Source organism: Macaca fascicularis, chromosome 7 (genome assembly GCF_037993035.2).
Source record: "Macaca fascicularis isolate 582-1 chromosome 7, T2T-MFA8v1.1".
Taxonomy (NCBI): Eukaryota; Metazoa; Chordata; class Mammalia; order Primates; family Cercopithecidae; genus Macaca; species Macaca fascicularis.
In genome coordinates this window covers 125018730-125162908 of record NC_088381.1, presented here as the reverse complement: position 1 = coordinate 125162908, position 144179 = coordinate 125018730, and the positions used below count along the sequence as shown (strand labels likewise).

The window sequence follows — 144179 nt, the reverse complement described above, 5'->3', positions numbered from 1 at the left end:
CAACATCTGTTAAAAAAGAGATCCCTCCTGATTTTTTCCCTCAGTTTATTTCTCTGATCACTGTGCTTACTGCTTGTGGCAGGTACATGTTTAGCAAGTCAGCGTGACTGAGGTTTCCTTTAGTTATAGGCCATAACGCAGTTTAGATATTTGATTTATTTAATTGCTGCATTCAAAACACTGTTGAGCATATCATGTTAGTATTTTTTTCAGTCTAAAGATCACCTATGCTTATATTAATATTTTAAAGAGGGTATTTTTGTAGATATGGCTAGTCTGTCAAATTACTGCCTTTTATCACCTCTCAGAAGTATTCATATTTCTTCTTGTAAGTGATTGTTAAGGATGTGTACTCAGTCAAACAATATCATAGAACAAAGCCATAAACACTGGAGGGTAAACTGATGGCAAAGACTTTCCATTTTACTGAGGCTTCTAGGCTGCTATGTTCCACTTTGAACCATAGTGGCACCTTGTGTGTATATGGTGTGTGTGTGTATGTGTGTATTTGCATGTACTAATATTTGTATATAAATGTGTAAGTATGGCCACCATGCATGCTTGTGGGGTATCAGAACAAAGCACCCTCAGAAATATATTATCTACTAAGAAAAGAAACAATTTTGAGCACTGTGGGGAAATTCCAAGGAAGTCTAATCAAGATCATTGCATGACCAGATACCTTTTTTTTAATGTCAGGTATTTATCACAGAATTTTAGCCTTCTTAAATAAAAAGACATACCAAATATTTACTAATAAAACACTCTGAATCAATTTCTCGCCCACTTACAGTTGAGGGAATCATTAAAGTTCTAGGTGATGAACCTGAAGTTTGTGGTTATACAACAGAAAAGAAATGATTCTAGGATTGCTGATGCACTTGAATTCCACTGTGGCTCCATCTGCCAGCCTCACAGATTCCCTTCCCTCGGCCCATCAGTCCCTGCAGACTCAAGCTTCCGGTAGGGGGTGCTGTTGTCTAATATAAGGCCTATACTTTGCAAGAGAATTTGGTTATTACTTCAGATCATTTCTAATCTTTACCGTTTCCCAAGACTTAATGTGTTTACATTGATATTGGCTATTTGCTGTTAAGTTTACTGTGAATTTAATCTTATGCTACTGTTTAATACATTGAAGTGCCATTTTGGTTGCTGCCACTGCACTGATCAGCGTTAAATTTTCCCAGAATGTGTTCTGAATATCAGTGACCTTGTTCAGGAAAAAAAATAATAATTTTATTGTTTTTAAAACAATGAAATATTTGATTGCTTTGTAAAAAGGCATGAAGTGAACTTTGATGAGAAAGGCTTAGGAATCAAACTAAGACTTTTAGAGGAACTGAACATAAAAGTTTTGCCTTTAAAATTTTATTTTTCTGCTGGTGGAGATGTGTTATATTTGCATTTTTGAGCCTGAATAATTTTAATTCCATTTTTATTGTACAAACCCAAGAGGAACGTTTGCTTTGTTTTCACTGATTAGTTATACAATTATTCTCTTCAGATATTACATGAACCATGAACCATAATATTATATTTCTTGTTAATACATTTTGGCAAAAGTATTTACATGACAACACACTACATAAATGTAATGACTTTCTCAAATGAGTACATTGTTGCCATGAAGCAATCATCTTTATTTTAATACAAGTAAAGTTCATTAAAATTTTTCTCAATTAGCAAAGCGACTTTTCCAAATGAACTAGTGAAGGAAAAACATTTCCTGTTTTATCCTAGCCCAGCTGATTTGCTTTTTATTGCCAGATGTCTATTTGGGAAGGAGAGGAAAAAAGAGGAATGTTTAATTTTAATAAACTCGATACAATGCTGACTCCTAGGGGATTAGGTATGGTTCTGATACACTTAGTTTCTTTGCAGTTCGTTTCAAAGTAAAAGTTAAATTTGAAAGCAAAAGCCTCTGAAGCAAAGATACTACTTTCAAGACCCTCTCATGTTGAAAGGTAAAACTTGGAGAACCAAATGAACAAATCCTTTGAATTGCAAACTTAATTTAAACAAAAGAATATTTTATTTTTCTCCTCTCACTAAAATGTTTAAATCCCATCATAAGTCTAATAACCAGATTATGTCATTTGACACAGACAGTTGAGTTGAGCCCTGTATCTGTAAATGCAAATGTAGCTTTTTGGGAAAAAATATAATTAACTTTGAATTTGCATTTACATAGCATAGATTTCAGATTAATTTAACTTAACTGCTCCTTTACGAAGTAATTGTTTAGGCCTAGTATTGGCCATTCATTTTATGTGTAGAATGAAGATATCTTTTCTTCCTTAAGATAAGTTAAAAAATAAATGACAATACCTGTGTACAAACTGAATGACTCAGAGTATTGAATTTGTAAAGTATGTTAGTTTTTTTTTTTTTTTTTTTTGGAGACAAGGTCTTGCTTTGTCACCCAGGTTGGAGTGCAGTGGTGTGATCTCAGCTGGCTGCAACCTCTGCCTCCTGGGTTCAAGCGACTCCCCTGCCTCTTCCCAAGTAGCTGGGACTAAAGGCACCTGCCACCATGCCTGGCAAATTTTTCTATTTTTAGTAGAGGGTTTTACCATGTTGGCCAGGCTGGTCTGTTGGATATTCTTAATAAAAATGTGAAGACTAAGAATATTAATTATCATATATGTTTATGTGGCCCTTGCTTTTAAGATATGTAGTAACACAGAATCTAATTCTTAGAATACCTGATTAGCATTCTTCGGATGGATTGTAAATTGCTAGTTAAATAATATTTCTAAGGGAATAAGGTTAATAATGAAAATTTCAGCTTCTAGTAATGTTTACCTAGGATAAGTGACAATTAATATTGTCTCTGTCTTGTAGGAAGCTAGATTAAGATGTTAAAATAAATTATACATTAATCATGAGGAAAGAAATCAATATATTTCTCCTTCCCTGATCATCCAAATAGCTCTTAACTTTACAGAAGGAGTCAAGCCTTAAAAAAATAACAGCAACAAAGAAGAGGCACATGATAGACTCTAGTTAAAGGAGCAAGGCTCCTTAGAAAAATGACTGATTAGAGAGCTGATGCAGAGAATATGCAAGATGAATCTAGAGCATCTTGTAAAACTAGAGGGTAAGAAAGTGCTCAAAACACAAAAACAGACAAAAAATAAATCAGGCATGTCAGAGGAACATAGGAGTCAAACTAAAGCTGCCAGTGGACAAATCTGGAATAAATAAATAAGGTAGTATTAAATTATAACCCAAAGTATAAAATAAATATTCATGAATCAAAGCTTGAATAAGCAAACAAATAGGAGAAGCTCAACACCACCCCTCAAGTAGGTAGAGTTTAACTCTCCACCCCTTGCGTTTGAGCTGTGCTTAGTGACTTTCTTGTGAGAAGTAGAATGTGGAAAGAGGAAATAAGTAACTACAGCAGAGAAATATATCATCTGGCTCCAACATATCATCAGTGAAAAGTCATGTTGATAGCATGCTTTCTTGATATGATGAGAATGGCACTTTACCTTCATTGTCTTCCTCCCAAATACTCATAACCCCAGTCTAACTGATAGGGTTTGGCTCTATGTCCCCACCCAAATCTCATGTTGAATTATAATCCCCAGTGTTGGAAGTAGGGTCTGGTGGGAGGTGATTGGATCATTAGGGTGATTTCTAATGTTTTAGCACCATCCCCCTCATGCTGTTTCATGGTAGAGTTCTCATGAGATCTGGTTGTTCAAAAGTGTGTGGCACCTCCCTGCTTCTCTCTTCCTCTTGCTCCGGCCATGTAAGACGTGCCTGCTTCCCCTTCGCCTTCCGCCATGATCATTAAGTTTCCTGTGGCCTTCCCAGCCACTCTTCCTGTACAGCCTGTGGAACCGTGAGCCAATTAAACCTCTTTTCTTATAAATTACCCAGTCTTGGGTATTTCATTATAGCAGTGTGAGAATGGACTAATACACTAAACATGATAAAAAAAAAAAAAAAAAGTCAGACAAACCCAAATTGAAAGACATTCTACAAAACACATGATGACTATACATAATGCGATATCCTGGAAATATGATCCTGGAATAGAAAACAAAAATTAGTGAAACTGAAGAAACTGTGGAAGTTCGTTAATAGTAATGTACTGGTGTTGGCTCCCTAGTTGTGACAAATGAGCCAGGAGAAACTGGGTGAGGGGTATAATAAGGGAACTCTGTACTATTATTGCAACTTTTCTGTGAGTCAAAAACTATTCTAAAATTTTAAAATTTGTTTAAAAAAGAAAGGGTATTTAATATTTCATTTCTGTTACATAGATCTTGATAGGTTTGGGGGGAAATTGGAGCTGGAGGATAGGAAAATGTGGCACAAGAACTAATTCTCTCTCCAAAAAGCATACATGATTTGTGAAAAATACCTCCCCGTCACACTCACTCCCAAAGCTTTCCACCCTTCTGGATATTAGTGATCATATTGTAAGTTGGGTTTGAAGAAGTCCATGTTTTGTATTAAGCTAATGGTTAATGTGATGGATTTGCCTCATCTGGCATAGGCTGGAACTGTGATTCTGATATAACCCGGACTGGCACCTGTAATTACTGTTGTGCTAGGGATTACCTTTGCCTCTCAAATGTGTAGGATCCATCCTCAGTCTATTGGTCTATTGAATTATAAGTTTTTTTTTTTTTTTTAAACTGGCTTTCTCTCTCTCTCTTTTTTTAATGGAGGACCTCTTTTAGAAGTTTCATTGAAAAGAATACATAAGGAAGCAAATTTTGGAGAACTTGAATCTCTAAATGTCTCATTCAAGTGATTTTTGATTGGGCCTAGAATTCTAGAATGTAAATTATTTTCCCTCATAATTTTGTAGCATTATTCAACTTTCTTCTAGTTTTCTGTGCTCTCTTAAGAAGTCTGATCCAATACTGAATCTTGATTGTTTATGTCTAATGTTTTCTCCCTTTAGAAGCTTTGTGGATCTTCTCATTGTTCTCTGAGTTCTGAAATTCAAAATTATGAGCCATGTATAAGTGTATTTTTATTTATTGGACTGGACATATACCAGGCCCTTTGAATGCAGAAAGTCATGTTCTTAATTCAACTTTGGAAAATTCTCATGACTGTTTTTGTTGGTGATTTCTACCTTTCCCCTTTCCATTTTCCCTGTTATCTGATTATCTCCTTTGAATCTCCTGTATTTCTCCTCTAATTTTTGAATAAATGCTCTTATGTTTTCTATTTGTCCTGACCTGAGCATCTCCTGACTTCTGGTGATCCGCCTGCCTCGGCCTCCCAAAGTGCTGGGATTACTGGCATGAGCCACCGCGTGAGGGTGCTTCTTGTTCTTTTAAAGAAAAAAACCCTTTCCTGTTATTTTTGTGTGTTTTGTTAAGGCTGACAGAAGGCATGCATATGTGCAACCTGTCATCTTTAGATGGAAATCCAGTATGTCTTTATAGAGGGCCTACTACGGACTGGACTGTGCTAGGAACAATGGGGAATATAAGATGTTCCCTCGAGTCATGAAACTGAATCACTGTCACGACTCAGTTTTAACCTGAAATTTAGAATTGGCCTTAGGAAAGACTGAGTAATTCAAGATGCTACTTTTCCCATGATCGAGGTCAAATCAAAGATGGAAAAAAACATGGTGTAATAACTGTTAGAATGAGTATGAAAATCTTCCTTAGGTACTTTATGTATTGAGATGTCTATATGTTGTAATAATTTTTTTCTTCTTTTCTTTTACTATTCAACCCAAAAAACTAATGAAGATGAAAAAGAGGAAAACTTTCTTTTTCCCCCCTGAGCATTTCCAAGATAGTCTTGTGAAAATAACTCTTCTTTGAAGGGGTGTTACTGTCCTCCAGGATTCAAATATAATAAACTTAAGGTCACACAGTCAAATGTCCATAGAAGTTACCTGGGTGTAAATAAAGAGAAGCAATAGAGCAAGAGACATAATATATGTCAGAAGACCCTTGACCTTACAGGTGGGGGACCACAAAAAGCAATAGGAATTGTGGAGAACTGAAAAGGGAATGCCCTATTTAAAGAGGGTCCTCACTATTGAACTTCAACCTGTTGCTGCCTTGTGGAAATGAAAAATCCAAGTTGTCAAGGGAAACCAGAAATCTGTGTTTTTAATATGAAATTTTAAAATAAGATATAAAACAAAATATTAAAATGTTAATATGAAATAGCCCAATTAAAACATTTTAAACATTAAAAAGTAGCTAAATATATATATTTTTAAATAGTGTGCAGGACAAAGAAAATGTGTTTGTGAAGCAGGCTGAGTTGTAGGTCTCCAGTTTGCAACCTGTGCCATAGTCTTCTATTTGCCCTGGATTCATTTTTCAAGATTATATAGGGTCATTCGTAATTGTCATGGCAAAAGTAGCGCCAAAGATTAATATTCATCTCTGGGAAATATTAGGCTTAGTAGGATGCAAAAATGGGAGATTCTGACTTACTAAAAATGCGGGCCAAAAATCCTATATACTCTTTGCCATAAGAGTTATACTATTTTTTTCACATAGAGTTGACTCAGTTTCTCAAAACCAGCCTGCTTTTCCACAGTCCTTCTAATCAGAACTGATTTTTGGTGGGAGGGCAGGGAGGGGTAAGGAGTTTCACTCTCTCGCCCAGGCTGGAGTGCAGTGGTGCAATCTCAGCTTACTGTAAGCTCCGCCTCCCAGGTTCACGCCATTCTCCTGCCTCAGCCTCCCGAGTTGCTGGGACTACAGGCGCCCGCCACCACGCCCAGCTAACTTTTTGGTATTTTTAGTAGAGACGGGGTTTCACCGTGTTAGCCACGATGGTCTCGATCTCCTGACTTCGTGATCCGCCTGCCTCGGCCTCCCAAAGTGCTGGGATTACAGGCGTGAGCCACTGCGCCCGGCCTGTGATCAGAACTGATCTTGCAGTGCTGTATAGCTGTATACAGGAGTGAAGAAGCTCTCTATCTATTGATAGGAAAGGACTGCCGATATATATTCTTAGGTGAAAAAAATCAAGGTGAGGAAAAATGTCTACTGTGCTACTTTTTGTGTTAAAATAGAGGAAAATAGAGACATATTTGTCCATTTGCTTATATATGCATTAAGAAAATCTAAAAGGTTACATTTTAAAAATTAGGAATGACCTGTGGGGTACTGGGCAGATGGCCGGGAGGATCACTTGAGGTCAGGAGTTTGAGGCAGGCCTGGCCAACATGGTGAAACCCCATCTCTATTAAAAACACAAAAAATTGGCCGGGCGCGGTGGCTCACGCCTGTAATCCCAGCACTTTGGGAGGCCGAGGCGGGCGGATCACAAGGTCAGGAGATCGAGACCACGGTGAAACCCCGTCTCTACTAAAAATACAAAAAATTAGCCGGGCGCGGTTGTGGGCGCCTGTAGTCCCAGCTACTCGGGAGGCTGAGGCAGGAGAATGGCGTGAACCCGGGAGGCGGAGCTTGCAGTGAGCCGAGATCTGGCCACTGCACTCCAGCCTGGGCGACAGAGCGAGACTCCGTCTCAAAAAAAAACCAAAACAAAACAAAACAAAAAAAAACACACAAAAAATTAGCCAGGCATGGTGATGCATGCTTGTAATCCCAGCTACTCAGGAGGCTGAGGCAGGAGAATGTCTTGAATCGGGAGGCAGAGGTTGCAATGAGGTGAGATCGCATCATTGCACTCCAGCCTGTGCAACAAGAGTGAAACTCTGTCTCAAATAAAACAAAAAACCTATTCTATTTTAATCACAAATCCATATCAAATATAACTTAAGTTTAAAAAGGGTGGTGTATTGCCCTATGTACTTGAAGAGTCCAGGAGCAGGACTAGCTGCATAAGGTATGGCTGGATAAATTAGGACTCTTTTGCTTTTGTTTTCTTTCCTCCCTAACTCTCAACTCTCAGTTTGAGGGTGTTGGCTGCATTCTCTTACAGCAGATGGCTGCCCCCTAAGGTTCTGGAAAAACGGTTGCAAGATGCATGAGTCACATGCCTACAGTGGCTACAATCTATTATTATAGATTGCCAAGGAGGAAGAAAAAATATCTTTCTTCTTTGGTAATAAAGTCCAAAAAAGAACTCTGGATCATCTTAGGCTACATACCCATCCCTGATCCCTGAACCAATCATTATGATCAGAAGGTAGAGCACTTTGATTGGCTAGGCTTAGGTCACATGGGGACATTTAGCTTGTCCTCATCTGTACCACATAGAAAGGGCAGGGATATTCCCCCAAGCTAGGGGTGATGGGCCATGAACACTATATCTATTATAGAACCAAATGGGCTCAAAGTTAAAGCAACCCTCCTAAATCCCGGTGGCTCAGATCTTTATTAAAGACGTGCTGCAGAACTCAGTGAACTGCAAGATGCCAGGTACATGGAAAATGACCATTAATCATCCAAAAATACACTCTCGATTTACATAGGCTGCAAAGTTGAGACTAGAATATGACATCTTTTCCTAGGCCCCTACCTGATTAAAGTTGCCATTTTGCATACCAGGAAACACAGTAAGCCCTTTTTCCTCACAGACTGTTTATTTCACTCAGGTATACATGGTTTGAGAGCCCAAACTAAAATGGTGAGAGAATGGAAGAAGCAATACAGCAAGCTCTGATTTCAGAAATGCTGAATTAATCTTCACTAACTTAACAGATTTTTCAAAAATAAAAGCTACGTTCATTAAAAAGTCATCTAGTCTGACGACTGAAGACAAAAGAATGAATGTTCTGTCAGTAAGTTAGCTAGTTTATGCATCTTGCAGCTTTTTCAGGACCTGGGGAAAACTTACTTGCTTCAAGGACTGATTGCTCTCACAATGCATAAGGTGTGGCTATTTTTGAGTGTACCTAAATTCTCTCTTGAAGGCTGAATCAAGCCACCTGAATCCCTTGAAATATCAATTTCTCTGTCTTTAAAATTGAGATGGTAGTTTTGTTTTGTAAAATTGTTGGGAGCTGCATTAGTGTCTGCTATAGACTGAATGTTTATATCTCTCCACAAAGTTCGTACATTGAAATCCTAACCTCCAGTGTGATGGTGTTGGGAGCTGGGACCTTTGCATGAGTGGAATTAGTGCCCTTATAAAGGGGACTCCCAGAGAGCTCCTGTTCCCTTCTGCCACATGATGTCACATGAAAAGATGTCTGCCTATGGACCAGGAAGCCAGCCCTCACCAGATGCCAAATCTGCTGGCACCTTGATCTTGGACTTCCCAGCCTCCAGAACTGTGAGAAATAAATTTGTGTTGTTTGTAAGCCACTCAGTCTGCAGTAGTTTGTTATAGCCACCCAAGTGGATTAAGACAGTATCCTACTTAGTCAATTGGGTGGCCATGTTTGTGGCCAATAGCTTGTGGCCATTACTACTGCATAGCAATACAAATTACCACAAATGTAGCTTAAAACAACACAACATTATTATCCACAGTTCTGGAGGTCAGATGCCCAAAGTGGGTTGGCAGAGCTGCATTATTTCTGGCGGCTCTAGAGGCAGAAGCCATTTCCTTGCCCTTTCCAGTTGCTAGAGGTTGCCTACATTCCTTGGCTCACGGTCATATCACTGACTTCTCTCATGGTTATATCTTCTTTTCTGACTCTGATCCTTGTGCCTCCCTTTTATAAGGACCCTTGTGATTACACTGGCCCACCCAGGTAATTGAGGATAATCTTTCGTATCAAATCCTTAATAATACCTGCCACGTAAGGTAACATACAGTTTTTGGTGACTAGGATATGAACATCTTTGGGGGACCATTATTCTACCTACCACCAGAGTAGAAAATGAAATAATATCTGTGAATTTTCTTAGCACTGTGCTTGCCGCATAATAGATACTTAATTAATGCTGATTTTAAGCATTAATTTCTAAGTTTTATCAATTCAGATGTTTGACCATGCATCCTGTCTAGCATTCCATATTTGGATGTTTAATATCCTGGTAGAGCAGAATATGTAATATTATATTCTCATGAGTACCAACCTAATTTTTTATACTTATGAGCTCTTTGTACTTATCTTGAAAGAGATTGTCTATCCAAAAATAAAGGGCAGTCCTTGGATGGAACTATTTTAAGCAGCAAAATTGCCAACATGCACATTCTTTTCAGCTGCTCTGCAACGAAGACCAAATGTAACACATGGATTGTGGAGAATTTTCAGAGAATACTCAATGTACTAACGAATGTTCCACCTGATAGATGGCAATGAAAGGGTTAATTCATCAAGGTACACTGCAGGGGGTCAAGATTTGGCAGTAAGGGTGTTTGTACATCTCCCCATTTGTCTTTAGGTTAACAGGTTCCAAGGGCATCCCAGCGTCCTTCTTTTGGGGAGGGTCCTCCTGGCCCAAAATTATACTCAGCATGGCCCACTGGCTCTGATTCAGGGGTTGAATGGTGAATTTTGATGTTTTTCTCCTGGCCTATTATACTCCAAGGACTTTAACGACCAAACAGAACATGCTACCATATTGAAGAATGTGCAGTGGACTTTGAGAGCCTCCCAAAATGATTCATGAAGCCTAGTCATATATCAAAAGAAAGGTAAAGATTAAGCCTTTATGAATTCTAGCGGAAGAAATGAACGCCCATGATTCCCAGAGGGGTCAATGTTTGCAGTAATAAAGTTTATGTCTGGGATGATGGGCCATCCCTCATGTGTTTTATTTTGGTTAATAATAGTCTTTGTTTAGTAGTCACTCTCCTAGGAGGGAATGCTAATGTAATACTCACTGATTTCTGCTGCTGGCTGAGAATTATCAATAGGTCATAAATAAACTACCCTCACACAGAAAAGACAGTAAGATTATATATACTCCTACTACCTCCAATTACTGTAAGAGTAACAATTATAAGGTTGTACTCCTACAGCCACCCTAGGGAGAAAATGAGAGGAAAATGTTCCATTAGCTTAATGAAGAGAGCACGGCAGAGCCACAAATTTCCTCACTATTAGCACCTATGGTGTGCCCCAGCACAGGAGGGAAGCTCAAGTTGCAGGGTAACAATTAAACTTTCTGACAATTAGCCCCTGCAAGGTATGGTCTCTGAACCTGAAGGAGGCATTTCAAGGAATCCCATTTATGTTTTTCTCACCTCTTGCCTCTGAAATTTGAGTGAGTCATTTGCTTGTGGAAATGGAGGGATCAGGGCAAAAGTTTCTTTTACAGATAATTACAAAGCATCATTGGCAGGCTTGCCAGAGAGCACCCATCAACTGAATGCCCCCATTAGTAAAAGGGAGGGTTAAGAAAGGTGAAAGATCTGCAGAGAAATGCTCACACCAACCTAATTAGGGAAAAGATGAACTGGATCAATGTCAGTACTTTAGCTTTCGTGTTATTTGCGTTAGAAAGAAGACGACTGAAGAATAAAAATAGATGTAAGTCTTGGCATTGCAGCTGTCAAAGAGTCAGGTTTGCTCCTGACAGCACTTGTATTAGAGGGAGAAGAAATCAAGCTCCCCAGAGAGGCTGTCCTGTATTCACATTTTGGCTCTACAGCTTACTCTCATCAAGTCCCTATTTTTCTCCTCTGCAAAATGGAGGTACCAATAGAACAAACGTCCACGGGTTTGGGGAGGATTAAAAGAGAAAATCCACAGAGATTAATCAATAGTAAGTGCTTGACAAATGTTAGGTATTATTACCTAGGTTCACAATTAGCCTACACCACCATGCATTTGTATAGCATAAGTAAATATGTGTGATAATTAATACTCTCAACATATCCTTTGCCAAAATTTCCATGTTCAAACTTTACTTGTGTGTAATTAAATAGTTTACTTAAGATCCTCTCAATTTAAGAAGTAGTATAGAATATTTATACAATTTGGAGATGTAATATGTCTGAACTGTTCTACAAATTGCTCATAAATATATGGATAAATATGGGCAAATAATGGACTTTTCCCTCCATTATCCAAAACACAAGGGGTTTTTGTTTGGTCCAACTTCTCTACCCAATTGCATGGAATACTGATGTTGAGCACAGCAGTCCACTACTGCTCTTGCTTCTTATTGCAGCCCAGAGCCCGTTGAAAAGTGGGTGGTCTACTGCCTACCTCTCTGGGCAAGACAAAGCAGTTCTTAGACAAAGCCCAACTTCTCTTCCTTGGAGCTGACTTTGACCACGGTGCAGCTCTAACGTATGCCTCTTTCTCTTTTATACCCCACATCCTCCAGGGTAGCAGTTGGCCTCAGCAACTCTAGATCAGTCACCTCATGAATGCAGTTCCCTCTCCCCACAATTTTGCTCAAGGTACTCACAATGGATTTCCTGAATTGAAAATTTCCAACCTCTGACTTCCAATTATAGTTACTAATAGAAAGCTTAAAAAGTCAAATAGCAGACTGTCTTATTGAGAAACAGTCTTGCTTAGGATACAATATTTCAAGCATTATCTTTCATACCTGTGGATTTTATGCTGATGTTTCAGAAGGCAGTTGGCAATTGCAATTAGGCTTTAGGTGTTTTGTGAAACTATAACAGCTGTTTTTTAAAAGATCTTTTAAAATAGCAAGATACTGAGTTTGAGAAATAGAAGTACTTCTCAATGATACCTTTACTTGTCTTGTGACGCCTAGATGTCCTTGTGATGATTAAGCTTGGGTCACTTCTTTTTCCTGGTGTGTGGATTTTGCCTTTCACAGCATGTGCTTCTCTTTTCCCAATCATTAGAGGGTTCACTTTTGCCCCCTGCTACCTGGCTCTCCCCCATTTTGTGACCGTTATACATTACATTTTAAAAACTGTACCCCACTTCCATTCCTAGGATTCTGTCCTGATTACCTCTTCCCTCTTTTTTTTTTTAACTCCAAAGAATTTATCACCACCTGATATACTATGTATTTTACTTATTTACATCTTTATTTTCTATCTTCTCTTACTGTAGTTAAACTCCTTGAGATCAGGGGATTTTGTTTCATTCATGCTGATCCCCAGTGACTAGAATAATGCCTGGTACATAGTAGATGTTCAACAAATCGTTATCTATAGGTAAAATGTATTAATTTTTAAAATTGTGACCTAATCTCCAAAATTATAGGTGAAGATTTTTATAACTCAACTTCCTTAACTATGAGCCCTATCATCATTGTCACCATTACTTTTTTCTTATTGTCTTATCTCTCAAAACTACATGGCTACTAACAATAAAATTTGATACCTACACTAATTTAAAAGAGACCCAATTTAAAAAACAGAGATTGACTTTTTAAAAGATTTAAAAAGAGATGGGTAAAAAACAGATCATCTAATCATCTTGCCTTGCTTCCACATTTTTCAGATTTAGAAACTGAAAATAGATATAATTGTGATTGCACAGCTACTTGCACTGTGTGGATCTTGGGGACTGGGGGAGTGTTGTTTTAGTTTTAAGATAGAAAAGCCCTGTGACTTTATAAAAAGATTTGATAACCTGTGCTCATGAGGATAGATGCTCCCATAAGCTCATGAGCCCTAATTCCCTGTTTGCAAACACGAGTAATAATTTTGGCTGTCCCTTTATCAAGGTGGATGGACCACATGAGTAGGACGAATAAGGAGCTGCTGATGTAGCATAGTTTGAAAGGTATCTAACAGTATGGAGGCCCTATAGCCCAAAATACAGAACACTCCCAATGTCAGAAATTGCACCATTGGCCTTTTTGCTCAGCTTTATTCACTTTGCAACATTCTATCTGAAAAGCAAATCCTCTAATATTAGAGCGCGTGAAATCCGTAATACTTTACTGAAGACACGGAGACTTGGAAGTGATTCCCAAAATCTAGGCACACAGAAGTACTGAGATTTTAGGTATGGAGAAGGGGCAAAGTGGATACTAGTAATGTACTCAAAGAGAAAGCAAAAACGCTGAGGGTCAACTGCCCACCTAAGGCCAGCTCTGAATGTCCTCCCCAGTAAAAAGGGCCAAACGAGCCTGCATAGTGTTAATGGTGGACTATGATGCAGAACTAATCATGTTGTATAAAGGCCCTGGGAAGCATGTGGTTGACACACAATTATTCGAGAATTGTTAATTTACTAATAGATAGCATCCTTGGATCTCCTTCTCACTAAGTGAATATTGATGAACATACAACGTTCAAGGTTGGTGTAGCACATCTTTGAAGGTTTTCTGCAGTTGGATGCCCCTGGCACAAAACAAAGCACGTTTTTGTCGAGAGAGATGAAATGAGGGTAAGCAGTAATGTGTCGCAGGCAGGGTAGTCCCCTCCTGATACAGGCAAAAGGGGATGCAATGTCTGTAGAGAAGTACATAGTAATACAACTGACCAAAAGTTTGTCTGCTTTTCATTATCACTGTGTGCCACCAATTCTAAACTATGCAAATAAAATAATCCTCCTGTAAACTACCTTGTGTTAAATTCTAAACAATTGCTCCGGTTGTGGTTGAGTTGAAATAAAACATATGAAAGTTTCAAATAACCACATCTTGATAACTTATCCTTTAATAAACATTGTATCCTACATGTAAATTAATTTGGAGAATTTCCAATTATACAGTTAATCCCCCACAAAAGGGCTCTGCTATACCCATTCTTTTTGAGAGTAACAATTGAGAAGCGCTGAAATTCGCTTTGAAGGCAACTTCTATATTTAAGCAGTATAATTGAAATGAACAATTTAGTGCCGTGATTTTAAGATGAAGAACCTGAGTTACTTCAATTAGGTCATTCTGTGTAGTTTTTATTACAATAGTGAAGCAGCATGCCAAGTCTGAGGCGTAATGTTTTTGACAAGTGCAAATTTTATTTCAAGCATTGTCTTTTACTAAATTTGAATACTACTACTTCATTAACTTTTTTTTTTTTTTTTGAGACAGGGTCTTGCTCTGTTGCTTAGGCTGGAGTGCAGTGGTGCAATCACAGTTCACTGCAGTTTCCACTTCCCAGGCTCAGGCAATCCTCCTGCCTCAGCCTCCCAAGTAGCTGGAACCACAGGCTCATACCACCACGCCCAGCTGATTTTTAAAAATTCTTTGTAGAGACGGGGTCTCCCTATGTTGCCCAGGCTGGTCTTGAACTCCTGGTCTCAAGATATCCTCCCACCTCAGCCTCCCAAAGTGCTGGCATTACAGGTGTGAGTCATCGTGTCTGGTCTAACCATTTTTTTTTCAACTAAAGAATAACTCAAGAAAACAGAATGTTACATCAGTAGTGTAATCTAGTTGTCTAAATTGTACCTTTTGCAGATGTTTTGGTTTTACTAAAATTCAGTTATCAATTACTGTAATGTTAGTATGTATTACCGAGACAGACTAACATGTAAGTATAAACTCTCCCCTCTTTTTGAGATATATAATTTTAAAATAATGATATTTTTTATTTTGTAATATTTCCTTTTTAAATTTTTGTACTGGCATGATTATTATGCGCGTGCACACACACACACACAAACACACACATTTTCAATAAAAGACATTTTCAGTATCTGTACTCCTTTTTCAGTCATCGTTCTCGTTCCTTTCATGATTATTACTGAAAACAATTTTGTCCTGTGAAGGTGGGTATTAAAAAAAATCCACTTTGGGTGTCAAATACTCTAGATATGACACTAATACCTACAACACTGGTACTACAATGAGATCTTCTACTCGGATCTCTTAATTACCTGCAGCTTTGCAAATACACTTTGTACCTTCACTGGCTGATATTTCTAGTGATTGCTAAAGCAATGAGCTACTTAAGACCAATGTGAGCTCCGTTTAATTTGGTTAAAAGATAAGAGTACTTATTATTGCAGTTATTTTGTCTTGATCGGTTAAATTAACATTCAGTTATTGGGGTTGCTGTGCAATATATGGTATCATTCTACCTACTGTGTGTTCAGAGTAGTCTTGTCATAGTAACAGCATGCTAGCATAGGAAGCATTATAACAAATAGGTAAATACATGTCTTTTGTGAATTAAAGGAGGTAATTATGTCAGCCTTACTGCAATTGTGGGTGAATAGCTAAAAATAATTAAAGTAAAAAAATGCCAGAAAATATTTAACATTAAATAAAAATAATCACAAGATTGTCGTAAGAATGAGAATGAGCTGTAAAACATAATTTTTAGTTTCTCTTGATAGAGTATTTCAAATCAGAATATGAAAACACATATACAAATACTCTTTTATTTTCCCTTCATTCAAAGCAGTCCCAGTCCTAGACTATACACTACAGGTACGATTGCTGTAATTTTCCTGCCAAAATAGATATTTGCTATAAAAGACTTCTAAATAGTTATTTTTGTTTTTATAATTTATCTTTATGCTTTGTACAAACAGAACCCAAATAAATCTTGATATTTAGAATATTTTGGCTCCCTAGAAACATGTAGGATTATGCTGTATGGGGTGTCCTATTGAGATTCATTTAAAAACAAACATACCAGAACTTGCAACTGAGCCTCAAAGTAGCTTTTGGTTAACTACACTTATTCCAGTAACTCTGCCATTGCGCCAAATCTTTCTGGGAATTTCTTTTTCCTTGTGAATGGCCCTTAAACCATGTGGCATATTCTTCCAAACATTTGATGTATTGAGCCTCATGAATATAAGGTGGTTAATTATGTTAGATAAAATGGTTATTATTTAAACAGAAGAGGGAATTATGAGGTTCATTTTTCTTCTGTAGCTTCTAAATTAGCTACGAAGGCTTTTGTAAGAGAGGTACCCTGAATACTTTTCTAGCTATGACACACTGGAATCATATTCAGAGGAGGCTAATTTGAAAGACATGTATTTGAACTGGTAGAGTTGTTAATGATGTGAGTCCTCCTTTTTCTTTTAATAGTCAAATAGATTTTAATGGCTATTGATGTGAAGCAACAATCAGTGGCATAACACAGCTGTATGTGGGCAAGAATGAAGTGCTTAAATTTAGAAGCCACCAGGGAATTATCTGACATCCGTTTCAGGGTCACATTACATTTTCCCCCATCTTTTTTTCTAAATTTGGCCTAGAACATCACTCAGCAGTGGGTTGACATTATTTTGTATATATAATTATCCTCAGCCTTATTCCAAAAATGATTTGCGAAAACTATAAAGGATATAGTAGTACATCATTAATAAAGATCAGTACAATATGATAGGGTAGTACAATAGGATGCAACATAAAAAAATAGATTCAGGGTGGGAGAGGTGACTCACACCTGTAATCACAGCACTTTGGGAGGCTGAAGTGGAAGGATTGCTAGAGCCCAGGAAATCGAGGCCAGTCTGGGCAACATGGCGAGACCCCATCTCTACAAAAAAATGTTTTAAAGATTAGCTGGACATGGCGGTAGGCATCTTTAGTCCCAGATACTTGGGAGGCTGAGGCGGGAGGAATGCTGAGCCTGGAAGATTGAGACTGCAGTGAGCCGTGATCACACCACTGCACTCCAGCCTAGGTAAAAGAGCAAGACCCTAGCTAAAAAAAAAAAAAAAAAACAAAATTGAGGCAAAGGGAAAATCAGGAAAGAATAGAAAAATGAAGACAATACAAAGCTATTAACAAAGCATGTACATGAAAAGGCTCTGCACAACTCTAATAAAGATCAGAATTTCAGCTCTCAGTTTCCTAGTTATCAAACCAGAGAGGAAAACAATCTGTTACAAAACATATATACACTAATATGTGTGTGTGTGTGTGTAGGGGAAGTGGCACTGGTTAGCTTAACTAGATGAAAATCTAAACCTGACTCTGCCATTGACATAAACTTTTGATTTCTATGTGCTGCAGTAAACATGAGGATTTAACACTTGGCTTTTCCTTATTTTACTAGAATACATTACAAACAATAATTGGATGTAAATAATTATGACCTATTTTCAGTTCATATGTCATGAATAGAAACAGCTGACATTGATATTCGAGGGGAGTCAGAGGGAATGAAAAGGTATCAGCTATGTTGCATTCATTTTGTATGTGCTACGTCTTTAATTCATACACCAATCTGAAGAGGTAAGGTTCCTATTTTATAAATGAGGTCCCTGGGCCCCAGGAGACCTCCTTAAACAGAGATGGCATTTGAAATGTAGCCTGCCTAATGCTACAGCCAGAATACATACTCCACTGACTACACTGCTTACTAAACCCACCAAAGGCTTTATTGAGAAACTATCGATAGGTAGCATAATAAAAAGTTATCTTTCTTTTGGATTCCCTAAGCATCAATCTTTGGTTTTCACAAAGGCCCAAGATTACTGTGCACTCATTTGAGTTTTAACCTTTATGTTAGCTATACTCTACCCAAATGATTTACTAATTTTCTTTATATGAATTCATTTTAAATTTATTTCAAGAGAACTTTAAATCACTATTAAAAATGTAAAACCAATGTGTTTGCCAGCAACAGAAGACACAGAGAAGTAACTATTAAAAGACGGGAATACATGTAGTTCCTAAGCTCTCCAGCACTACCAACTGTGCCTCCCTGGAGGGCAGAGGCCCTCTTATGCAGGACTGGGAAGTCAGGAAGCTCCTCGAGTGTAGTAGGGGAGTGGTCTCCGGGAGTTTCTGAGGGTCAAATCCAGGCTTCGATGTCATTTACTTTTCTCCTTTCAAACATGAGAGAAACTTGGCATTTGGCAGAGATGCAACCCTAGGGAAGATTAAGGAATATACCCACTGCCATCAGAAATATGTAGCTGCAGCCTAGGATACCTTATTCAATGGAGCAAATTTGGGGAAAATGCTGGTAGAACAAAACAAAACAAAATGTGTCTCTTCTGTGAGATGAAAATAAATTTCCACTCCTTTTAGCATTACTGAGATTTAAGTGCCATTGTTTGGAAACTTCAGATTTTCAGGAAGCAAAATTTGATAACTCAAATGTTTCACCACATGAATAAATCAAGCAATCTGATATTAAAAATTTTTATATTGCCAATATTTTTCTGTTTTTTGTGAAAAAAAAGTGAAGAAACCCCAAGAGATAATAGCTGGTACTCAAGCATTTCTACATCTTTTAGATTGTAAATTTTAGGAAAGCAGGTACTTATTCTAATTTTACATTCCTGCCACCCCCGCAACCCCAACCAGGCCCTAGTACGGTATATTACGTAATGTGTGTTAGAATATTCTGAACATATTCATCTCTTTACCAGACATCCAACTCAGGTATGATCATGGTTCATCTTAAAAAGAAATGACTTCCACAAATAGCAATTTGTTATGAATGGTACGGACCATATGTTGGACAATATAAAAGACCTCCAGAAGTTAATTGAGCTCTATTAATAGTTTGTGCATTATTACCACATTTGTCCAATGTTCCTGTGGATAAGTTTTATTTTCACTCAGTCCCACTTTGGGTAGAATATAACTGTTTTCTTATAATTCGTGAATTTTGACTAAATGTCTTTCCATGAATAATGATGAATTGTTAAACTTTAGCAAACTTTAGCAAACACTTACGCCCACTCAATTCTACAGCCATTTTATTAACTCCAAGACCCATTCAAGCAACTGAGTAGGCATTCTGCAATACAGAGTTGAACATTCAAAACCAAGGGCACATGGATAATTCATCTAATTTTGATAATCTGAAGGCACAATCACATAATTATAGGTAGAGACAGTTCCATGAAAAGGCCATTATGAATCTTTAATACAGAAGGGAATGAACACTGATTGAATACCTATGCACTTATAACTTTTTTTTTTTTTGAGACAGAGTCTCGCTCTGTAGCCCAGGCTGGAGTGCAGTGGCCAGATCTCAGCTCACTGCAAGCTCCGCCTCCCGGGTTCACGCCATTCTCCTGCCTCAGGCTCCCGAGTAGCTGGGACTACAGGCGCCCGCCACCTCGCCCAGCTACTTCTTTTGTAGTTTTTAGTAGAGACGGGGTTTCACCGTGTTCGCCAGGATGGTCTCGATCTCCTGACCTTGTGATCCGCCCGTCTCGGCCTCCCAAAGTGCTGGGATTACAGGCTTGGGCCACCGCGCCCGGCCTGCACTTATAACTTAGTATCATTCAAGGCTCACAATAACCCTACAAAGTTGGGAGGAAACTGAAGACCACGGAGGTTAAGTAATTTATCCAGGACCACCCAGATTGTAAATGGCAGAGCTGGCATTTGAAATCAGGCCTGTGTGACTTCAAAGACTGTATTATTTTCTCTATACCACTTTGCCTTTATGGTTAATGGAAATGTTCTAAATAATCACTTGGAACTTTTGGATACTGGCGACTCCATTTCATTAGTACACGGGGACCGCTGAAAGCTGTGGTTTTATAGGAGAGTCATAGCATACCAGGTCGTATTATGCCAAACAAAATCAGGATTGACTCTAGTAAATAGTAGGGAGCCCACAAAGCTGTTGTAGAGTGAGTTTCAGAAGGACATTTCTAACATACGAGTGCCAAATGTTTTAAGGTTCACTGAAGCGTAACTGCAAGCAATGTGTCCTATGATGGGCAGCCTCAGCTGTTGCCAGTCTGACAGTTTAAGCCAAGGCACTACAAAGTGTGTCTGAAGATCAGTGTCATAAATGGCAACAAATTCTCTGAAAAGTGCTATAAAGATGGCAATCACAGGGCAGAATTCACCTGTGCCCAATACAGAATGAACCACTGTTTGCACAATGGCCTTTCTATACACACATGCAAAACCCTAATTACTCAAACATCACTAATTTGTTTTAGGTGACACGACAATCTGCTTTATTATGTATTTAACATTTTGCTACTTCACTAAATCAACACTAAGCTGCTTTTGTGTTTCTGGTGGCACCGGAAATCTGAAGGTATGAAAATGAATGTCATGGTCCACAAGAGGTTTGAAATATTAGGGAGGTAGGGGAAAGACTGGCACACTAATATAAACCAGTGTGAGGCCACTGCTCTAGAGCTTGTATTTTTCTTGTTTTCCACACATGCACATACACACATATTCAAAATGAACAAGGCTAAGAATGTGTTCCAAGGTAGAAGTTCTACTGGATGTGAACTATACTAAAGAAAAATTTAGTTTATCAATGGACTACACATTAGGATAGCTGGTAAATCTAAGACACATTAGCATACAAATGTTAGATTACGTAACATTTCTTCACATATATATTTTCCTTATAATTCTATATAGACATCATATTTTCTTCACTGGTAAGGCAGAGGTAAATCTCATACTAGCAAACTGAGCACACATTCAAAATCAGTGGAGGAGGCAGGAGGGGAATCAATGGGAGAAACGTATACTCAGTATGTAGGAGTTTTTTTGTATTTAATTTAGTATTTCAGTATAATAAATTAAATATCAAATCAAATACAATAGTAATCACTTTCATTAGACATTTATATTTACCCTACGTATCCAAACCCCAAACATCTGGAGGCAAAACCAAATTCTCTCTCATGCATATACTTACTATAATCTTTCTTTCCTTCTGCTCTATCAGGTGCTCAAGTTTCCAGGATTCCGTTTGCTAGAGATAGACCCATGGGGATATGCTGCCCCTGAGGCATACCGTTTAACTGGCAGGTAGACTTCCACCATCACCTTTTTGGGCAGTTTCTGTACTAACAACATATACAAATAGTCTTCTACACTACAATACTAATACATTGCAGGAGGCAAGAATATATCCTTCAAAATATGGAATTGTTTTTTGTCTTTGTGTCTAATCCCAGAGTAGCATATAACATGAGCACAAAGCTTAACATTAATTATGAATTTTTATTGACCAAATTAAGGTCTCCCTCTGAACCATACTGCTCAGCAGTTTTAAATTCCAAGCCATACCTTATGATCAATTGCTTAGGCCTTAAATATTAAATAAAATAATGTGCTATTTTAATATGTATGAGGGAAATAAATACTTATGGCACGAGACCACTGTTATTCATATTAAAAAGTCCTCTTGCTCCAGTTAGTTAACAAGCAACAAATATTACTAACCACTTCTACTGATGATTGCCTTAGCAAAAGCAGAATTAGAGGTGTGACATCTACTTTATTTTAGATTAAAAATTTTTTGATTATTGACAAAGACAACTTTTTATTGATTCTAGACTTAAAATATATGATGCTCTGTAAACATACATATTATAGAAATGGTAAGTAATAAAGTAACAGGCTAAGAGTTTTTTAAGGGCTAATCTTTGATAACCGCGATAGATACCATTTTTAGGTTGAAATGTGGGAAAAGGCCGACAACTTGTCCTGTTGGTAAATCTAAGAAAATAGTTCTTCAAAAATCAGCCAATCCATAAGGGATTACAGAATACTAAACTTGTATTCAATAACACTAAGAGACCAAGTAAAACATTTTAATACCTGTTAAATACTATATTTCAATTTCTAAAGTGTAAGAGTGATTTAAATTGTTCATTTTAAAAAGGTAAAGGCTAAAATTCTTTCTAAATTTTTAATTATTAACTTTCCCACTTATCAATGCATATAATAAAGATTGAACTTTTAAAGGTCAAATTGGTACACCTATTGTTCAATGGCTTTTTCATTCTCAATGTAGTCTTTATGAGGTAGTTCAAAATAACTGCAGCGCTCAAAAGTTATCACAGTAATCAACTGGTATTTCTCCAATGCATATATTACATGCCCATTTCAGTAATTTCACAATTGTTTTCATTTTTTGATTATTTTCAGCTTATTATTTCTTATGTATTGTAGCTTCTGGGAGGAAAGTTACATAAAGCATCTGGAAGTAACTGGAAGGTATACTCAAATAAATAAATAAATGAGAGTTTCTTTTCTTTTTTTTTTTTTTTTGATGGAATATATTTCCTAGAGACAAAAATCTTTAGCAGAGAAGGTAACATTAAATTTGGCACTTAAATATTTTGAATTAACATAGTTGAGAAATATTATGTTAAAAGTTATTTATTTTCTAAAATGTACAAGTGACTGACTCATTTTTATTATCACTCATGCACTGTAAGTCTGGAGAGCAGCAGGTTGCTTGAAGATGCAACAAATATTCTTTCAACACTTCAATAAACACAATGTAAACATTCACTTTAATAATGTTTCCTTTGTTAATGCAAAACTGAGTGCATTTTTTCCTTCCCTCTGGCTGAGCTATGACTAGCTGAGTAGCAACAGCAGAGTGCTGAAAGAATTTTTCAACAGCAATTTGCTTGTTCTAATTTACTTTTCAAGGTTGATGATCAGAATCATTATGTTGCTTGCAAAAAGATCTATTTCTATTAATTTGACCCAGTCATTCCTCTTGTTCTCATCATATTTAGCTTCCCTGGCAGCTTCACCAAGTAAGTTAATTGAATCAGAAGTGCCATTACCACTCCAGTTCTACAGTTTCATATAAAAAATGAACTCCTATGTCCTTCAGAAACAAATCTGCTACACCTGTTGAGAAAGTATAGGTGTACTGAAAGGAGTAACTCATGTACTTCCACAGGATGGTGAGGAAACCTTTGCCTTTTGCTCTTCAAATACTCTTTCTAGTTTAGTAGACCTATGTCTGCAATGGGCAGTACCTACGCATGATCTGTTTAGTACTCACTTTTTAAAAAAATAAGCAATTCTGAGAAGGTCTGCTTTTTGAGCTAGAACACAATCATCATCATCAACAAGATCAAGAAAGAGAAATCTTGTGTAATTTTCAAATTATTTTCTTTCATGTAATTTTACATGACGACTGTTGAAAAAGCAAGGCTTACTCCAAATGTGTAATATTCTAAAAACGTAATGGGAAACAAGCTATTCCCTACATTTGCAATAAATTTCAAAATAGTTATTTTCCCAATCTCCCTTCTGTGAGGGAATGTGTATTACTACAGTTCCAACATTTAAAGAGCTCCAGCTAAGTAGTCTGGAAGTTCAATGGTATCACATTCTTCACACTAAACACACCTATAAAACTAGTGGAGAAAAGAAACTCCAACTTCAACCACTGGCAAATTAATAAGAGTTAACACAAATAAATTAGCTCACACTTTCTTTGAAATTGGGTGTAAGCAGGCTATGTGTATGAAAGAGAAAAATCACAGGGTTTTAAAATATAGTCACTAATTATCTCTTTATAACCTGCAGAGGGCACCCAAGTCCCTTGAAGGAAAAAGTAAAAATTTAAGAGGAATAACTAATTTAAAATTTTTTCATTACAACAAAATTTATAAACATAAAATATTTAAAAGAGGCCATTTAAAGGAAATATGCAGTTTTGACTTTAAATGTCTGACAGATTAGAAATGCAAATTTTCACATCCTACTGGAAAAAAAATTCAGCAGGTGGTTTTTAGTGTGGAGTATTTGTCCATCTGTAAATGCTTGTGCATCACACATTAACAATACACTGATGTCAATTATACAGATTGGCCAGGGCATTAGAAAAATTAACAGCCCTTGCAGTATCCTGCTTATAAGGCAAGAAACTAGTGATACAGGTACAGCTTTGTATTGTTCCAGGCTATACACAAACACTAATGTTATATCCATAAAACAGCTGGTGAGGAAAATTGGAGGCTAGTTGGAAAGACTTCAGGTCATAAGAGTTTTAATCACTTTGTTTCAATCCCCAACTCATGAGTTCCTTGGCAATTTTCAGTTTAATGAATCCTTTCACTACTATTAACTAATACTGTGTTTGGAGGAAAGATATTTGAATATTCGACCTTAAAATATTCTTTATCTTACATGATACCGACATGTTTCACAGGGAAACCCATCAAGTCAGACACACTAGTGTTGTATACATTTACATAAATTCATATACTTGTATATGTATGTTGTGTGTATATATACATATTCTATGATGGTCAATTTCAAAATATATCCTGTTTTATTGAATAAATATAACTGCACGGAGTGTAATGATTAAAAACACTAGTTTCTTAGCAACATAGCCAATGGGAACCTGCCCTCTATCTTTATAGAATACTGCATCTTATATTTTTCCTGATCCGCAATTTTGTTGTGGTTTAGGAACTTGCTATCAAAATATATTTTGAAACTAGTTATTAAATTGAAACTAGAGGAAGCTGGCTTGGCACAAACATAAGTTAGATATGCACTTCTTTGAGTCATTGTTTCAATTTATAAATTAGATCACAAAAAGTCTGAGCCAAAAAAAAGTATGATAATCTAAATACATCACTTGTATTGTAAAATACTACTAGAATAGTAATTACTAAGCATTAAAATGCTTTGCTTATAATTCAATCATTAATCAAAATCTAATCTTTAAAAACATATTTTGTGACAAATCAGTATACTTTTTTTTTTAAAGGTCTTAAAATATACTGGAGGAATAAATCCTCTGATTTGACATCTTGCAAGATAAAGACTGACATTACTATTGAAACAGTTTTAAACAGCAAATTGAGAAACCTAGCATGAAACATGATTTTAAATTTTTTTCTCAAAATACTGTGCAAAATCCCATGTAATATTTCAAAATTTAAAATTATGGAAGAAGAGGTACTCAGATAACTGAGAGAAAGGCAGGCAGAAAAAATTTAATTACTCGAGTATTTTGGTAATGCTGTCACTTTTTTTTTTTTAAAAAAAAGCGTCCTGACAATGAATGCAATTATTCTTATAATGGAAACATAAGAAGCTCCTTTGCCTCAAGAAAAGAAATAGTTAACAAAGCTTCAGAATCATTAGTCTTAAGGTGGATAACCGTGTACTGCAACACATTTTCCTCAACTGGATTTCTTTACCACACAGTATGACATTTTCTAATGGTGGTGGTGGTGGTGGTAGGGGAAAGGTGAGAAGAAACCACGCAGCTTAATAAAACAGAAGCATTTTCTCAGCCTAAGTTATAGCCACTGCTTTGATTTTTGGGTTATCTCAGGGCCAGTAAGTATACTCTAGTGCATGAAACAAAACTAGAAGCAATACTTAGAATGTAGTCTTTGTTTCTTCTTTCTTCAAAGCCTGTGTTTCCTAATATCATTGTTAGGCAAAGCAAAAAGAAATGTTTGTTCTATTACGTAAGACATAAACTTCATTTGGTATTCAATTGACTTTCTAACTTAGCAGACAGGACTTTACATCTTCAAATACTGAAAATAAATTGCATTCTTGGCCCTTGCTTTAAAAGGTTATAGAGAATAAACGCACACCCTGGTAGTGTTCTAGTGATCTCCCTAATCTCAGTTGCACTTTGTCAGAACGAGGTAACTGGTAGTTAAGTGAAATACCCTAGATCAAAGGGGGATTAATCACCAACTGAATCCTTGCTGAATAAACCTGTCATTCAAGAAAATTATTTCCACTGAACTTAGCAGAGGATTGAAGGTATTTGCATAACAGGGACCAACGTACTTCAGCCAGGTTAAAAGGTTCAGAATTCATCCCATGTTTAGCTTTTTGCCTCCTTTTCCTTTCAGCAGCCTGGTACAATGGTTTCTAATCTGATAATACAGCTAACTATCTAAATGATGTCAGAACAGGAAAGTATTGCAAAGTTTGGATGAGGGATGGATCAATTTCACTTTCAGTAACTCCTAAATCTGATTTGTTGGAATTTAAGATGTAATCCTAAAAAAGTCCCTTAAACCTGAGGACTGTTTATTAACACCCCTTTTTTTGACCTTTGTCTTAGGAACAACCATTCTGTTGTGGCAGCAGTCCCTACAGAAGTCCTGGATGATAATTCCACCTACCTAGCTCCCAGGGGTAGTGTAGCAGTTTATCAATGTCTATGAAGTATTTTGAAATACTATAACAAAAACCAAAAAAAATTGGCAATTGTGACTAAGTATAAATGTCTGCCTTGAAAGATCTTAAATCATACAATGTATAAAAACACCATAATAATTTTAATCCAGTAGAAATACTGAATTGGTGTGAAAAAATGAAAACTATTTTATGGGACAGACTAATGTTTAATACAAAAATTTTTTTAAACAAATAATTGTCATCGGAATTCCTGACAAGCCTACTGCAAACTTGACATTTGAATCAATTGCTTAAAAAGTTAAAAAAAAAAAAAAATGCCACTACTGTAAGGGTGTATTGCTTGAGTACTATATTGCTGGCTTTAAAAAGTTTTTAAAATATTGTTTAGTAAAAAATGGAGAAAAGGGTTTACAAAATCATGAACCATCTTTTCTGGAGTTCATTCTAAAAAATTTAACACTTTTTTTTTTTAACCTTTCAAATTTATTGAAGAACAATTACCTATGTGATAGACATCAGATTTCATAATCATATTTTGGCACTAAAAGGGAATTTAGCAATTTTGCATCTAGAGAAGGTCTGACACTATCCAAATCTTTCACTGGAAGTAGCTGCTCATAGGCACTGCAAACGCAAAGCATCTTTCAAGTTAAAAAATGCAAAGAATAGTTATCAAAGAAAATGAATAAAATCCATAGTGAGATAATTTTTTAGAAAATGATTGAAGTTTTAACCCAAGAAAGGACTCTTAGAGTGTCTTATAGCTTAGAATAAGAACATGTCAATCACGATTAAGCTTCTGGAATAGGAATCCCTTTGAAATGCAGCTGTTTCTTCTTTAATTGTGGCAGCAGACTCTGAAGAAAAGAAAGGTCCAGCCTTAAAGATGAGTAAGGAATACAAAATAGCTCAGGATTAGTTGTGGAGTTCAAAGGTCGCTAATTACACTAAGGAGTTCCCAGACACAGGGAAAACATTAAACAGGTCACCTACCAAACGGGAAACAGACTCTGTCTTCAGAAATTATCCTGAAGTGACAGGTTTCTAGACAAAATCAAAAGCATCACAGTGTGCCCAGCTGATCTCAATGGGATGAAAACCTAAGTTGGTTCAGTTCTGTAGCACTATGTTAGAATGGAATGGCAACAGATGGCATCAGGTTCCCCAACACCTCATCACTTTTCCAGGACACCCTAGATTTTCCTCCAGTTTCTAGAAATGCCAAATAGAAGATTCACTGATTTTTCTAACTGCTTATAAACTTTTGCCTAGGGGATTATTATATTAAATCTTCGCCTACTCACTAGATAAATGCCTCTTGCTTACCTTAGTGTATTTGGTAAACATTTATACAATCAAGATTCCAAATGGCTCCATTACCATTAACTTATCAACATAAGTGAAATGTTAAGCTTTATTTGAGTTTAAGAGAGATCAAATAACTTACAGGGAATGATATTTTCTTCTTTCTAAAGGAAAGTTTTCACTGCTGATTATCTATGATTAAGCTAGAATAACAAGTTAAAGTCCTGGTCAGGCAATTATTCTTTTTTCTTTGTTACTTGGGATAATTTTGAACACAGAACCTTATGCCATGATAATGCTTTGCAGAAAATGAGTTTATGAGTAGGACTGACCTTAATTAAAAAATCATATTTCAAATCCTAAATTTATATGCACAATCCCTTTAAACTATCATGCTCTTTTTTGAGGAGTTAGCAAATTTTCTAAGCTTTTCCTTAGAAGACTCATTAAAAAACAGAACCCAAGATATTATCAAATTGAGTATTAATCTTTAATGCATATTTTTTTCTAATCTGTAAAAAGACATGAATGAAGTTTTGAGGTTCGTGAGATTTCATCTTTTCTTGAATGGTCACTTAAAGTCCAACTTGACAATGAACTGCTCTGAAAACATAATATGACATATAATTGCAGAAGTAGGTAGAGAATAAAGATGATTAGATGGTTTCTGAAGAAATCAAGAGAATGGTAAGAAAGTGAGAGTGACAGCTTTAAGGAGATATATACTACATGTGACTAAAATAAGCTTAAATGATACTCTCTACCCACAGAGTGCCTTTTGAATTTTTTTCCAGAATTCATTCATTAATTTTAACTTAATAAGACACAGAAAGAGCAGTATTAGATCTAAATTACCTTTAAAAATTTAGCTGCAGACATTAAACGATTACAAAACACTATGATCCTCTTCTGAAGCTATTCCACACATCTTAATATGGCTACTGACATCCTAAGCAAAATGTCATTGTGGCAGATTAACAAGCTTACTTAAAAACTAACTCTCGAACAGAGATTACACACCTTAAGTAGAAAAGTAGAATTATGCAGATTCTTTATTAGTCAATAGGATAGTTCTGATTAAGAAGAACAGGTTACTACTTAAACACTTTTCCTTTGTCTCTGTTGGCTGTTTTTTGAAGAGATGTAGTTGTTTCTAACATGGCCTCTGGTATTGTGCAACAACACCTTATACTAGGAGCTTAGTACTTAGATGTGGAAGAGAAAATAGTTTTTATATTGCACATCATCTACAACCCTGAATCTCTGAACTGAAAAGGAGCCTGACCCTTTATCCAAGGCTCAGTACAGAAAAGGGCTATAATTGATTAGCAATGTCTGCCACAGAAACACTAAGAAACAAGTGTGGCAGGGTGACCCAGGACTAGTCTAAAATGAGCCCAAGTGAATCATTACTTTTCTATGTTCTGAATTATACTGGCATAAAATCAAAGGTTAACAAAATTGGAGACATTAGCTTTTAAAACATCCTTTCAAGTTCTATCAGACTACAAACACCAAATAAGACTACTTTTACAATTAAATAATTCAGTGATTTTTCACTCACAGGTTCTATGCATCCACATTAAAAATGTAAGATTATGATTTCCTTCAAACTGTTATCATTATATAATCCCATTTAAACATGAGACTATTACAGTAATAATGATCCATATGTTACTGGAGCGGGGGCTTTAGAATTCCAGATGTAATAATCAGAAGAAATTAGTTTCCGGTCTAAAGAAAAGAAAAAGAAATTAATGATAAGACTATTTTATCTTAGCAAAAATTCAGCGAGAGCAAAGTCATGATTTTTTGAAATTGTGCAATGCAGTTATTTCAAGGCAATACTTTGAAATATTCATTTTAATTTGATATTATCAAGACTTTATTATAACTTTTACCATTTTACAAATACGGACTCATTAAATATTTGAACAACCCATCTTTGACCTTACATGAAATATCTCTCATTTGTGCCAAATCTGCCAATTTTATCTTCACATTTTCTCTAAAATCTTTTTCGTATGGACCATTACTCTGACTGTAAAAACAGTAAACATTTTTCATTGGTTTCTCTTCTATAACCTTATCACGATGGCCCTGATTCTGGGTCTTGCTATTCTTTACCCAAAATGTCAGAGATATAAATTAACACCCAACTTCCTAGCAACATTCTAAACGGTTCGCTTCACTGATTTCTTATTCTAGTTCTGATCAATTTAAGCCTTTTTAAAAATAGCTTTGAAACCCTACAAAAATGGCAACCTATTTGAACTAAAGTTTTCTGATATGTAAAGTTGAGATAATAATGTTCATTTGGAATTACATATGTAAATTCTTTATATATATATAATTAAATATCCAATTAAATATAATTAAATACACAATTCAGCCTTCACTTTCTTCTTCATGCCCTTCTTCATAAATGAAAAGAATATAGACTATATTGTCTTTTTTGTTCTCTTCAAAGTACTCAAACCCAGTAACAATGAGTGGCAAGACAGCATACTGTTAAGTGGACAGGTTCTAGAGCAAGAATGCTTGAGTATCTGACTCCCAGTTCTGCCATTTACTAGCTATGGGACCCTAATCTCTCAGTTCCATCAGTGTCCTCATCTGTAAAATGGAGATAACAACACTTACATAGGGTGCTGTGAGGATTAATGAGATAATATACATAAAACACTTAGAACTTTGCCTGGCATATAGTAAGCAATAAATATTAGCCATTATTATTTAAATTATCATTAGCCATTATTATTTAAACTTACTAAATTAATTAAATTAGCCATTACTATTTAAAGTATTATTATTACTATTTTTAAACTAAGTTGTATATTTTGAAAATAGATTTTATTGTCAAGATGATGGCAAAATAAAGTTTTACATAATTGCACAAACTGGCAGTCAGATTCCGAAACTAACAGAGGAAGAAAAGATGGGTCATAATATTAATTTAAAATGAGTTCTTTCATTCAACATATTTTGTATTAAGAAGTAGGTATATTCCCATCCTGTATTATGCTCTCTGGAAATTACTGTGGTATGTTTAGTTAACATAAATAAATTAAAATATTTTCCCATAGACAATCTAAAATACTGGTCTGTTTGCTTTCAGTGTCCCATATATACAACAAAAAAATGATGTAAGAGAAAACACAGGGCAAGCCTAGGGAAGTAAAGAATACTGGTTTACTCTGGTTACATTACATAGAAGTTATATTGTCATGCACAGTAGCTGCTTAAAATTCTGTAGTTCTAAGTTCTCTAATTCCCTTGAAATGTCCATGGAGAGTCCTTTCCTCTTCTTCCTGTTTTAGGAACCCTAATCCTTAGTTTAAGAAATATTAATCTAACTATAATAACAAAAATGTGTGTAAATTGGGATCATTCTTGTCCACACATATAACAGCTTTATTCTCCTTGAGGCAAAAAGGTTTTGCTTAAGTTTAGGTAACTCTACCTCATTTTAGCTACTATTCTATGTTACATATTTCCATTTGATCTGAATTAAATAATTTTGATTCATTTATAAATTGTTTGTTTGTCTCATTATATTTTCATATGTTGTGTGTGTGTGTGTACACACATATAGATCCATACTTTACCAACCATTAAACATACTAAAATCCGGAAACGTCTTTTTTATTGTCTTCCTATTGATTAAGAATAGAGAAGGTGCTAAATAATGCTTATTGATTGCAATATTTGCTAAAGATATTTGAAAGTTTTAAATAAGAACCATCTCTAGTATCTACTAAATCCATACTATATGCTAAGTATCATACTGAGTCAATATAATCTTATTTAAACCTCATAACAAGCCTGAGGTAAATCACACTATTATTTCCATTTTATAGACAAGAAAATTAAAACTTCAAGAAGTTCACTAATTTGCCCAAAGTTATACACCTAATGAAATGGCTGAGCCAGGCTTAGGTCCTGTCTGTTCAACACCACAGTCTCTGTGAATCATCTCTGAATAAAATAACCAGAGAAAAACAAATCTAATTTTATACTGAAGTTCACCTCTATCCCAATCTTTGCTCATCCAGACCACTTTATAAACAAGGAGAAGGCAGAGGACAGTGCAAAGTACACAAACAGTTATGTGGGGTAGGATAAGTCCAGAATTTTATAAATTGGGATTATTCTCTAATTTCTAAATTCTGTTACATTCAAATTTTACCTTAGGTGATAACTGCAAACACCATTTTAGTTCCCTTAAGTTAGTTTGAATCTGTATAACTTACATGCACTTATTTTTGGTTTTCCTGATGCAAAAACTTGAACTGAATGCTGATCTGCGTAACACCCAGTGAGTGTGTAATCTAAGATCCTAAAATGAAGCTAGAAAGAAGAGAGAAATATACCAAATTAAGGTGATCATTTGGTAAAAAGGATGGTGACATTTTTTCCCTTGACCCAGTTTTAGCGAATTTATTTTACACAGTTGACAAAATAAAATAAAAAATTTAATACACAAGTATTAAACTTGAATTGTGTGTGTGTGCATGTGTGTGTGCACACATATGTATACAAAAACACACACATAATTTTTTTTCCCTTTGCCTTAGGGCCATTTCTTTGTAAGGCTGTCATTATGAAGTACTTAACACACAATATGCACTTCACTAACAGCTCTAATCCATACTGCAAGGTATGCTGAGTGAATTGAGGTTCAAAGATGGAAGCAACTGGTATCCCAGCACATAAGCAGCAGAGCTGGCATTTGAACTCAGACCACACCGACTCCAAAAGCTGGTGCTGTCTCCCACTGTGCTGCTGTCTTGTATGCCGTATATTCTCTTCTATCCCTAGGGCTACGTGGTTATGATATATTCTAGATCATAAGTCTTTTACAGGCAGGAAAGTGTAAACCTTCTAGCAAAATATAATGTAATTATGAAAACAGAAACATCAGTTTATCTTGTGTTTGGGGTGAATGAGCTGTACTACTTAATTTTCCAGAAGGGTGAAATTTAACTTTTATAGAACTAAGCTTAGGAATTACCTTTTCCCTTACCTAGAAAACCTTTCTAAAACATCCTCCATAATTCCTGGATTTCATTGACAATGTGGGGCTATCACTACACATGCCAACTATTACACTGTGCTGTAAGAGAGTGAATCATTAGTACCTTCTCTGAAGACATAGCACACTCTGTTGTCCAGGTTGCAGTGTAGTGGCCAGGGTGCCCCTAAGTTACAATAACATTCACATGACCTGTGAAAAAAATCTACATTTCATGGAGCGCCTGTTCTCCTTTGCTGTGATTCTCCTCATCTCTGCTGCTAAATGCTCCCGATTTTTGCAGTACCCTGATATCTTTTTATATATTTTTTCTCCTATCTCTATTCCCACAAAATTTCTCCCATTTCCTAACTTTATTAATTACCAAACTAACTGATCACATGCATAAGATGGGATTTAGAATGTAATTTTCAGATCTTCTCAGCAATTTTTTTTTCCTGTTGCAACTCAAATTATCTCTGATAATAAAGGGCTTTTGCTTGTTTTTTTGGTATAATTCTCAATGCTGGTATAATTCTCAACGCTGGTATAATTCTCAATACAACATTAAGTATAGTTATAAGTATAAGTTATGACCAGACTGATATCCATACAACTGAAATACTGTAAAACACACTTAGATCATTCAGTCAACAAAAATATGTGCTACATGCTTTCAATGTGAGTGTAACTGGTTGGTGATGGGAATGAATAGAAAAATCATAATTCCAACCCATGAAGGACATACAATGTGTGGTAACATTCCACATTTTTTTCTGAAAGGTATCTGAAGTAGGAATTTTTATAATAATCCTTGAAACAAAGCTTCTGGACACAAGTGAAGCCAAGATAGAAGAAATGAATTATCACCAGTATACTTCTGACTTCACTACCACTTCCCCTAATTGCCTGTATTTCTCTTGATTTCTTTAATACATTTTATTTAGGTTTTCTCGCTACCTTTCTAATCACTCCTTCAATTGCCTCACTTGTTCTTCTGAATCTTCCTGTATTATTTTATCTTTTTTCGGTTATTTATTTTCACTGCCTCAACTATTTCTTCTCTGTGGATAATTCCTAAATCCTTATATACAGCTGAGCCTTCTCTTATGAATCAAGCTTTAGATTTTTAGCTACCCACTGAACATTTACAATGGGCTATATTGCTATTACCAGCCAAAAATATGATATGAAACCCATTTCTTCCCAATTTTCTTCATATCAATAATTTAGGTATATTCATTCATTCAGCAAATATTTATGTGCTAGGTCCTGGACTAGATATTTGGAATAAAACAATGAACGAATGAGATTCACATGTCTCTACCCTCTTCAAAAGCGTCAAATTTGGTTTAAGTTCCATTTTTTTTTTTTTAACAATATCATCTTTGAACAAAAACATTTCTTGTCTCTGTATTTACTTAGTAGTCAAGGCTTTACTTTTATCACAGCTTTTACAGCAGTCCCTTCATTTTTCTCCCTTTTCCCTTCTTTTCTCTTTCTGTTGACACTACACTAACTCAGCATTATTAACTTATTATAATATTACCCTTTCATATGGAATATTAATATGCTATAGATTGGCTTGTCTCTAGTTTTTTTACTCACCTTGCTTACGTCCATTCCAGATTAACATTCATAAAGTATCACTTGTGAAAGACTACTCCCCTACTTAAAAAAGTACACCATCAACCAAAGGAATAAAAGTCAGATTCAAATTCTGTATAATCTTAATCTAAATTATGTATCCAGTCTCTTATAGTACTACTACTTCTAGCACTGGTTTCTAAGCATGCCTTGTTTATCCTTCTTTACTCTTTTAAGTAACTTCTTTACCTAAACAATTGTTAGTCAGTCTTCAAGTCTTCATATTCATGCATATCTAGGCCTCAGAGTTTGGCTTAAACTTCACCTCCACTGTAAAGCTTTCCACAATAACTTCAGCTGTAGCACCTTTTTCTTGAAATATCAAAGCTGTTAGCACTGATAAATTGTTGATGTACAACACTGAAAAATTCTTGGAGGGTAAGGACTACGTCTTCTATTTTTTGTACACAAATCTCAAATTTTTTCTTTTTGAGACAGAGTCTTACTCTATCACCCAGGTTGGAATGCAGTGGCATTATCATGGCTCACTGCAGCCTTGAACTCCCCAGGCTTAGGTGATTCTCCTATCTGAACCTCCCAAAAAGCTGTGACTAAAGGTGTGCACCACCATGCCCAGCTGATTTTTCTATTTTTTGTAGAGGTGGGGTCTCACCATGCTGGCCAGGCTGGTCTTGAACTCCTGGAGTCAAGCGATTCACCCGCCTTGGCCTCCCAAAGTGCTGGGATTACAGGTGGGAGCCACCAGGCCTGGCCCAAATCTCAAATTTGATAACCAAGAGCTGAGTGGAATTAGACTGAGTTGGGGTATTTAGGTTAGCTGGTTCCCTTTAAAAAAACACAAAAAACCCTTGTTTAAAAGAGATCTGGTTGCATTCTGTTGTCCAGGTTGCAGTGCAGTGGCAAAATTTAGCTCACTGTAACCTTGAACTCCTGGGCTTGAGCGATCCTCCCACCTCAGTCTCCCCAATAGCTGGGACTACAGACACCCCGCCACTATGCCTGGCTTTTTAAAATGTTCAAGTATTAAGTGAAATAGAAGTGACTAATACTAAACAACAATAAAAAATCAAACAAAAATCCAAAAGAGAACTTACACCAGACAAAAAGAATAGAATTCTAAAACAATTGGTGGAAAACATTAAAAATCAACTAGAAATATGCAATTTATAAACAAAGGAAGGGCTCTACTGTAGTAAGCCATATAAATACGTTTACCTTTAAATATGCTGTTTCTCCAATACAAATTGGGTCAAATGGCTGCTTCTCATGGCTCTTGGCTCCAAAAGTTACAGTTCCAGAAAGACTAATTTCCATTGATTTTGGGAACTTCTGGCCTAAAACACAAATATACCAATCAACTATTCTAAATCAAGTAGATTCTATAGTAAATGAAAAGAAAAAAAAAAAACCAATAAATAAAACTTGCTCACCAATAATCCAGATCAGTAAGCTTTTCTCTCGAAATACTTCGAGCTGGCCAAAACTAGTTTTATATTCCAAATGTGTAATTGGACCTCTTTAAAAAGAAAGGGATAAAATAGAAAAAGATCACAGATGTAACAGTTTTAAGAGATCTAAGTCAAACTTGGCCACTGTTACTTAATACAAGGACAGCATAAAAGCAGATGTGTATTCAAGTTTCCAGAATAGAAAAAATAATGAATATTAAATCTTGAAAAACAATAAAACACACATAAACATTTTTGGTGATGATCTGTATTTCATTATTAGTTCTTAAGACAACTATGAAATCATATAAAATGTATTAATACAGTCACATAGGTTGCTATAACATTAAGACTATGGTTTTACTACATATGTAGATATACTTTGACAAAAATCTGTGCTGCAGAATAAATTTAAAAGTAGAACTGATAATAAAGTAATATTATAATTGGCTAATTCACCGGGTTGTTGATAGTTTGGTTTGACTTGTATATGGAAAAATTGCTAGAAAAATAATTCCTGAGGAAGCTACATTGGTTTAAGTGTATAATTTACTAGTAAGTTTTACTAGAAAGATAAAGGCATATCTAAAGGTAAACAGATTATTTTTATGACTATATCATGAAAATCAGCATTCATTTGAATAGAATAAAATTATTCAGACCTTAAAAATAAGGTAAAAGAGAAAGACAATTTATTGTGGAGCAGTGGGAATGTATTAAGGAAGACAGAAATTATGGCAATACAGATTTTATTCCTACCTATTGTAAAAAGGTATATGAGCTTCACAGAATTCAAAATTATTTTTCACACTTTCGTGAAGTTTTAAATTAATGGTTATTCTTAGTTGTACTTCTTCCTCCTTCAATTGATAAAATCCCAAAATTGGTGGGACAGGGACCTAAAAAGAAACATAAATGTCTATATAATTCTCAGGTTAATGGGTCTAAAACACCAAAAGTAACTGAGAAGAGTTACTTTTAATGACTTAGAGGTTATTCCAAGTTGTTTTAGTAACAGCAATGATGAATCTATATTCGCTTTAAGGATAGGGATTCTTCTCTCTGTTTTCAGAGATGAGAAAAGTGCTTTACAAAGGTGTACAATGCATTCTTGTTCCTATACTTGCTCATCCAGGCTCCCCGTCTCCATGTTCTCTGACCTGCAGCATAGGGTATACAGTAGGCGTGCAGCAGGCACTGCCAATCTGCCCACAGCTCCTGTTCTCCAATTGAATCCCATGAGTTCTCCAATCCCCTCGTTCAGCAGTAACTTACTTGGTTGGTCATCAATAACTGACTGAAGGGGAAACAACTTGTAGGCTGGGGTGAGCCAATCATTATTTCTGGTACATGTGAAGTAAGACACAGAAAGACTACTTACACAGTGCAAGCCCTAGAGCTGTAAGGTCATGTGTTAGCAGAGAAAGCCAGCTGAGAGAGGAGACTGAGAAGCAGACATGTGACAGACAAGGTGGACCTTGAGTACAGGCTGATATTAATTTTCTGGTTCCAGTCCCAGTAAGAACTGTGTCTGCTTCTTTTCTTATTCTTAAATGGCAATGAGACTGCCTATTGCATTCTCAAAATAAATTTGCTCTACTTAAGCTAGCTTGAGTAGGTTTTTCTAACCTGCTCATCCACAACTAGGACAAGAGATAAATGGTATAGTAGAAAAGAGGTTTGGGAGTCTGAAAAATTGGGGTTCAAATCCAGGCAGTGCCATTTATCAACTATAGACCTGGTGCAAGTCATTTCACTTCTCTGTGACTCTCCTGAGCTGTAAAATGGGGATAATGTCTAATTAAAGGTTGTTACCAGTACTACAGTACTAGAGAAAATACATGTAACATGCTTAGGACAATGTCTAACACACAAGCAGTTATTCAATAAATAAATAGATATGAGTAATAATATATATTTGTAATTCAGGTTGCCTGCGATGAGGGGTATTTTATTACGTTCATGGTTAAAACCACGACTAAATCATACCAAAATCTATCCCATGACCGTGAACATTTTTAGGGAACATTAAAACAAAAAATTCAATTATTTTGAAAGCTATTTACAAGTAGTTACCGACACCAAAGATAAGAGGTATCTCATTCAAAGAAGTGAATCTTTTTTTTTTTTTCTTGAGATGGAGTCTCGCTCTGTCACCCAGGCTGGAGTACACTGGTGCAATCTTGGCTCACTGCAACCTCCGCCACCTGGGTTCAAGCGATTCTCCTGCCTTGGCCGCCCAAGTAGGTGGGACTACAGGCGCACGACACCATGCCTGGCTGACTTTTTGTATTTTAGTAGAGACAAGGTTTCACCATGTTGGCAGGCTGGCCTTGAACTCCTGACCTCCAGTGATCCACCCGCCTCAGCCTCCCAAAGCGCTGGGATTACAGGCATGAGCCACGGTGCCCGGCCTAAATCTTCATCTTCATTCATCAATTATTGTCTGATAAATAGAACTTTTTCTAAGTTCTCATACCAAGAGTGTGAATTATTTACTTATCAATAGTATTTATGAATATAAAGATCAGCAAACTCTCAACTATTCTAGGGTTGTTTACCTGGGAAGTGTAGTAGCATAAGTTGAATGACTCTAAAGGTGGAGTCAATGGAAATTTGTAAGGCCCACTAAATGCAGAGTCATCCATTGCATCAATACTACTAGAAGTCAGAATTGCAGAGTCAAGAGAAGTTACACAAGGATGAACTAGAATATCTTGAAGTGGAGATCCATTGGTGGGGAGATTCAAGCTGATGGTAACATTTGGCATGATTCCTTCCAAATCACACTGAAATGCAAACAGAAAGATTATCACCAAAATCTCAGAAGCAAATGTCTGTTTCAGGCTTCTCAAAATTTACCAAAGTCATTTTCCCCAATTAACTTACTTTTCTCTAGGTATTGTTCTCTTTGCTTTCTGTGTTCTTATTAATGGTATCATGTTCTTACACACCCAAGCCAGAGACCAGGAGGGCCCTCATAGACTCCATTGCTTATCTCTAAAGCTCTTACAAAGATAATTTAAATCTGCTCAATTTTCTCCATTCCTGTTGAACCACATTAATACGGGCCCTTACAATTTCTGCCACAGCCCACTAAATATTTCTGGACTTGCTTTCCTATAATCAGTCCTCTAATCCTCCATCCTCCTAGCTCTCCATGCCAGAGCTATCTTAATGAAACATAATTTTTATTATACTTTTTCCATGCTCGAATGCTTTCAGTGATTCTACTTCAATTCTGAATTACTTGTAAAGCCTTTCATTGTTTGGTTCTCATCTACCTCCTTTTTATTTTCCTTCAACTTTTAAGTTTTGGGGTACATGTGCAGGATGTGCAGGTTTGTTACCTAGGTAAACGCGTGCCATGGTATTTTGTTGCACAGATCATCCCATCACCTAGGTATTAAGCCCAGCATCCATTTGCTGTTCTTCCTGATGCTCTCCCTCCCCTAACCTCCCCAACTGACAGGCCCCAGTGTGGTCGTTCCCCCCGTGACCGTGTGGTCTCGTCATTCAGCTCCCACTTATAAGTGACAACATGCGGTGTTTGGTTTTCTGTTCCTGCATTAGTTTGCTGAGAATAATGATTTCTAGCTCCATCCATGTCCGTGCAAAGGACATGATCTCGTTCCTTTTTATGGCTGCACAGTATTTCATGGTGTATATGTACCACATTTTCTTTATTCAGTCTATCATTGATAGGCACTTATGTTGATTCCGTGTCTTTACTATTGTGAATAGTGCTGCAATGAACATACGTGTGTATGTATCTTCATAGCAGAATGATTTTTCTTTAGGTATATACCCAATAATGGAATAGCTGGGTCAAATGGTATTTCTGCCTCAATGTCTTTGAGAAATTGCCACAGTCTTCCACAATGGTTAAACTAATTTACCCTCTTACCAACACCGTAAAAGTGTTCCTTTTTCTCTGCGATCTTGCGAGCACCTGTTGTTTTTTAACTTTTTAATAATAGCCATTCTGACTGGTGTTGGATGGTATCTCATTGTGGTTTTGATTTGCATTTCTCAAATGATCAGTGATGTTGAACTTTTTTTCATGTTTGTTGGCTGCATGTAGGTCTTCCTTTGGCAAGTGTCTGTACATGCCTTTTGCCCACTTTTTAATGGGGTTGTTTTTTAATCTACCTCCTTAATAATTTTCTACCCTGCAACTTACATGTAGTCATATTGGATTCTTGCATTTTCCTAAATAAACCATACTGTCTTATACCTCCAAATGCACCTTTGCATGTGCTATTGCATGTGCTATTCCTTCCAGCTGCAATGTTTTCTCCCTGTAAATGCTTTCATTCTTCATGTCTTAGCTCATTTGATGCTCTCTGTGAAGTCTTACACTCTCTATCACCTCTATAGCCTACCTTTGCTATGCAGAGAAGCCCAGGATCTTCTTCCCTATGTAGTCTGGGTTAGTTTGCCAATGAGAGGTACTCATGAGAGATTCACAAGGGAAAAGAGAAAAGGAAGTAACTTTTCTTGAAAGTTCCTTGAAGCCAGATAGGTCAGCTTCTCAAACCTGTCCTTGAACTCCTACTTCAAGGCCAAAGTGGCCAGATGCTATACTTCTGCGGACCTTTCCTTGAATTTCCTCTGTGAGGTCATTAACAGACAGACATGGCAGTTTCTCAGACTTCTTTGTGAACTTTTGATTTGACTATCTCCTCAGTGACTGTTTCTGAAAGGCTATAGCTAGAGGATCAAAGACTTATTTCCTCAGTGCTTCTTGAATAAGCCCTAATTTCTATGTTAAACATCTTTACTCCTATAAATCTTATAGTGGCTTCTTCTGGCCCAACCAGACTGACATACTTTACTTGTGTTTGTGTAGGTAGCCAGGGTCTTTGTACCTCTCTCTTGAAATTCACCTCTATTAAAGCCTGGATCAAACTGACCAACTGAGCCCCATAAGAATTATTAGTATCTTCTGTTTCACCAGAACTACACAATATTTTAAGAGTTAGTGAACTCTGAAAGCATAACACTTAGTTCCTAATGCACTATCATATACATAGATTGCACCATGCATTAACTGTCCACTATCTACAGGTATCTGGTCCATTTCTCTTTTCAAGTTTTAAATTCTTTGAAACAAGAATCGTTACATTTTTCTTAGTATCTCTAGTGCCTGACACATTTCTATGCATAGAAAACAGTAATAAAAAATGTTTGCTGACTGGCTATCTTTTTCTAATTATAAACCTACTTTTGTTTTCAATTTCTAATATGAAATGTTTCACTTTTAATGTTTTATCTACTATTTGACATGTGTGGGAATTCATTATGTATCTGCTATACAATGTAAGTACTTAGCAGGCAGGCATTATGAAGAGTACTACATATAATCAGTGCCTTTATAAGGTCTGTCAGTGACAATTACAACAATGTCAGTCACATTAAAAATAAATATGCCATATAATCTTACTTTAAAACTTAAAAAAAAAACTTAGGGTTTTAACTTTTAAACCATCTGCTATTTTCTATATGTGAACTAATAAGAACAAATGAAAAGTAGTTTTGTTTTTGATAGATATTTATGGAGACAAAATAAGCAAACATCAATAGTAAATACCATTATAATTTAATAATATTCAGTTTATACTTAGTAAATTAATCTCTTAACATTCGTAAAGGGTCAGAGAAACATCAGCCATCATGGAACCTGCCAATGAATCTATCTGGGCACTTAAAATGCCAGATCATCAGTTATTTACTATAGGATGAGAACATCCATTCTAGAAGGAATTGGTGTACTACCCTTTAAACCAATCTGGCATATGTAAACCCAACTTTAGCAGTAAAAGTTATTAAAGAAAAAAAAAGGCACCTAAGAGTTTATCTCATTTTAAAAATGAGAAAAGATTCACAAAATTGTGTAACTTTCTAAAGACATACAGAAAATTAGTGGAAGAATGAGGTCTAGAACTTTGGACCACTGGCCTTTGGCTCTGGTTTTCTACCAGAGTAGGATAAAATGAAGATGATTATTTCCATTTACAATGGGCTTCACAATAAAATTCCTTTAAACAGTAAGTTTTGGAAGTACTTAAAGAATGTCTGGCTAACAGTTATGTTATGTACATACAACCTTAAAGAAACATTTAGCATGTAGGTTAAGGTATACCCCTTTTTTTTCCCTTAAGAACATTTTTTAAATAAGAAAATTGCCCATCATGATAATCTGTATCAGGACTAAGAGTAGGAACCAATCTGAAATTCTCCTACAAGTAAACTGCAGTCAGCCTATCAATGAACAGACACATTAAATGCCATGGTATTAATTAGCATTATATCAAAAATAACATATTCCCTATTTATTGCTACAGAATGAAAAAAAAACAGAACTGGTGAATTTTTCTATTTTATTTTTTTTAAGACAGAGTCTAGCTCTGTCACCCAGGCTGGAGTGCAGTGGCACAATCTTGGCTCACTGCAGCCTCTGCCTCCCAGGTTCAAGTGATTCTCATGCCTCAGCCTCCTGAGTAGCTGGGATTACAGGCGTGCTCCATCACGCCTGACTAATTTTTGTATTTTTAATAGAGAAAGGGTTTCGCCATGTTGGTCAGGCTGGTCTCAAACTCCTGACCTCAAATGATTTGCCTGCCTTGGCCTCCCAAAGTGCTGGGTTACAGGAATGAGCCACTGTGCCGGGCCCTATTTTTCTATTTTCATTTCATTGAACTTATGAGAAAAAAGATTCAACTACTTTAAAACTTAAGAATGACATAATCCATGAACACCTCAATTTTGGAGCCATTTACAATAGTTATTTCTAAGAAAGTGAGTAACTGGAGTGTATTTTTGACCACGATAGATATGAGTTTAAAATAGGCACAAAAACTTTTACGTAACTTTAACGTTAAACAGGATAAAAAAAAAAAGACCCAATATTTCTGTCAGGACTGTTCTAATTCTCTGCTCTTGAACTCTAGTTTTATCTATCAGATTTATATACAGCCACACATTAAATTTGACATATAAAAAATATACATAACTGCAGGGAATAAAGAAAGAAAAATAAAGAAATGAGAATACTACTAATATAAACTTGTAGAAAGTTTACCTGGAGGATTTTATTTTCAATCATTATTCAACATGGCATGACTCACCACTAACTGTATTGTTATTTCCATTGTCTTTTCCTTCCTATTTTCTATTTCTACAGAGAACCCAATATTAATCTAATGACTTATTTAAATAAGAGTCCTTCAATATAATTTTAGATATGTCAGAGATGTCAATTTCACCCCCTAAAGAAAATGGAAAATAGGAGTGGTGACTTTAAAGTATGTTCTGAAGTTATTTGACGTTACTCTTTTCATAGGTGGAGCTTAATTCCATGTCCCTTGAATATGGACCACTTAATGACTTGCTTCTACTGAACAGAAAGTAGTGGAAGTGTAACCTCCCAGGCTAGGTAATAAAAATAATCGCTTCTGCCTGGCTGTCTCTCTCTCTCTCTCCTCTCTCTCTCTCAGATCATCTGGTCTGAAGGAAGCCAGTCACCAAGTGTGAGGGCACTTAAGCAGCCAGTTGAGAAGTCCATGTGGAAAGGAACTAAGGCTTTCCTCCAATAACTAGCACCAACTTGTTAGCCATGTGAGTGAGTCATCTTGCAAGTAGATCTTCTAGCCTCAGTCAGACCTTCAGATGCCTATAGTCTCAACTGAAACCCTGACTGCAACTTCATGAGTGACTCTACACTGAAAGTTCCCAGTGTAGTTTCCCCACAGAAACTATGAAAATAATAAATGTCTATTTTGGGGAAAATGAGACAATTCTTTACACAGCCACAGATAACTAATATAATTGGTAAGGAATTAAAAAGACAACATAAAATTTTACATGACTCTCCCATTTAACAACTGCTGCTTAAGATGAAAATAAAAAATGTTATTTAAACCACAACTAGCAAATTTAACTTTCTCCATATGTTAAATAAAATGATAAAGCAAATACCAGAGAAAAATCTCACCTTGCAAGTCACTGTTCCAACAACTTGCCATGTATCCGCTATACCCTGTTTATCATATTGCATGGATTTTACCTTTTCAGTGATAGAAATAGAAACTTGTGGTTTTCCTTTGTACGTTCCAGTTTTCCAAGCTGGCTGTTTTTGTGGCTGAGTCACAGATGCAAAATTGGTATTATCTAATGAATTCTTTAAGTTGGCATCTAATAAAGTGCCAAACGGACAAGCCTGCAGAAGCAAGTCAGGCAACTGGCTCAATTTTGTATTTAGCTCAGAGTCATTTTTTTGACCTGAATAAAGAAAATCCTGTATCCCAAAAAGAAATTCAAAGCCTTGTGAAACTCCACTAACACTAATTAATGGCGGACGAGGGGACAGAGTTTGTTCAACTAGTGGAACACAAGCATATATAATGTCATTCTTCAGAAAAGCAACAACGGGCCAGAGTTCTTCACCTCCTATCAAGAGTCCATAAATGGATGTTTTATTGATGCGTGAACAGCTATCACGACTCTCAACAAAGTCTTTATCATCATCCAATAATCTAAGTTCAAAGAGCAGTGCTTTAAGAAAGGGACCATCTTCGGGAATAGGCACATAACTTGCTTCATTGAAGACTCTGGCTCGTTTTTCAACCGTTGGATACCGCCTGCATTATGGAAACGGAAACATTATAAGTGATTCTTCCAAGTAAAACCAAGATGAAAGAATTTTTTAAAAACTCCCAAATATAAGGCAAACAGTAATAATAATAAAATACATGAGAAACAAATACATACACACAACCACAAATGCCAACAACCAAAAAATTATAATGCCCATTAAGTTACTATTAGAGTAACTTTCATATTTGGTATATAATCTGTTATTGAAAATGCTTAATTCAATTTATTTATTTAGTTTAGGTAGAGTACATGATTCTAATTCAAAATCCTTGTCTCTCAGCCACTCAGATATCATCTTAGTCAGCAAGGAGTATATACTTGAACCATTTTAGGCATCTATAAGAACTTTTTTTTTCTTCTGATTCTGTCTTAGCAGCTACAGTAGGACTAACAAAGTGGTTCAATTTAACCCTCCACAATTTTGGATTCATTAGTTGAGATGGTATAATTTTAAAAGGAATGTTCTATTCTACTCAACCTATAGTGAATGACAGGTACCCTGAGTCTTCTTGCCAATCCCTACAAACACAAGGAAGATCATTTTAGTAATAACGGTTTATCTCTATGGCCCTGGAAGATACTTTTAGGTAATAAAAAAGAATAAAATCAGAATGTTTTTGCATGTGCTGAGTTGAACAGTAAGCAGTTACTAATTTATCTTTTCTTTGGTTGGAAACAGAAGATGTTTTTGCTTATTTACAGAAATCTGTTAGATCACAGTTTCTCAGTTCCAAAATATGTACTTTTCCTCATTCCTTCTACCTCCACTCCAAAGTCCAGAACAACGTCATTTATCAGCTGTTAACTTTTGAGTAAATCACTTAACTTCCCTTAGCCTATCTTCTTGTTTGTAAATAAAGGGGTGGCAACAAATCAGCAGTTTTTACCAGAGTCAAAAACATACCTGGCTAAAACAGTTTTTGCTAAAAAAAAATTGATGTTTATTAATATTTAAAAAAAATAAAAGGCCGGGCGCGTTGGCTCAAGCCTGTAATCCCAGCACTTTGGGAGGCTGAGACGGGTGGATCACGAGGTCAGGAAATCAAGACCATCCTGGCTAACACGGTGAAACCCCGTCTCTACTAAAAAATACAAAAAAAACTAGCCGGGTGATGTGGCGGGCGCCTGTAGTCCCAGCTACTCGGGAGGCTGAGGCAGGAGAACTGCGTGAACCCGGGAGGCGGAGCTTGCAGTGAGCTGAGATCCGGCCACTGCACTCCAGCCTGGGCGACAGAGCCAGACTCCATCTCAAAAAAAAAAAAAAAAATATATATATATATATATATATATATATAAAATAGAATGTATTCAAAGTTATCTATATGTAGGCTGGGTGCAATGGCTCACCCAGCACTTCCGGAGGCTGAGGTGGGCAGATCACTTGAGGGCAGGAGTTTGCAGGAGTTTGAGACCAGCCTGGCTAACATGGTGAAACCCTGTCTTTACTAAAAATACACAAATTAGCTGGGTGTGGTGGTGCATGCCTGTGATCCCAGCTACTCGAGAGGCTGAGGCAGGAGAATCTTGAACCCGGGAGGTGGAGGTTGCAGTGAGCTGAGCTGAGATCTTGCCACTGCACTCCAGCCTGGGCAACAGAGTGAGACTCCATCTCAAAAAAACACACACACACACACACAAAACAAACAAACAAAAAAAACCACCAGCCAACCAAAAAACCCAAAAGCAGTTACCCATGCATAGGTAAATCTCACTTACATTCTGATGCATTTTCTTGAGTGAGAAAGGGGAAGAATCAGGTAGCACACCAGTAATGACATGGCATAGCAGGTTAATGCCATTTATTAATCTAAATCTCTGTATATGAATAGTAGAGATCTCTGTACTAAACTGTAGTCCAATCTCTTATTATCTAATTTTCTAGAGGATAAAGTTCTTAAGTATAAAAATTTCACAACTGACTGTGAAGATAAGTTAATCTGGGACCCTTATACAATGTCTCAATATGTGTTCAATGAATATTTTGTTGGATGACTCAACCTATCATTTCTAATTTATTATATGCTTTTTCTAAAACAGGATTCAAAGCTTAAATGGGTCTACAACTATGGGGTATGATACCGGCCTAAGCCAGATGTAACTGGATGCTATTATTATCTGGAAAGGAAACCTTTAAACCAGAATCTTAACCAAGTTTTGTCATGGTAAATAAGTACTTAGATAGAGAAAATATCATTTGCCTTCTTAAATCTTAAATATTGGCCACTTATTGACACTTATGTCAGTGCATATCTGTGTAGCTCTAACACCTGCCCCAAGAGGTTAGAAAACTGAAAATACAATAAAATTTAACTAAGTCATTCAATGATACAGAATTAAATTATTTGAACCCAACTTGCTACCTCCATAAATGTATTGAAAAGCCCATCCAAACATATCTGACTTTTTATTCTGAAATAATATCCTGAGCACAGTTAAAAGTCATTCTGAAAACTAGGATTTAAGAAACTTATTTTTTTAAGTAAAAATAAAAGTTTACCTCTATGAGATATTAAGATAAAAAGTTTACTCTTTTTAAGTAAAAAGTTTACCTCTATGAGATATTAAGATAAGCTACAAAAGCAACAGATATGGTATTGGCACAAGAAAGACAAAGCACTAGAACTGAGACAAACCAACATTTATATGAGAAGACATAACTAACATTACCAATAGCCTCACAAATTAATGAAGACATGACATACTGCTTAAAAGGTGGTGTCAGAAAAACTGATCCACAGTACAGAGAAAAACAAAATGGGATTCCTACTTAACACCATATCCAAAGATGGACTACATATGGGTTATAGACCTAAATGTAACAGGTGAAATTATAAAGTTAAGAGAAGGTACTGTAGGAAGATATTTTTGGGAAATATGGGTAAGAAACAACTTCAACAAATTCCCAAAAGCGACTACTTCGATTGCATCAAAATTAGTGATTTCTGTTTAACCAAGGGAAACATAAAGTTAATTGACGATGGTAAAATTAAAGAAAATATCAGTACTTTCTAAAAATGACATAGAACTAACATCAAGAATACAAAACAAACTCCTACAAATTCAGAGGAAAAAACAAGCAACTTTGAAAGAAAAAAAAGACATGTACAGGCAATTCACAGTAAAGGAAACTTAAAGGACTAACAATCATTATTACACACAGAAATGCAAACGAAAATAAGATGTCCTTTACTGGAAAAAATTAAATGTTAGGAAAGAATGGAGATATGGGAACCCCTTCTTGCTGCTAGTGAGTGCGTAGGTGGGTGAACGTGCAGATTATTTGGCAGTCTTTAGTCAAAATCGGCATAGACATGCCCAATGGACCAATTTGAGGATGCATACTTTGGCAGTGTTCTTTGGAGGCAAAATTTGGGAGAGGTCGTCACTAGGGAAAGGGGACAGGTAAAATGTGTAGGATGTGAACCATGGAGTAATACAGAGCAAGAAAAAACAATGGCCTAGATTTGTACTGTCCAACACAGTAGAACTACCCACATGTGGCGATTTAAACTTAAATAAAAATTAATTAACATTACCCAAAAGTAACAATTGAGTTCCTCAGTTATGCTAGCTGCAGTTCAAAAGCTCAATAGGTACTTGTGGCTAGTGGCTACAGTATTAGCCAGTACAAATTAAGAACATTTCTCCTTTCCATTATCATAAAGAATTCTATTGGGCATGCTGCCTTAGATGAACACAAAGTATCATGGATGTTTCTTTAAAATAGTACTGAGAAATCTGACAAATGTAACATTAGGAAGTGAAGTCTAAAGCACATTTAATTATGTAATTTGAAAAATGCATACAATGAAAAAGGGTAACATCGAAGATGTAAGATCTACCTGTCAAGGGGAGGAGAACGGCAGTTAGAAATAGGTAACCAAAGGGAATATGTAACCAAAGTAAAATGAGAGATACTTTGGATGGACTGATGCGCCTGGTAAAGTATGTACTAAAGAATATATATAATCTCCTGTATTTGAGATCCAACAACAAATGTTGGGCTTAGTGTCAGCCAGAAATCCTGCGGGGATATGGTAAACTCCAACTCTGATGCCCTCCGGAACAAAAACTGTTTAGGTTGCAAAGAAGGAATTTTTCATATCCTCATTGCCAACCAATTTTCATTTAAAATTACAATCATTTTTTTTCTGCCTCGATCTCAATTCTACTATGGTGCTACTTCACTATAAACTTTCTTCAGGGAAGAACGAATTGGGACAAAAAAGAATTATCAACGACCAGAGAACAGAAGGTGAACAGACCCAGTCGATTGCCACCAACATTTTACAATGAGTTATTGTATAATTCTCTTAACAGAGCTATTTTGATTACACAGGGCAAATTCTAAAAGTGGGACCAGATCAACTTAACACAATATACGAAAAAGTGAATTAATTTTTTTTGTGTTTCTATTTTCTTCAACAATTAGGAACTGTAAACAGATGATTTCTACCAATGACACAAATTTACAAGATAAAAATAAAAATCTGGGTAGGGCACGGTGGCTCACGCCTGTAATCCCAGCACTTTGGGAGGCCGAGACGGGTGGATCACGAGGTCAGGAAATCGAGACCATCCTGGCTAACACGGCAAAACCTATCTCTACTAAAAATACAAAAAATTAACTGGTCGTGGTGGCGGGCGCCTGTAGTCCCAGCTACTCGGGAGGCTGAGGCAAGAGAAAGGCGTGAACCCGGGAGGCGGAGCTTGCAGTGAGCCGAGATCGCAACACTGCACTCCAGTCTGGGGGACAGAGCAAGACTCCGTTTCCAAAAAATAGCGATAACAACAACAACAACAACAAAAAAGTCTGATGTAACTTAGCATGGATTTTTCAGTAGAATAAAATGTTCCTGAATGATTTTGTCAATGCATGTTGAAAATCTGAAACATGTTTAGTGCTCAGTAAATTTTCTACCTTTCCCTTAGTCATCTCCATTTTAATCCTAAGCAGACGGAGGTCATTTTAAAATCCAATACTAATAGAAAACATACACCGTAATACTTAATATGTACGAGTCATCAACTCAATTCTCACAACACTGTAAGGTAAGACTATTAAAATCTCTATTTAACAGACGAAACAGAGGTCTGTTAACTGGCTAGTCCAAGGTCACGCAGCTCTTCGTGGCAAACCTGGGCCACGAAGCACCACAAAACTATGCTACTTCATCGATCAGGATTCAGATTTGCATTTACCTGGAGAATCTCACGGTGCCACAAAGTGGAGTTCCCGGTTCGTGACTTATAAGCCACACTGCCCGCTGCGCCATGGTAAGTCAGTGAAGCATTAACTCATCTCATAAATAAGGTCGCCACCGAGGAACAGTGCAGACCGGCTGTCTCAGAAGCCTCAAGGCTCATCTTGCGCCACAAACCGGTCGCGCTCAGCAGAGAGGTTATTTTTAGGTGAGGTAACTAACACTTCTGAGTCGCTCTAGCTCAACATACACCACAAAAAGTTCTAAGAACCCCAACCTATAACGTTGAGAAATTTACCTATCCCCTGCAACTCCGGTACTTTCTTCCTCTAAATTCCACTTCCGGAACGGTGGCCCGCAAGGATCAAACTTCCTCATATACCGTAGCGTCGAGCCTCTTTTCGGATCGCCAGCCGCTTGTTTTCTTCACGGGCCCCTCCCGACAACCTCCGGGACGCGCGCAGTTCCACTTCCGGCGTGTGAGGCGGTGACAATGGGAGCAGCGCGGGTGGCGCCGGGAGGCAGCTGACAGGCGTTTGCGGCTTCGCTTCATGGCAGCTCTCCCGCCCCGCCTGGGATCTGTGGGGAGTGGGGGAGCCCGCGGCGGCCCGGAGCCAGGGTTGGCGAGCCGAGCGGAGACCTGTGCGCCGCGCCTCTGAGGCGCAGCATGTGAAGCGGAGACGGCATCCAGTGCGGGGCGAGCCTCTCAGCCGGCCGGGATGGCTACCACGGCCGAGCTCTTCGAGGTGGGCCCCGGCGGCTCTTCAGGGAGTGGCAGGCTCGGGGTTTGCAGGCAGCTAGGTGGGCGGGCTGAGGAGCGGGCGTTTGCTGGCTACCCAGGAGGAGCCCTCGGGAGAGAGACGCGAAACTGAAGGGTTGGGGTGGCAGCTCCGTGTTAGCGCGGGCGGAGCGTGAAATGGGGGAGGGGTGCTTGGGGCCGAGGTGGGTTGGGCGACCGGTCGGCCGAGAGGTGAAGCCGGGTGGCCGAAGGGAGGAGGGTTGGTTTTCTCTGTGGGGGCAAGAGGGGGAGTCTGGAAGGTTCGGGTGTTGGAAGATGTCTACTCGGGATGAGTAGTGGGAAGGGCTGACTCAGGACGAGGAAAGAGAGCCAGGAGCCTCAGGTTGGGCGAGTCTTGTCGCTGGGATTCTTGCGGGAATAATAGCAGGAAGCCACTTAAGATGGGGACTCTTGGGGGCTTCTCGTTTTGAATAATTATTCCATTAGTAAGGCTGCAGGTGGCATTCATAGGCCTTCCAGTTTAACCTTACATTTGAAAAGGCTGGGACAATTTTTTTTTTTTTTTGTACAATAAAGGCCTACTTATCTCTTTCGACTGAAGGGAGGCAAAATTCAAGTGAACACTTTATTTCATATAATACATAATAATACACTGAAAGCATTTACGTGTATTATAAAATAAAACCGAAATGAATACTATAAAACGAACACTTCGTTTCATATATATAATGCACCTTAAGTGTATTATATTCATTTACGTGTATTATAAAATCACCAAACTGCAAGCTAGAGAATCCTTAATACGTAATAGAATACTATCTTTCCTCGAGCGTTTTCAGTATCTAAACCTTAAAATTTAATTTCGTGAAGTCTGGTGTAAGAAGCTGTGATAAAAGTTTGAGATAATAGAATAGGAAAACTAATTGGACTACAAAACAATGAAACTTATAAAGCATCTCGTGTGAAATAAATGAAAACACATGAGAAAAAGGAAAAGACCCCTTTTGTGTGTGTGTGCTTGTGTTTCACATTGAGTAACAAAAGTGTAATAATTGAGAAGACTGTAATCCACAATAGGGAACTTCTCCATAAGTGAAAATGGTATCCTTTTTCTGCCTAAGATTCAGCAGTTTTTGTGGCTTACAATTTGAATGCCACAGTTTTGATAAATGGAACTTTACATTTGTTATTGTTACTATATTTTGCGTATCAGTCAGCTTTCGGATCGATAGTGCTTTTTTTGAGAGGAATAATATATGTTATTGTTATAATTACTTGTAATTAGACAGTAATTTGTGAATGAAGGATCGTAATTACAAGAAAGACTTCAGAGATACTGTATTTTCTCAGTTAAGTGTTGGGAGATAAGCTACATTAATTTCTGTAATTCCAAAATTGTGCCATCTGTTTATTGACACAAGATCGGGGAGACACTTTTCCTACTAGGAACTTTTACTGTGTCCCTGGGTACTAAGTAGTGCCGTGGTTCCTTGTTTTATTTTTCACATCTTACAGAGGGAGAACACGATGAAGTTGTATGAGATCTTCAATTAATGTATTTGCTGACAAGCCAGGTCTTAACAGAAAACTATTATATATGTTGTCATACAGTTCATAAGACATTATCCTTTGAGTTAATCCAGTTCCAGTTGTACTTTGGACCATCTTATGTATATTTTTATTTAAATATTTGACCGCATGATTTTGGTAACTTATTTGGAAATATGTTTGATTTTTTTTCTCCCTCTCCCTGGCGGGGAAGGGGAGGAGGTGGGGAAATATATATTTTGCTTTCTGGGGTCCGGCCATTAGGTTGAGTAGTTAAACCAGATTAGGATTTAATGTAATTTAGTGACTCTAGTTATATGGTAGCCAGTAAGATTCAGTGATAATAGAGACAGTAGCCCTTACACTACTCTTAGGCCAGAGGGTTTTTAGAACAAATTTAAACATATATATAGATCGTAAAACTTATGTGACTTTTTTTCTTCACTGTATGTAGATTGTTGCTTCGTCAAAATTAAAAGCATAATAGTTATAATTAAATTTTAGTAGTTATAATTAAGAAGTGCATTTATTTTTTCTGGTACTGCTATGAATCCAGCCCTACAGTGGACTCGACTCTCAAGTTTTCATCCCCAAGTGAAAAGTTGATCTCTTGGCGTTGGAGGGAGGAGGAAAAACAAATCTTGTCACTGCTCAGTTTCCTGTAGCTACTGCCATAGCATCTAGATTTTAGTACAAGTCAAAGGAAGTATCTTTTCCCCCTGCTTCCCTTTCTTAGTCCCAGCTGGAGAACTGTGGAAAACAGAAGGCAGGATGTAGTCAAGGATGTTTGGTTTTTATTCATCCTAATTTTCATGCACTATTAAATAGAATTGTACTTTCACTTTTCATGTTAATAGAAGTTAAATGAAAACAAAATTAAGCTTTTGAATCCATGAAATTTAATTGTGTTAACTATACTTCTTTTAAAATCTTATTGGTCCCATGACACTTAATGAAAACAACTTCATATAACAAAATCAGACTGTAATATATTTCCTCAGTTGACCGAAATGATTTAGTAATAGATGATTTGGCTATTGTAATAGTGTATATCCTGAAAGTTTCTCAGAATACCTTCTTAGTTTCAACTTTTGTTGACAGATCTTTCTGAAAAGATCCATGTACAGTGTTATTAAATCTTCTCAGGATAGACATTCTGAATAAGGATTGTTACGTGGTGTAGATAAATTGTATCTTCTACATATGCAAAGTGGCTGGGCTCAGAAATTCCTTTTTAAATTTTCTTTTCTTTGTTTTTGAGACACGGTCTTGCTCTATTGCGCAGGCTGGAGTGCAGTTGGGTGATCACTGCTCACTGCAGCCTCTACCCTCCAGGCACAATCCATCCTCCCACCTTAGCCTCCAGAGTAGCTGGGACTACAGGTGCCTGCCACCACACCCAGCTAGTTTTTAAAATTGTTTTGGAGAAACAAGGTTTCACCATGTTGCCCAGGCTGGTCTTGATCTCCTGGGCTTAAGCAATCTGCTCACCTTGGCCCCCCGAGGTGCTGGGATTACAGGTGTGAGCCACTGTGCCCCGCCAGAAGTTCTTTTTATGTTGTTGCAAATATTCCTTTCTCCTTTTATTGTACTACTGAGGACATTCTTTTCTCATTTGCTTATTTTTTCCCCATAATTCTTCAAGAATCTTCCCTTTTCTCTGGTTAGACTACCATTATGGGAGAGTTCTTGGTTAGTAACTAGGGTTAATTATTCATTCATTCTACAAATATTTGTTGAGTACCTATTAAGTTCAAGGTAAAGTTCTTGAACTTTATCTGCATGCCTCAAAGGGCATGCCAAAGAAATGTTAATCCTACAAGATGTGTTGCAAAAAAACTAACAGGGTTCAGTGGCCAAATAACTTATGGAAATGAGCATAGTCTGTTTTGTTGGAGATTTGCAGTAAACCTTAATATGTTAAAGATGATGAGAAGTCCATTTCCCAAACTTTTTTCACCATGAGACTCTTTTCTTTTTTTTTTTTTTTTTTTTTTTTTGAGACGGAGTCTCGCTGTGTCTCCCAGGCTGGAGTGCAGTGGCGGGATCTCGGCTCACTGCAAGCTCCGCCTCCCGGGTTCACGCCATTCTCCCGCCTCAGCCTCCCAAGTAGCTGAGACTACAGGCGCCTGCCACCTCGCCCGGCTAATTTTTTGTATTTTTAGTAGAGACGGGGTTTCACCGTGTTAGCCAGGATAGTCTCGATCTCCTGACCTCGTGATCCACCCGCCTCGGCCTCCCAAAGTGCTGGGATTACAGGCTTGAGCCACCGCGCCCGGCCGGTGGCTCTTTTCTTTTTTTTAAGAGATTTTTATTTTCTACTGCTTGTTAACTTAATTTTGTGAATTACAAGGTACATATTTTGGAAAATGTTAAGTATAGAACCTGTCCTTAGCAAATAGAGGGAGAGAAGGTAGATATATGATACTATACTCTTAAAAAAAAGGTTATAAATGGTTTCAAAGAAGTCTAGATCAAGTGCCATAGGTGTCAAGAGGATGGGAAGATTACCTCTAGAAGAAAGAAAGGATTAGAATTATCTACAGAGGGATTATTATCATTTGAATTATCTACAGAGGAAAAATTAGATTTGAGTTTGTGGAACTGGGTGGAGGGACTTTTCAGTAAAGCAGACAATGAAAGCTAAGACATAAAGGGAGGGTTGTAGGCCCTGGAGATAAGGGGAACATTCATTTTGGCTGGAGTATAGCACACATAAAGAGGAGGAGTGGCATGTAAGGTAAATTGGGGTTTAATTTTGGAGGTCTTAAATGCCAGGTTTAAAAATTCATTTTTTTTTTTCTTTCTGTAAATGTAGGTTCCTTGATAATAGTGCTTGAGGTCAGGTAATTTGGCTGTGATAGCAATGGCTGTTTGACTTCCAAATTAGAGTATGAATATTGAAGAACACATTTTCCCACATTTATTTGTCTCTTAATTTTTCAAACTAAATTACAAAAGCTGTTTAAAAATGGACTTGTTGAAAATGATGTCTCTTGTTCAATTAGCTAGCCAGGTGTATACTAATGAGCATGAGATATACAAGTAAGGAGCACCCCGTTAACTGTCAAGGTGCTGAAATGCTATTTATTTTAACCATATTAGTTGTTAAGTGTTTATAGACATTGGCTATCAATTGTAGCCAATGTAGCCAATCATGTATATGATAAAATGTATTCATTCTGCAAACATTGAATGAATGTGTAGGCCAGACATTATTCCAGGTACTAGAGTTAAAAGATGTTGAGTTAAGCATCTGATTGAGGGAGACAGACATGTTAATACATTAATACAGTGCAGTGGGAGTTTAGAATCTTTTCCAGGGATTATTAGGAAAGGTTTCATTTAGTAATGGCATATAGAAATTGGATATTGATGGATGAGTAGAGATTTTTCAAATAGGAGAAGGGCATTCCAAGGCAGAGACACAAGATGACTCCAGTTTGTTGTAAGGTGAGGCAACTGAGAAGAGTTAGGATGTGTATGTGCATATTTTAAGAACAGGGAGTGGTGGCAAGGCATTGAGTCCATGGGAGTTCGAGGGCAGTTTTTCATTTTTTTGTTTTTTTTTTTTTTTTGAGAAGGAGTCTAGCTCTGTTGCCCAGGCTGGAGTGCAGTCACATGATCTCGGCTGACTGTAACCTCCGCCTCTGGTTTCAAGCGATTCTCCTGCCTCAGCCTCCTGGGTAGCTGGGATTATAGGTGCCTGCCACCATGCCCGGCTAATTTTTTTATTTTTAGTAGAGATGGGCTCTCACTGTGTTGGCCAGGCTGGTCTCGAACTCCTGACCTCATGATCGACCCGCCTTGGCCTCCCAAAGTGCTGGGGGATTACAAGCATGAGCCACTGTGCCTGGCCAGTTACTTTGTTTCTTGAGACAGGGTTTTGCTCTGTCACCCAGGCTGGAGTGCAGTAGTGTAATCACAGCTCACTGCAATGTCTACCTCCTAGGCTCAGGCAATCCTCCCACCTCAGCCTCCCAAGTAGCTGGGACTACAGGCATGTGCCACCATGCTTGGCTAATTTTTTATTTTTTGTAGGGATGGGGTCTCACTATATTGCCCAGGCTAGTCTCGAACTCCAGGACACAAGTGATCCTCCCACCTCAGGCCTCCCAAGGTGCTGGGATTACAGGCATGAGCCACTGGGCCCAGCCCGGGGGAATTTTTAAGAAGGCTTTTTATAGATCATGCAAGAGGGCTGATCTTACTTTTTTTGGGTAAGGATCAGGAAGACAGACAATTTTATTTTTTTTATTTTTATTTTTTTTTTGGTTTTGAACCTTTAATGAGAAAAAATATATAATGTCGAGCTCAAGAACACTGTGTGTTTGGTGTCATTGGGTCAAGGGTTGGGGATACACACGGCAGAATTTGGAAACAGGGTATACATCAACAAAAACATTAGTCATAACAAGAAAAACTGGCGCCTGGCACAATCAACTCTCAGTTTCCTCTTCACTCAGCAGCATGTTGGGGATCCCGCGGCTGATGGGGAACATACGTCCAGACTTCGGGCACTGCAGGGTGCCCTCTATCACTTCCACCTCCAGCAGCAGATGGTGCATGGTCCTCAGAAACTTTATTCTCCTCATATCCCTCAACCGGGCCTTTAGGCACCTGGATCAGGCGCAAATTATCGGCCGCTTCCAGGAACGCCGCCCACTCCACCTTAGGTATCATAGGCGCCATGAAGTTGGGGTTGAACTTCACAGGGCAGATACGGACCTCAGTGGCTTGGAGGCGCAGGGGGAAGCCACGGGACCCCACCCCCTGCACATGCGAGCTCAGCAGATTGTGGGTGAGCAGTTTCATATCGCCGAACAGGCTCTCCTTCGACAGACAATTTTAATGTTAGTGTGAAGAATGGCCTTCGATGGGGGAAGAAATTGTTAGCTGGGAAAATTGGGATCATGGGCAGCCTAACATAATTGTTGTCATTTGGTAAGTGTTCCAGAATTATCTGTTGACTGATTAATCTTGCCAGATGAAATTCTAACCTAATTCAATGGCAACAGAGAAGAAATTTGAAAAGACATTTTGGAGGAAGAATTAAAATAATTCAATTACTGAGGAGTTAAAATTCCAAATTTGTAACTTTGAAAAGTAGGTGGTTGGTGATTCATTAACTGTGACAGAGAAAATTAGAAGGACCTTTGCAGGGGAAATAAATAATATATTCATTAAATATATATATATTATTTTATATATGTATATATATATTTTGTTTTATACTTTGAGTTTTTAGCAAGACATCGTGGTAAAGAAGTCCACTAGGCAAATGGAAATATGAATTAGTAACTCAGAAAGAGATCACAGTTAGAGATAGCAGTTTAGGAAGTATCACTTTATATGGGTGGTAATTTAGTCAGGAGGTGGATGACATCTCTCAGCTCTGCCCCTTACTAGTTGTGTGATCTTGGCAAGTTACCCAACCTCTTTGTACCTCAATTTTCTCATCTGTATAATGGGGGAAATAGTAGTATCTACTTCAGAAGGTTTTTTTGATGACTAAATTGAATTGAGAAATTTAAATTGCTTAGCATACTATCAAAAGAGTAGTATCCATTTTTAAAAATTAGGTGTCGGCCACTTTCAATTTAAGTGGATTGAGATGAAAACTAGATTAAAGATCTATCAGGGAGAGAAAGCCTTCAGCCTTGTCGGTCTCAGCTGACTTAGAGTAAATGATCCAAGAAGTAGGAGATTATAGTAGGAGAGGATTACAAAAAGGGGCTATGGAAGGTTATATTTTTCAGGATGGTCACAAGATCTGCCATCCCACATTGTGATGTTTATGCCCCTCCCATAGGGAAGTAGGGTCTCTGCTCACTTCTTGAATCTGTACAGGCCTATGACTATAGAAGTGTTGCTACGTAGTGATTTGCAAGGTTAGGCCCCATAGAGGGCCAGATGTATTACCTTTGATGACCTAACCTCTTGGACTCTAGCAACCATACCAAGAGAAAGCCCATGCAGCCCTTTTAAAGAACCAAGGCCCTTCACTCTTGGCTCTCGCTGAACTCCCAGCTAACGGTAAACACCAGCTTGCCATCTTGAAAGAGTATCTTCTAGCCAAGTTGAGCAGCCCCAGCTTATTTCATGTGGAGCAGAGACCAGATTTCCCTGTTGAGCCCTCCTCAAATCAGATTTGTGAACAGTATGATTATTGTTATTTTAGGCCACTAACTATTTGAGTGGTTGTTAGGCAGCAATAGATAACTGAAACAGAGGCTGATCAATTTCTTACCTTCTATTGGTGTTAGTGGAGAGAGTGATAGAGGTAGAGGTTGATGCTTAAGAGTAATAGAGTTCCATTTAAGTGTTTTATGCTTTGGAGTTCTCCAGTCAAACCAACTTGAAAGTGAACTTCTGGAATAAGCAAGTCATTAAATTGAGGACAGTATTATAGACTGCACATGTGTATAATTAATTTAAAATACTGAATCCCTGGTGTTCCCAGGAAATTAAATCGTTGAGGTGTGTGTGTGCCCAACATGTGTGAGAGAGATTTGAAAGAGTGATTGCCTTGTTCTCTTAAAAGTGGATTGCAACTGCACATAACACCCGGCAAATAAACATATAACCTACAAATTAAATGAAAGTTCTAGTTGAGTGATAAATAATTTAAAAGTTTGGTGGTTAATATTTTATGTATATATGTATTTTTAAAACTTAGCAAACTTTTCTGATGCTATTTCCTTGAAGCTGAAATATGAAAATAAGAAAATATAGTTATTTATATATCTTTGCTTATTCAGGGTATAATAAATGAAAGAAGCAATGATTCCTTACTTGTTTAATTTTATTTCCAAGGTGTTTATTAAATGCCTGTAAGAATATTTAATGTGTATATTTGTAAATACACTTAATTTGATTTGAAATGCTAATGGCAGATTTTATTAAATACTTAAAGTAATTTCACAGTCTATATTAAAGTCTCTGTAATAGAGTGGGAAAAATATCTGGGTTAGAATACTGGTTTAGTACCTTGATAAGACTTAAATTTCATTTCCTCAGTTTCCTCATATGTAAAAATGAGATGAAAGAGCTGGGCTGTGATGATATTTAAAGAACATTCTTGCATTACAAATTTTAAATCTGATTATATGATTCTGCTGAGCCTAGTATAACAGGAATTGTAACATTTTGTTACCTCTCCCTTTTGGACGTACACATGATATATATTACTTTACGGTTAGAAATGAGAAATACTCTATCCTGGAAAAATATTTTCTTAAGAGAATCTAAAATATTTTGTAAGATTCTAAGTTACCATCATTCAGGTAGTCTTCAAAACAATTTTGATGACATGATTAATTGACCAATTTCATAGTTTAAAGGGCTTCAAGATTGAATGTTAAAATTGACTAATTTTAAAAAGTAAAATTATTTATTTTGTAGTGTTTGTGCAAGTAGTTTTCAAAATACTTTTTCAAAGTTTGCCTTAGTTATATTTGTGTCTTAAAATGCTTTATTTTTCTACCTTTTCATACTACTTTTGAAATCCATTTTGTTAGCTGGAGACACAATATTTTGTGGTTTTTAAAAAAAATCAGTAGTCAATAAATATAAGTTATTAATATACAGAAAACACGTAAAGAATCTCACTGAAAAATCAAAGAAAATGGGGTTAGAAAGTAGAGGCCAAATATTGTAAAATTCTTTAGTTCTTTGTAGTGCCAGAATTGTATTAGGCTCATATTTGGTTTCTGTTAGAATCTTGGATTGATAGTACCATGTAATGCCTGTTCTTTATTTCTGGGTTGTGGGGTAGTGGTCCTGCCCTTTTGGTTTTGGATATATGGATCAAGAGCATGACTTTCAAGACCCTCTGTAGGGATTTCAGCCATGGCCCCAACTAGCTAGTGTTTTGGTATGCTCAGCATTGTTCTGTTGACTACAGCTGGAAAGCAAGAGAAATGTATGACACAGCCTCCCCTTGCTTTCAATTTAAGTGTGGAGAAAAGAGTGAAACTTACGAAAATGATTCTAAATCAATAAATGATAAAATGACAGTTAGTAATATTCTGTGTTGGGATTTGAATTTTTAAGCTTCATAGGGGTTTAAGAGTGGAGAAATTAATGGAGACCATGTAGGGAAGGAACCCTTCAAAGAAGAAAAGGGAATGGAGCCAGGCTTTAAGTAATGGTGTAGCAGTCTTCGAAGTTTTGGAGGAGAAAGGGCATACTTAGTAGGGTGAGTTACCTGGCCACAGATTAGGAAACAGGAGTAACATGGGCTTAAAAAGAAGACTGGCATAGTCTGATGGAAGTGTGGCTATTTGTTTTGAGGTACAGAGAAATTTGGGTAGGTGGTACAAGATAAGAACCCTAAAGGGTAGATATAAGAGTGTGAACTTGGCTGCGTGTGGTGGCTCACATCTGTAATCCAAGCACTGAGTCGGGCAGATCACTTGAGGCCAGCAGTTAGAGACCAGCCTGGCCAACATGGCAAAACCCAATCTCTACTAAAAATACAAAAATTACCCGGGCGTGATGGCGCACATTTGTAATACCAGCTACTCAGGAGACTGAGATATGAGACTTGCTTGAACCCAGGAGGCAGAGTTTGTAGTGAGCCGAGATTATACCACTGCATTGCAGACTGGGAGACAGAGTGAGACTATATCTTTAAAAAAAAAAAAAAAAAAAAAAAAAGTGTGTGAATTCGATAGTGTAATAGGAATTGTATAGGGAAGTTTCTCACTAAAAGGAGGTAGTGTTTTAATGATCTGTTAGATAGTGGTATCCATAATAAATTTAAGGAAAATACATGATAGGCAGTACTTTTGAACTGATGGGTTAGTTGGTTTAACAAGATACAGAAATATCTCTCTGAAATGATCTGAGACTTACTTTTTTTTTTTTTTTTTTTTTTTTTTACCTAGGCTGGGGTAAATATCCTAGTTTCTTTGAGTCTGTGGGTGGTTCCAACACATTGTATTGGATCTACTTTTGGGAATGGAGATATAAGAAAATACAAACATTTGAATTTTTGTCAAGGAAGCAACATTATTTAAATTAGGGATTTATGTTCCTGTCCAAGGGATTGACATCCAAGGGAGTTTTCAGTAGAAATGACCACAAACACCATTAAGTTCTGGGATACATGTGCAGAACTTACAGATTTGTTACATAGGTATATATGTGCCATGGTGATTTGCTGCACCCATCAACCCCTCATCTACATTAGGTATTTCTCCTAATGCTATCACTCCCCTGGTCCCCCACCCTCTGACAGGCTCTGGTGTGTGATGTTCCCCTCCCTGTGTCCATGTATTCTCATTTTTCAGCTTCCACTTATGAGTGAGAACATGCAGTCTTTGGTTTTCTGTTCTGTGTGAGTTTGCTGAGAATGATGGTTTCCAGTTTCATCCATGTCCCTGCAGAGGACATGAACTCATTCTTTTTCATGGCTGCATAGTATGATGTATATATGCCACATTTTCTTTATCCAGTCTATCATTGATGGCCATTTGGGTTGGTTCCAAATCTTTGCTATTGTGAATAGTGTTGCAGTAAACATACATGTGCATGTGTCTTTATAGTAGAATGATTTGTTATACTTTGGGTATATACCCAGTAATGGGATTGCTGGGTCAAATGGTAATTCTGGTTCTAATCCTTTAGGAATCGCCACACTGTATTCCACAATGACAAACACCATATTTTAATATTACAATTGGTAACATTTGTAAAGCATTTAAAATCAGTTTAACGGAGCAATATAACAACCAATTATGTAAAGCTAAGTTTCATATGATAGTATCTTAGTGCATAGTTCTAGATTTTTGTTTTGGCTTGGTGATTTTTGCTTTTGATTACTGTAGCAAACAGAAAGTGAAGCTAAACCTTTGTCAGGCTTATAAAATTCTAAAGGATTTAAAAAATTTTTTACAGGTATTTGTATTATAGGGAATTGTTTGAGAAGTCTCTTGGGAGGACTTGGTCATTTGGAGGTCTTAGGATTTGTTAATTTGGCTATCTTTTTCTCACTGTAAGTGCCTTTGCAGCAAGGTAAAGTATTAGAAAGCAAGGCATTAGGATTTATTTGCTTATATAAGCAGAATTCTTTATTTTTATTTATTTATTTATTTTTATTTTTTGCTTTTTTGGAACTTCCATCCCTTGGGGATCAATCGCTGACTTCTCTTAAACCCTAGTGATAATTTGTCTCTGAGGATAAAACGTGTACTTTGCTTCCAGGACACTGACCTCTAATTTTCTTCTGCCTGCACTGGTGCCTCCTGTTTTCTTTTGTTGGATTGTTTTCTTCCTCTTATCTCCAAATGTTGGCATGCCTTTCTTCCTCCTAGATGATCTCACCCAGTCCTTCGGTAACCATCTATGTGTTGATGATTCAAATTTTGTGAAGCTCCAGCTTCTTCTGTGTAGTACTAACTTGTTTTTCCATCTATGTGCTCTATATTTGTCTTATTTATCTAATAGGCGTCTACAATATAACATATGCGGAACAAAACTCTTGTTTCACTGCTCCCTCATCCATCTCTTTCCCTGATCTTCCCATCTCAGTAATTAGCACCACCATTCACAGAGTTGTCCTGGCTGCAAACCTCTACCTCTATGAGTAATCTTTTATTCCTTTTTTTTCTTTTTCCACATATTCAATCTATCAGCAACTTATATGAATGCATGCCTTAAAACGTCATGAACCTATTTCTCACCACCTCATCCACTGCCACTTTCATCTGAGTCACTGCCGTCTCTTGACTGGACTACTAAGGTATTGCAGGTTGGGTCTTTTGGGAGGCCGACTTTGAGACAGTTTAGCATGCAGAATATTTATTAGGAAGTAACCTTGGATAAACATTTATGAGGGGGCAGAGCAAGGATACAAGATTGGGCATGTGGAGAAACAGAGTTACAGTTTTGGTCCAGTGGCAGTGTTGATGGCTCCTGTGGGGAGGTCTGAAACTAAAATGACCTGTCAGAGTTGTCCTGCTTTGGACCAAAGTGGTCTGGCCCTTATACTCCCATCTTAATCAGTCATTGGCTATGGATCACATTGGGAAAGGCATGACATTGGGTGAAGTGGCTCTTTGCATCTGATGAAGTCCCTGAAAATACTGCCCATGAAGCCTTTTTGTTGGCAGCACTGTTAGCAGTTAGGGCAAGTCCCTTCTTGAAGGGCGAGCTGGATGGCACATAGTTGTGTTCACCACAGACCACCCTTGTTCCACTACTAGACTTCACTTCTTCATATACATTTGGGGAGTAGCTCTTCTGACATTCTGGTTGAGTCTTATCCCAGAGGAAAATTCGAAGAAGAAGGCTAGTGAGATGAACTGTGGCCCCCACTACTATAGCTGGTCTCAGAGTTGCAACTGATATTCACTATCTCTCACCTCTACTGTCGATTGTAACTCTGCCTTACCTTCAGCTAGTACCTCTGATGTTCTTGGTATTTTAACTGGTTACAATACCCTTTTTAGGCCAGGGTTGTAACACTTGTCCATACATTTTCAGAATTGGTTGAGGGAGTGTCAAGAGATCCCCAAGAGGATCATCTGTGTGCCAAACATACTGCTCTCGGCCCCCATTGTGTGTGGGCAGCCCTGCCTCATCCTGATCATTATGGTTGATTGCCCCAGCCAAAGATGATCACTCCTCTTCTTATTCCCTAGGTATAAGGAGACAATATGACCAGGCGGTACTTGTAGTTATAGTTTAATGATACTCTTATACTATGTTCGTAGGCAAAAGTATTCATTCTTTGGGGACCAAGACTATTCCCGAAGAACCTAGAGTCACAGGGATCCCAAGCACAAATTGGGAATCATGATAAGTGAACCTACTTTCTGCTTTTACCCCTTGTTGCCAGACTCATGTGTTTTTCGTATTGGAGTCAAAGCATCATATAAAGCCTTTTAATTCAGAATATATACTGCATCTTGGAGGATAGTGCTTCTTTTTTTTTTTCTTTTTTGCCTTTGGAGACGGAGTCTTGCTCAGTTGCCCAGGCTGGAATACAGTGGTGTGATCTTGGCTCACTGCAACTTCCACCTCCCGGGCTGAAGCAACTCTCCTGCCTCAGCCTCCCAAGTAGATGGGACTACAGGCATCCGCCACCACATCCAGCTAATTTTTTGTATTTTAGTAGAGACAGGGTTTCACTGTGTTGCCAAGGCTGGTCTCAAACTCCTGAGCTCGGGTATGAGCCACCACCCCCGACCAGTGCATTATCTTGATAGAGTACACCCTCTGAACTGGTGCTTCAGCTGTGCCTTCATCAGGCTGTTCCAGTGCTCTGTTAGTCTGCCTACCTCTGTTTGGTGTGGTTTATGATATGACCAGTGAATCCCATGGTTACCTCCTTTGCTGTAAACTGGGTGCCTGGGTCCTTTGGTGTGATGTGGTATGTGAAGTCCTGTGCCAGAGGAACAAACACTTCCTCGGAGGAAAGGCAAATCCAACTCAGATATTTCTCTATCAAAGTAAAATATTCTTTCTTCTAGAGTGGGAAGGGCCCAGTGTAGTCAACTTGCCAACCATGTGATTAGTCTTGAATGGGGCTATTTTAGGGGCTTAGAGTTGGTCTTTGTCACTGTTAGGCTAGATTTTTGGTTTCACAGTAGCTGAATCAGCCTTGGTAAGTAGGACCCCTTGCCGTTGGGGTCATGTTGTCTCTGTACTGTGTCTGCTTTGTTCATGTGCTCAGAGTGCTAATGCCAAGCAGAGTCATTTTTTCTGCTTGGTTGCTTAGTTCCTCTTTCATGGTATATGTTTTCTGGTGCTAACGTGTTATACAAAGAACTTCATACTTTTCATCCAGTCTCATATATCTGTCTGTCTTAGTCAACTCAGACTTCCATAACAAAGTTCCATAGACTGGATGGCTTCAACAACAGAAGTTTATTTCTCAGTGTTCTGTGGGCTGAGAAGTCCACGATCAAAGTGCCAGCAAGGTAGTTGTCATGCTGAGGCCTCTTCTCTTAGCTTGTAGGCACCACCGTCTCACTTTGTGCTTGCGCAATCTCTTCTTTGTGTGTGCAGAGAGAGATTTCTTTTTCCTGTAGGAACATTAATCACATAATGAGGGTCTGTACCTTGTGACCTCATCTAACACTGATTACCTCCCCAAAGGTCCCATCTCCAAATACCATCACATTGGGAGTTAGGTCTTCAACCTATGAATTTTGGCAGGACAGTTCTTTCATTGTATTGTCCATATGCCTCTACTCTAGACTTCCTTGTCCTTGGTCTTCCAATCTTACTTCTCTGATAGCTAGGCCTTTTGCCATTTCCTGTGTAAGGTGGCATCTCATGGTAGTTTTGATTTGCATTTCCCTAAATATTAGTAATGTTGGGCATTTTTTTTTGGACAGATTCACTCACTCTGTTATCCAGGCTGGAGTGCAGTAGAGTGATCTGAGCTTACTGCAACCTCTGCCTCGCTGGTTCAAGTGATTCTCCTGCCTCAGCCTCCCAAATAGCTGGGACTACAGGCACTCGCCACCACACCCAGCTAATTTTTGTGTGTTTAGTAGAGACGGTTTTGCTATGTTTGCCAACCTGGTCTCGAACTCCTGACCTCAAGAGATCTGCCTGCCTCAGCCTCCCAAAGTGTGAAAAGACTGTCCTTTGTCTTTCGAATGGTCTTGGCACCCTTGTCAAAAATTGTTTGACCAAATATGTGAGGGTTTTTTTCTAGGCTTTCTATTCTGTTCAGTTGTTCTGTATCCCTGTCTTTATGCCAGTATCATATACTGTTTTGATCAGTGTAGCTGTGTAGTAAGTTTTGAAATCAGGAAGTGTGAGTCCTGCTGCTCTGTTCTTTTGCAGAATTGTTTTGGGCTCTTTGGGGTTTCTTGTCTGTTTTTGAATAGAGCAAAGTCATTGGGATATTCACAAGGATTGAGTTGAATCTGTAGATCACTTTGGGTAGTATTGACATTGTAACAATATTAAGTCTTCCAGTCTGTAAACATAGGATGTCTTTCCGTTTATTTGTGCCGCCTTTGATTTCTTTCGAAGTATTATAGTTTGCATTGTACAAGTCTTTAGCCTCCTTGGCTAATTCTTAGTTTATTCCTAAGTACTTTGTTCTTTTTGATGCTATTGTGAATGGAATTGTTTTCATAATTTCCTTTTTAGATTGTTCCTTGTTAGTATATAGAAATGGCAACTAATTTTTCAGTTTTTCTTTTATCTAACTATGTATTTGTATCTGTTAATCAGGCTGTCTTCTTCCTCCTCCCCTCCCCTTTACCCTTCCCAGCCTTTCTTTGGTAACCACCAATCCACTCTTACTTCTATGAGATCACATTTTTAAAATTCCACATATGAGTGAGGTCATGTGGTATTTGTCTTTCTATTCCTGGCTTATTTTCCTTAATATAATGTTCTCCTGGTTCATCCATATTTTTTCAAATGACAGGATTTCCTTCTTTTTAATGGCTGAGTAGTATTCCATTGTGAATATATGCCATATTTTCCTTATCCATTCATCCATTGATGGACACTTAGATTGATTCTGTATCTCAGCTATTGTGAATAATGCTGCAGTAAACATGGTGGTACAGATATCTCTGACATACTGATTTCATTTCCTTTAGATATATATTTAGTAGTATGATTGCTGGATCATTATGGTATTTCTGTTCTTAGTTTTTTCAGGAACCTCCATAACGTTTTTCGTAATGGCTATGGTAATTTATATTCCCACCGACAGTGTGCAAGGGTTCCCTTTTTCTCCACGTTTTTACCAACACTTATCTTTTGTCTTTTTGATAATAGCCATTCTAATAGGTGTGAGGTGATACATTACTGAGGTTTTAATTTGCATTTCCCTGATGATTAATGGTGTTGAGCATTTTTTCGTATACTCGTTGGCCATTTATGTGTCTTCTTTTGAGAAATGTCTGTTTCTGCCCTTCACACATTTTTAAAATTCAGGTCGTTTATTTTCTTCCTATTGAGTTGTTTGAGTTCCTTATATATTTTAGATAAACCCCTTATCAGATGTATAGTTTGCAGATATTTTCTCCTGTAGGTTGTATATAATCATGTTAATAATGCTATGGAATTTGGTTTGCTGATACTTCATTGAGGATTTCTGCATGAATGTTTATAAAGGGATATTAGTCTATAGTTTTCTTGCACAGTCTTTGCATGGCTTTGGTGTATCAGGGTAATGCTGACCTCATACAGTGAATTAGGAAGTGTTTCCTCTTCCTCAATTTTTTGGAAAAGTTTGAGAAGGCTTGGTGTTAGTTTTGTAAAATGTTTAGCAAAAGTCAACAGTGAGGGCATGAGTTCCAGGGCTTTTCTCTGTCGGGAGATTTTTGATTACTAATTCATCCCCCTTACTGGCTATAGGTCTATTCATATTTTCTATATTTTCAGGATTTAGCCTTAGTAGATTTTATGTTTCTAGGAGTTTTTCTATTTCATCTAGGTTATCAAATTTGTTGGTATACAATTGTTTGTAATGCTGTCTTATAATCTTTTTTGTTTCTATAAAATTGGTAGTAACGTCTTCATTTTCATGTGTGATTTTAGTATTTTGAGCCTTCTCCCTTTTTTTCTTAGTCTGTTTAGCTAAAGGCTTTTCAATTTTGTTGATCTTTTCAAAAAGCCAACTTCTGGTTTCATTATTTTTTTTTCCTATTGTTTCTCTGTTCTCTAGTTTGTTAATTTCTGCTCCAGTTTTAATTATTTTCTTCCTTCTGCTAGCTTTGGCTTTAGTTTTTCTTTTTTTTCTTGGTTACTTAAGTTTATACTTCTTTTTCTAGTAACTTAAGTTTTAAAGTTATGTTGATTTGAGATCTTTTTTATTTTTTAATATAAATATTTCTAGTTGCACATTTACTCCTTAGCACTGCCTTCACTGTGCCCTATGTTTTTGTATATTGTGTTTTTATTTTCATTCATTTCTTAAGTATTTTACAATTTCCCTTGTAATTTCTTCTTTGATCCATTTACTTAAATCCTCTGACAGTCACTTTATCCAGAGGGAGAGGGGCTTGCAAAAATGGGGAAGGTGCAACAACAAAGGCCTTTTTATGCCTCTGTGGTCTGAAGCAGCAATTAGCCCTCAGTGCAGGGATCCCAGATATTTAGAGGACAGGGTCCTTTTTGGTCATGCTGGCCTCTACAACCTGTGTGCATGTTGTTCCAGAAATTTGTGTACAGCACTCTCCCACAGGGCTAGGGTGGGACCTGGGTAGCTGCTATTGTGCTAAGAGCTGAAATTGACCAAAATTACCACATTTTCTTGTCTAAGTCTTCACCTGGGAAGATACAAGCCTTCACTAGCCTACAGAGTTCCAAAATAGTTAGATTCTGCCAGTGCAGTTGTTACCTAGATGGGGAGACAGATTTACTCCACCATCTTCCCAGAATCCTGTCTGTTTTATTGATACATAACCATGCTCATTCATGTGTTGTGTATGTTTGCATCTGCACCACAGTGGCAGAGTTGAATGGTTTTAACAGAGACTGTGTGGTCTGCAAGCCTAAAATACTAGCTATCTGGTCTTCTAAGAAAAAATTGTCGATCTCTACTTTATATTCTTAAGAGTGGCATTACTTTTTGCCATCCTACATGATTAACTACCTTGACTGGACAGGGGCAATTTTAGGGATTTTTACTTGGGCTTCCTCATTGTAATAGTTCTTATTTTGTAGACCAAGGACCCAGTGTTGGAGTCATATCAGCCACTTAAGTGTGTCTATACCTGTTAAACATTTGTAGACTGCAGAAATCACCACTAGGTATGCTCATGGACATATTGGTTTGACTCTGCCAGATCTTGGCCAGGAATCTATTACCTGGCCCCCATAGGTTCTCACTCTGACACGGTCCATGATGCCTTGGGCCAGCCAAGTGCCAATGCCAACTAGGACCCTATGTCCAACAGACTTCAAAATATTTGCATATTTTTCTTTCCTTAGCGTACTAAAGTAAATGGTTGTAGCTTCTTTTGGAAGAAGGAATAGGAGAATTATTATTGTGTATTGGCATTCCCAAGAAGAAGGTAATACCTATCTTCTTGAGAACCTGGCCTTTTCTTCAATCAATAACAGGAAATATATCATAGTACATCATATAAGACTTTGGTATAAACTCTGGATTCTCATTACCTCTCTTGACCTCATCCACAATTATTCTCCCCTGCATTCACTCTCTTTTAGTCACACTGGCCTCTTTTCATTGATTGTATACCAAGAGTGTTCCCTGTGCTTAGAGTCTTCCTCCCTCAGATAGCTTATTAGTTGGCCGCATACAGGTCTTTACTCAAAATTTATTTTCTTAGAAAGGCCTTGCCTGGTGACTTCTTTCAAAGATAATCCCACTCTGGCCAGCCCGGTGGCTCATGCCTGTAATCCCAGCACTTTGGGAGGCTGAGACAGGCGGATTAGCTGAGGTCGGGAGTTTGAGACCAGCCTGACCAACATGGAGAAATACCACCTCTATTAAAAATACAAAATTAGCAAGGCATGGTGGTGCATGCCTGTAATCCCAGCTACTCAGGAGGGCTGAGGCAGGATAATCGCTTGAACCCAGGAGGTGGAGGTTGCGGTGAGCCGAGATCATGCCACTGCACTCCAGCCTGGGCAATAAGAGTGAAACTCGGTCTCAAAAAAAAAAAAAAAAAAAAAATTCATCATCATCATCTCACTCTTACCCATCATTCTGTATCCTCTTTCATTTTCTTCATGGTTCTTATTCCGCTGTCATTTTTTGTGCTCATTTGTCTGTCACTCTCCTCCACTAGATCCAGAGGAGCAGAGATTTTTTTGCTCCTTTTTTACTATTTCCTGGATATTTAGCATAGTCTCTAGCATGTAGTAGGTGCTCAATTAATATTTGCTGAATGAAGGAATACTGTATTTTCAGGTGATTGAAAATATTTTGTATAAAAAAATGCTTAACTTTTTATGTCAGTAAATACCTGCTATTTATAAGTTTTTAGTATATGTCATTTAATAAAACTAATATATTAAAATTGATGAACAGTATAACGTGTTTAATTGAAAACTATGATTACTCAACAAATTAACAACACACAAGAACTAAGATTATTAAGTATTTATACAAATGTGTATGCCAAGCAATGATAGGGAAAAGGTACATGATTACTATATGAAGTTTTTTACTGGAAATATTGTAGATTTTTGAAAGGGTTGACTACTTCCTTAAGTAATTTCACAACTGTAAATTGAATTGGTATTAATAGAACCTACCTTGTAGACTTACTACTTACCATAGTACATATTGAATATGATAAAGTATGTAAAATACTAGGCAATGCCTGGCACATAGTAAGTACTTAAAAAACTTTAGCTGTCATCGCCATCTCATTGTATAGGAGTATTTCATGTGATGGCCAAGTTTTCTAAAATTTTTAAGTAGCTTAGTTTCTAAAGTTCTAAGTAGTTCTAAATATAAGTTCATCTTGAGTTCATATTTCTCAATTTTAGATGATGTTAAAAATCTTTAGATTCGCATCAACTCTTGTTTCGACAGAAGTGAGGCAGACTAGAGGCTGATTATCTAAATGATTATGTGTTGCTAAATGCGTTCATTTTATTTCAGGGTGCCATATTTTTTTCTTTGTAAGGATATTAATTCATCCTTGGAACTTAATTCTTAAACATGTCAGCACTTTATATCTTTAAAAGTTTAAGAAAAAACTTTGCAGATATGAAAGTTCAAATTGTAATCACCAGCAATTGCTGCTGATCACTAAGTTACATGCTAGGTAGGAGGCAATATGTGGTATCCATTTACATGAAAGAGGGTAGTATGAAAAGTATGTAAATTAGTGTGTATTAGTCTAAAAAATGTATTATCTGCTGATGGTGAACATTTGAAGTTTTCTTGATTGAGCCTTTTCTAATATCCTTTTTTAAAAAATGGTTTTTTAAAGAAAATTATAAGATTTCGTATCTTTTTCTCATCGGCTATCATGTGTTAGACTTTTTCTCGTTTCTAAACTCTTTACATGATCATGATTTTAATAGGAACATTGTTTTTCATCCTGTAAGTTTACCGTAATTTGTCAGTTATGGCTTTGTGAATATTATTTATGTAAACAATTTCTTAGTAATATACATAATGCTCAATGAACATTCTGCAGAAATTTTTGCATTCATATATGCTTTTCCCTTAGATTTTAAAAATAAAATTACTGTTAGGGTATACGAGCATTTGTAACACTATTGATGTTACCTAATACCAGTTGGCCTCCAAAAAGATAGTTAACTGTTGACATTTCTAACAATAATGAGAGTATAAATTTCAGTTTATCCTTTCCTGCCTTGCTTGTTATAATTTAAAAAAAAAAACAACTTTGTCAGTTTGTGAGATTTTTAAAAAAAGGATAGGCCGGGTGCGGTGGCTCATGCCTGTAATCCCAGCTATTTGGGATGCTGAGGCAGGCAGATCATGAGGTCAGGAGATCGAGACCATCCTGGCTAACATGGTGAAACCCTCTCTCTACTAAAAAATACACAAAAATTAGCCGGACGTGGTGGCAAGCGCCTGTAGTCCTACCTACTCAGGAGGCTGAGGCAGGAGAATGGCGTGAACTCGGGAGGCAGAGCTGCTTGCAGTGAGCCGAGATCGTGCCACTGCACTCCAGCCTGGGCAACAGAGCGAGACTCCGGCTCAAAAAAAAAAAAAAGGATAATTTGATTACTAGTAAGGCCGTACATTAAAAATAATTTTTTGACCATTTTATTTCTTCTATAGATTACTTGTTTGTTTACTTTGCTCATTTTTCTGTTGAGTTGTTCCAGTTGGTCATTAATACTGTTCTAGTATTTTAATATCCTAATTTTCGTTAAGTAGTTTGTTTTGTTTATTGAAGACTTTTTAATTGAAAAAACTGTATATTTTAATATAGATGTATTTAAACAGTAATTTCATTTTAAGTTTTTACCTAGTAGCTGTTTTAATTTTATAAATAATATTAAGTACTTGTGTGTGAAACTTTGTTAAAGCATATTTATTTTGTAAACTAGGAGCCTTTTGTGGCAGATGAATATATTGAACGTCTTGTATGGAGAACCCCAGGAGGAGGCTCTAGAGGTGGACCTGAAGCTTTTGATCCTAAAAGGTGAAATAAAAAAAATTTTTTTCCCCACAGATCTAATCTGGTACACATTAGTGTTAGAATAGAGATAACTGTTGAGATTGCTTTAAACATTCCTCTACAAGGATTTTAGTTAACAATTGGCCAATAAAAGACATAAATCAGCAGAGCATTAAAAGTTTGAGATTTTGTTTTTTCTTTGACATTCTTTTAACGAAGCAGTTTTACTGGTATGCAGGAAGTAATTTTATTGAGTATAAGAATTTGACATTTCTTCTAATGAGTCATAAACTAGAAATGGTTATACTTCTAAAATAAAAACATTAAATACATTGTTTTAAATATAGTTGTAAATTAGGGGAACAGAGTTACTGAACTCTAGAATGTATATTATTATTTTTATACAGTACATTTACCTTCTTGACTATTTTAAATAGGCTATAAAATGTATTTCTATTGTAGGGGTTTAATGGGGATTCTGGGTGAGGTTTTCATTCACCTCTGAGATATTCCACCAAATAGCAAAGACTTGGAATCAACCCAAATGTCCATCAGTGACAGATTGGATTAAGAAAATGTGGCACATATACACCATGGAATACTATGCAGCCATCAAAAAGGATGAGTTTGTGTTCTTTGTAGAGACATGGATGCAGCTGGAAACCATCATTCTTAGCAAACTATCACAAGAACAGAAAACCAAACACCGCATGTTCTCACTCATAGGTGGGAACTGAACAGTGAGATCACTTGGACTCAGAAAGGGGAACATCACACACCGGGGCCTATCATGGGGAGGGGGGCGGGGGGAGGGATTGCACTGGGAGTTATACCTGATGTAAATGACCAGTTGATGGGTGCAGCACACCAACGTGGCACAAGTATACATATGTAACAAACCTGCACGTTATGCACATGTACCCTACAACTTAAAGTATAATAATAATAAATAAATTAAAAAAAAAAAAAAAAAGTCAATAGTTAAAGCCTGGCCATATTTTCAAACGTCATGTTTGCTTTAAAGCCATGTGGCCTGGACACAACTATGAGGAAGTTATGAAATTATAGAAAGACTTGATCTTTTGATGAAGAAATTTCTAACAAGATGCTAAAGAAAAAATTAACATGATCATTTGAAGCTCAAGGAACACTTCTTATTAAGACTTTATGATTATAAGTTAACTGGTCAGTTCCTAAGGATTAAAAATAGGTAGATTGATACATATTCAAACTTTCCTCTATTAGATTATTAGAAGAATTTGTAAATCATATTCAGGAACTCCAGATAATGGATGAAAGGATTCAAAGGAAAGTAGAGAAACTAGAGCAACAATGTCAGAAAGAAGCGAAAGAATTTGCCAAGAAGGTACAAGAGCTCCAGAAAAGCAATCAGGTAAACATTTTGTTAAGAAATGGGTATTTTATATAGGCTATAATATCTTTATTTCCTTCCAGTTTTAAGCTCTTAAAAAAGTCTAGTCACATGGTAGTAACTGTCAAGATTTCTCTCTACTGCCTCAGTCCCATGGGGTAAAATGTTAATGAATTATTATCAAGTACTCTTGGCATTGGCTTTCCATAATGTTGGTTTAGGATCATGGTACTCTTCTCAGGATAGAGTGGTATCCAGTTGAGTGTGGTCCTTGATTCTCCTCTAATAATGCAAACTTTCAAGAATGACACTTCAATAGACCCCTAGTTTTAGGGACTCTTTATTAGCTTGGATATTTAGGTAGTCATTTGCATTCTCTTTAATCATAAGACAAAGTAATATGAAACCAACTATTGTCTGGATTAGGTTTTCCCTAGAGAAAACCTGGTCTGGGAACTTTCACAAAAGTCATGAGGTATATGCTGCAGTGAGAATTCTAGTGTAACTATAGGAAAAACTGCCTTGATCCATTTTGGAGTAAAACCAGATCACTAGATTGGTCCTGAGGCTAAGCAGACCAAACTTCTTAGTCACTCTTAGGTCCTAGACTTAATCTGGAACCTCTGAATCCCATTCACAGGCTGGGCCTTATCTGGAATTTGATTGCCCTTTCTTTTTTTTTTTTTTTTTTTTTAAGACAGAGTTTCACTCTGTCGCCCAGGCTGGAGTGCAGTGGTGTGTTCTTGGCTCACTGCAACCTCCGCCTTCCAAGTTCAAGTGATTCTCCTGTCTCAGCCTCCTGAGTAAGTAGGATTACATGCACATGCTACCACACCCAGCTAATTTCTTTTTGTATTTTTAGTAGAGATTTTGCTATGTTGGCCAGGCTTGTCTTGAACTCCTGACCTCAGGTGATCCACCTGCCTCGGCCTCCCAAAGTGCCAGGATTACAGGTGTGAGCTACTGCTACTGGCCTTGATTGCCCTTAGTGTAGTTTGGGATATTGTTTAGCTTTGCTGCCTCCCAGGGATCGTTAATTCTTTAGTGTTAGGGATTAGCAAACTGATTTCTGCTAAAGTTTCAATTTTTAAGATTGCTTTACTTAAACATATGCAGCTATGAGAAATAAGGCAGTAATTTAAGGTAAGGAATGCATTTTTAAGTAGTTAAGGTCACAGTTTCCAAACACTTCTAATGCAGTTTTCCCTTGCTAGTAATAATAATTTAATAGTTAAGCTAATAAACTCTGGAACCAGTCTGCCTGAGTTTTAGTTTCAGCTCTGCCACTTATGAACTGTGTAATCTCAAGCAATTTAAACTTTTCACGACTCAGTTTTTTTTAAATCTGTAAAGTGTGTTGTTGAGAGTATTATATAAGTAAATACATGTAATATGCTTAGTACAGTGTCTAGTGTAGCACAGAGAAAGTCCTCAATAAATGTTTACAGCTCTTCCCCACCTCAATTTAAGGTTGGAAAAAAAGTCCCATACTAGATTATCAGCAATTCTGCTGTTGGCAATTACAAGGCATTCATTGCATTCAATTTCGATATGCCACAGGACAATCAGTGTACCCGGGTAGAAGGGAAAGAATATTCTAGAAAGTAATATACCTTTGCCTTAGTAGAATAATTGCTACCTTTCTGTTTTCAAAATTGGGAAAGAACTATTTTACTTTATATATAAACATCACATTTTAAAATATTTAAAATAAATAGGTATATTTTACTACTGACTTTTTTTTTTTTTTTTTTTTTTGAGGCAGAGTTTTGCTCTGTTACCTAGGCTGGACTGCAGTGGTGTGATCTCAGCTCACTGCAACCTCTGCCTCCTGAGTTCAAGCGATTCTCCTGCCTCAGCCTCCCAGCTAGCTGGGGTTACAGGGCCCACCACCACACCCCGCTAATGTTTGTATTTTTAGTAGAGAGTGGGTTTTACCATGTTGGCCAGGCTGGTCTCTAACTCCTGACCTCAAGTGATCTGCCTGCCTCGGCCTCCTACTGACATATTTTTTACTCTTTTCAGTTTAGTTAGCTAATTGTTTTCAGAATCATTATTTGGGACTAAATGGTGTTGAGTGTTTTGTTAAAACAGGATGAGGAGTAAATAGCTTTTTTTGTTTGCTTTTTTGTTGATTAATGTACTCATGATAAATATTATTTTAATAGTTAATGGTATAAAAGTTTGCAATTTGGTTAACAGATTTTCAGATCATGTCGCACTAATGAGCATGAATTTTGTAGATCATCTCATATATATCTTCCGTTATCTTTAGTTAGTAGCAATAAGATTAGTAGTTTAGATTATAAACTGAGCACACTGATTGTATTTTATGCTTATGCACATTTTTCCTAGGTTGCCTTCCAACATTTCCAAGAACTAGATGAGCACATTAGCTATGTAGCAACTAAAGTCTGTCACCTTGGAGACCAGTTAGAGGGGGTAAACACACCCAGACAACGGGCAGTGGAGGCTCAGAAATTGATGAAATACTTTAATGAGTTTCTAGATGGAGAATTGAAATCTGATGTTTTTACAAATTCTGAAAAGGTAAGTACTGTCAGAGGATAAAACCAAATCACAGCATTAATAACAGTGCCCTAATTATGAACTGCACTAATTGCTTTCCAGAGTTAGACTTCAAATCACTGAGAAGCTGACTTATTAAAAGCTTTTATTGTTCTGAAACGTAAACTAATACAGTCACTTGTAGATTGCTGATGAAGTGTTAATATTGAGATTTTTAATTGGGTTTCCTGGCATTTTTTTAAATGAATTTTTTTGTGGCTTAAAAATGCTGTGGTAACTGTGTTCATAAGTATCTCTTTACCATACATTTCTTTCAATATTAACAGAATTTCTGTAGTCTTTAAATAGGGACAGTCTATTGGGTGGTGGTGGGGTGGTCTGACCTAAATCATTGATAAGCTGAGATGCTTTTCTGTAAAGGAAGAAGGAATTCAGAACTTCTGGTTTTTATTACTTGAATAAAGATCTCTTATAAATAATTAAAGCAGTTTGGACCAAGGAGAATTGAAAAAATTCTGAATTAATTGTTTATGTTAATCCTTTTCATAGCACTCGTCACTTACTCCTGGTCTAAGGGTACATGGTATTGGTTGCTCTGCAATCTTGAAAGAAGGTAATTTCGCTCACTTTCTTTCCCTCAGGGGAAAAAAAAACAAAATGTGTGAGAAAATGGACATTCTTATGGATCTTAGGTGTACATAGCAACATTGTCCACTCATATTGAATACAGTCTTCCTGAATTATTCCAGACTTACTCCATAGAATATTTCAGATATTGGAATGTAAAAGCTAAGTATTATTGACACTCACTTTGAATTAAGCAGCACTTTTTTAATATAACTCTATAGGGTTATAGAATTTATAATTTTTAGAGTTTTTTGGAAAATAGTTATGTGTGTACAGATAATTCCTCTAAAGAAAAGGCGTTTTTGAAAAATTTAGTATTTTGAGTACAGGTGGTATTTTGGTTATAAGGATGAGTTGTTTAGTGTTAAATTCTGAGATTTTAGTGTACCTGTCACCCAAACATTGTACACTGTACCCAATATGTAGTCTTGTATCCCTTATTCCCCTCTCAACTTCTGCCTTTAGAGTTCCCAAAGTCCGTTATATCACTCTGTATGTTTTTTTGTCCTCATAGCTTAGCTCCCGCTTGTAAGTGAGAACATGGTATTTGGTTTTCCATTCCTGAGTAACATCATTTAGAGTAATGGCCTCCAGCTCTCTCCAAGTTGCTACAAAAGACATAATTTTGTTCCTTTTTGTGGCTGAGTAGTTTTCCATGGTGTAAATGTACCATATTTATCTTTATCTGTTCGTTGGTTGATGGGCACTTAGGTTGGTTCCGTGTATTTGCAGTTAAATTAATTTTTGGCCTGGTTCTACCAGTTAGCCATCCTTAAGAACTTATGTAGTATTAGATTGCCAATTATTAGATAAACTCCTAGCTATCTCAATTTCTGGACTCTGTACCAGTCACCTTCCCAATGGAAAGAAAAGGAGAAAGCACCCACAGAGCTAGACCAATGTGTGATTGTAGGAGGAATTAGAATGGGTTAAGATATCAACACATCATATTCTTTTTCTTCTCGCCCCCTAGTCGTTTTTGTTTTTTTTAATTGTTCTCTTTTAGAATCTTGGCTGGGTGTGGTGGCTTAGGTCTGCAATCCCAGCACTTTAGGAGGCTGAGGCAGGATGATTGCTTGGGCTTTGAAGTTTGAAAGCAGCCTGGGCAACATGGTAAAACCCCGTCTCTACCAAAAAAAAAAAAAATACATATACATATGTGTATAGATGTGTATATATATGTATGTGTGTATATATATTAGCTGGCCGTTGTGCCACACATCCATAGATCTAGCACTCAGGAGGCTGAGGCAGGAGGATTGCTTGAGCCTGGGAGGTTGAGGCTGCAGTGAGCTGTGACTGCCACACTGCACTCCAGCCTGGGTGACAGACAGACCCTGTCTCAAGAAAAAAAAAAAAAAAAGGAATCTTCTCATATTCTGGGGAAAAAAAACCCTATTATTTGTTTACCTCTGTCCTTGCATATATGTTGTTTTTTGTTTTTCTTTTTTACCTAGAGTGACAGCTTACTGTACCTCATGTGGATAATACTTGATGACTGTCATTATCTTTAACACTATTAGCAAGGGTAGTCTCTCACCTCGCCCAAATATCAGTAACTATTAGAATATAGTTTTGACAGCTTTTGTTACCTATTGTTGTAGTATGTTTTAACTGACTAAATGTCATATATTGTAACCTTAAGAGATACCTGTGCTTTACACAATTTTTATAAAATAATTTGCTATGGAAATTCAATATAAACAAGTGCATTTACCTCTATTCTACTTAGTACATTAAACAAAGTTTGCAGACAGCACAATGATGATGACAACTTCTTAAAAGAACATGAGCAAACTCCTTATGGAAGCATAGAGCAGGCTATATGCCTAGTATATTATTTCTGAAGGGGGTATTGGTGAGGAGAAAATGATGGACTTTACTAATACAACTAAATGGCATGGTGAGGACAGATACTGCAGTAATATTTGTGCCCATATACAGCAGAACAGAGTGAGTGTTTGGTAGTTGAAAATGACAGTGACCTGCTGACTAGGAGAAAAGAGATGACTGAAGCAGAAATGCTATATTCACTATAATTTGGAGCAAGAAGGGAGAAGAGGGTCTGCTGTTGTTATTCACAGTTGTTTGTCAGAGTTGATATGCCTACTTAGAAAAATCTATATTGGGCAGGGCATGGTGTCTCAAGCCTGTAATCCCAACACTTTGGGAAGCCAAGGTGGGCAGATCACTTGAGGCCAGGTGTTCAAGAGCAGCCTGGCTAATATGACGAAACCCCATCTCTGCTAAAAAAAATACCAAAATTAGCCGGGTGTGGTGACACATGCCTATAATCCCAGCTACTTGGGAGGCTGAGGCACGAGCGTTGCGTTAACCCGGGAGGCAGAAATTGTAATGAGCCAAGATCATGCCACTGCACTCCAGTCTGGGCGACCGAGCAAGCCTCTGTCTCAAAAAAAAGAGAAAAGAAAAAAAATATATATTGATGTTCTTAGCTCTTCCTTCATATTTATGAGTCTCACTGTCTTTTCAAATGTAAAAGAAAATGAATCTTCATAAAGTGAATTATTAAAATTGTGCCAAAGTAAAACTGAGAACTAATTTGAAATTTAAAGAATAAATGAACATTATATAACTCCCCTACACTGTTGTGTAAATAAGCACAGATATCTGCATTAAAGAATTTTAGAACTCTTGCCTAAGTTCCTTACTTCCACAACTTGAATAAATATACACATTTCTGACTGGACTCGGTGGCTCATGCCTGTAATCCCAGCACTTTGGGAGGCGGAGGCGGGTGGATCACCTGAGGTCAGGAGTTCAAGACCAGCCTGACCAATATGATGAAACCCCATCTCTACTGAAAATACAAAAATTAGCCGGGCATGTGGCATGCGCCTGTAATCCCAGCTACTTGGGAGGCTGAGACAGGAGAATCACTTGAACCTGGGAGGCAGAGGTTGTAGTGAGCAGAGATCACGCCATTGCACTCCAGCCTGGGCAACAAGAGTGAAACTCCGTCTCAAAAAAAAAAAAAAAAGAGAAAGAAAAGAAATATACACATTTCTATATTATATTTCATCATGGGGCTTTACATTAAACTTTATCTTTTCTTTTAGAACAAGTGTTATAAATTCATATGGTCAGTAAATGACAGGCATTTAGCTTAAAGTAGGATATATGTGGCAGTATACTCTAAATTATTTTTATAAATCTTGTTTATCCTTTTCGGGTTCATAAACTTAGAATTCTGAGATTTACACTTGGCTTTCAGCAAGCAATGATTTGAATTTCTTTAGAATAAACTTGAACTATGGGTTTCATTGGGAAGGGATTATGGCATCAAAAAAAATCACAGAATTTCAGTACCAGAAAGATAAATGTTTATATTTTATTGACTAATTATTGATAACACCCCAAATGTATTCTTGTTGCTCATAAAGTTTTATTTGTTGTGAATTTTTAAAGGAAATTTTTTTAGGGAAGGGACTGTGGGCATTTGCAGGGAGATACTACTACTTTCAAATACGTAATTATTTTTTGATATGCCTAAAAGTTTTTTAAATTATTGCTTTTATTTATTTTTTAATAGATAAAGGAAGCAGCAGACATCATTCAGAAGTTGCACCTAATTGCCCAAGAGTTACCTTTTGATAGGCAAGTTCATTTCTCAAGAGCTAATTTGAATGTATGGTATAATTTATAAAATAAAATTGTGTCTTTTCCTGTATGATTTTCTTTGCCCGTTAATTAAACAGGAATTTATTGAGCACTTGCTGGTTCATTTACTTGCTAGTTTATTCACTTTGTACAACATGCAGTGTAAAATAATTTATTGAAAAAATACAGTCTTTTCTTAATATCTAAATTTAATGATAGGTCTTGAAATAATTTCAGTCCCTGTCTTCTGAAAAAAATTTGATGGAGAATTTTGAAATCAACTGAGGTAAAATTTGGATTTTCACATTTTGGACTTTGAGAAGCAGGTAGACGATAGAGAGAACACTTCCTATTTCTTGATGGAGGTTCTTACGCTTTTGGAGGCCTTGGACACCTTTGAAAAGCTGATGAACGCTATCACCTTTCTTCAGGAAATTAAGATACACACAGATTATTGTATACAATTTCATGGTGTTTTAGACTCTAGCCTATCCACAGAACTCTTCCTAGGGACTTCACATTAAGAACCCCTTTTTTTTTAAATACAAGGCCCCAGAGCCATTACTAAGTTAGATTTCATCCTAAAATAAACTATCCACTGAGAAGGAAATTTTTTCATGATTTCTTCTAGTGATGGAATGTCAGACTCTTTAATAAACTCTTGGTAAATTAGTACTTCCTCCATGTGAATATTTGAAAGAAATATGATTTACTATATTACAAATGATACATATTAATAGACATGTTATTTTGTTGATACTTGAAGATCTTCAGGAACAGATGAAGTATGGACATATTGCTATACTTAAAGCTTAACCATTATCTCCCAAACATGTAATGAATTCCCCCTAAAAAATGTGTCTGTTTTATTCTCAACTCTGATTATCATGAAGAATTAGCAATAATGATGATCTGTCATTCTTAATAATAATCTGGCAGTTGCCCAGCATTATGATTTAACTTATTGTAATAATTTTTAAAGCCACCCACCAAAACTTCTCTTTAACTTTATCTCATTTCAGAATTGAACTATTTACTTAAATGGGTAAAATATCTAGCTCAAAATAGGCTCATAATAATTATTGACTGCATTCCCCTCCCCTGTCTTCATTCTATTTTTCTACTGCAGAACACACTTTCATATATAAATATATATTTATACACACCCACACCCACACACACACACACACTCATATTCACCACCACTCAGGAACATACTTCTCTTATGGTTTTGCTTTAGCCTCTTCACCAAGCCTTGGAGTTGAATATATATCCTAATTAGATTCAGTTTTTTTCACACAGATTAATATGGCCTTATATGTGATCTGATCTACTGTGACTTTGATACATCATTTTTGTATAACAGTCTAGATTTTTATTTCCTTCTTCATTTGTCTTTGGCATCTCTTTTGCCAGCCACTTTCCTCTCTCTGCAAACAATTGCACACAATCTTAAAACATTTATTTTTCATGCTATGCATTTCAATTAGATATTTGAAACTTGAAAAAATTCTACTGTGTGGTATTTTAGTTTTTTAATTTGTAAAGATCGAATGGCTACTCTGCTAGGCACATTGCTGGGTCTTTTTATCTTTTGTCATTAATACATCATTATCATATAGTATATTATTTGATCATCTTTTTCTTTTGAATAATAATGATTGAACTTTATTTTTAAAAATACCAACCATGGGAGTGGGGAGGGAGACAAATAATAAAGTGTGTTTAAAATGCCAGCAAATATAAGTAAGAACAGTAAGTCAGTTTTGGGACTGGCTGGGTTGTTAGTGTCTTATGCAGAGCAGTTGATTCTTTAAAAAGAGAATTGATTTTCAATGTAAATTTCCTAAATGAGAACCAGCTACCCCATCTGAATTACCTACATTAAGTTCTATCACCTGGCATGCTTCCTATCGGCATTCTCTCGTCTGATTTGGTCTTTTTTCTTTTTACAATAACCTTTTAACTTTATAATGGTTTTGGATTTACAGAAAAGTTGCAAAGATAGATGGTTCTCATATACCCTGCATCCATTTTCCCCTTTGGTTAGCATCTTACATTGCTATAGGATGTTTGTCACAACTAACAAACCTCGTCGTTGGTTTTTGTCTTTCAGATTTTCAGAAGTTAAATCCAAAATTGCAAGTAAGTGATGTATTTATTTTACCTTTTTTTAATAAGTAAAAAAACTACGTGTGTAAAAATAAAACAAATAGCAAAAGGAGAAAAAGCAGGAACAATGTCATCTTCCTACCCCAGTAGGCCACTGCATAGAAGATCCCTGAGTTTGATTTCTCTTCCCTGAAAACAACCATTACCAATTTTTTGGATATTCTTGCAGAATAATCTATGGATATACAAGCATAAGACATAAATTCCATATATGTGTGTGTGTACATGTATATGTGTGTGTATAGATATTTATATGTACTTCTCTCCTCATTTATTTTTAAATAATTGCTACCATACTACATAAATAGCTTTATGCTTTGCATTTTTAATTTAACAGTGCATTTTGGAAATTGTGTGCTTTCCATACATCTCTCTCTGAATAAGATTCTCTCTCTTTTTTTTTTTTTTTTTTAAAGATTATGTAAGCATTTCAGTATCTGTTTAACTCCTTACATGATTAGTTTGGTTCTTGCCAGTCTTGGATTTTATTTTAGGTTAGATCATTCTAGGTTTTTGAAAAGACCACTAAATTTGCAGGCTCTGTGGTAGCCGGGGTCACTATTTAGAGTAGGCCACTGCATAGAGGATTCAAAGATTCATCTGTATTCCCAAAAAGTCTTAGAATAAGGGTGACACAGCTAGTTAGACTTCCTGGGAATATTTTTGATCACAGTAGATTAGTGTGAAGTTCAGGTGTTCATTGAGAACCATACTAGCCTCAAGAATATAGTGAATAGGGCCGGACATGGTGGCTCACACCTGTAATCCCAGCACTTTGGGAGGCCGAGGCGGTGGATCACCTGAGGTCAGGAGTTCAAGACCAGCCTGGCCAACATGGTGAAACCCCATCTCTACTAAAAATAGAAAAATTAGCCAGGCATGGTAGCGGGTGCCTGTGATCCTAGCTACTTGGGAGTCTGAGGCAGGAGAATCAGTTGAACCCAGCAGGTGGAGGTTGCAGTGAGCCGAGATTGCGCCACTGCACTTTGACTGGGTGACAGATAGAAACTCTCAAAAAAAAAAAAAAAAAGTGAAAAAAATATAAATACTGCATATTATCAGGATGAGATTTGGTGTTCAGTCATCAGTCCACTATAGTTCAAGGTAGAGGCATCAGAACTCTAGTAAAGAGTTCTGTAGTCCTCTTCACCCTTTCCGTATGTAGGATTTTTCATGTGCGTTGCTATCAGAAATAGCATCTGGAGGATTTTTTCCAGTTAGCTACTGGTTTAAGTAACAATGGCATATGACAGTCAGACTCTGGAAACACTCAGTAGTTTTGCCAGTTTGGAAGTTTTTTGTCTTGAAAATATAGATTTATATGCCACAGTGTATTATAGGGGCTAGGTTCACTGCCTATAATCTCATTAGTTTTTGTAATTCCTTCAAAATAAATTTATGTTCATAGTCATTATATTTGTAAATAATGTAGATACTGTTAAATGACGTGGATGCCTTGTATGCTTCAGTGTAGCTGAATGACTTTATTTTTAGGTAAATACCATGATTTAGAATGCCAGCTGATTCAGGAGTTTACCAGTGCTCAAAGAAGAGGTGAAATCTCCAGAATGAGAGAAGTAGCAGCAGTTTTACTTCATTTTAAGGTAAATACTAAGAATTAAAAATGAAGACTAGTGTTACAAGGCTATGGAAATTGTGTAAGTTCTATATATTATAGTTTCTGACTTCCCCCATCATTATGTAACTATATCACAGTGATAATTTTCATTGTTTTGAGTAATTTGCACAGTTTATACTCTGTAAATGGTATTAAATGTTATATATTTAATATTTAAGGTTTTATATTCAATATTAATATTGAATTAAAATTAATTGATCAATTACATATTGGTGAATTTTTGTAGTTTGATAAAATCATACTGTCTGCCTTTTTACTTTCACATATTATGATACAGGTGAAAAGAAAGAAAACTTGACTGTAAATATCTGGTAGAATATAGGAACCAGAGAGTAGATGGAATATGACTAGTAAGAGAGTTAAATCCAGGGGACCTCAGGACCTTGTATTACAGAATTGTTTTCCTAGAATTTGAACTGGGGAGAGAATCCCTGTGTAGGAGTATATTTCTGCAAAGAAAGTGCTTAAAGAAATGGTTCTTCCTTCAGTCTGTTTCTTTGATTTGTATCAGATTAGGGAAAGGGAAGCCTATTTGTTGGACTTTTCATTTTGGTAAAATCTGAATGAGTATTGAGAATGGCTCTTGAGACAGTAGTGCACTTCATATTGCTTTCCTTACTGGTTTTTATGTATGATTTATTAATAGGCAAAAATCTCATTATAGTGAGCTTAATGACAAATTAGTTTGTTTTAAACACATTTTATTAAAATAGATTCAGTTTAAAAAGTAAATTTCCAAACTGCCAGCTGAATACAACTCTCCGGATTCTTGCAAGGAAAACTAAATGCTAGAGAAAGGCCAGGCGCAGTGGCTCACGCCTGTAATCCCAGTACTTTGGGAGGCTGAGGCAGGTGGATCAGTTAGCTCAGGAGTTCGAGATCAGCCTAGGCAACATGGTGAAACTCTGTCTCTACAGAAAATACAAAAATTAGCTGGCGGGGAGGCGTGCGCCTGTGGTCCCAGTTACTCGGGAGGCTGCGGCAGGAGGGTCGCTTGAACTGGGAGACAGAGGTTGTAGTGAGCCAAGATCACACGATTGCACTCCAACCTGGTGACGGTAGTGAAATCCTGTCTCAAAAAAAAAAAGAAATACATATATATGTATATATACACACACATGTATATATACATATATATGTATATACACACGTTTTAATATATATAAATATTTTTATATGTATATAAGACACATACATATATATATGTAAAACCTTTTCCCAAGACCTTGACTGTGTGTGTGTGTGTGTGTGTGTGTGTTTGTGTGTATGCATGTGGGTGGGTGGGTGTGAGTGGGTATGTTTTGGAGTTGGAGGAGATGGCTAAAGAATGATCATAGGACAAAAATCACTCTAAAGAACTCAGTTACATACTTCATCTTTCTTGTTTCAGTCTAAAGTTCAACAAGGATATGTACCAACTGATAAATTTTATCATAGAAAGTGACTAGGGAGACGATAACTTTATCAAGTTATTGGTTTTCTACAGTTAATTTTATTTAAGTCCAACAGGTGTTGCTATCAGCCATTTACTGGTAAATAGACATAGCTTTATGACATATAACACTTCTTTTATTGAAATACTAATTATTATAATTGAACCAGAATAATAACAACGTGTTTCTTCCTTGTAGGGTTACTCCCATTGTGTTGATGTTTATATAAAGCAGTGCCAGGAGGTAACGTAACAGTACACTTTATTGGATATTATTTTTTGCTAATTTGGTGTTTTAAAATCATTTAGAAATTATATGTTCACTGTGTAAAATGCCTCTGCTGTTTAGGGTGCTTATTTGAGAAATGATATATTTGAAGATGCTGCAATACTCTGTCAACGAGTGAACAAACAAGTTGGAGATATCTTCAGTAATCCAGAAACAGTCCTGGCTAAACTTATTCAAAATGTATTTGAAATCAAACTACAGGTAATTTTAAATAGTAACAAAGTAAATAGTTCTTAAGGCAATATGTAATTTTTTTCCTGTATTTTAAAAGTATTTTTAAAATTTAGTTTACTTAGGTAATGACCTTAGAAATAGTAATCTAGTTAAGGAGAAAGGAATCCTCATGCTTTTTAAAAAATGTTTTGTTATCCACCAAGAAGAAAGTGCTAATCAGTAAGTATTATCAGAGAACACGCATGAAATTTGTGTAATATTTGTAGTAGTAATATAATATATTGTAGTAAGATAGCCTTGAAGACTTTTCTTTTTTTTGGTCCCTGCCTTCACCAATAGATGTCATTTGTGAAACTGAACAAGAATTCCAAGAGTAGTCTGTAGAATTTTTTTTTTTTCTTCTTTTTTTTGAGACGGAGTCTCTCTCTGTCGCCCAGGCTGGAGTGCAGTGGCCAGATCTCAGCTCACTGCAAGCTCCGCCTCCCGGGTTTACGCCATTCTCCTGCCTCAGCCTCCCGAGTAGCCGGGACTACAGGTGCCCGCCACCGCGCCCAGCTAGTTTTTTATATTTTTAGTAGAGACAGGGTTTCACCATGTTAGCCAGGATGGTCTCGATCTTCTGACCTTGTGATCCACCTGCCTTGGCCTCCCAAAGTGCTGGGATTACAGGCGTGAGCCACCGTGCCTGGCCCAGTCTGTAGAATTTTTAATAATATGGTACTAACATGAAAAGGGAAAACACAGAAATTCAATTTACCCACATATCACTGTACTTTCAGATAACATTTCCTAAACTATGTTTACTACTGGATTAAACAACATTCAATAAATGCTTGCTTTTTTTTAATTTTAACACAATTCGGGAATTTTGATAGTGTTGTCATTCTCAAGAAGTGGGGATGTAATGTATAGCATTTCACACATTTACTAAGAAACCTGTTTTATAGTAATGCCTATAGATGTCTGAAAGAACACTAGTATTACCTGGAGCTCAGTTTGGGAAATGCTGCTTTAAGGAATTGACTCTATTATTTATACTCTCAGTTTTGTTTTTTGATCTACCTCACAGAGCAGAATAGGCCAATTTAAAAGGAAAGGTATTTCTAAATTCTTAATACTTATTCCTGAGACTGATATAGATCCTCTACAGGTAAATACGAGAAGCTGTAAAATTTAAAAACCTGTTTTAAAATATTTTATGATTGGTCTGTTTTCTGTACATTACCTTTTTGATTGGATTGTAAGTCAGAAAGGTTCAAAACTGTGGAGTGAATTTTAAAAGAATATCTTGAGAAGTTACAGAATTTAATGTTTGCCTAATTAACAGAATATTAACCTTTTTCTTTTAGAGTTTTGTGAAAGAGCAATTAGAAGAATGTAGGAAGTCTGATGCAGAGCAGTATCTCAAAAATCTCTATGATCTCTATACAAGGTAAATTTTTAATGATTAGAAAATAATAGATAACAGATTTTTTTATTTTTTTGATAGAAAATGAGGAAGTATTCAGGTATTTTTGAATAAGTTTGTCACCAGTTTACCTTTTAGCACTAAATGCTTAGCTGTATAGACTAGTTATTGCACAAGACTGTATTGTACAACATTCTTAATACATTAACTTGAGGAATTGGATGTTATGCTTTATCTTTTCTCTAAGCATTAGTGTACATTTATCTGCAGTCAAAACTTTAGAAACTGCAAAAGGAAGTGATGTAATCTTAAACGATAGTTTCAGCTCTAAGTCTTATGTAGGAACTTTTTTTGTGCTTTTATAAATGTCAGTGTTACTCTTAGAGATTATCTCAGAAGCTTCATATGGAGTTTTGTGGGGGTTTTTTTCTCTTGACTTTTCCCCACCCTATTACTCTTCTTCAGTGTCTTCATTTTGGGAGAAGGTTTTTCCAAAGTTACTGTAATGAGGAAGTCCATCTCAACAACAACACTGTTTTGACCCTATCTTCAGCAACGGGAAATAGAAAATTAGAGGGAAAGTCTACAAGGACAAAACAAAAGAGGGTGAACAGACAGTAGATCTCTCAGTACTCTGTTTTGGGTCACATGCGATGAATGGCATTAGACATACTTGAGGCCAGTCTGCCACTGTCGCCATTTCTGAACTAGTTCATTGCCTCACAATTTCTTTTCCTAGGAATTTGTAACAGTTCTCAAAACCATAAAGTTGTTCATAATATTTCACTGTACTTTTACATGTAACCCTGTAGAGTTGATCTCTGCATCGTAAGTACTCTCCCGGAGTTTAAGAAATGGTGGCTTAACATAAATCATTAAAGTCACATTGTAAAAATTTGTATTCCTTAATATTGTTACTATACCTAAAACATATATTAATCTTTTTCTCCCCCTTTTTCATGAAAAGAACCACCAATCTTTCCAGCAAGCTGATGGAGTTTAATTTAGGTACTGATAAACAGACTTTCTTGTCTAAGCTTATCAAATCCATTTTCATTTCCTATTTGGAGAACTATATTGAGGTGGAGACTGGATATTTGAAAAGCAGAAGTGCTATGATCCTTCAGCGCTATTATGATTCGAAAAACCATCAAAAGAGATCCATTGGCACAGGAGGGTGAGTATTTTTGTTAAATACTACTGTTAAAACTGAAGACATTAATAACTTCATTCTATTTGGGCAAATTTATCAAATGTTGACTATCATTAGAATTTTTTATGAAGAGTTCTTTTAATCCAGATTCTTATATTATTGATCAAATCTTGCTCTTAAACCACATGTTGAAATGACCTAACATAACATGATTAAAATGTAGGCCGGGTGCAGTAACTCACGCCTGTAATCCCAGCACTTTGGGAGGCCGAGGTGGGCTGATCACCTGAGGTCTGGAGTTTGAGACCAGCCTGGCCAACATGGTGAAACCCCATCTCTACTAAAAACACAGAAGTTAGCTGGGCGTGGTGGCAGGCACCTGTAATCCCAGCCATTCGGGAGGCTGAAGCAGGAGAATCACTTGAATCCGGGCAGCGGAGGCTGCAGTGAGCCAAGAGCACACCACTGCACTACGTACAGCCTGGGCGACAAAGCAAGACTCTACGTCAAAAAAAGTAAAGCAGATATTTGTCAATAAAAAAATAATTTTTTAAAACTATCAAGCAGAACACTAGTAATATAAAAAGTTCCATAGTTTCTTTCATTTTTTTTTTCTAGATAGAATAAGTTCCAGGTTATTGACCAGAAAACACATCTTTTTTTTGTTACTGTTGCAGGTGTGAAAAAAATAGAAAATAGTTTGCAGTTTAAGTACCTTGAATTGGTGAGTTTTGTTCAGAGACTTTAGCATAAGAAAACTATTAAATGAATACCTTAAAGCCTGCAATTAGTTACAGACTAGAAGAAAGTAACTTGCTCCAAGGATAGTTGGCAACTCAGCTACCAGGCTTTTTAACTGCCTGGAAACCAGATTCTAAAAAGAGACAGAATGACTTTGGTGGACTGAGAGTCCAGAATCCCCACACATATATATACAAACCAGTTTCTTGTTTCCCATTTTGTTGTGTATTAAATAATGATTAGAGAGAGTTAAAATTAGTAGTAAGAGGTATACCTGAAAGGTAGTAGCAAGGAAGGGAAGAGAAAAACTAATGAGTAATAGGAATTTTGTGTGTGTGTGTGTGTGTGAGTTTACAGTAGTCTGGAGTTACATACCCTAGGAGCAAAAAAATGTCTAACCCTCCAAAGATACAGCAAAAAATGTCTAACCCTCCAAAGATACCCCATATAAGTGTTTCAGGTGACCCTCAGTAATTAAGAATAGCTAAATTATGTTTAATATATCTTCTTTAATATCATGAGTAAATGTGCAGAATCTTAAAATGACTTTATTTTAAAATTGTTAAACTTTTAAAGTTTTCTTTTTAAACAGGACTATTTAGTCACTTAGAATGCTAACCTGTTTGGAATAGCTCACTTTCTAAGGAAACCCAACAAGTTTTACTATTGAGTCAGAATTGTAAGGCTGAATTGTAAAGCAACTTCAGAAATTAGAAGTCCAAATCTACTCATTTATCAGATGAAAATCTTCCATTTGGAGATCAAGGCTAACTCTATTTCACAAAACTAGTTATTGGAATTAGAAATTAGGTCTCTTGGCTATTGGTCCATTTTTGTTGTTGTTGTTGTTGATATATACTAAGTTTGGAAGTACTCGAAGTTGAAATCTAAGTAAAATGTTTTCTTTTTTTCATTTTTCTTTATGATGTACTAGTATTCAGGATTTGAAGGAGAGAATTAGACAACGTACCAACTTACCACTTGGGCCAAGTATCGATACTCATGGGGAAACTTTTCTATCCCAGGAAGTGGTGGTTAATCTTTTACAAGAAACCAAACAAGCCTTTGAAAGATGTCATAGGGTAAGAGTGATTGTAAATTTATTTTACATATACAATTGTTCCTTGATATCTGTGGGGAGTTGATTCCAAAACCTCCAAGGATACCAAAATCGTGGATGCTCAAGTCTGTTATATAAAGTGTGTAGTATTTGCATATATCCTGTGCACATCCTCCTTTATACTTTAATTCATCTCTAGATTACTTACAACTTTATATATGTTATTACATTACCTAGTGCAATGTAAATCTCCATAAATAGTTGTAACTTTAGTGTTTAGGGAATGATGACAGTACATCTTCAGTACAGATGCAACCATTCTCTTTTTTTTTTCTTAAATATTTTTATCTGTGGCTGGTTGAATCTGCTGATGCAGAACCCACAGATACAGAACTTACAGATAGGGAGGATTGACTATATAGTTGTGTGTTTTAAGTCTTACCTTGTTTTACTAAGATACAAATTTACTCTCTGATTAGGAACAACTATTTTTTGTAATAAAAGATAGGATTTTTGTTTTGGAGATCAGAATAATTTTAAAATTAGGAATAAATGTGAATTTAAATTCGCATTTAAAATAACTTTAAAGTTGACCAGATCAAATTTTTGTTATGTAAGATTAAATGAAGATGTGAAAAGGACAGTTAGACTTTTCTCTTGAAGAAATCGTGCATCAGGGAAAGAACAGTGTTTTAAGAGCATCAACATCAAAGGGAAAGAATGAAGATTTGGCTCCATTAAAACTTAGATTTTCTTCTCTAATAAACACAGTTTAGCAAAATAAACAGATAAGTCAGAGTGATAAAGTATTTGTAAATGATACTACTAGCAAAAGAGTGTATGAAACATAATAGTAGCCAATAATTTCATAGTACATAATATGTTCCAGACACTCTTTTTTTTTTTTTAGTTCTGGGTTACATGTGCAGAACGTGCAGGTTTGTTATATAGGTACACACGTGCCATGGTGGTTTGCTGCACCCATCAACCCCTCATCTACATTAGGTATTTCTCCTAATGCTAGTGCTCCCTTAGCCCCCCCACCCCCCCCAACAGGCCCCAGTGTGTGATGTTCCCCTCCCTGTGTCCATGTGCTCTCATTGTTCAACTCCTGCTTATGAGTGAGAACGTGCGGTATTTGGTTTTCTGTTCCTGTGTGTGTTTCCTGAGAATAATGGTTTCCAGCTTCATCCATGTCCCTGCAAAGGACATGAACTCATCCTTTTTTATGGCTGCATAGTATTCCATGGTATACACATGCCACATTTTCTTTATCCAGTCTATTATTGATGGGCATTTGGGTTGGTTCCAAGTCTTTGCTATTGTGAGTAGTGCTGCAGTAAACATATGTGTGCATGTGTCTTTATAGTAGAGTAATTTGTAATCCTTTGGGTATATACTCAGTAATGAGATTGCTGAGTCAAATGGTAATTCTGGTTCTAGATCCTTGAGGAGTCACCACACTGTCTTCCACAATGGTTGAACTAATTTATACTCCCACCAACAGTGTAAAAGCATTCCTATTTCTCCACATCCTCTCCAGCATTTGTTGTTTCCTGACTTTTTAATGATTGCCATTCTAACTGGCATGAGGTGGTATCTCATTGTGGTTTTGATTTGCATTTCTCTAATGACCGGTGATGATGAGCTTTTTTTCATGTTTGTTGGCTGCATAAATGTCTTCTTTTGAGAAGTGCCGGATACTCTTCTAAGCGTTTAAGAGAGTGTGGAGTGTGTGTGTGTGTGTGTGTGTGTGTGTGTGTGTGTGTATCTTGTTTGTATGTAGTTTACATACGGGGATGTGTGTGTGTGTGTATATATATATGTATGTAAACTTATTTCATCATATAACCACCCTGTGAGGTTGTTATTTTGCAAATAAAGAACTGAAATACATGACTTTTAAGTAGTGGATTGAGAGTTGAGGCAGTCTTAATTATTTATGTTGATGTATATAATCTACATTTATATTGAGACTAAATTAAATTATACATGTGAATATAAATCAATAGAAAACAAGTCAAAGATACACATACACAGTTTGCAAAAAAGAAATGTAAATCACTAGTATAATACTCAGACTCACTAATAGGGAAATGCAACTTAGAATAAGAGAATTACCATCCCATTTTCATTAGGTTGGGATAAATTGAGAAGTCTGATGACCAAGTATTGTTAAGGAAGTGGAGCAATAGCAGTTGTCACACACCACCAACGGGAGTGAAATTGGTATGGTTATTTTGAGGATTAATTTGGCAATTTCTTAGAGAAACTCATAGGTTCATGTGATATGTCTAACATCATAACAGCAGTTTTTGTCATGGTGAAAAATTAAAAGCAAACTCTCAGTGTCTATCAAAAAGAGAATTGTTAAACTGGTGTTTTTCATACAGTAGAAAACTATACAACAATTTAAATACATGAAGTAGAGTTACATGTATCAACATGAATAAATCTCAAAAATACTTAGTATTGGTATTACTGAATCATATGGTATTTTTTTTTTAAGAAACTGCCAAACTAATAGTGTGTAGTGATATTTGATTATAGTTTTAGTTTTCATTTTCCTAATGCAGTGATGATTCATGTTGAACATCTTTTCATGTGCTTATTTGCCATCAATATATACTCTCTGGTGAAGTGTTTGTTCAAATCTTTTGTGCATTCTTAAATCAGTCATGTGTTTTCTTATTTTTTGAGCACTCTGTATTGTTACAATTTATCAGATGTGATTTGCACATTTTTTTTAATGCCTGTGGCTTGTCTTTTTATTCTCATCAGTATTTCTAAGGATAGATGTTCTTAATTTTGATGACATCCAATTTAATAATACATTTCTGTTCTGGATGGTGATTTTGGTGTCATATAAGAAATCTTTGCCTAACCAAAGGTTACAAAGTTTTCCTCTTGTGTTTTCTTCTAGCAGTTTTATAGTTTGAGGCTTTATGTTAAGATGTATAATCAATTTTGAGTTAAGTTATACAGTATTGTGAATCAAAGTTCATAATTTTACAATTAGGCATCCAGTTGTTTCAGTTTCATTTATTGAAAAAACTATCATTTCCCGGCTGAATTACTCTAGAACCTTTGTCAAAAAATCAATGGACCTTTTATATGTGGGTCTGTTTCTGGACTCTTCTGTTCCATTGGTCTGTTTTTATGCCTGTACTATACTGTCTGAATTGCTGTAACTTTATAATAAGTCTTGAATCGGGTAGTGTAAGTCCTCTAACATTTTTATATAAATCATTTTGTATTATATCTTATAATAGCTTGTCCGTTTTTGAAAAAGTCTGAGATTTTGGTTGGAATTACATTGACTCCGTAGTTCTATGTGGGGAGAATTGACATATTTTGATGCCATTATAGTATATGTAAATGGTCTTTTTAAATTTTATATTTAATTTCTAGTTTAACTTAGTTGTTAGTATATAGAAATACAATTCATTTCTTTATGTTGCTCTTATATCCATAAGGAAATTCCTTGTGGGCCTCAAGATCTTTCCCCTAAAACAGTTTTTTTGAATTTCACCTTGGCAATGTAAATTGATAGCTTGTCTTCACAGTTGCAGGACAAAGGAGAGAACTCAAGTCATCCCTCAGCCCACCTAAGACAAATGCATATCTCATTGTTTCCTCTGTCCTATTGTTTGTGTAAAAATGTAGATTCACTGAGCCAGATTAAGGTATAAGTGATTATTCCTCTACCCACCTCTGACATGCAAATTGTATATTCAGTGAAAGGGTGGATCACACTTAGAATACAACTGTTTGTCTCTTACCTACCTGTAACCTGGAAGTACCTTCTTACCCCTTCAAGTTGTCCCGCCTCTCCGGACAGAACCAGTGTACATCACACCTATTGATTGATGTCTCATGTCTCCCTAAAATGGATAAAACCAAGCTGTGCCCTTACCAACTTAGGTGGGCACATATCAGCGGGACCTCCTGAGACTCTGTCACAGGAATGTCCTTAATCTTGGCAAAATAAACTTTCTAAATTGATTGAGACTTGTCTCAGATACTTTTGGGTTCAGCCCTGCAACCTAACTAAACTCACCTATTAGTTCTATTTGCCTTTTTTTTTTATTTGTAGATTCCACTGGCTTTTCTGTATAGATTATCATATTATCAGCCCATAAATACAGTTTTACTTATTTTTTCCAATATAGATGTCTTTTATTTTGTTCTTTTGCCTTATTGCACTGGCCAGACTTCTAGTACAATGCTGAATAGAAGTGGTGAGAGTGAACACTTTGCTTTATTTCTGATCTTAAGAATAAATCATTTCGTCTTTCACCATTAAGTATGATACTAATTGGGTTTTTCATAGATGTTCTTTTTCAGATTGAGAAAATTATTTTATCCTACTTAACTGTGAGGATTAGATGTTAGATTTTGTGCAAAACTTTTTTATTCTGTTAATATGGTAAGTTATAGTGGTTGATTTTCAAATGTTGGCCTTGCATTCCTTCTTTGATAAACTCCAATTGGTCATCAATTGACCTTTGACCTTTTGTCATATTTATATATTGTTGGATTAGTTTTGCTAAACTTTTGTAAAGAATTTTAACATCTGTGTTCATGAGGGATATTGGCCTTTTTTTTTTTTTTTTTTGTGAGACGGAGTCTCACTCTGTCACCCAGGCTGGAGTGCAGTGGCATGATCTCAGCTCACTGCAACCTCCGCCTCCCGAGTTCAAGCCATTCTCCTGCCTCAGCCTCCCGAGTAGCTGGGACTACAGGCTCCTGCCACCATGCCCAGCTGAGTTTTGTATTTTTAGTAGAGACAGGGTTTCGCCATGTTGACCAGGGTGATCTTGAATCTCTGACCTCAGGTGATCCGCCCGCCTCAGCTTCCCAAAGTGCTGGAATTACAGGTGTGAGCCACCGCGCCTGGCTTTTTTTCCTTTTTATGTCTTTGTCTGGTTTTAGAATCAGGGTAATGTTGGCCTCGTAGGATGTGTTGGAAAATATTTCCACCACCCCTCCCAATTTTCTGGAAGAGTTTGCGTAGAATTGGAATTCTTTCTTTCTTTAAGTTGTTGGTAAAATTCACAAGTGAAGTCATTTGGGCCTGAATTTTTTTGTGTGTGAGGATTTTAAACTACAAATTCAACTTCTTTGGTAGATACAGAACAATTCAGGTTATCCACTTCTTTTTAAGTCAGCTTTGGTAGTTTGTATGTTTTAAGCATTTGTGTAGTTCACATAAGTTGTTGAATTTATTGGAATAAAATTATATTCATGATATTTTCTTATCCTTTTGATATCTGTAGAATTTGTAGTGGTGTGACCACTTTCCTAATAGTAATTTATGTCTTTTTTTTTTTTTTTCTGATCAGGCTAGAGGTTTATTCATTTTACTGATTTATTTCCCCCCAAAGAACCAGCTTTTGATTTCATTAATTGTTCCGTGTTGTTTTTCTGTTTTATATTCATCAATTTCTACTCTTTATTACTTCTGTTATTCTGCTTACTTGGGTTTTATACCCCCCACCACAACCCCCCTGTTTTTTTAGTTTTCTAAGGTAGAAGCTTGAGGTCATTGATTTGAGAACTTCCTTCTGTCCTAATCTAATGCAGGTGTTTTGTTTTACAAATTTCCCTGTAAATACTACTTTAGCTGCATCCCCAGAATTTTTGTATGTTGTGCTTTATTTGCATTCAGTTCAAATCCTTTTAATTTTGCTTTTGATTTGTTTTGGCCCAAACGTGATTTAGAAATATGTTATTTAGTTTCCAAATATTTAGGAATTTGTTAGATATCTTTCCGTTACTGATTTTAAATTTGATTCCATTGTGGTCAGAGGATGTACTTTGTATGATGTGAACCCATTTTAAATTTATTAAGACTTGTGGTTTTCTTTTAGCCCAGAATATGGTCCATCTTTTTTGTATGCACTTGAAAAGATATATATATCCTGATGTTGTTGGATGGAGTATTGTATAAATGTCAGTTAGGCTTAGTTGATTATGTTGTTCAAGTCTTCTATATCTTTACCAATTTTCCATCTGCCTCTTCTGTCTATTATTCATGGATGTTTGGATGTAAATAGGAGGAGTGTAAGAATGGCTTGTGAAGAAAGTAAGAGCATTTTTTGTGCATCAGTGATTAGAGGAGGAGGGTGAATATTGGAGTAGAGAGACTGATGAAGGAGGGGTAAAGATTGGGGTAGTTATTAATAAGACCAGGAAGGAAGCTGAGTAATACCAAATTATAATCAGTGGGAATTCAAAGGGGATTATAGAATTCCTATCAACTTCTAATTTAATACATCAGGTAATAAGTATTAACCCCAAGAGAATACGTGAATGAAGACTACAAATAGGTTTGACAGAAGCAGAAATCAATGTATAAATAATATGGAAAGCAATTATAAGAAGTCGAGTAATTTTCTGTTAAAAAAGGATTTTATTTTCCCAGCATAACTAATAATTATTTTACTAAATAGCTAGTTTAACAGCAACAGCAGCACCAAAATGAATATTGTAAGCTCACTATGTGCAAATACTGTGCTAAAAACACTTTACGCTTATTTTCGTATTTTATTCTCACTTCAAGGCTAGAATGTAAGTACTGTTAATATTATTCCCATCTTCCAAATGAAGAAATTGAGGCATGGTGGGGTTAAATAACATCTCAAAGGTTCACTTAGTCAGGAAATGATAAAACCATTATTTGAGCCAGTCATATTTTATGGTGCATCTATTATTAATATTTCCATCTCCACTCCCCAGTGAAACAAAGAATTCTTTTTGTTCTAAGTTTTACTAGACTGTTCTTTGCTCAGTCAGTGGCTGTCAAACCTCTGACCCACAGTAAGAAATGCGTTTTACACGTTAGCCCTGTGTATACATATTTAAATGGGGGAGGTATACATTTTATGAAGGTGTACTTGGATTTCACTATTGGATTGCAGTCCAAGTTTGAAAAACGTTGCTCTAAGTCAGGAGAGTTATAGGCAAATATGGAGCGTTAAAATTGTGTGTATGTGTGTTTGTGCATGCATGCGCAGTATGGGGGGAGCTGTGAGTTATTTTGATACCTGAAACACTGACTACATCTTATAAAAAATTGCTTAAAAAATTGGCATTTTCAAAAGGTAGACTTGAGGAGTGATAATTGTTTGGTTTTTGTTTTTAAGCTCTCTGATCCTTCTGACTTACCAAGGAATGCCTTCAGAATTTTTACCATTCTTGTGGAATTTTTATGTATTGAGCATATTGATTATGCTTTGGAAACAGGACTTGCTGGTAAGTATATTTGTGTTACACTTGTGTTAAATTCCTTTGATCCTGCTTGGTTAAACTATATGCATAATGTTTTGCGTATAATCATCTCTGTTTGTCAAATTCAGTTCAGTGCAATGAAGTTGGAGCTTTTATAATGCAAAGATTTGGCAGGTGCTAAAAGCTATACAGAATGGTTCTCTCATATTGTTTACATACGGCATAATAGAATAATAGGCTACCTAAGTCACTACAATGTATGACACAATGTCTTACAATGCTGTCAAGGAACAAAAATGAAGGCAAAAACAGTTCTGATTGGGGAATTGAGTAATCTAGATTTAGAAAGAGAAGTATTAAAAACTAAGTCTGGAAAAAAATAGATTCACATTAAAATTCTTATTTTGCTTTTGGTCTTTTGGTCTTAGTAGTTAGTATTAGTAGCATAATAATGACCTGAGTCCAGTCTCATTAATGCAGTTGTCTGCTTCATCTGTTTAATGGTCATCTCAAACTTAACATATCCAAAATGAAACTCTTTATCTTCCTTCTAAACCTGTTCCTTTCCCATTCTTCCCATGTCATTAAAAGGCATTACCAATATGCATGATTAGTGTATGTCAGGTTTTTGAAAGGCATTACTAATCATTTACCACTTGCTCAAGCCCCAACAAAACCCAGGAGTTCCTTAATTCCTCCTTTTCAGAAATCAATCCTGATAGCCAATCCATCAGCAAATCCTGTTAATATACTTCCAGGCATAAGCCAGATTCATGTACTTTTCTCTGTCTTCACTGATGCCACCCTAATTTAAACACCATTTTCTCTGACAACTTGTAACTGGTCTCCCTGTATACATTCTTGCCTCTCCACATTACTGACTTCATGTAACAGCCAGTTTAATTATTTCCTTATTTAAAACTCTGTAGTGGTTTCCTATTACTCTTAAGGGGAAAACAACAGCAAACTCTAGAGAAGCATGACTTTTTATCTGGCCTGGTATGTATTCATCATCTCTCGTTGCGTTTCTTCTCACTGAGCAGTCACTCTGACCCTCATTGTTTTTCCTTGCTTAGTCTCTTTGCACTTGGTATTTCCCTATCCCCAAAATCCTTTTGCTTCAGCTTTTCTCGTGGCTGGCTTTTCAGTCATCTGATCCCAGCTAAGATGTTATCTTCTCAGAGAGACCATTGCTGATCACCGTAGCTAAAGTAGCCCTCTTCTCCCAGCCCAGTTATCCTCATTATCTTATCATTGCATTAAATTTTTTTATAGCACTTACCACAATGAAATTTTTGTCTGTTAATGCCTGCCTCCACTCACCAGAATTCATTCATTTAACACATGCTTATTAAATGCCTACTCCTGCACTTGTGGAGTTTACATGCTTATGGAGAAGATAGACAAATGATTAGAAAGTGCAATGAAGAAAAATAAAACTGAGTAAGGGATTAAAAAATTTTAAACAGTGTGTATATATAATAATTTTGATATGCCCTTATTTTTATTTTTGAGACAGAGTCTCGCTCTGTCACCCAGGCTAGCATGCAGTGGCACAGTCATGGCTCATGGCAACTTTGAACTCCTGGGCTCAAGCAATACTCCTGCCTCAGCCTCCTGAGTAGCTATAACTATAGGTGCATGCCACTGCACCCAGCTAATTTTTTCTTTTTTTGTAGAGATGGGGTCTTGCTGTTTTGTAGAGATGGGGGCCTAGGCTGTTCTTGAACTCTTGACTCCAAGCGATTCTCCCTCCTCAGCCTCTCAATAATTTTTTGTTTTGATTTAAACTGTTTTCCTAAAGGTTTCTTTTCCTACTAACTTATGCCACTGCTGGACTGTTTGTGTGTGCCAGTTTTTCTGTAATTATTGAATATTCTTTAAAAATTTTAATTTCATGGTTAAAAACATACATCGTAGCTGAGTTCTGATGCCTATAAAGAAAAAAAGTGCGTCAGTATTACCTTAATTTTTATGTCTTTCATTAATAACAATGATTCATATTTTCTACATATGTATTGATTTTTTTTCTCTTGTAAAGTTTATTTGTTATTGGAGCCTTCAGTTTTCTTACCAGTTGGTAATCTTGTCTTTTACTTGGGTGGGGGAGGGGAACACCTTTATTTTCCATTATTAAGACAAAAAAATCATTGTCCTGTAAAGAACTCTAGGTATCAAGCCTGTATTTTCTCATTAGCTATGCATATTTTCTTTAGTCTCTTAAGTCTTTTTAGCTAGAAACATAAACATCTAGGACCTTAGAGTTCATCTGTTATTCTTTACAAAAAGGAGGAAATGGAAATCCAGAGGTCAGCTGACATTTTGAGGTCAGAATATGGAGTGGCTTGATTCCCTTTTTATTTTATTCTGAATAAATTCCAGAATAAAATCAGGTATGTAATCTGTAGATAGAACATTTTGAGTATTTTTGAGAAAATAGTGTAGAGTACCGTAAGTGAAATGTGTCAGTTTAGGCATATTACTATGGCAGCAGTATCTAGGATAAAAGATAAAGAGACTTGAATGAGGAAGACCAATGAGAGAATTATTCGAACTATTATCAGAGATAAAGAGGCCTGGTTATAAGAAATATGTGGAGATGTATTCATGGCTCACGTGAATCATGAAGGCAAAGTAGATAGATGGTGAACATTGGGCGTAAAAATAACTTTGGATGAGTTTTACTAGTATAAGCTTAGCTTGATTTTCCTCTTCTGTCCACAGAAGTCATTACTGATGTATTAAAACAGTGGTTTCATTTATGTTATAGATTTAAAAACCACATTCTTTTTTTCTGTTGCCAAGATGAATTTCTTCAAGGATGATTCTAACATATGTATGCTTTCTGGTTTTAGGAATTCCCTCTTCAGATTCTAGGAATGCAAATCTTTATTTTTTGGATGTTGTGCAACAGGCCAATACTATTTTTCATCTTTTTGACAAACAGTTTAATGATCACCTTATGCCACTAATAAGGTTAGTCAAATTATCTGATTTTCATTGATATTTCAGTGACTGTTACAGCATTCTACATAATATTCTACGTGTATTTTCATTAAATTTAAAAAGTACATGTTCACAAAAATGTCAGACTGGACAAGTGGAATGAAATAAAAATATAAAAATTCCTAGGAAATAAAACATTAAATATTGTTTCTTCTTGCATTTCTGTTTTCTCTTTCCACTATATTAATTTTGGTGTATTTCAAAAGATTTAATCTGTCACAAACCTAAATCTGAAATCTCATGTGAAAGAGGACCTCCAGCTTAGTGAAACTCAGCAAATTTGACATCTTTTAAAAGATCTCATAGACAAAGTCCATGTACCCACTTGTTATAAAGACATACAAAAAATTTTATAAGATTAATAGGACAGATTTTAATGAGGCATTAAGTAAAGTTTGGTTTATATCTTCATATCAATTTATGTGAACTTATAAAACATTTGAGAATCAAATAAGATGGTGTATATGTGAACATGCTTTACAAAATTCTCTTTAGCACTATTATGTAAGAGGAAAAATATTCATATAAAATTTTTTGACTTTTTGTTATAAACACTGACATGCCAAGAATAGTCCAGAAACAGTCTCAAAGATAACAGTCACTTGTAATCCCTGAGTCATACTTTGAAAGGAAATTTACTTTTCAAGATCTGTTATACCACATAGCAGAGAATTCACACAATTATTAGGGTTGCCTATTTCTTAATATTTTGAATGTTTTGACATTCTGATAGCATTCAGAAGGCAAATATGATTGTCAGGTTTTTAAAAATACGAGTGGATTGGCTGTTTCCCTCCAAATTTTATAGTATGATTTACTGTATTCTTAAAACTCTGGTGATGCTAGTCTATAGCTTTTGTTGGTGTTACACTAGATATTTGTTTATAAAGAAAACCAAATAATTCCACAATTTTAAAGTCACATTTATATTCTTGAGAGATGTCTCCTCAGAGATCAAAATAACAAATTTAAGTGGTCCTCTTCCTTAGTCTATTATAATGAATTGGGCATAGTGAATGCTAAATAATTACTTTGCTTCTTATATGCTTCTTGGATTTGTTAACAATATTAATGCATGTATATGGATGTATTTATAAATGGATACAATGTAATACACATCGATGTAAGAAAAACTTTTAGAAAATCTCAGATTATTAATATGACTCTTTTTCCATTTTAAATATACAATAGCTCTTCTCCTAAGTTATCTGAATGCCTTCAGAAGAAAAAAGAAATAATTGAACAAATGGAGATGAAATTGGATACTGGCATTGACAGGCAAGTTGTTGGTTTTGTCTCTTGCATTTTTTAAAATTATAAAAACACCATATTATAGCAGCATGCAAATACTTTGTAGAGAAGAAAAATATTTATCTTAATTCCACCATATTGCTACAACATTTGATAAAAAAAAAATTATTTTTACATATTGCCTTCATCCTTATTAGAATGTTGTTTTTATTGGATCCTGAAGTTTTTTACTTTGGCCTATCTTGGCATTTAACATACCTTCCTCACTAAGCTTAATCATTTCTAGCTTTTGATTTAAAGTGAGAAGTATGTGACGTTTTTCAGTTGAACACTTAGAGGCCATTGTAGGATTATTAATTGTCCTAATTTCAATGTTACTGTGTTTCAAGGAATAGGGAGGCCCAAGGAGAGGCAGAGAGACAGGGAAATAGCCATTAACTGGAGTAATCAGAACACACACTATATTTGTCAGTTAGGTTCACTGTCTTATATGGGTATGGTTTGTGACCCAAAACAATTAAAATAGTAACATCAAAGATCACTGATCACAGATCACCATAACAGATTTAGCAGTAATGAAAATGTTTTAAATATTGTAAGAATTACCAAAATGTGACACAGAAACACAAAGTGAGCCCATGCTGTTGGAAAAATGGCACTGATAGACTTGCGTTGCCACAAGCCTGCAACTTGTAAAAAAACAAACAAAACAAACCACAGTATCTGTGAAACACAATCAAATGAAGCAGAATAAAACAAGGTATGCCTGGATAATCAGAAGTGGGGTTGTTGGATCATATAGTAGCTCTGTTTTTAAGTTTTTGAGGAATTTCCATACTTTTCCATAATGGCTGTACCAATTTACATCCCCATCAACAGTGTACAAATGTTCTCTTTTATCTACACTCTTGATAATGCTTGTTATCTATTGCCTTTTTGAAAAGAGCCATCCTAACGGGTGTAAAGTGATAATTGATTGCATTTTCCTGATTACTAGTGATGTTGAGCACCTTTTCATATACCTGTTAGCCATCTTTATGTCTTCTTTCAAAAATTTTTATTCAGGTTCTTTGCCTTTAATCATTGGATCATTTATTTTTTTGCTATTGAGTTGTTTGAGTTCCTATATTTGGAGTGTTAAACCCCTCTGAGATGTACGGTTTACAAATATTTCCTTCCATTTCATAGGCTGTTAATTATTTCCTTTGCTGTGCAGAAACTCTTTAGTTTGATGCAATCTCATTTGTCTTTGTTTCTGTTGCCTCTGCTTTTGAGGCCATATCCAAAAGGTCATTGCCAACACCAACGTCAAGAAACTTTTTTCTTATGTTTTCTTCTACTAGTTTTATAGTTGTGGGTCTTATATTAAATGTAATTCATTTTGAGTTGATTTTTTTTTTGGTGTAGTGTAAGATAAAGGTGTCATTTCATTTTCCTGTGTGTAGATATCCAGTTTTCCAGCACCATTTATTGAGGAAACTATCCTTTCCCTATTGTGTGTTCTTGGCACCCTTGTTAAAGAGCAGTTGACCATAAATGGATGGATTTATTTCTGGGCTCTGTATCCTGTTCCATTGGGCTGTGTATCTGTTTTTATGGCGGTATCATACTGCATTAATTACTGTAGCTGTATAATATATTTTCTAACCAAGAAGTACAATGCTTCCAGTTTTGTTCATTCTCAAAATTGTTTTGGCTATTCAGGATTTTTTCTGGTTCCATAAGAATTTTAGTGTTTTTTTTTTCCTATTTCTGTGAAAAATGCCATTGGAATTTTGATTGGGAATGCATTGACTCTAAATTGCCTGGGGTAGTATGGACGTGTTAACAATATTATTTCAAGCCCTAAACACGAGCTATGTTTCCATTTACTTGTTTCTTTTGGCAATGTTCTGAAGTTTTTTCAGTGTATAAGTCTTTTACTTCCTTGGTTAATTCCTAAATATTTTATTCTTTTTCATGCTATTGTAAATGGGATTTTTTTTTCTTTCTTTTTTGGATAGTTTGCTGATAATGTTTAAAAACAACTGATTTTTGTGTGATGATTATCTTGCAACTTTACTGAATTCTTTTATTCTATTTTTTGATGGAGTCTAAAATTTAGAGTTTTCTCTAAGATCATATCATCTGCAAAGAGACAGTTTTACTTCTTTCTTTCCAATTTAGATGTCTTTTATTTCTTTTTCTTGCCTAAGTGCTCTGGCTAGGATACCCACTACTGTGTTGAAAGGAAGTGGTGAGAGTGGACATCCTTCTTGTTCCTGATGTTAGTTAGAGGAAAAGCTTTGAGCTTTTCACTATGGAGTTTGATATTAGTTGTGGGCTTGTCATATATGATCTTTATTATCTTTAGGTATATTCCTTCTATACCTAATTTGTTTGCAAGTCTTTGTCATGAAAGAGTGTTGAATTTTACCAGAAGTGGTTTTTTTTTTCACATTGTCAGACAATCATATGATTTTTATCCTTCATTCTGTTAATGTGGTCTGTCACATTTATAGATCTGCATATGTTGAACCATCCTTGAATCTCAGGGATAAATTCTGTTTGATTATGGGGTATGATCCTTTTAGTATGCTATTGAATTTAGTTTGCTAGTTTTGTTTGTTTTTTTTTTAAACATCTTTATTCATCAGGGATATTGGCCCGTAATTTTCTTACCTGTATTGTCCTTCTCTGGCTTTGGTATCACTGTAATGCTGTCTTTGTAAAATGAGTTTGAAAGTGTTACAAGTTCTTCCATTGTTTGAAAAAGTTTGAGAATGATTGGTGTTAATTCTTCTTCTTCTTCTTCTTCTTTTTTGAGACGATGTCTCCATCTTTCCAGGCTGGAGACCAGTGGCGCAATCCTGGCTCACTGCAACCTCCACCTCCCTGGTTCAAGCAATTCCCCTTGCCTCACCCTCCTGAACAGCTGGAATTACAGGTGCACACCACCATACCCAGCTAATTTTTTGTATTTTTAATAGAGACGGGGTTTTACCGTGTTGGCCAGACTGGTCTGACCTCAGGCAATCCACCCGCCTCAGCCTCCCAAAGTGCTGGGCTTACAGGTGTGAGCCACCGCGCCCAGCCAATTCTTCTTTTAATGTTGGGTAGAATTCACTAGTAAGGCCATCTGGTCCTGGGATTTTTCTGACTTCAGCAGGAACTCTGTCTCTTAATCTCTTCATCTTCTGCCAATCTATTATCCTTTTCCTAGCTTTATTTCTTTAGTTATTGTGCTTATATCACTTGGTCCATCTTTTGAATTACTTTCTTGAAATACCCTAAAGTACATTTCCTTCAAACACAACTGTCTTACAGACCCTAACCTCTGATAGGTGCAGTCTCTTTTATTCCCATAACTGGTTGGCTCCTCGCTGTTGGAGAATATCACATAACAGGTACGTTATTAGTACCACTGCAAATCCATGCTTTCATTTCTCAGTTGAGTCTTTAGTACCTCTTATCCATCCTTCTGATTGTCCTTACACAGTGCGACTCAGCGTTGCTCCTACCTGTTTTTCCCAACCTTGTCAATTCTTCGTAAGTTCCCTATCTCCACTGGAAGCATTCTGTACACTTTCAGCATCCCTAATCCAAAAATTCAAAATAAAAATGCTTCAAAATTTGAAACCTGAAACTTTTTGAGTGCTGAAATTACCCTACAAGTGGAAAATTTTACACCTGATCTCATGTGACAGGGCACAGTCAAAATACAGATGCACAGCACATGGTTTATTTGAGTACCCCCAAGGGAAAAAAGACCCTCCCAACCCTCTTCAGCTGTGATAAATATTTTCTGTTCATGTCCGAATTCCACCCGCCCCCCCACAATAAGCATGCCTACAAAGAATAATAAAATGGCATGTGTGTAGGCTGGACATGCCAGTGGTAGGTTGCTCACAATGCCCCACATGCAGCTGAGACCTGTGTGTATTACTCACTGTGTGTGTGCTTTTTTTTTCTCCTTATTCTGTGCTCTGTGGTATAAAGATGTGAAATCTCAAAAAGGCCTGCAGATACCCCTGTGGTTAACAGTGGTAAGAAAAAGAGGAAGTTTATCCTTTTGTTTATTTTTGTTTTTTGAGGTGGAGTCCCTCTCTGTCGCCCAGGCTGGAGTGCAGTGGCGTGATCTTGGCTCTGTTCAACCCCTGACTCCTGGGTTCAAGCAATTCTCCTGCCTCAGCCTCCCGAGTAGCTGGGACTACAGGTGCACGCCACCGTGCCCAGCTAATTTTTTGTATTTTTAGTGGAGACAGGGTTTTGCTATGTTGGCCAGACTGGTCTTGAACTCCTGGCCTTAAGTGACCCACCTGCCTCAGCCTCCCAAAGTGCTGGGATTACAGGCGTGAACTACTGCACTCAGCCTGTTTATCTTTTAAAAAAATTTTTTTTGTGGCCAGGTGCAATGGCTCACTCCTGTAATCCTAGCACTTTGGGAGGCTAAGGTGGGTGGATCACCTGACGTCAGGAGTTCGAGACCAGACTGGCCAACATGGTGAAACCCTATCTCTACTAAAAATACAAAAATTGGTCAGACATCGTGGCAGGCACCTGTAATCCCAGCTACTCGAGAGGCTGAGGCAGGAGAATTGCTTGAACCCAGCAGTCAGAGGTTGCAGTGAGCCAAGATCACGCCACTGCACTCCAGACTGGGCAACAAGAGCAGAACTCTGTCTCAAAAAATGAATAAATAAATAAGTAAATAAATAAAAATAAAAATAATTTGTTTAGAGACCATGGTCTTACTCTGTCACCCAGGCTGGTGTGCAGTGGTGTAATCATAGCTCACTGCAACTTTGAACTCCTGGGTTCACACAGTCCTCCCACCTCAGCCTCTTGAGTAGCTCAGATCACAGATGCACACCACCATACTCAGCCTTTTTTTTTTTTTTTTTTTTTTTTTTAATGTAGAGATAGAGTCTCATTATGTTGTCCAGGCTATTTTTGAACTCCTGGGCTGAAGTGATCCTCCCACTTCAGCCTCACAAAGTGCTGGGATTACAGGTGTGAGTCACCATACCTAGCAGCACTTATGTTTATCAAAGCTGTTGGACAAAAAGGATGGTGGTGTAAGTGTGAAATGTATTACAGAAGAGTATGGTATTGAAATGACCACCATATATTACCTGAAGAAACAGAAGGAGAAACTCTGTGCTGAAAGTGATGAACGGAAGTTAATGAAAAATATAAAAACACTACATAAAGCTAAAAGTGAAGATCTTGATTATGTATTGAAAGAGTGGATCTGTCCGCATTGCAGTGAATACATTGCCACTTAATGGTATGGTGATGATGAAACAAAGATCTATCACAATGAATTGAAAATTGAAGGGAATCATGGCTATTCAATAGGCTGTTTGCCAAAAGTTAAGAACAGACACGGCATTATGTTTTCAAAGGTTTGTTGTGATAAAGCATCTGCTGGTCATGAAGCAGCAGAGAAATTCCTTAATGAGTTTGCCAAGGTTATTGCTGATGAAAATCTGGTGTGAGAATAAGTCTATAATGTTGATGAAACACTACTATTTTGGCATTACTGCCCCAGGAAGACACTGACAATACAGGTGATAAGATGGCTTTTACAGAAATTGAGGATGCCAAGGGCGGAGTAACTGTGCTGGGGTGTGCTAATGCAGCAGGCATGTAGAAGTGTAAGCTTGCTGTAATAGGCTGAAGCTTGCATCTTCATTGTTTCCAAGGAATGAATTTCTTGTTGGGTCCACTGTTATGCTAACAGAAAGGCATGGATAACCAAGGGTGTCTTTTCTGATTGGTTTTACAAACGTTTTTTACTAGTGGCTTGCACATACTGCAGAAAAGCTGGACTGGATAACAACTACAAGATTTTGTTATTCCTTGACAACTGTTCGTGTCATACTTTTTCCCAAATGTGACTTTATTCAGTCTTCTGACCAAGGTATCTTTAGATCAATGAAGAGTAAATATAGAAACACTTTCTTGGGTGGGCATGGTGGCTCAAGCCTATAATTCCAACACTTTGGAAGGCTGAGGCAGGAGGATCACTTGAGCCCAGGAGTTTGAGACCAGCCTAAGGCAACATAGTAAGACCCTGTCTCTACCCGCCCAAAATTTAAGAATTAGACAGGTGTTCTGGCATGTGCCTGTAGTTCCAGCTACTCAGGAGGCTGAGTTGGGTGGATCACTTGAGCCTGGTATGTCCAGGCTGCAGTGAGCAATCATCACACTGCATTTATCCTGGGTGATGGAGTGAGACCCTGTCTCAGAACACTTTCTTTTTTTTTTTTTTTTTTTTTTTGGAGACAGAGTCTTTCCCAGGCTGGAGTGCAGCGACGCCATCTCAGGTCACTGCAACTTCATCTTCCCAGGTCAAGCAATTCTTCTGCCTCAGCCTCCTGAGTAGCTGGTACTACAGGCACCCACCACCACGCCTGGCTAATTTTTGTATTTTTAGTAGAGACAGGGTTTCACCAGGTTGGCCCGTCTTGTCGAACTCCCGCCCTCAAGCTATCCTCTCACCTTGGCCTCTCAGAACACTTTCTTGAACAGCATACTAGCAACGGTGAACAGAGGTAGGAGTATGGAAGGTTTTCAAAATGAGTTGAGCATGAAAGATGCTGTATATGCTATTGCCAGTGCTTGGAACACAGTGACTAAAGACAGTGATGCATGCCTGGCACAACCTCTGGCCTTCAGCTATGTTCAGTGAAGAGGATGAACAAGGTAGTGACTTTGAAGATTTCCATATTTCAAGTGAGAAAAAAGTGATGTCTGACTTCTTACGTATACAAAAAATAATACATTTAGAGTCTATCAGTAAGTTGGATGAAGTGAATATCAAATAATTTTTAACATCAGTGAGACTCCAGTTGCTCATTCATGGACTGGTAGTGAAATAGCCAAAATGGTTCTAAATCAAGGTGATTGTGATAATAGTGACAAAGTAATGTTGCTAACACTGCAGAAAAAATGCCTGTAGATTATATGGTGAAAATGTGCAATGGACTTATAAAAAAAGTACAGCAGTGTACATTCATAACAGAACAAGAAGTCATATCAGTTTACAAAATCAAATAGAGACTTCTAAGACAAAAACCGTTATTAATGAGGCAGATAACTCCAGAGGAAACTTTTAAGAAGCCATCCAGCGAATATCTCCTCATCCAAAGAGGTCCTGCTTTCTGGTCTCTCAACTACTTCTGATGTTTCCTGTCACCTAAAAAAATAAAATGTAGGATAGAGTAACCTTTTCATGAAAGCACAGCATCGTAGGTGGAGACTGAAAACCTGCTACCTTGTTTGTTGTTGTTTAATAGGCAATACAGGTATTGTGGTGATGTTACTGTGCTGTTTGGTTACCTTAAACGTTATTTTTTCTCTGTATGAATGGCATGTCATCTTTTTTACTGTTAAGTACTTATGTGTGAATAAGTATAAGAAAATGATTGCTTACTGGTAGCATATAAATTCAGAGTCAGGAATGATGGTGATGCCAGACAGCCATGGATTGTCCACATGGGTGTCTGAGATAGTGACATCTTTGCTTTCTGATGGCTCAGTGAACATAAATGTTTCATGTATAAAACTATTAAAATATTTTATAAAATTACTCTCAGTCTACATGTATAAGATGTATATGAAACATAGATGAATTTTGTGTTTAGAATGGGTCCCATCCCCAAGGTATCTTATTATGTATATACAAATATTCCAAAATCTGAAAAATTTCAAAATCCAAAACACTTCTGGTCCCAAGAATTTTGAGAAAGGGATAGTTAACTTGTATGTGGTTTTTGCCTTTGAAGATCCTTAGTTGTTAAGAAATTAAACTAGTGACAGGCTTCTGAGATCTTTGAATCTTGAAGTATTGCACAAAGAATTTTTGCCCTCTGTTTTGAGCAGAAAGATAATAAAACCAAGAGCTCTTTCATATTAAGATCTAGAGCTGACTTTTTCTAATATCTAAAGTTTACCAATAGTGAAAGAGTTTTATGGTGATAGGATATTAAATAACTGATTTAATTTAGCATAAATAATATAATTAAATATAAACATAGAATAAGTTAGATGAGTTAAAGAATGTTGTGTTCTCAATTCTCTAGGACATTAAATTGTATGATTGGACAGATGAAGCATATTTTGGCTGCAGAACAAAAGAAAACAGATTTTAAGCCAGAAGATGAAAACAATGTTTTGATTCAATATACTAATGTGAGTAAAATGATTCAATTTGTTAATACTTTGCTAACATTTTCATTGGTGTATCCTACTGTGCCCTAGATTTTTTTCTTTTATACTTACAGATTAATGAGAAACTTATGTATTTCCTCTTTAGCTAAGCTGGTATACATTTCTGTGTAATGAGTGTAGAAAAACTTTTATAGGCTTGTGTAAAAGTCTGTGCTTACGTAAGAAAACAAGTGGAGAAGATTAAAAATTCCATGGATGGGAAGAATGTGGATACAGTTTTGATGGAACTTGGAGTACGTTTTCATCGACTTATCTATGAGCATCTTCAACAATATTCCTACAGTTGTATGGGTGGCATGTTGGCAATTTGTGATGTAGCTGAATATAGGAAGTGTGCCAAAGACTTCAAGGTATGTATACACAAAAACATCAATCTTGCAAATAGGCCCAGGAACATAAGTCAGATCATTAAAAATCACTATTTACTTACAATTAGTGAAAGGTTTATAACTTTTGTTGATATTGTATGAGATAGATTAACACATTCTACCTGAAACAGTGTTGTTCCAGTCATTTTCTTTTAATTTTAAATTTTAAATTTTATTTTATTTTCCAGAGACAGGGTTTCACAGTGTTGCCCAGGCTGGTCTCTCCTGGGCCCAAGTGATCCGCTGCCTCAGCCTCCCAAAGTGCTGGGTTTACAGGAATGAGCCACCACACGTGGCCCACATATTTAATATTAAACACATTTTTGCTTCACGGTGTATTTTCAGTTCCACAGTCTTTGACTTATTGACATCCATGACTAATGCTGTATATGTCACACATTAGGAAAATAACGTTGTCTTCATTTATGTCCCTCTGAATTTTTCTGTAACATTTAAATTATGAAAAATGCTATATATTAATAACTAGTTTTAGTCCACTGAAGTATATATGATTGTTACATTGAAGAGAATTGACATATGAATCTTTTTGAAATATTATAGTAAGTTTATTTAACTACGAAATCTTTAAGTTTTAATGCTTTGTGATCTTTAAAAAAATTCTAATATGTTGAACTCCACGCACACTAGTAAGTCCCACCTGACAGTATGTAAGAAGTTAGAAGCTAATTGTAAAACTGGAAACTGTTTTGTTTCAATGTTACTTTCTTTCTTCTCTCAATTCAGATTCCAATGGTATTACATCTTTTTGATACTCTGCATGCTCTTTGCAATCTTCTGGTAGTTGCCCCAGATAATTTAAAGCAAGTCTGCTCAGGAGAACAACTTGCTAATCTGGACAAGAATATACTTCACTCCTTCGTACAACTTCGTGCTGATTATAGATCTGCCCGCCTTGCTCGACACTTCAGCTGAGATTGAATTTACAAAGGAATTCAATGTCAGTTCCTTTACAGAGGAATTTCTTGTACTTCAGCAGGCCTCGGTTGATAGAAAGCACAGGAGATACCTTATGACACAGCCAACATTTTGTGAAACAGTGACTGGAACAAAACAGCAGCCATACTTACCTTTGAGGTTTTATTTAAAGTTTGGATACCACTAACTATATTTTGCTTTTTTCCCCTTATGTTGAATTTTAATTCCATTCTTGAATGTAGAAATTTCAGATTCTTTAAAACTACATGTCACTGTTTTCATCCTAGAAAATGTTGCTGTCAGAAGGCAAAGGAAATGTTACCAGTGTTTTCGGTTCTTGTACCTTTAACATATTCCATTTAGAAATTTTGCCATTCTGTTTTCCATTAATAATGGGCAAAATACAGGAAAACTACATTTATTATTCCTCAGTTTTTAATGACCTTTTCAGCATCAATTGTTAATCAGGTTATTTTAGGTTTTCATAAATAATTTTTTTGCCTCTTTCAAAAGGTTAACAATTAAGTTTACTTTCTGTAGTTGGTTGATTGGATTTTTTTCTGAGGGACAACATTAGTACTAGTCCAAAAAATGTCATAAACTGAACTAAAATGATGAAATATTTTATGTAGACATTAGGAGTGGATCAGAATACTTCTGCTTTCTGGGTAAAACTTAAAAGTTTACTATTTCTTATTTGGTAAATAGATTTTAAGCCAATTCTAGTAAGAAATTGATAAAACTACCTTATTTTATATTTCACTTAAGGTGGAGGACCTTAACTAAAGGACCATATTTATTCATTATTTTAATATTATAAGGGAAGTAAAAAAAGTGAGGTATAGTCTAAATAGTGCATATAAGAAATATTGACAGTGTTTAGCAACAATGCAGCCCTTTAAGATTTTCTGTCGTAATGCTAAACTTGAATAAGATGGAATGGCTGAATATGTGGTTAGTCTTTTATTTTAAGAGGAATTGATAGATTTGGAGATGAGCTTTGCAAAGACTGGTTGCTTTTCATGTCTATAGGTCTGTCATTGTCCTTTTTCAAAGCATTTCTGAAGTTATTCCTACTTGGATATAGTTAATGGAATTGACTTAATTTGATGACGTATTAAATCACTTATAAAATTTTGAACATCAAGTGAAAATTTAGAAAGGCCATTGCTATTCTATAAACCTTGTAAACTTGCTCTGGGAGAATGCATTCTAAATTATATGTAATGTTTCAGCTCCCATCGTGTTGTTCATAGTCTTCTAGGAACAGGATAAACTTAAGTGTTACTCACTCTTGGCATTTTTTCTTTAATACAGGCTTTTAAGCCTGTTTTTGGAAAACTGCTTTTCTTCTGAGAACCTTAATCTGAATGTCATCAACTTTACCAAACCTAAGTCCAGAGCTAACTTAGTACTGTTTAAGTTACTATTGACTGAATTTTCTTCATTTTCTGTTTAGTTCAGTGTTACCAAGGTAAGCAAGGGAATGAAGTATACCAACTTTTTTCAAAGAATTTTAGGACATATATGACAGCTTTAGAAGGCTGTCTTGTTTTCTAGCCAAGGAAAAGCCAGAACAGGTTTTGGATACTAGAGAAAGTCATATGCTTGTACTATTGCCATTTTAGAAAGCTCTGATGTGAATTCAAATTTTACCTCTGTTACTTAAAGCCAACAATTTTAAGGCAGTAGTTTTACTAGCCATTTAAGCTCTTTGTACAGTGTCAATTTGTAAAAAAGAAAAAACGAAAAAAAATCTCAAATAAAACATGAGATAACATTTTAAGACTTCCAAATCAGAGAAGTGCTTCAAATTATTTTGTTTGGATTAATTTTTAAAATGTAAAGCATATACTTGTTGCTTAGTTCTTTTGTTAATATTTTCATGCTTGAGTTCTGTGCAATATTTTCTATTATGTCCGTTGATAGGACAGTGGCAAAATTCATAAGTGAATACTTAATTTAGAAGTGTTAACATTAATGCTCAATAAACAAATTCCCTGCAGTTGTTTTTTTTTATTTCACTCTTTTTATATTTTAGAGCCATCCATCCTGAATTTTATAAATGATTTTTTATTTAAAAATTTAAGATTTTAAAATTTTTTCACAGCATAGGTCTTCTCACTTTCTTTTTTAGCAAAAAATACTGACTATATAAATAAGACTAGAAATTTATCCTAAACAGATGGTCTTTCTCTAAGGGGGAAAAAAAATGTGTCATGTGAAGCAGTATGCATTCTTGGTATTCTGATTTTTTAAGTGTTTTCATATTTATAGCCATCACAAAATTTTGTCCAAAGTGTATGGCTCAGAAGAGATGATCAATAAGTAAAATGTTTTTCATTTGCACATGGTAAAATTTTAGGTAGAGAATGGAGCTTTGTATAATTGGTAGCTTTAACCAACATTTACATAAATGCAATCTTTGCAGTATTACACAATACCACATGAGCTAATATGCAGTATTTACATAATGCATTGAATGAAGTTGAAAATACGCTCTAACACACTGCATATTGTTTTCCTAAAATTGAGAAATATCTGAAATGCAGAATATGAGTTTAGTAAAGGAAGCCTACCTTATATAAATTATGATGTTGAAAATGACAGTCAACCAGAGTAGATGAAGTGTCCTTATGAAGAATTATTAAATAGTAGCTGGATGGATCTTTAGACAGATGACCACCTGACCATTCCAAGACAATATTTAGTCCCATTTTGAGGATTGCCATAGCTGCAAGTCCTTAGAATCTTCCTTATTTTAAAAAGAACTGTCCAAAGTAAGTTAAATTAAAATCTAATTTAAATTAGGTTAATTTATATTACATTGTAGATCATTCTTTTTTTCCCCCTCATTCACTGCTAAGTATTTTGCTTTCTAAGTACTAACCTTCTGGTTCACAGGGAAATAATTTAATTATCAATCAGTAGATTGATTCCAAGTGCAGAATTGACTGCTTCCCTAAAATGCGTTTTTCTTAACTATGATGGTGAATATTTACAAGGATCTGGATAAAGAGATGTTGATTTTTGAAATGCCACAAAACCCCTTAAAGTGGTCAAGTTCTCAAGGTAGTGGCTAAGGCATGCTTGAACTGTGTTTGAGAGACAGCAGTTCAGTCGGTACATAATTTATTGATGACTAACAAAGCCAACATCTGGGAGATTAACTTTTTTTAATGCAAAAATATTCTGCATATTACCCATATATTACTGAATTTTACATACAAAGCATTTTGTGCTTTCATTCAATTAGTTTAACTGTATTCAGTTTCTGTACTATTTCTCTCTGACCTATCCTGTAATACATTATTATGTACTTTAGAAGAAAAGATCAGTTCATATTGTCAGACTGAATAATTCTATATAAAGTTAAAAGTTAGCAATTTAAAAAATTTTACTGCATAATAAAGATAATTATAGTTACATGTATTGATTTAAGTCTCACACACTGTGCTAATAAGTCCTTTGCATACATTATTTGATTCTAGAGCAACCGTAGGATTTGGGTACTATTATTTCCATTTGACAGATGAAAAACCTAATGCATAGAAAGGTAAGTAGACCAGTCAAGGTCTACAGCTAGTAAAATGCGCAGATTGAAACCTAAATCTTTTCTCACTCACTTTTAGGTTCTATATGCTATTCTCCTTACATAACATTAAATAGATCCTTTAGTTTGGTAGGTTCATTAGTTTTGCTTAATCGTTTCTTCCAATATGAGTCTTATTGTAGCATTTATATTACAGAGTTGGCATACAGGGTCAATATCTAATTTACTGTTGTGTTTTTCTTAATATGTTCAATGTGTGGTCATACTTTCTAAATTTGATTTTTTTAAATTTTATAAGTGGTCATGAAACTTTAATGTTAAGTTTGTACCTAATAGAAATATGTCTATCACAAATCTTTATTGGTATTATTTTATATACTTTTCTAGCTTGATAATTTTCACAATAGAAAGAGACCAAATATTTGGTACTATATTTTGTGACATAGAAGTAAATGACAACTCTACCTTGGAAGATATGAAGAAATCAGTGTTTTTATGTTCAAAAACTATTAAATGTCATAGGCTTGCCAATTGTGTTAACTATTTAATACGTTGGTAGTTTTTAAATGACTAATGCTGGAGTGAAAATGTAAGGCAAAATATTTAGTATATTAACAGTAGATAGTCATTTTCATGTAATCAGAATTGCATGTTAAGGGTTTTAAAAGCTGTTATAACTCTTACCTTTTATTTCTACCACTGATCAATCATTTTACAAATTTAGGGAAGAAACAACTGTTCAAATGTATAGGGGACAGAAACCTGACATTTAGAGAATAGAGATTTTAATTGCCAAATTAGAGCAGTTAGGCTGCCCCTGGGCCTAACAAAATTCCTATTTTTGAACTAGACGCCATGTGTTTTATCATTATTATTTAATAGGTACCATTAACCTTTGTTTTGTGATTAAATATCTACTTTTGGGGGGAAAGATGAGTAATTAAACACGCTCGCCCATTTTCTAAGTGGTTTAGAAGGTCGCAGTCTGCCTCACCATACAAAGCCAGTTTAAATAGGAATATATCACATCATACTTCAAACAGCAGTCAACCTCAGAGGAAAGTCATTTATTCAGAAGGCGTAGATTTTGCTAGACAGCAGTGATGCATTACAAATATATAATTATTTGCACTAATATTTGAGCAGGTGGAATGGATTAGAACATGGTCAACATTATGCTGCTGATAACATGTATTTTTCTATATTAATATGTACTGTGCAACATGTATTAAAATTGTCAATAATTCATTTTAGCCAAGATACTAATATTTATATTACTGTGTTTAAGAGACAGTATCCAACTGAGCCACTTTTAATTTAAAACTCTGAAACGAATTAAGTTTACTTTCAAAAATCACTTAAATTACTTTATAATCATTGAAAGGTCAGTAAAACGTAGAATCATAAGTGCCTAGTGACTTAATAGGAGGAAATATGGAGGGTTAAGAAAGGAAGTAGGAACCTGGAATAAGTTAAGTTTCTTTTATAGCTCAGATGAGTGACTTTCTTTGTTTTCACCATTGGGAATCTTAAATGAAGAAAGTGTCGTATCCTTTCCAGTTATCTTTATGTTAATAAACTAAGTGATGGTTGGACAGAACTAACAAAGGAATTAGTCTCCAATGGTGGACTTCCAGAGTTTTGAGATTAAACTTTGAGAGGTGAGAAGTCTTCCTGATGCCCCTGTCATCTTAAGTTGGCAGGTGACTTTAAGTGAGGCCATCCCTCTTTGCCTGCCTATCATTTTAATCTTTATACCGTAACTGGTTCCTTTCAACTGGCCTTTTATTGTAGCACTTTTATCAAGTCTGCAGGTTCCCAGCTACTTGGGAGGCTGAGGTGGGAAGAACACTTGAACCTAGGAGTTCAAGACCACCCTGGGCAACATAGTGAGTCCCTGTTTTTAGAAAAATAACCCTTAGCTTTTTGCTATAGAAAATATCCAAATAGAGTCTCGACAATGCTGGATGTAAAGAAAACTGTGAAGCTACCTCTAAGTATATTGTCTGTAAATACTGTGTACCATTTAGAGGATAACATAGGGGATTTCACATGAAGTTATGTGAGAATATTTTATAAGGAATAATACCCAAGTGCCTCTCCATTATAGTTCTCCAGTAGAATGTATTTTCAATTTTTGCCACAAGGGGGAGAAGTTATTTTTATAGTAATATGTACTTTTTTTATTTTAAAAATAGAACTCACATAACTTTACAGCATCTATGAACATTTTGCTCTCCTAATTATGTGTGTGTGTGCATGTGTGTAAACAAGATTCTGAAAGTCATGCATGGGAAAAATTTCAAAGGAAATTAATAATAAAACCAAAACAGTTTTGAAGAACATGTGCACAGTGGACACAGGAATTGAACAAAGTTTACCATGATTAAAATTATGTTTTCTTAGTTATATATCATATTGAATTTCTTTATCAGCTCTAGTAAGAATCTACTGATTAGTGTTCTGAATTCTGTTTTTTAAAGAAAAAATTTTGAAACAATCTGAGACTTAACAGAAGGGTTGTAAATACTGTACAAATAAAAATTTTCCCTTTTGAGAATAAGTCACTGTCATGATGCTGCACCATCCTCCAATACTTTTGTATTTCCAAGAAGAATGCTTCGGTATAACTACAATACATGAAAATTGGGAACGTAACATTGACATATTACTAATCCTCAGACCCCAGTCGAATTATACTAGCTGTCCTAATTCCTTTTGAGGTTCTCAGTTCAAAATCATGTGTTGCTTTAGGTTGTAGTGTCTCTAGTTTCATTCATTCTGACACAGTTCCACCGTCTTTCCTTGACTTTTGTGACTCCGGACATTTTTATAGATTATAGGGAAGTTCCTTTGTAAAATACCCCTACATTTGGATTTCTGTTTCCCCGTAATTAGATTCTGGTTGTGCTTTTTGGCAGGAGTACCACAGATGCAATTTTGTGTTACTGTTGCATCCTATCACATAGTAAACAATTTCAATTTGCCCCATTTCTGATGATGTTCATTTTTATCACTTTCTTAAGGTACTGTTTACCAGGCTTCTGCACTTTAAAACTATTACTTTTCCCTTTGTAAATATTTTGGAGGTAGGTTTAGTTAATAGATACAGACATATATAGATCCCCCTAGTTTATTTATTTATTTGGAGACAGAGTCTTGCTCTGTTTCCCAAGCTGGAGTGCAGTGGCGCTGTCTCAGCTCACTGCAATCTCTGCCTGCTGGATTCAAGTGATTCTCCCACCTCAGTCTCCCAAGTAGCTAGGACTACAGGTGCATGCCACCATGCCTAGCCAATTTTTGTATTTGTAGTAGAAATGGGGTTTTGCCGTGTTGGCCAGGCTGGTGTCGAACTCCTTGCCTTAAGTGATCCACCCACCTCAACCTCCCAAAGTGCTGGGATTACAGGTGTGAGCCACCTTAACCAGCCATCCTTTATGTGTGTGTGTGTATGTATCCTTCTAATCAGAATTCTCTTGGTATCACTATGTATTCATAGTTTTTTGTTCAGTTGATTATAATCTGTCATTTTACCAAATCTCAAATTATTTCAGTTTGGTCAGAAGAAGCCTCTTCAGGTTGTCTCCTGTGTTGTTTTGGCATGTTCCTGTCATTTTTACAGCACTGTCTTCTGGGCACAACAGGATTTTCCAAGTTCATCTTGTACTTAACTTGCCCTAGCTCTGGAATCAGCCATTCCTCTACCTTTTAGTGAAATTGGCAGTTAGAAACCAAGATTTGTGCATGAGATGTGCTTATTGTTATTGAGATATCCAGCCCTACTCTTTCTCAATAGATAATGCTAGGGGGCTTCATGTGTGTACACACACACACACACATTTTAAATATACACCTGCACACACGCTCCCCTCTGCAACATCTTCCCCACCTCACTTGAGCTTCCATACCCCGTACTGGGCTTCACCTCTCTCAGGAGGAGACCATCCTCATCTCACATAGCTCTTAAAGTTTTGGCTTTAGGACCAAATTGAGGGAATAAGGATGGTCATTGCAGAAATCATGTAAACATTTTAAAATATTAAATTTAAAAATTACAATTTATCACTCAGAAGCAACTATATTTTTGGTGGAAGTTTGTTTGTTTTAATGTAGTGAGCAAATTAGTAAAGCTGAATTGAAGAGGGGATAAAGTGTTATGCCCAAGACACAGAACTTACATTTTGAAAGAATTAAATTTGAAATGCATACCGTATGTTTTTCTATTATATAATCTCCTTGCTACTGTAATTGCTATTTAATAACAGAGTTCATCAGAGAAACTGTATGAATGGAAACCTGACCATTAAGTACTGAATACCAATAGGATATTTTTACTAATAAAGTTCAAAGGAAAAATGATCATACAATTGTTGTTTTTGTAGGCCATTAGAAAATATATATGCTAAGAAAGACTTAATGTGAGAAAGGAGTCTCTGGGCTAGATCTGTTATAATAGATGTTACAATAAACTTAATGTGAAATAGGAGTCAAATGGAGGCACAGAGAAGTTAAATAACTTCACAAAAATTATGTATCTAAAAAGTAATAGCATCAGAATTCAAACTTATATCCTTAGACTTCTATAGCCTATGTTTTAACCACTTTGCTCTGTTACCTCTAAGAAGATTTCACAAAGGAGGTCACATTTCAGCTGTGCTTTAAAAAGGCAAGTAGCATTTCATCAGTAGGGAAGGAGAAGGGGAATTCTAGGCAGAAGTAACTTAAACTTGCAAGGTGTGGAGGCATGAGTCACTTGTATATCACTGAATGGAAAAACTGCTGTGTGAGTAGAGCTCAATGTGTGAGGTCCATCAAAAAGGGCAAGTTAAAACGAATATTTGGATTGGGGTTAGCTTACTTAGAGTCTAAGCCAGGTGCAGTCGCTCACGCCTATAATCCGAGCACTTTGGAGGTCGAGGTGAGTAGATCACCTGAGGTCAGGAGTTCAAGACCAGCCTGGCCAATATGGTGAAACGCCATCTCTACAAAAATACACATGGCAGGTGCCTGTAATCCCAGCTACTCGGGAGGCTGAGGCGGGAGAATTTGCTTGAACCCAGGAGGCGGAGGTTGCAGTGAGCCGAGATTGTGCCATTGCACTCCAGCCTGGGTGACAGAGCAAGACTCAGTCTCAAAAAAAAAAAAAAAAAGTCTTTAAAATGGTATCCCAATTAATTTAGGCTTTATCATAAAACCAGAAAACCATTGAAAATTAAGTAAATGAATTACATGAACAATTCTGTGTTTTAGAAAAAAAGAACTGGTCAGAATGTATGCAGTGGACTACAGGAGAGAAGAGGACAGAAACCAGTCTACTGCATTAATCTGGTGAAAGCCTGAACTAGGGGAGTAGCACAGGAATGAAGAGGAGGTGATGCATTCAGGAAATATTTGGAATATTTGGAAGATTAAACCAATAGGACTTATTAATTGTTGCTTTATTAGATGTGGGGAGTAAGCAAGAAAAGGAATCAAAGATGATTCCGAGATTCTTAGTTTACATATCTTGGTGAATACCAACACTATGGACTTAAAATATATACATTAGGAAAAGTAGGTCTAGGAGGAATGTCACTGACTACTGAAAGAACATCTCTTTTGCCAGAACTTGGTTCAGTTCATGCAAAAAATTTAAACTTCATAATCTGCTAGAAATTGTGGCAGGAGAAAAAAAACTCCATCTATGGCTTTGAAACATAGGAGAATGATTTTGAAATTTTAATGGTATGTAATTTGGCATATATATATATATATATATATATATATATAAGTTTAATTTACCAACATTGATATAAGATAAAAATAGAAAATATTAACAGTCTATGTCCAAAATAGTGAATCCATAATTAAAGACTTTCCTGTGAGGAAAATTTAGGCTCCAATGACTTTCCTGATAAGTTCCTCCAAACATTAAAGGGAAAAATAATACCAATATTGTTAAACCCTTTCAGAAAGTAGTAAAGGAGAGAGAACATCCCAACACATTTTATGAAACCAGCATAAACTTGATGTGAAAAATTAACAAAGACATTACAAGAAACGAAAATTACAGAGCAGTCTCTCTTGTGAACACAAATGCAAACATCCTAAACAAAATATTAGCAACCCAAACCCAGTAGTATATAAAATAGAGAATATACTGAAACCATATCAGACTTATTTCAAAAGTAGGTTGATGAGATATTTGAATAAGTCAATGAAATTTACCATATTTAAAGAATTAGGAAAAAATCATCTCCATAGAAGCAGGAGAAAAACAGGTAGTGAAGTTCAATATGCATTTATTATTTTAAAGACACGTAGCAAATTAGGAATCAAAAGGAATTTCCTTAATATGCCAGAATATCTGCAAAAAATATATGGCAAACATTATAACGGTGAAATATTGAAAGCTTTCTTCCAGAAGTCAGTAATGAAGCAAGGATCCTTGCTACCACTTCTGCTTAGCAGTGTACTGGAGATCCTCGCCAATGCAATAAGTGAGGAAGTAAGAAATAAAACTCATTATTTGCAGGTATGATTGTGTACATATAAAGTTCATATAAGATAAACTATTAAATGAATTTAGCAAGGTTGCTGGATACAGAATCAATATACAAGAAACTATTTCTTTACACCAGCAATAAACAACTTGAAAATAAAATTTAAAAAATACAGATTACAGAAGCATCAAAACATCAAATATATAGGTTTGTGAAAAACTATAAAACATTGTTGAGAGAAATTAAGGGAGTGAAAGGCCATATTCATGAATTGAAAGACTCAATATTATAATTCAGTTCTCTACCAAGTGACCCATACATTTAATAAAATCCTAATCAAAATTAGCAGGTTTGTTGTGGGAATTGACAAGCTGATTCTAAAATTCATGTGAAAATGCAAAGGTCCAATAATAGCCACTGGATATCAACACTTATTTTAAAGTTACAATAATTAAAACAATTTGATGTTGGCCAAGGAAGAATAAAACTATAGAGCAAAATAGGAAGTCCATAAATAGACTGACAAATGCACAGATACTTGATTTATGATATAATTGGCACTGCACAGTAGTGGGGGAGAGGCAGTTTTTAAAAAATGGTCTACTGTTTCTCACTCTAGATCTTGACCCTTCTTAATAGCATATACAAAAATAAATTCTAGGTGAATAATGCACTCAAATGTGAAAGATGAAACAATAAAGCTTCTAGAAGGTGACATAGGCAAATATCTTCATTATGGTGTAAACAAAGATATCTTTATAGGTAACAAAACCAACAAAACTAAATTAAATTAAAATTAGGAACTTATGCTTAGATCAATTTGTAGACTCATCTTGGCTTTGAAAAATCCCTTCTACTTTGGTAGAATTTTACCATTTGGACTGTGGGAATCAGATCCCCCACTGAGTGGGTGGGATAGAAGCTTTCATCTGGAAGGAAAAAAAATATTCCCACTCCCAGTTATCCTAAGGCAGAAAATGAATAGACTTTGGAATTAAGAGTGAAGAAGTGGGAGCAAAAGAGCCTCTGAATCTTTGGGGCCAAGAGGTTGGGGAACTGGATTTAGAGGTATAAAGATTCTTGAAAAGTTTTGTTGATAGGAGTTTAAGAATTGAAGGGAAAACAAATATTTGCAATATAAAATATAGTTGCCAAAAGATTCATATCCAGAATATATGAAAAATGTATGTAAGTCATTAAGAAAAATACAATCCAACAGAAAAATGGGTAAAACATTTGAGACTTGATCCACAAAAGAGAATATCTAATGCCCAATGGACATATGAAAAGGTCCTCAATCTCACTGGTCACCAGAGAATTACAAATTAAAACTACAATGAGATGCCATTACACATCCCCAGAATGGCAAAAAATAAGAAGCCCTAACAATTCCATGTGTTTGTAAATGTGAAGCAAGTGGAACTCATTCATATATATATATGTTTCTGGTGAGAATAGATATATTGCTATTTGGATAACTATGTTTGTTTCTACTGCATATGCATACCCAGCAATTCCACTCTTTCCTTTGAAGAGAAGGATGGTGTCTGAGGAGGGCAAGATGGTAGCTTCTAGGATGTTTTATTTCTTGATCTGAGCAGAGTTACATGAGTGTGTTCACTTGGTAATAATTCATTGATAATACATTTACAATTTGTTCACTTATTTAAGTTAGTTTCTAATAAAAGGGTTATTTTTAAAAAGTAACTGAAACATGACTACTTCAGCTTTTTATTCATAGCCATTAATGATGCTGTAAAAAATACTATAGAACCTAAAGGCACATTTTCTAGAACTTTCTGGGTATACTACAACTTCTAGCTTGTACTGCTTGTTAATAATTAACATAATTTGACCTCAAAGCATAAGAACTATTGTAGTAATTCCTGTAGATGGATTAAAACATGAATATGTAATATTTTTATATTAATAATATATTTTTTCCTGTTATGCTTTCATTATACTTGCTGTAAGTACTCCAAACATTATAGAAATATGCAGTATAATATAACCAGAAATACATAGTGTAGTGTCTTCCTGCTTTATTGGCTTGGGCTATGAAAGGTCAACTTTTAAACAAATATTAAAACTGTAACAACTCCAATCCAACACCTTGAATTCCCCCTAAACCTAAGGTTTTAGTGGTTAATAAAATTCTACTGCATGCTTGGGGGATAACCACAGTATACCTCCAAAGTGATTTACTTTGCCATTGGCAATGATTTTTCTTAGGTTCAACAGCCCCAAATTTAGTATCAGGGACCCTCTGGAGTTTGTCAGGCTCCAGATGTTGAGGTCAACTTAATGCCCACCAATAAAACTCTCCGAGAACTTTTATGCTCCAAATCCAGACTCAGAAAAGCTCTTTCTGCCCTATCCCGTCAGTCCTGATTTCAAGACCCATTCATTTTTCTGCCTTAAAATGATTGAGATGGGACCAGAAGGTTAGTCACAGTAGAGTGGGTTTCTCATATCTCAAGTTAGTGCATTTTAGTATCACCACATAGGAACACTATCTAAATCTACACATAGGAAAGTACATCTCCAGAGCTTCAAGAGCCCAGCACAGCCAACTCCATATCCAGGTACTAAACGGAACTCCTAATAAGGATAGCTAACACTCATGGAGCATTTACTCTGTGCCAGATACTATTTTAATGATTTTGTATTAGATCTACACAAAAATTCTATGAGGTAGATGCAAACATTATTATCATGAGTTGAGGCATGGAGAAACCCAATGCGAATCCACCCAGGTAGAGGAAGGTAAAACCCAATGCGAATCCAACCAGGTAGAGGATTGAACATGGGCAAACATTGGCATCTGTTCTATTGAACACTTCGCTGCAATTGCAAAATCAGTTGCTCAGATTGTAATTTCGGGATTTGGATTTTCTGTGACTTCACATGTTCCTTCAAGATCAACTAATGAATTAATAAATTTACTTTGTATAACAAAAGAGCCTATTCTGGATAAATTTCCTCAAACAAACTGAACTTCTCAGAGTATAATGGATGTATCTACTATCAGAAGCCCAAACTATCCAGCAATCTCCTAAAAAGCAGATCACTTAAAATTTTAAAAGTGAAAAATCCCAATAATCCTGCCCCTCAGATCTGAACCCTGTTAATAGTCATGTCACAAATTTTAATTGACATAGCTTCCAAAACACTTCCTTACTCTTGGAAAAGCCATGCTTTTCATGCTTAAATATGCAGCATGTTTAATACCAATGTGGCCCTTCATAGCATGAGCAGAGGTTAGAAACACCTGCACAAACATGTAGAGTTTAGGGAGTAAGCCTTTCCTTACTTAGAGAGTAAGCTCCTTTCTGAGCTAGTGGGTAAGAATTAATGGGCTAGTAGGTAATAATGTTGCCTGAATGTTGGACTAGGCTAGCCCCAGAGCCTGATCTGAAGTTTGCTTTATTAGTTTGCCAGACCCTCAAGCTTGGTACAGGTTTAAAGATGAGCAATAACGACAACTTGGCCCTAGTATAAGGTTGCTTTTACTCAGTTACCTGACAAACCAGCAAATGAGCAACGAAACGTGTGTGTGTGTGTGTGTGTGTGTGTGTGTGTGTGTGGTGTGTGTGTGTGTGTGTGTGTGTGTGTGTGTGTGTGTGTGTGTGTGTGTGTGTGTGTGTGTGTGTAGAGCCCCCAATGTCTCCTTTGCTCTCCATGGAAGGGTGCGAAAAGTTCAGAAGTCAATGCACACATTTCCAGTTAAGTATTACCACAAGACTCTGCCTCACAGGGTCTTATTATCCTAGCATAGATGCCCAATTAGCACTCAAGGGTTTATCTTATCATTTGTTCAAGTCAGTAAATATTTATTGAGCACTTACTGTGCATTCTCCTAGGCATGTGAGGTATATCAGTGAACGAGGCTCCAGACATTGCTGAGCTTACATCCCAGCAGCTGAAAGCAGACAATCAACATAATTAATAAACCAATTCTACAATACGTTAGAAAGTGATAAGTGTTTTGGGAGGGGAAAATAGATCAAGGTACAGCAAAAAAAAAAGGAGTTGATGAGAAAGAGTTTCAATTTTAAATATGGTGACCAGAATGGCAGGGTAAGCCTTATACTTGTGTGACCTGTGCAGTTAACCAGGGCTTACTAGCCTCCAGAGGAGTCTATACTTCGTTTAATGCCCTGCTGTCATCGTCTTGAAATTCTTGATAATTTTATCTTTGAAATTGTGTTCTGCTAAATGAAGTCTGATGGCACAATGGAGCATGTAAGCAAGCAGAGGAGATATGCACAGTATGCATGTCTGCCATGTTGGTTAACATTCTAATTGAAACTACATTGGTATATTCATTTGGAGGAGATTGGTATTTTTATAATATTAAGTTATTTCTATCATAAAACATAGTATATCTTTTCATCTGGTTTTATGTTCTTTAGTGATATTGTTTAGTTTTTTTAAATTTAAGGTAAGCACATTTTAAATTTATTTGAATTTAGATTCTCTTTGGGGCTGGGTACGGTGGCTCACACCTGTAATTCCAGCATTTTGGGAGGCTGAAGTAGGTGGATCACCTGAGGTCAGGAGTTCGAAACCAGCCTGGCCAACATGGTGAAACCCTGTCTCTACTAAAAATACAAAAATTAGCCAGCACTGTAGTGCACACACCTGTAGTCCCAGCGGCTCAGGAGGCTGAGGCAGGAGAATGGCTTGAACTCAGGAGGTGGAGGTTGCAGCGAGCGGGAATCACACTGCTGCACTCCAGCCTGGGTGACAGAGTAAGCGAGACTCTGTCTCAAAAAAAAAAAATTAAATTAATAAATAAAAAATTCCATTTGGGTTTATTCTTAGGATTTTTGGGAAACAGTTGTTTCAATGCAAGCCCCATCTTTTTCATATTAAAAACAAGCATTTTGTCCTTTGACATATAGAAATATACAATGAGAAAAAAGTAGTCTATTGTTTCCTGGCATGTTGTCTTTCTAACTGACCTTTGCTTGCAAGTTTATTTTTTTCACTGAAAACCTTTCAGAGGAAAAGGGATCAGTGAGTTTCATAGAGTAGCAATGGATAAGACAAGGTCAATACTGGCCATGAGAACAGACTGCCTTGTGTGGTTACTTCTTCTTATAGCCGTGGTTGTCAACAAGACCAAAGAGAAGTAACCAGAGGTCACTGACCTTGTGGCCTCTTGGGTGGGGTCTACATATGTACTTTTGACACTGATGGCCAGTGAGGAGTGAATGCTAAGAGCAGCACAAGCAGGGGCCACAAGAGCTGATGTGATGTATGGTCCAGACCTGATTTGTGCAAACCAGAGGAAATGGAGCTCATGCCAGATCAAGGCTGTAAACCTTCTTGTAACCCACAACAGACACATTTACTTGGCAGAAATATTTTGCATCGGCAGTGTGAAATGTGCCAAGGCACAGAGTTGGGAAAGCTAGATGAAAAATAAGAGCAACAGCATCATGGCAGAAAGACGTGGACATTCTAGACTAAAATGAAGTGGATACAGAAATGCTTAGTATGCTGCTACAGCCCTCCAGCATAGTGATTCACAAAAGCAATCAGCCAGGCTGGGACATGCAGGGATAACGAGAGGAGGAGAGGCACAGAGAGGAAGCCCAAGATCAGGTCTGAGACTGACTATCCACTCTGGGCTAGGAGAAAATACCTAGCATTAGAGAAAATGTATGGAATACAGTGTTTTAGTGGTGCCTAAACCAATCACTTTAGTGAATCCACCTGTCATTTACTCATACAGATATTCTTACAAATTCCTTTGTTTACTGTGGTCAAAATCTTCATTCGGATGTTAGAATAGAAACAAAGAAGTGTTTCATACCCAACAAACTTTCAAGCCATAATATTGATTCCAACCAGGACATTTAATTATCAGGCCCCAGTTTTGTAGACCACTGCAGATTTGAGGGTATGGAGAGGTAGAATGGGAGGGTATTGTTCAGATCCAGGAATTGCCACACTACTCTTAAGTATTTATTGTTCAGCTGAGCATTGAGTGAACCACAGGCAGGGAAAGAATTAAGTATGTCAAACTGCATATGTGAAATAACAGAGAAAGAAATGTTACCAGCATATTTTCAAACAAAAGACATGAAAATGGCGGCTCTTCTGGGTATGGAAAAAATTTTCCTTTTCGTACGTATTGACAGCCAGAGGGGGTTATTATTGAGAATATGGGTAAAGTTGCCACCAGTTTCTGCTGGTACTCATATTTAAAAAGAAACTATGGAAACTAGGAGAAGGAATATTAATTAAGTTCAAATTTGGAATGTCTTTGCCAGGAGCAGATGAATGAATTCAATGAAGCAAACTGTTGGGTTGTAATTCAGTGTTTTGTTAGTATTTTAATAGAATGCTGAACTTTTCAGAAATTAATACTTTGTTTTAATAATCTTATTAAAAGGTTATTTCTTGATAAGATTAGTCCTGGAATGTGATTTTTTTTTTAATTTAAAGAACCAGTATATATTTTCTTTCTTTTTCACAATTTTAAATATTCTTATTGGTTATGACTAAAAAATATTTAATACATTTAAAATATTAATACATTTACATGTTAATAAAAAGCACAAGAAAATAATAGACAAGTAAAATGTCTTTCCCCCTCCAAACTTTCAGTCTCCTTCTACCTCTAGATGAATAAACCTGTTATCGGTTTGTTGTGGATACTTTAGAGATATTATTTGCACTTAACTATTGGCCTACAAGGGCCTCAACTATTTCAAGGCCCTTTGATGATTACGTCTTTTGAGTTTTATTTGCTAAGAACACATGCTTTTTAAAAGAATATTTCCTAATAGTGAAAGTAATATGGATGCCTGGAGAGGGTAATGCTAATGAGAAAATACAAAATGGGGAAATTATTCACCTGAATAAACCTGGAGAGTTTACAAGTAAAGCTTCACTGGTCACTGCAGGGTTTAAAGGAAGTTTCCACTTTACAATGTAAATATGTTGTGGTCGTCTTAGTTCTTAGACTAATTTGCTTCTTTCTGGTGGGGAGGATAGCAATGTTGAGAAAACACTGACTAAACCGAAAATCGGCTCCATTTAAATGTGAAGCTGCGTTCTAAACATAAGCATAGTCTGCTGAAGGGCTCTGAACATTAAGCTGCATGCCTTGCTGAGTTTTATTCCAAATAGACAACAGCAGATGGTAACAATGCACTTCTCATAGATGGTAGGAGGGAGGCAGTCTTGTTTCAAGTAATACTATTTCTGGGCGATAATCCAAAATGTGCAGTAGGCAGAAGTTAAAAGGAAGCGCTTGCTTTTAGGTTTTAAAAATATATCCCTTAATCCTGGGTGATGATTGACAATCATGATTTAGAGTATGAGGGGCCGCTCTTTAATCCGGCAAGTTTGATGTTATTTGCGTATCTAGTAGGGCTTTTATTCAACTAAAACTAAGTGGAAGCCTGTGCAATTGATGCCGCATTTCAGAATTGATTCTTGGCCTGGTACTCTATTTACAGATTAGTAAGTACACAGGATCTGTCCTCCTCCTCATCTTTTTGAAATTTAAAGGTTCTAAAAGGCACATTTACAATTAAAATATTTCTTGCTGTGTAAGAGTATGACTAGGAGATGACTTTTTTCTGTATAATTTAATTTCTTGAGAAAAGAAGCAGTCTATAAGATTATATTAATCCTGATTTGATTATCAAACTATGATATTAGCTATTGGTATTTATAAATGATTAAAATGTTGTCATTATTGACTTCATGTGGTTTGTTTGTTATAAGTTCTTTGGAGAAATTTTAATGAATTACCTCCAAGTCTCTTGCTCCTATTAGGTTTCTAGCAAAGCTTTTCTAAGGAATAGATCAATGTTAAGCCATTATATTACAATTGTTTTATCAGCTGTGACAATAATTTGATCACACATTAAAATAAAATTAGTTAAATCATAAACTCCAAAACAAGATATCATTAAGAAAGGAAAATATACAGGAATGAAAGTTAACAGACAAATTTTACAGCAATTAACAGGAGTGATTTTTTTTTTTTTTGAGGCACTTAAGCTCTGCGTTCAATGTCTTTGTCACAGTTCCATTTGACAAAGCGAAATAGACTACATGTGAAGCCCAAGTGATACAGTGTCTTTCCTGTATTCTCATGATGTTTTAAATTATGTAGTTTTTGGAAAATGTTTAAGAAGTTAAATGCATTCATTACAGAAAAATTTGAAAAATACAGAAAAGTATGAAAAGAAAATAAACATTACCTTCATTCCCAACAGTCACTATTGTGAATCGTCTTCTATTTATTTTTCTTATATTTTGTTGCAAATATTTAGATTTCAGGGCTAAAATGTACTTCCCAGGAGACGTCCTGGCTGCTAGGAGTGTGTAGAAGCATTCAAAATGGGTTCCTCTGGAGTTGACGTGAGTGACACAACCTGCTACAGGTTTGGTCTGTGTTTTGTAAGCTGCGTCAGCAGAGCTTTCTATTAAAACCCCAGTGATGGGATCCTTTGTGTTTAGAATATACTCTAACCTAATAAGTGCATGTTGATAATACCTCTTTCTGTTAACATTTCAAAAGCCCGTTTTGCTGTAGTATCATGCATTTGATATTTAAAAGCTAATAAATCCAAGTGATAGTAAGAAAATGTTATTGATATATTCATCGCAAAATGTTCTTCAAACCAAATTTTGTTTTTGCCTTTGTACTTATAGTTTTGTGCCAGTAAATGACTGGGTGATTGCTACAGTGAAAACACTGCTTGCCTCAGCTTTGCTTAATTAATTCATAATGACAACATAGGTAATTCATTAAATCTTAATGAAGATTGGATATAGAGGAGTATAGTAGTTGGATCTAAATCTACAGCTCAAAAATCAAATCCCAACCCCTTAGACTGCCAAATCCAGAGAAAAGTCAAGGCCCTTTCTCTCCAGCCAGCGATGGCCATCATCCTAGAAACCTACACTGTTGCATGGTTTTTCCTTTGCCTAGAATGCTCTTCTCCTACCTACTTCCCACCCTCAGGTCTCACACTGCAGCTCTTCCTTCCAGGAACTGCTCAAGTGTCTCCATGAAGCTTTTGGCTACTACCCCCTCCCCAAGGTCCTGGCCCCTTCCTCTCCACTGCCAGGGCACTACACACACACACACACACACACACACACACACACACACACACACACACACCCCCCTCCACACAGCTCTCATCACCTCTGGTTTCCATGATTTGTTTACTGTCTGTCTCCTCCTTACCTGTGAGCTCTCACAGTCTAGCACAGCATTAAAAAATGGTTTGTTGACTGAATGACTTACTAAAATAGATGAATAAACAAACGGATGGTTGAATTTGCTCATGAGATAAGGGTACCCACCACCCAGCATGTGTCTAGCACATAGTACACATAGGAGCAATGACCATCTCTGATGCTATTACTTTTACTGAATAGTTACCAGACATTGCATTCAGTGCTTTAATGAATTACTCATTTATGGTCATCTTATTGCTATCCATATTTTACAGAAGAGGTAACAACCAAGAGCTCACAGGGTGGGCACTCAAACCCATGCTGTCTTATTCCAAAGCTTAGGTACTTGGCAATATTAAACATTCTACTGCCTTTTTCTACAGGAGGCAGTCAATACTTGAATGAATGAGTGATGAACGCTTCCCCTCTATTAAAGAAGCTATGGTAAGTAAGAAGTTACAGTAAGCATCCACCACCAGGTGCATAGCAAGTGCTCAGTAAATGGCAGTGCTATTGGCTTTGTTATTTTATTGTATGGTCTCCCTCAAAACAACCAGTCCAAATAGCATCATTGAAAATCAGACATGGTATTAGGGCTGGATTGAGATATGTAAGCACCAAGTATCTTGAAAATCATGGTTCAACATTTATTTAGTGAGAAGTGATCAATACTAGCAAGGATGTTTTGTCTTGCTTTTTTTTTTTTTCTTTCTTGAGAAGGAGTCTTACTCTGTTGCCCGGGCTGGAGTGCAGTGGCACTATCTCAGCTCACTGCAAGCTCTGCCTCCCAGGTTCACGCCATTCTCCTGCCTCAGCCTACCGAGTAGCTGGGACTACAGGTGCCTGCCACCTCGCCCGGCTAATTTTTTGGTATTTTTAGTAGAGACGGGGTTTCACCATGTTAGCCAGGATGGTCTCGATCTCCTGACCTCGTGATCCACCCATCTTGGCCTCCCAAAGTGCTGGGATTACAGGCGTGAGCCACCATGCCTGGCCTGTTTTCCTTTCTTTTCCTTTCTCCATTTTAATCTCTTCTGAAAGGTGATCTACTTTAGTAGAAATGGGACCATGCTATATTTTGTCCTTTGTGTTAGGATGCATAAAGAACTGAGTTCACTGGCAACATATTTCCATGTTTTTGTTTTGTTTTGTTTTTTGTGGGTTTTTTTTTTTTTTTTTTTTAGCATTTCTAATATATAAGTGCCACAGGCATTTGTCTGATTGAACCACCCTATAATCTGGCCTTGAATAAAAAACGATATTATGACAAGTGCCAAAAAATGTCTCAAATGCCAGGTGATCCACTTGGCTCAGAGATTCTCAGCCCTAGTTTTGAATCAGCTCATTTGGGGAATTTAAAAAATCTTCAGATTCCCGGCACCCAATCTCAGAGTTTCTGATTAAGGAGAACTGGAGGGTTGTGGTTGACACATGTACTTTAAAGTAACTCAGTCCTATGAATCGGGATGAGAAGACTGTGTCCAGAACTAAGGAGACAAAGTACATAGAGGCCTCTTCTGTGTCTGGCATGTAAATATAAATACAAACCTTCCTTACCTTGAAACCCCCTAAGTAGGATGGCAGATAGAAAAAGACAGTAAGGATTTATTTCCAGCCTTGTCTGGGGGAGAGGGGAATCTGACTGGAGCTATGCAAATCATTTGCACAGACATAATTCAGTGGTTTCACAAATTTGGCTTTTTTTGGGAATCACCTGTGGTAGTTTAAAAAATCCGCAAAAACCATAATCTGAGTTCATTGTCAACACATTTCTGTAGTATTTTTAGCATCCCTAAGATATTGATGCCACGGGCTCCCATCTCTGGGGATTCTGATCCAATTGATTGGGAGCGTGGCCCAGGTATCAGGATTCTTGAAAGCTCCCAGGTGATTCTAATGTGCAGAAGAGTTTAAGAACCACTGGTCTGGTTGAAGAGACTGCATTAGACCTGGAATAACTGACTCTTTTTGGCAATTTCCTTTCAACAAAGGTATCCTCTTGGATTGCTCTTTCTGCCACTCTCGAAGCCTAACTCTCAGTAAGCAGGCCTCTGTTTCAAAGGCAAGAAGAAAGGAGTGCAGTGAGTACGGCTAAAATGTTGGACTCTCTGGTTTTCTAGAAGTTCTAGATGGGACCTCTGGAAGATTTTGTGGAGGCACTTTTTTAAATGTACCTTTGCTCCATCCTTATTCTCACAAAGAGAGCTCCTGACTTTGTTAGGCTGACCAAGAGGAGTAGTCCGTTTGACAGTCAGAGATCTCAGTAAAAGGGAGTACAGCAGGGTTATGACTTATGTGGTATATTGGTATGAGCCAGCTCACGAGGGCCTGATCACCCTCTGGTGCAATAGTAAAACTCTGGTTCAGAGCCTGCAAAACTGAGAACCACACCTTGCTTTCTCAGTGATCCTAACAAATTGCTATCCTATGAGGCTTGTCAAGAAAAGGACAGCCATCTCAGATCATCTCTTCTAGAGAATGACCTGGGAACCATCTCCAAAGCATTTACTATGTTAAATAAATCAGGGCACTTTACTCCCTTAGCTGAATGCTAAAAGTTATAGACAGGGATTTGGTCAGACCTAAGAAGGAAAACAGCCTGCCATCATGGAGAGAAAAAAGAAATAACTGAACGGTCTATTTGCCACCAACATGAACACCAGTCAAAGGATGGTGTGTCTGAGAGGGAAACCATGAGACAGAATGATTCTAAACCAAATGCAGGTGTCTGAATGACCTCATTGCTGAACTCATGAAGCTCACTAATTAAGATGACATCCACCTCTGCAGGGAGTAATTTCTTTTTTTTCTTTCTCTTTTTTTTTTTTTTTGAGATAGAGTCTTGCTCTATCGCCCAGGCTGGAGTGCAGTGGCGCAATCTCGGCTCACTGCAAGTTCCACCTCCTGGGTTCACACCATTCTCCTGCCTCAGCTTCCCGAGTAGCTGGGACTACAGACGCCCACCACCATGCCCGGTTGATTTTTGTATTTTGTTTAGTAGAGACGGGGTTTCACCGTGTTAGCCAGGATGGTCTCGATCTCCTGACCTTGTGATCTGCCCGCCTTGGCCTCCCAAAGTGCTGGGATTACAGGCGTGAGCCACCACACCCGGCCTGCAGGGAGTAATTTCAACAAAGGAGTCTTCTCTTCTCTAACTCTTCCTCTTTTCTTCATTGATCATGTAGCTTGCCTAAATGTCCCACTACTAAGACTTTGTTATGATATAAAATACAAATATTTTGGGAAAGAGTAATATAATAAGCCTTCTTATCAATGTATGTATAGTGATTTCCAACCCTGGCCGCATGTTAGAATCACTTGGAAGAGAGGAGTTGTTTTTTTGTTTGTTAGTTTTTAAATACCAATGCTAGAGCTTCACTGTCAGAGATTCTAGTTTAGGGTGGAGAACAACAACAAATTGTTGTTGTTGTTGTTTTTAGGTGATTTTTAATATGCAGCCAAAGTTGGGACCCATTGGTCTAGAGTGTGAAAAACATCATATTCTTCCTGGAGGGCAGATTTTGACTGGGAAGGAAAGAAAACTGAGTCTTTAGCCAAAAGGAGGTAGGAAGAAGTACCTGGGATTTTCATAAGAGATGGGGAGAGTGGAGATTAGGAAGAGAGGTAGTGCTGAAAATAAACTTTTGTTTGTCAGTTTTGCCTAGGGCTGGCTCGACTCAGGACATAATAGTGATAAGAAGCAAGGAGGAGAATGAGCTTATGAGAAAAGTGCATCTTCATGAATACATTTTTTTTTCTTTTTTGAGAGGGAGTCTCATTCTGTCGCCCAGGCTGGAGTGCAGTAGTGTGATCTCGGTTCACTGCGACATCCACCTCCTGGGTTCAAGTGATTGTCCTGCCTCAGCCTCCCGAATAGCTGGGATTACAGGCACTCGCCACCATGCCCAGCTAATTTTTGTATTTTTGGTAGAGATGAGGTTTCCAGGTTGGCCAGGCTGGTCTCAAACTCCTGACCTCAGGTGATCTGCCTCCTTCGGCCTCCCAAAGTGCTGGGATTACAGGAGTGACCCACTGCTCCCAGCCATGAATACATATTTAAATCTGTCTCAATAAGTATTCTTTTAATTATTCTTTGAGTTTCCAGCACTGGAAACTGACCACCTTCAACTACAGCAGTTTTAGTTCCTATAGCACTTGTTCTTCCTGGATAACTCTAAAAAATTTTAGCAAAATGGAGAATTAAAGTATGTCTCTGGGAGAGTGGTGAGCATTCTGCTTACGGATCTCTCGGGATAGTTTATGTAAGAACCTTTAAGTGTGCTCTCAGAGAAATAAGTCTCAATCTATTATTGTGAAATGACTATGTAAACATCTGTCTTTTTTTTTTTTTTTTTTTTAAAGCATTCCAGTTATATCTTGTTTTTGTTTACTTCTCCATCATTTGCTGGCCAAACAGCTTGCCCCTGGCCCTATTGTCTTGTTACTTTGCTTGGCGTGAAGAATTTTAATGAGTTTTGTTGGTTGCTCTCCTGACTTGTTCAGAACCATTTCTCAGGGCTGCTGTTGTACATCTGTTCCTCGGCCTCTGAGAGGCAGTGTGGCATCATGCATCGAGCTTGTGCGGCCTGGGTTTGAATCTCGGATCTTTGACCTTGGGCAAACTTTATTGGATTTCTATTTCCTCATCCGTAAAATGGGAATGATACTAACACTAACACTCACAGAATCATAAGAATTGAATGAGAATACATGTGAAAATTACTCTGTCAACCATAGCATGCTGTGCAAGGGATTTTTCTCCCCCTTCATTGGCCCATCCGACAGGGAAGAACTGTTAAAAGTTCTTCAGAAGCACATGAAAAAAGCCTGGATTGTTTGGGGATATTTTTACGGCATCAGCTCCTGGTCTGTGCATCATTTCAGAACAGAATTACTGAGATCATCGTCTAGCCTGCCTGAGGTCACAGCTCAAGGGTCCTTGACACCAGCCTCTGGGAACATCATCCATTGGATGCTCTGCCCCAGAATCTGGCATCAGATTTGTATGGGCTACTGGGTTTTGTTGATCTGACTTTAGGTAGGGCTCTAGATTAAGTCACTCTAGCTTGTGATAATCAGACAGGGAGCTGTGTAGATTTTGAGGATGTCAGACTAGAGTTTCCTCTTAGAATCAACATCTTAGCTGTAGTCTACCTGTCTCTCAGCCGTTAAAGGACCCCATTCTTGATATATAACTCCCTGGGGATGTGAGAGTCTACCAAGGCTTCAATACAAAGCAAACTTCAAGCAAGAGCTTTATTGTTAGGATTTGAGGTTGTTCATCAATATTATATGATGGAATCTGACTCGTAAATACGATTCAGGAGGAAACAGGAGTTTATATTTTCCCATTCGAAGGCTTTCCTAGTGTTGATCTGAAACAGCAGTGATTCTCAAAGTATGATGCCCAGGCCAGCAGTATCAGCATCAACATCAGCACCAACATCAAGATAATGTGTTAGAAATACAAATAAATCACTGGCCCCACCCCCAGATCTCTTGAATTACAAACACTGAGGGTGAGGCTCAGCTGTGTTCAGCAAACCTCCAGGTGATGCTGATGCTTATTAAAGGTTGAGAACCACTGATCTAGAAGCTGTGGCCACCTGTGTTTTCTCTTGGTTCTTTAGAAGTAGAGATGATGATCTTCAGGGTATTCTCTCAGGTACCTTCGTTGTAGTCACCCCCTTGGGGAATTGAGCTTTATTTGAAATGCATTGGTTGCTGTCTACTATATTGATAAAAAGTTGTAAACTACTTGAATTTGCAAACTGTGTCTTTTCTTAGAGTATGCCTCAATTCTTTTAATCTAGTAAATCCCAGGGCAAAACTTGCATCCTGGTTGGTAGTAGTGGGAGAGGAAGACAGGATTAGGAGGAAAAAGTGAGGCATTGTCTGGAATTCTGTAGTTCACAAATGAATCCACTGAGGAGTGGGAGGATGATTGGGATGCCAGAGAAGTAAGAAGTTGTGGGTCCTGTTTACCTGGATAGTTGGCTGTGACAAAGCATGGGTTTGATTAGAGTCATAAATTGTTTTTTTAGGCCAGGCATGGTTGCTCACGCCTGTAATCCCAGCACTTTGAGAGACTGAGGCAGGTGGATCACCAGAGGTCAGGAGTTTGAGACCAGTCTGGCCAACATGGTGAAACCCTGTGTCTGCTAAAAATACAAAAATTAGCTGGGCATGGTGGCACGCACCTGTAATCCCAACTACTTGGGAGGCTGAGGCAGGAGAACTGCTTGAACTGGGAGGGACAGAGCGAGACTCTGTTTCAAAAAAGAAAATGTTTTTTTAAGTTAGTTAATTTATTTTTATTATAAATGGATCTAATTTATAGTTGTATGTATGCGGTACAAAGTAATGTCGTGATTTATGAATACAATGTGGAATCATTAAGCGAAGCTAAGTAACATATCCAGCACTTCAAATACTTATTATTTTTGTGATGAGAACATTTGAAATTTACTCTGAGCAATTTTGAAATTCACCACACTGTGCAATAGCTCTCAAAAGAAAATAACTTATTCATCATATCTAACTGAGGCTTTGTGCCCTTTGACCATTAGCTCCACATTTCCCCCATCCCATCACCCCTGGTAACCACCATTCTACTCTCTGCTTCTATGAGTTTGATTGTTTTAGACTCCATGTGTAAGTGAGAACATGTGGCATTTAGCTTTCTGTGCCTGGCTCTTTTCATTTAGCATAATGTTCTCCAATTTCATCTATTTTGTTGCAAATGATAACATTTCTCTTTTTAAAGGCTGAATAGCATTGCATGGTCTGTATATGCTACATTTTCTTTATCCATTCATCTGTTGACAGACACTTAGGTTGATTCCATAACATGGCTATTGTGAGTAGTGCTACAGTGACTATGGGATGCAAGCATCTCTTCCACATACTGATTTAAAATCTTTTGGGTAAATGCTGGATTGCATGATTATTTTATTTTTAATTTTTTTGAGGAATATCTATACAGTTTTCCATGATGGCTTTAGCAGTTTACATTCCCACCAATAGAGTGATAATTTTGATTCAGTTCCAAGGTTTAGACATGTAAAGAACAGAGGCTAGGACAGCCTGCCTAGTTGAGTTTAATTTCTGATCAGAATGTTATATAAGTAGAAAGCATTTCCTTTATTTTTAAAGTCACTTTAACCTTCCTGAACTAGAGACAATGTAACTTGATAGAAAGAAGAGTGACCTGTGTGCAGAGCCATGTGTTCTAGTCCTGCCTTCCTACCAGCTTGCTGTGTATAATGGGCAAGGCAGCTCTCCGGACCTTTGTTCCCACAATTGTAAAAAGGGGTTTGACTCCACGATCCCTCAGGTCTCTCTTCCAGCTCTGAAGTTCATGGATTAATTCCTCCATGTCCCAAAAGTACTTGGTACTCATCTCAGTTGTCTGTTTCCCTCTTAATGGCACAAACTTAATGGCTGCCATAGGATTCTCCATCTGAGGAGCTGTTCTCTCAAAGTGTAGTTTCATCAACTTCCTGGGTTCAGCTGCTTTTACTTTCAGGACTCACAATTTTGGGAAGAAAAGCCTATCATTTCTCTTCCTGGGTAAATGTGCATTTTGTTATCTGACCTCAAGAAATAGCATGAAATTAACTTCTTTCCCCTACCCTTGGTTAAAAGAAATGTAATTTTGTTCTGTGGCTCTTCACACGTTTGGTAATATCTGACCATAAATAGTTTTAGGAGTAGAGAGGGTCAAGCAAATAAAACAGGTTTGCCCATAGGCTGGGAAAAAGAATTCAGCCCAACAAATTTAAATTGCCTTTCCTTTGATCATAACGCATATTGGTGGCCTCAAGGAGGATAGTACCAGTGTGCTAAAGGCTAAAATTTCCATTTCTATCACTTTACTCACTGGAGTGGCTATCTGAAGGACTGCTGGTCATATTCTCTAAGTAGGGCTCTGTGTCAGTTTCAGCTTTCAGAATGTGCTAGAGATCTGTGTAAAATGGCACTTTTTAGCAATAGCTAATAATGTATATTTTCTTGTTTTGCATATGATCACCCCTCTGATATTAACATCCGACTAGTCACATTAGGGAGGCATAGGAAAAACACTTTTCTTACTTTATTATTATTCTTGAGTCCTAAAAGATTATTTCTCAGGTTCTAATTGATAAGACAAAGAGAAATTCAAGACCTACAAATTCAAAGGCAGTTTCTGAATGTTACTCAACTCTAAGATTCTATGAGATAAGTCCAGGACTAAGTAAGATTTCCCTCTTCATTTAATAATGAATTCAAGACTCTGCTGTGTGGTAACAAGCCCTGTATCAAAGCTTTAATGGTAAAGTGAAAATACTAGATTCTTTCATTTCTTCGCCAACAAATACTTAAGGGAGAGAGACAGTGATCCCTGGCTTTCACCCCATTTTAAGCCTTTCTTTTGTCATCATTACCCATCATAATGTGACAAGTGGGGGCTGAAAAAAGTAAATTGGCTAAAATATGGGTCACAGGGTTACAAGAAAATGGCCAGAGCAAGCTTGTTCGACTAGCTGCTGAGTACTAAAAATGAACCATCCACATCCATCCCTTTGCCAACTTTGGTTGGCACCACCCGTGGTGATTTTTTCACTCTGACTTATGTTATCAATAGGAATAATTTTAGGTCTGGTGACTGTGTAGGACTGACAGGACAATGACAGCAGTTCCAAAATTCTCCCAGATAATTACCTCTCCTTTCTTTGGCCGGTTTCGAGATTGGCCTGGGAGGCTCCTGGAAGGTGGGGTCCCACTCTTTATGTCCCTGCTTCCCAGAGTTTTCCCTGAGGCCTCACCCTTTTCCTAGGGAAGATAAGAACTTTGCCCAGGCCCATCTGAGCATGAGGGCTGGGGGAAGACAGGACCTCATTGCCAATCTTGGTATATTCGAACTAATGAGGGTTTTCTCTATTTAGACTGCTAGCACAACTAGAGGTAAGAAAATGCTTCAGTTATGTTTAAATTGAGTTGCAAATACAAGTAACATACTCCTGAAAGAAAAATTCTAATTTTAATTAAACCTTTAATTTATTCTCTATCTCATTTTCTTGTTGCAGCTTTACATGATGGTAGGTTGTGGCCGTTTTCATGATCTCCTTTTTTTCAGATGAGGAACCTGAGGCACAGAATAGGCAAATGGCTTGTCCAAGATAACACAGCAAGACAGCAGTGGAGATGAGATGAGAGTAACTGCTTGCAATTAGCCCAAATCCTTTTCCACCTGTACTTTGAAGCAATGAATGTCAGGTAGCATGTCAGTTATATATCTGAGATGCTGACCATTTTTTTTCTCCTCCCCCACACAAAGAAGTAGTCCAAACAATGGTCTAGCATTAATAAAAACAGAAACACTTTGTTAAAATAACAAATGTGAATTGGACTCAAAAGGTGACAGATTTTTATGTATGTGCCCAAAGTTTCAGAGATGGTTTTATTCATGGCCATGAGTCCAGCACATGCTTTTGTAATTCCCAAGCTCTGCTTCTTCAACCCCAGTGTGCTTCAACCTCAAGAAGTCCCCCTTGTTACCTTCTTTAAGTTCATAGGTAAAGCTGTGTTTCATTTTGTTTACTGAAAATGTTTTGAAATTATTTTGTGTCTAGGAGAGATTGGAATGGATTGGAAAACATTAACCTGTCTCATTATCACATAGCCAAATGCTATTTAAATGAGCAATTATTTAAAGTAGTCCAAAGCAGTATTTTTTTTCCTCTAAGGAAGAATCAATTTTATCACTATTTATTTCCCCAATTCTTTTATCTTCACCTTCAAAGAAATGGAGATTTATATATTTTTTTAAGTTGAAGTCTCACTCTGTCATCCAGGCTGGAATGCAGTGGCACGGCCAGGGCTCCTTGCAGCATTGACCTCCCAGGCTCAAGCAATCTTCCCACCTCAGCCTCCTGAGTAGCTGGGACTACAGGTGTGTACCACCATGCCTGGCTAATTTTTTTTATTTTTCGTAGAGACTGGGCCTCACCATGTTGCTTAGGCTGATCTTGAATTCCTGGGCTCAAATGATCCTCCCACCTCGCCCTCTCAAAGTACTTGGATTACAAGCTACTGCGCCTAGCCAAGATTTTATATTAACCTGTTAATTGCTTTTCTTCACTTATTCTTTATTATTTAAATCAACCAGGCAAATATTAATCTTTCTAGTCTGAGACTATGGGAATAAAGAATGAATGATTTGTAGTAAACTGGTAAAAATATCTTAGTATCTGAGTTCAAGGTTGAGTTTTCAATGATTTGACTTTAAAGTATAGGAATAAAAAATCAACTGTTTAGAACAGTGTGTCCTGAGTTCTGTACATCAAGTGTAGTGTTTTTGTTAGGCTTAGAGTAGACCTACTAAGAAGCTTCTTTTTGATAATAAAAATCCATGTTGCAAGCTGTGTCCTGTATTTTTCATCTAGGACACAGGTCAGCAAATTTTTTCTATAAAAGGCCAGATAGTAAATATATTAGGTTTTGTGGGCCATAAGGTCTCTGTCACAACTGCTCAACTCAGTCACTGTGGTGCAAAAGTAGCTGTAGACAATATATAAATAAAGGAGCATGGCTGTGTTCCAATAAAACATTTACAAAGAAAAACAGTGGGCTAGATTTTGGCCCAAGGGCCATGGTTTGCTGACTTCTAATATAAGAATTTTTTCGTGTAAATTTGTTATATTATTCTGCTTTGGAGGAAAAATATGAAGGTCAGTCAGCTGTAGACAAGAAGCTATCACTTCACAACTCTGACTTCTGTGATTCAGTCTCCAGAACTATGCTTTAAAAAGGCAGACTTCCTGCTCTTGAATTAGGAATTAGAATGAGTGATTAAGAGAATTTTAAGTGATTCATTTAAAAATACAACTTTTAAATGGGGTTTGTTTCTCATAAAAAATGTATCACATATGTACATGTTTATATGTATATCTCCATTGTATACAGTTATCTATGCTTCTAAAATATACCTGTCTAATATGCTGGAAACTCTATAATGACTGCTGCAAACTTTATTTTTGTTAGCTGCATTCACAAATAACAAGACTGGGTTCCTCCTTGTCCTTCTCTAGGCACCAAGTGAAACAGACATCCCAAATCCAGCATATGTCTGATTCCAGAGTTGGTCTGCTCCAGGTGAGAGCTGTCCACAGGGCAGTATGTGGGTATCTGTTATGCTAAGACTGCCCCCTGCCAAAGTGGTCATTTGCTCAGTTGTTTGATCAAAGTAAAGAGATGGTAGTCAGAGCTCAGGTCATGAATGCAAGAACTGGAGTCTGGTAAGGGCTATCAGATGGACAAGTTAGGTAGATGGATAAGAGAGGTTTAGCAAACTGAAAGAAGGAAGATGGAGCAAGGTGTAATACTGATAAGAGAGCAGTTCAGAGGCAAATTCTGTGAACCCTGAATTTCATGTCTTTTGGGATATCACTTTGCAAAGTTGTCCTGGCACCATTTCCTGACTGGAGGCAGGCTTTCATAAGGACTATCCTGAGGGTTATGCAGTGACCCATTCTAGGGATTTGTAGGTTCCTGAGGGATTCAGTTCACCTCGGATTCCATAGAATAAAGTGGACTGGCCAGAATGAACGCTGGTAAAACTGTCATCAAACCAGTATTAAGCACAAAATCTCCTTTAATTGTTTGTTAGTGGCATTTTCAACATGTATTAGGGGTTGAGGTATCCCTGGAGGCAGTCAAGGTTAAAAGCAAGAGCTCTGCCATTTGGCTCTCAGGGTTCAAATGGCAGCTCCACCACTTATTAGTGTGTAATGGTAATGTATAAAATAACCCAATCTTTCTCAAATCATCTACTCTGTAAGATAGTCTATTCTTTCTAAAAGGTTGTGTGTGCCTGCCTGCCCGCCTACCGCCCCGCCTCCCCACCCCAAGTATTTTGCTGCCACAAATTGCTGGGTGGAATCATATGAATTCTAAATTACTTTTAAAAATTGACATTGCTTTGCTGCAAGCCAACTACTTCATAAGCTGTGTCAGCTAAAGGTCTCCCCACCAGTTAGTCTGAAGAAGTTTTTGCTGTCATATCTGTCCTGTTAATTTAAGCAGAAACTGTAATTAGATGTAAGTGGTCTTGTTCCCACAGAAATGAATGGCAGCATCTGTAGAGAGACAACCGTTCCAAACCCTTTTGGCTACTGGTGCTCTACAAGTTAGCAGTATGGAGCGAGGCCCAGATCCAGACTTCTGTCGGCCTAATTTTATATCTGTGGACGCACAACACTAAATCCAATATTTCTAATGCCTTGCTGTGATGGGTGCAAAGCCAAGCACATTCCAGACTTTTATGCTGGTGGCTCCCCCTGAGAAGGACACACTGCTAGTGTGTGTGTTGGGGAGGTGTGTTGTGGGGGACGTTCTATTTCCCTAGTACCTTAGCATCGGCAGGAAAAATAGAGGTTTCATAAGTAGCTATGTGGAAAACCAGAAAATCAGAAAAAGTTGATGCCTGTATTTATAACCAAGCAATTGAATCACAAAGATATTTTGTACTTTTGTTTACTTCTCTGATAAAGGAATGTACTACTTGTATTCTGAAAGTCTGGCCAATAATAGAGCTAACTGCAAGAGCCTCCTGTGTATACAGGGGTATATTTCAGAGAGGAGTATCTGTGGCAGACAGGTTTGTTTCCAGGCGGTTAAAGAAATCTGTGTGGAGATACTGCATAGTGCACTAAAGCTTCAACAAGCAACGAAACCAGCAGCTGTTGAGTGTCTCTCCTTTATCCATACCACACTAGATGCTTTGGGCTTGAGGTATGCAGGAGCCATAGAATGTATGATTCTTCCTCTCAGTGGACTTGCAATTTGGTTGAAGGTTAAAACATACAAATTTAAAAATAATACTGTATAGAATTGAGAAGAAGTAGAGTAAAACTCTCTCCATAATAAGAAAAGCATAATCCAGAAAATTCACTGGCTTAAAATCTGATGTTATATGCAAGATTAATGAAATAACTAGAATGAGGTTGCCCAACTAGCCAACCATCTGGGAGTTGCAGCGGTCTGTGCCATCTACCTCCGTCCTGATCCTGGCCACAGTTTAGTGTCACCTGGTGGCACGTGTCCATTCCAGCTTAAAGATACATGGAAAGCTTCTGGGTCCTGTGGTGGGCAGGACTTCCAGGAAAGATGCAGTGATTCCAATATAGACAAGAGTCTATATTGGTACCTGATAGTGTTTTAGAATTTTTGGCAGTAGAGAAAAAGCTTTTCACAGGTAGATATTTAGCTGTATCCATCCATGACTTAAGACACCATCAACTGTGACATGTTTGGATGTAAGGCCCAACAAATGAGAGAAAGACACATACACACACACACACACACACACACACAGAAAGAGAGAGAGAGAGAGAGAGAGAGAGAACCCCAATATTCACCTAAGAACTAACTTATCTTGGATTTTTTAATTTAAAAAACCAGGCTTTTCCTTTTATATAAGCACAACAGCTTTGCCTGGAATTTTGATTTCAGTTAAGTCTCAATCAGGCAAACTACAGATACTCAAGGGATCAAGACAGGAAATCTAAGT

General features: G+C 36.7%; 2 protein-coding genes, 1 long non-coding RNA gene and 1 pseudogene across 12 annotated transcripts; 1 reads left to right on the top strand and 3 right to left on the bottom strand.

The window, feature by feature from the left end:
* Positions 1–28328: 28328 nt before the first annotated feature.
* Positions 28329–50236, bottom strand: AP5M1 (adaptor related protein complex 5 subunit mu 1). Of its 8 annotated transcripts, none has more exons than XR_012415824.1 (9): positions 50091–50236; positions 43927–44572; positions 38492–38719; positions 36690–36829; positions 35913–35998; positions 35698–35816; positions 33002–33087; positions 32114–32210; positions 28329–29594 (listed from the first exon to the last, which is right to left on the bottom strand). XR_012415824.1 is itself a non-coding variant. In XM_015453248.4 (9 exons), exons 1-9 carry the CDS (start codon positions 50168–50170, stop codon positions 29512–29514), a joined length of 1539 nt encoding a protein of 512 aa, XP_015308734.3. In that variant the 5' UTR covers positions 50171–50236; the 3' UTR covers positions 28329–29511. The 8 variants fall into 8 exon arrangements, 6 of the variants coding, with proteins under 6 accessions (XP_015308734.3, XP_015308735.3, XP_015308736.3 ...); XR_012415825.1 differs by having other exon boundaries at positions 49791–50130; XM_015453248.4 differs by having other exon boundaries at positions 33002–33061.
* Positions 50237–50266: 30 nt separating this feature from the next.
* On the top strand, positions 50267–114799 carry EXOC5 (exocyst complex component 5). 3 transcript variants are annotated; one of them, XM_005561346.5, is made up of 18 exons: positions 50267–50538; positions 72075–72169; positions 73391–73538; positions 75873–76067; positions 80227–80291; positions 82411–82439; positions 83961–84070; positions 85737–85781; positions 85887–86027; positions 87350–87432; positions 88376–88585; positions 90237–90384; positions 97511–97619; positions 100451–100571; positions 101793–101879; positions 109922–110030; positions 110204–110419; positions 111182–114799. In XM_005561346.5, exons 1-18 carry the CDS (start codon positions 50512–50514, stop codon positions 111368–111370), a joined length of 2127 nt encoding a protein of 708 aa, XP_005561403.1. In that variant the 5' UTR covers positions 50267–50511; the 3' UTR covers positions 111371–114799. The 3 variants fall into 3 exon arrangements, with proteins under 3 accessions (XP_005561403.1, XP_045252414.1, XP_073853538.1); XM_045396479.3 differs by lacking the exon at positions 75873–76067; XM_073997437.1 differs by lacking the exons at positions 72075–72169; positions 73391–73538; positions 75873–76067.
* Positions 56323–56906, bottom strand: LOC102127315 (multifunctional methyltransferase subunit TRM112-like protein pseudogene; annotated as a pseudogene).
* Positions 114800–121190: 6391 nt separating the features above from the next.
* Positions 121191–129778, bottom strand: LOC123574536 (uncharacterized). Its single transcript, XR_006699562.3, has 3 exons — positions 129640–129778; positions 125257–125330; positions 121191–121389 (listed from the first exon to the last, which is right to left on the bottom strand). It is a non-coding gene; the product is annotated as an uncharacterized lncRNA (long non-coding RNA).
* Positions 129779–144179: the final 14401 nt, after the last annotated feature.

Bases quoted from the DNA above. Each gene is read 5' to 3' on its own strand.
- AP5M1 (XM_015453248.4), bottom strand. From the start codon at position 50,170: ATGAGGAAGTTTGATCCTTGCGGGCCACCGTTCCGGAAGTGGAATTTA. The intron at 35,817-35,912 runs GTGAGCAAGTTT...TTTGTGTTTTAG, and splicing joins CTTACTGATCTGGATTATTG to GCCAGAAGTTCCCAAAATCA. The intron at 32,211-33,001 runs GTACTAATGATT...TCTTCTTTCTAG, and splicing joins GTGCTATGTCTTCAGAGAAG to CTTCATTTTAGGATCTTAGA.
- EXOC5 (XM_005561346.5), top strand. From the start codon at position 50,512: ATGGCTACCACGGCCGAGCTCTTCGAG. The intron at 72,170-73,390 runs GTGAAATAAAAA...TTCCTCTATTAG, and splicing joins GAAGCTTTTGATCCTAAAAG to ATTATTAGAAGAATTTGTAA. The intron at 86,028-87,349 runs GTAATTTTAAAT...TTTTTCTTTTAG, and splicing joins TATTTGAAATCAAACTACAG to AGTTTTGTGAAAGAGCAATT.